Genomic DNA, 110,130 nt, shown 5'->3' with positions numbered 1-110,130 from the left:
GGACTGCGGGAGTAAATGCAGATGAGGAATCATTCCACAGTCCTCTTGGCTGTGCTGAGAGCACTGCCAGCCTTACACAGCCTGATGGCTCTAAACAACAGGGATCACAGAAGGGAATTACCTCCATAAGGTAACAACGGGAATACATTTTAGCAAGTGGTCAAAGAAACTGTAAGAAGATTTTAAAAATGATAAAATAATACAAAGTTTTAACGAAATAAAAGTTAAGATTATATCTGACTAAATATTTAGATGGAAATAATAAAGAGTGAATATGTATTTTATATTAGATATAGAATTAGATTATTAAATGAAATAACCTCTATATGTTTATGCATATAGAAGATTATTGACATTGACAGATATTCATTGTGTGGGTCTCATAGAAACAATTTCTTTTGAGTGGAACATGTAGTTTGACTGTGTTCATCTCTCATAACCTGCCTTTCTCTCTCTTCCCTTTCTCTTCTTTTAGCTTTTCACTACTGTCCTTCATTTTTATAGACTCCTTCTGCTCTCTCTCTCTCTCTCTATATATATATATATATATATATTCTCTCTCTATATATATATATAGACTCTCTCTCTCTATATATATATATATACACACACACAATATTTTCCTTATCTATACATCTGACGATTGTAGCACAAATAATAAAACATAGAGACAGATATTGAGGTTCAAGCTGAAGATCAGAAAAGCAAAGCAGCCAGCCAGTAGCTTTTACATCTTCCGAGACTGAAATAGAGAGCCTGTCTTCCCTGTGACTGGCAACTAAGTCTCACATGAGACCCTATGCTTCTTCCCTATATTACTTCTAGTACTGGAATTAAAGGCATGAGCTCTGTTTCTCTTTTAGACTGATTCATTCTCATGTATCCCAGTGTAGTCTTGAAGTCACAGAGATCCATCTGCTTGTCTCCTGAGTCCTGGGATTAAAGGAGTGTGCCACCACTGTCCAGCTTCTATGGTTAGCTAGTGTTGCTAGCTTTGCATTCTGATCCCCAGGCAATCTTTATCAATCATAAGCAATATACCACCACAGTAGATGGGTACCTAGGCTGCTTCTATAGGGTGGTTTTGTTAATGATGCTATAATGAACATGGATATGCAAATATCTCTGTGGGATATTAACTTAGAATCCTTTCTGTGATCAGTTGCCCTGTGGATGTGTTATTTTACAATCCACCAATAGTGTGTGAGGATACCTTTTCCCTGCATAATTTCCATCATCTGTTATTTGTTGTCATCCCACTAAGGTAGATTCAATTTTCACTTCCCTCATGGCTAAGGATGTTATGTATGTATTTTTTCATGTGTTTATGGATATTTGCACTTCATCCTTGAAACTTTTTGTTAGTTCTTTTGTAATTTTGCATTAAGTTTTTATTATATTCACCCTACTTCCTAACTGCTCATCTTCTGTCCTCATTCAAATTTGTGTTCTATTTTTGTTGTTGTTATTTGGTTGATTGATTTGGAGTTTTTTTTTATTTTGCTTTTTTTTAATTTGTTTAAACAACAATTGAATCCAATATAGTTTATCCTTTAAAGAACCATTTATCTCAGTAGCTCACTTATTGATTGGGTAAAATGCAAAAATAAATAAATACGTAAATACAGAACCAGAAACAAATCTAACTTGTTTTTCAATGTTTTAATTGTGTGGCATTTAACTTCCATAGTTAGCTTTATTTATATAATTCTCTTCCTTCCTTCCATCCATCCTTCACTCATTTCTGGCTGTCCTGGAACTCATTCTGTGGATCAGGCTGGTCTGGAACTCAGAGATCTGCCCATCTCTGCCTCTTGAGTGCTGGGATTAAAGATATGCTCCACCACTGCCCTGTTTATTCCTAGATTTCTTGAAGATAATATGAATAAGATTGCTTTCACAATTTCTCTTTTATTATATTCTTGTTAGTATATAAAAAGCTTATGTCTGGTGATTTCCTCTGTTGGAGTTTCTTGATTCTTGAGTTAATGTTCACACTTGTTAATGTGTATATTAAGATTTTCCCACCTTTTTTGAAAGTTTTGGAAACTTTGAGCAGTTTTCTATGTAATGCAACTCTCTCATAAGTGCTTTATATTTTAGGGCATCACTTTCAATGTCTTCTCATTTATTCTTGATTTTAAGTTTTTCTTTGATCACAGCCTGGATAAGTGTTTCTAAACTTTGTCATCTCAAAAACAAAACAGGACAACATAAAACATTATTTTTATTGATACTTTTAATTGTTTTTATAGTCTATCTGATTTATTTATTCTGTAATGATTTTTATTTTTTTCCTTCTGTTAACTTTTTGTTTAATCTATTCTTATTCTGCTTAACTTATAGTAGGTTATTCACTTAAAATCTTTTGACTTTCCTACGATGGACATCAACAGAAACATACATACTTCTTTTTTTAATGTTTTATTTATTTATTTATTTATTTATTTATTTTCTTATTTTACATATCAATCCCAGTTTCCTCTCCCTGCCCCTTCCTCTCTCTTTCCCTCCCTTCTCCCTCCTTTCCTCCATCATACTCCCTGACCACCGTCCCATCCCATCTCCCCCCCTCACTCCACAGGGAGGGTGATAACTTCCAGGAGGAGTCAACAAAATCTATCAAGTCATTTGGAGTAGGGACTAGGCCCTCCCTCCTGCCTCTAAGTTAAGGGAGTATCCCTTCATGGGGAATGTGTTCCCAAAGTCCTTTTGTGCACCAAGGATACAACCTGGTTCCACTGTCAGAGGTCCCTTAGACTGCCCAGGCCTTCTAACTGAGACCTACATTCAGGGGGTCTGAGTTGGTCCAATGCTGGTTTCCCAGCTATCAGTCTGGGGACCCAGTAACTCCTTCTTGTTCAGGTCAGCTGTCTCTGTGGGTTTCTGTAGCCTGGTCTTGTCCTCCCTCTCTGCATCTGGATTCCAGTTTAGCTCAGTGTTTAGCTGTGGGTGTCTACTTCTGTTTCCATCAGCTCTATGATGGTGGATAAATCAATCTCATTATCAGGGAAGTTATCAATCTCATTATCAGGGAAGGGCATTTATGGTAGCCTTTCTGCTGTTGCTCAAATTGTTAGTTGGGGTCAGTTTTGTAGGTTTCTGAACATTTCTCTAGAGTCAGTTTTCTCTTCAAAACTATAATGGCTCCCTCTTCTATTCTCTCTCTCTCTCTCTCTCTCTCTCTCTCTCTCTCTCCTCTCATCTATTCCTCCCCTGACTCAATCTTCCTAGTCCCACATGCTTTCCTCTCCTCCCCTTCTCTTTCTCCTAGCTCCCTCTCCATTCACTGCCCTCCCCACTCCCAATATGCTCAGGAGATCTTGTTCCTTTTCCCTTCTGTGAGGGACCTTGTATGACTCTCTTAGAATCCATCTTGTATCCTAGTTTTTCTGGTGGTGTGAATTATATCTCTCTATATATAGATATAGAATTCTCTATATCTAAAATCCATATATGAGAGAGTGCATACCATGTTCCTCTTTTTGTGACTGGGTTACCTCATGCAGGATGGTTTCTTCAAGTTCCATCCATTTATCTGCGAATTTCAAGATTCCATTTTTTCCCCCCACAGAGTAGTATTCCATTGTGTAGATGTGCCACATCTTCATTAACCATTCTTCAGTTGAGGGGCATCTAGGTTGCTTCCAGTTTCTTGCTTTTACAAATAATGCTGCTATGAACATAGTTGAATAGATGTCTTTGTTGCATGGATGTGGATCATTTGGGTATATACCTAAGAGTGGGATGGCTGGGTCCTGTGGTAGACTGATTCCGATTTCCCTGAGGAACCGCCATATTGATCTCCAAAATGGCTGTACAAGTTTGCACTCCCACCAGAAATGTAGGAGGTTCCCTTCTCTCCACATCCTCTCCAGCATAAGTTGTCATTGGTGTTTCTAATTTTATAGCATAAATGGTGTCATTGTTTTTTTCTGGTTTTAACCATTCTGGCAGGAGTAAGATGGTATCTCAGAGTTGTTTTGATTTGCATTTCTTTGATAGCGAAGGATGTTGAGCACTTTCTTAAGTGTCTTTCAGCCTTTTCATACTTCTTTCAACTGATTTTGTTATATTGCATGAGCAGGGCACGATATATTTTCCTTCTTACCTTTTCTATGATTTTTTTCAATTAATTTATGAAGTCTTGGTTCTTCAAGAGCTGCTTTTAAATTTCTGTAAGTTTGTGAATGTCAATATTATCTATCCTTTTCATGCCATTGCTTTTGAAATACATATTTAATATGATTTCATCAGTATCTTGAATTTAATATGACTAGCTTTGTGGCTCTATATGGTTTATTTGGATGACATTTGATGTACATATGAAAATAAATTTCCTTTGCCAGTGTTTGTAGAAATGGTCTATGCATGTCTACTGGGTTCACTGAGTCTAATAGTACCATTTTTACTGTTTTATTATTTATTTTCTTTATGAATGCTATAGCTACTGTTAAAAATGGAGTACTGAAGCCCCATACTATTATTGCGTTGACATCTATCTCTAATAGCTATGTACAGACTCTTGAGAAATTGACCCCTTTGTCAGAATATTATGGTCTTCTTTGTCTCTTATTCTCTTGTGAGTTTTTCAGCTAAAGTCTACTACATTGGCTTCAAGTTTAGTTTGTTACTTTGGTTACCATTTGCATGAACCTCCAATTGCTTCACTTTTAATCTATTTGTCATTTTTAAAGCTGAAATAAGTCTCTTATAGGATGAATATTTAACCCACTCCTAACATTACTATACTTGCATTCAATTTCTTATATTTTTTTACAGTTTCTTACAGTGTATTATGGTTGGTCATATTCCTCTCCTCCATTATGTCCTCTTAATTCTCCACATTATCTGCTTTCTACCCGTCCTTTTCCAACTTTTACATCTGTCTTTAGCAATTGAGACATGGTTTCCTTTAGAACATTTTTTTGGGGGGGATTTGAGTAATTCTGTAAAATTTTGAATGTTTCTATTACATGATTTTCCAAAATAGAAACCTATGGCTAAGTTTTTATTTCAAGAGAATGCCCTGCACATTAACACAGCAACAATAGTACACAATGATTCAGAAGTTACTGGATATCCAGTACATCCTTATTCACACTCAGTGCTCTCTGCCTCCAAAATCAGAGTTGATTATACACATGATCTTGAGTTTTATGCATAGATGCTCCTCAACCAAAGAATGTATAAGGAACATATGATACAGTGGAGTACTACTCAGCTATAAAAAAAATGACATCTTGAAATTTGCAGGCAAATGGGTGGATCTAGAAAAGCTGTCCTGCATGATGTAAAACAGACCCAGAAAGACAAATATAATATGCACTCACAAGTGGATATTAAACATCTGCATCTATATATCTACAATCTGTATGTCTTTTTCTATCAAGTTATAGGCAGCTCTAAAGAACTCAGACAGGTGTTGGGAATAAGGTAAGAGTTTAAGGTGTGGATTGCTACACATTTTAGTGATAAGGAAAAAAGAAAGGAGGAAGTGGCCAAATTTCTTGGTTTCAGCAGTAAGCGGTAGAAGAAAATTAGAGTCTCCTTTGGAAATTCAACTAGAAAATAAAATATTTGACTATTGGTGAAGATTGTGACAATTTTCTTTAGCAGATTCCATGGACTTTTCACCCCATTGCATTCTCCAACTCTTAATTCTTCTCTGTACACAAGAACCAGGTAATTCTTTATTTCCTTTAACAGATGTTTAGCTGGAAGTTAATGGGAAATGTAGAAGAGGTTAGAGGCCATTTACTAGTGGGTAAAGAGGGATGTATGCTTGGTTCTGTGTATTAATAATGCACCTATATAAACACACCTGGTAAATCACTTAATGTGAGTGTGTTTAAAGCAATGGCTATGGGAAACAGGAGAGAACAAAGGCGAGAACGAAGGTAGGCAAACAGGTCATGTGCAACTAAGTTACATGCAGCTTGCTCAGATGAGAGAATTTCCGGTATGTTTGTTTTATGTAATTATAAAGGTGGCATCCCAGGTACATACAGAGAATCTCCTCACAAAATCTGTTTTTTTTTATTTTTAAAATTATGCCCATTTCATAGTCAAGCAGCATATATAACTTTTAATCTTGAGATTAAATTGTTTTAAAGCTCTTCTCAGTAAGTCAGAGTTTTTATTAAGTGTGCAAGCCTATTCATAATTTACTTTAAGGATTTGTCTAGCATTGCAAGCTGACCTAATTTTAAAAATTCCTCAAATATTGTCTTATCATTTTCTGATCATTATGAATGACTGAATTAACAGCATTTAATTCATCAGTTTCCTTCATGTTAAGGTAATAACAAGTGTTCTTTAAGAATTAGGGTGAAGGGTCTAGAGAGGTTTCCTGGTAGTTAGGAGCACACAGTACTCTATTGGAGGACTCAGATTCTGTTTCAAGCACCTACAGAAGGAGGCTCACAATTACCTATGAATGCATCTCCAGGGCATCCAAAGATCTCTTCTATCCTCTGTGAGTGCACACACTCAAAGGCATATATACCAAGCCACAAACATAATTAAAAAACACTAGAACAACTATTTTAAAAAATTATAGAGAGGAAACAAAAAACATGATAACCTGAGAAGAGGGTCTAGGTTTAATGATTGAGCTTGGGGTTACCCTAGGTGGGGGCCTGGGTTTAATCCCTGGTACCAAGTAAGACTAATGGGTGAATAAATAAAATGCCCCATGAGGAATTCTTCTCTCAGGAAGTAGCTCACATTATAAAGCAGAAGAGAACCTGGGAGCCAGGGACGGTAAGGGGCAAAGCTGCACAGAGACTGTTGTGGAGTCAGAGGGGGACAGCTTGGTTGTTACTTTTCTTGTGTTCCCAGCTTAGATTTTCGTGTATGTTGTTCAATCCTTCCCTGAAAGCAAAGAGCAAACTACCTGTGGAAACTCAAATGTTTGTGGTAACATATTGTCAGATGACCTTGTGTTCTCAATTTATTCAACACCGTGAGTCGGGTAATGTTAAGCTTATTTCTCAGATGAAAGTGCTGAGGTTCAGGAAAGTAAAATATTGCTAGAAGAGCAAAGTCCTGAAAATCAGTCCAGGTGAAGTGTGAGCACAGAACTAACTGAGGAACACAGTGTTTCTCTAACAATAAACGTGCCTCATGTGTTTAAGGGGTTTGTGATGCTGTGGGCACAGTTTAGATCCACCATGTTTATTTTGAAAAATATTTGAAAAAAATGTTGTGATTTGATCATGGAAATGAAGTGAATGAGTGAAAGATGTTTATCATATGAGTTAGGTGGATCAAACTGTGTAGTTGTGTCTTTAACTTTCATATTTAAATAAAGCACACACTTGGGAAAATAGTATTCCACAACAGTATTCAGACTTCTTAACTTTTGCTCTCTGCATCCTCACATTATGGATTTATTGTACTATTGTTGACTTAACAAAATACACATGAACACTTAGAATCTATTCAATTGTTTCTGGTTTCTTTATATATTGGTAGAATTTATTAACATTTTTAGAGGAAATGTGGTTAATTAAATATCTTTATTGAATGAATTCCTTTGTGTAGTACTATAATTTATTCCCACAACTTCAAAAAATATTTATTTCTTTCTTCTATGTATATGAGTGGTATATCGGCCTTATGTCAGAAAAGGACATCAGATCCCACTATAAATGATTATGAGCCACCATGTGGTTGTTGGGAATTTAACTCAGGACCTTTGGAAAAGCAGTCAGAGCTCTTGACTGTTGAGCCATCTCTCCATTCAGACTTTTTTTTTTTTTTTTTTTTTTTTTTTTTTGAGACAGGGTTTCTCTGTGTACCCCTGGCTGTCCTAGAATTCACTCTGTTACCAGGCTGGCCTTGAACTCAGAGATCCACCAGCCTCTACCTCTCAATTGCTGGGCTTAAAAGTGTGCACCATCACACTAGGCCCAACTTTTGTTCATTAATTGTTTGAGAATTTCACATGACATATCTTGGTCATATTCACCTGTAGGAGGAAATGAGGTTCATGTACTCACAAATGAGCACTGGAGAAACCAGAATTGTAGAACATGCATAATTTCTTCTTTAAGAGAAGAAACCAACACCTATTCACCCAGACACTGGAGTAGGTGTTTTCTAACAACCTGGTGAACTTTTGCTCTCTTATGATCCAGTTTTCTCCTGAGTCCCCCAAGTCAGTCAATGGAACCTATGCCTATGAAAGCCATTTCAATGCAAAGGAGTTTTCTGTTATGCTTATTATAAGTCTTTCTTCCCTAGGCTTTGACTCTTAAACACTTTCTCAGTAGTACCCATTCCTGTGAAAAAGGCCCTAGGTGGCTTTGCTAAAGAGGCCAGTTTTGCAAAGGAGTTTTGATGTAGCTATAATTAAAGCTTTGTTGTGGTAATTGCCATGTAGTAACTTTCCCCCAAAAGTTTTACTGTTTAAACATGTAAAAAATAAACCACTTTGCATCAGGCCCCAGAAGTTTTGGCCCAGGATTGGTTAACTAAAGTCAGGCTGAGCCCAGGTTTCATTTTTGCCTAACCCAAATTTTTTTCCCTGCCAAGCTGTGGCCCTTGCAGAGATCCCATATTTACACCTCCACTTATTCTCTGACCCTTCTCAGATCTGCCCTCATGTCCTTTCTAAAAAATGATCTGCTGAGTCTAATTTGTTCTGCACTTTTACCCATGAGTGTGGATCCATCCTCTGCAGTGTGCTATGAAATGTATTGCAATTCAATTTTAACATGACATGGTCACAATTTTGGAGAATAAATGAATTAGCTTCTATTAGGTATATGTTAGGGGCAGAGTGGCTATTTGTAGGGTATACTGAGTGAAAAGATAACCCCAAGGGTTTCCACTTAGTACCCAACAGAATTTATGCTTCCTTCAGCAATGTGGGTGAGGTGTGTTGTTTCTGCTAATTTTCACTAAAACTTGGACATTGTTTGCCTTTCATTTTAGACAACTGGTGCATATGTAGTCCTCAGTTTAGTTTGTAGTTCCTTAATGACCAAGTTGCACACCTTAAGTACATGAACTATCCAGCCAGATGTAGAATAATTCATAACTTCTTAGGATAAGGATACATATGTACAAACATATGTATATATGTACATATATATATAAGTTTAGCACATATATATGTAAGCAAAGTCATATATATGCTTAACACATGTATATATACACACATATATGTGTATACAGGCAAGGATAAATATGTGTGCGTGTACATATATATGTTGGACAATTCAAAATTCTTAATTTTTAACTGTAATAAGTATTTACTAGGTAATAAGTGCTAGAAATCAATTTAGAAACTAGATATTCAGTGTTGAAGAACATACTGTATGTAGTTCTTGCTGTCTCTTTCTCACTTTAGTTCTGAGGCTCAAATGTAGGGGCTTGAATGTACCAGACAAGCATTCTACCACTGATAATATACACAGATTACAGTTCCTAACTATTTCCTTTTCTTTGAGGCACAGTCTCTCTATGTATTGTCAGTTGGTTTTGAATGCATGATTCCTTTTCCTCAGCCCAGAGTGTGTCATTTTCTACTGTGCAAAAGAGGCAACTAAAATGATACTCATAAGCAAAGAGAAATGCTATTAGGAACACTGGTGTAGTATGGATGTATATTTCCCTTAACCCTGGACATCATTTTCAGTGTATCCACAGAAAATAAAGCATGAGAATTATGAGACAGTTGTCCTAGGAGGAAATGTGACCATCTTCTGCAACTTGACAACTCTGGCAAATGTTGAGCAAGTCACCTGGCAGAAAATCCAAGGCTCCCTGCCACAAAATATTGGCACTTACAGCCATAAATTTGGGGAAAATATTCTCCCACCATATGTAAACAGGCTGCACTGCAATATTCTGGAACCCAATGCCTCCTTCATAACTATCCAAGAAGTGACATTTGAAGATGAAGCCTGCTACAAGTGTCTGTTCAACACTTTTTCATTTGGCAGCCACAGAGGACAAACGTGTCTCAACATTCTAAGTATATAACCCTTTCTCTAGGGTCCTGTAATGGGGCAGACATCCTGGGGTTATGGTGTTTAAGGACATTGTCCAGGGAGTTAAATGAAGGAAAACTGGTGATGAGTCCAGGTTACTTAGACAGGAGAAAATAACAAGGCCGATGTGATTGTGCACTGAGGCAGGGCCTTCTCCCTTACAGTACACTGAACTGGTTTCCGTTAAGGGGAGAAAACCCCGGAAGGGCATCAGAACTTTGTTACTAAGGCAAAGAGAAGATATGAGAAAAGAAAGAGATAGCAGAGAAAAACAGGGAAAGGTGAAGACGAAGGGAACTAGGGTTCCCCAGCCTTCAAGTACGCAATACATTCAGTACCAGTGAGAACCAGAGTTCCTTATTTATCATGCTGCTGTGTGAGTGTTGGGGTGTATATAATATAATTTATAGTTGTATAGAACTTAAGACGGCAGTCAGTGAAGAGAAGAAATGGTATTGGAAGTTTTATGACATGCGACGGGGAGGTATACAAGAGGGATATGTTTTCAGCATTTATGTGTCACCTGAAAATTGGGAAAACACCATGTCCTTTAACAGCAGAGAATTTGGTATGACATACCTTTAATTTGTCTCCTTCTTTTTGCCTCAGCTGTATCTAAATTAATAACCAAACTCAGTTCTGTTACTGGCTCTGAAGATCTCCTTAACCTTCAATGTTCAGCTGTGGGAAAGCCTGCTCCCGGAATCTCCATTTACCCTTCCCAAGACCTAGTGTACTCACAAAAGGAGTTCTTTACTAAAAACCCGAATACCACAGTGACTGTCACTAAAATATACAACATCTCTTTGAAAACTGTGAGGTCGCTGGGTCTACAGGACGTAGTTGTGTCCATGACTCACCCCATAAGAGATGAAGAGAAGATAGTTCCTCTGCCAATAAATCAAGAAGGTAAGTAGAAATGACATCAAAATCAAAGGGAACAGTTGGAGTTGGGAAAATAGCTTAGTCTGTAAAATGCCTGAGAAAAGCCGAGCCAGTTTTGCTTCATTCTCATCTTCCGTGACTGCAGATTTAAGCTGGGGGTAGATACCACAACTCTTTGCCCTTACAACTCTTTTCTTCCAGTTTTCATTGTTCAATCTCATTGCTGCCATGCACTCAAGCTTCTCACTTGGTTGTTCCCTTTTACAAGATCTAGGTCCTATGAACTTTTTATAATTTGGGAAATCTTTACTATTTTGTCAAAAGTAATTTATTCAGAATGTCTTAATACTTGCAAAAGGAAGCTTGGATCCAAACTAATAAGATGATGTTGACCTTAAACCATCTTTTATTACTCATTGAAAAAAACCACAACTTTCATCATTTCTCAGCTTTTATTATTCTATACCAATCCTTTTATTATTTTACAACTTTATTTTCAGTCTTGTATCTCTTATCTTTTTCATCCTATTCATCAGTTAGTGAGCTTTGAACCTCCATGTCCAGATGCACGAGACTATCATTTTCCGTCTTCATCAGACCCTTAGAAGAGTTGGTGGAGACCCAATTAACTGTTTTCCATCACTTCCTCATAGTCTAAAGTTTTACTCCATCTGCATAACCCTTTTATGTCCAGAGAAAAACTAGGGGCACGATATGGAAGTACAGTAACGGTAAGTGATTCATCATCGTAGCTTACTCTCATATCATCTCGAATTACTCTGTCCTAATCATTTATACATTATTTCCCCCTTACTCATTTCATATTTCACAGTCAATAGAATATTTTGTTTCTATCAAATATTACCACTGCCTTCAAGCTAGTTTCAAACCTCACAAGCCTTGTTGTGTTAGTTTGTTTTTTGTTTGCACTAATTATCAATACTGCCATCACAGTTAGTGGTATTATTCCCATGATTAATCCAGGATATAGTGATGGAAGTCACCCATTAGAGGCTATTTTGATTACTGCATTTGTTAACATGCTTGATGGGATTGTTATGTTGCTGATAATCAGTGCTTATTGCCTATTTATCATCAATTTAATAAGATTAAGCCTTGCATAAATAGAATAACATTTGAACATATCAGCAGTAGACTAGTGAAGTATCCAATCACAAAACATTTTACCAAGTAAAGGTTTATTTTGATTTTCAGCAGCCAAAGGTATGAACCCCTTTCTCTCTCAGATTCTCAACTCCACACTCTCTAAGCTGAAAGGGAATTTGTACTTTCTTTCTAGTTCCCTTCCAACTTTTTTACTTTGATTTATGGCAAGCTGCACTGCCTAGCACCTGAATTCTGGTACAAGCCAATTAGCCTTCACTATTTTCTGATGTCAAGAAGAAATGTCTTCCTCCCTTCTTGCTTAAATAGGGGACACAAGATAATAGTGGCTCTTTCTTTCACTTTGTAGAGAAATGGTCTAATTATTTTTGCTCATAGCCTAGAGATTTGGTGACTATCTTGTCACGAGAAAACAAATTATTTGTAGTAATAAATACCTGTATAAAAGAAAGCATTCCTGGATTGCTACAGAGCCTGTAGGGTCTCAATTTGGTGCTAGCTAGAGCCTGCTAGCTTTTCATTTGAGTTTTATAGGCCAAAGCATGTTATATGGCATACCATTATCTTGATTGCAAATTAGTAGATACATTTCAGGTTTCTGAGAGCTAAGGAAAAAGGGCACCCATCCCAGTGAAATGTTCCCCTACTTAAGCTCTTTACAATCACTTGCCAGAGGGTGGAATGTGTTAGAGGACTTCCCTTCTCCATGCTTCTTCTGGGCAGTCTCCAAGAATCTAAAAGAAAAATGTTGGAAGAGCCTGGGATCTTTTTGTCTGCTGAACTTCAGGTGCCAAGCTATGGGGACATAACTGGGACAAAATGCAGGGCTTTTTAAATCAATCTGTCTGTCTGTCTGTCTGTCTATTTTTGTTTTTGAGACAAGGTTTTTCCATGTAGCTTTAGCTGTCCTGGAACTCAGGAAGATCTGTCTGCCTCTGCCTCCCGAGAGCTGCGATTAAAAGTGTGCATCACCACCACCTGGCAAAGAAAACTCATTTTTTTTAATGAATGTAGAACACAGAAGGAGGTTTTCTCCCAGAATGTACAGTAAATGGGTCCAAATTATTCTTTGAGAGAATAAGGCTTAGAAGACTACCTAGACCACTCAACTAGTACTAATTACATTGTAAGTATCTGAGATAAGTGTAACAGTACTCCGTGGATTTTAAAATAAAATCAAGTAATATAGTTTCTTTCTTCAAACTGTACACCGACAAGGCAAGCGGTTTATTGCAAATCAAGAGAAGAATAAGGAAGTTGTGTGAATTTTTCTTTCCTTTCCTGTTTTATATCAGTACAAGATGAGTTTTCTAGGCTCTCAGTTGGTAATATAGTGTACCGTCAACCTCTGGCGATCCCTCCTGTCACTACTCCTGTATAGTCACAGCTTTCATAGAGATCTGGCAATGAGGATGAAGTGAGAACCTGAAACGATATAATTTGATAAGAAGATCTGCTCTACGTTGTTCTAATATTAGGATATACTGGTTGGCATTTTGTTTTTGTAAACTCAGAGGGGTGATGAGAAAGCTCCAACTTTCTAGAATTTGGTCACATTAACCCAGCAACCAAGAGAATCACTAACCGCCGGCAAATTCTGAATGTTTTCTTATTTCATGGAGACTTTCCTCCTGTTAATTCAAGTGATTAAAAGTACATTCATCATCTGGGGTGGCTTTTACTCCATTTTCATATCCATGACTTTTTTTTCCATCATAATATCTGGCAGAGTATACAAACATCTTCTTCAAGTTCTTTTATGGTATTTTTCTTTCTCCTGAGAAGCAAGTTTTTTTTAATTTAAAAATCCCTTTTTAACTTAAAATGAAAATTGTTTAGTTTTATTATTGAAGTTATATCTCTGGCAATGTACACACATATGTAATGCCTTCTGATTCCTCTTCCCTTTTCTTAACTCCCTCCCCCCCTTTCACCCCCACACCATACCTCTTCTCCCTGCTACTCACTCTCCCAGGGTCATAGCTATTGATCTTATCTTGTGACCCACCTAGTTTAGTCAGGGCTGTCAGTGGCAACATCCACTAGGGACTCTGAGGTCACCAGTGGGTGGATACACAAAAGAAGACAAGGCTTTCTGTTTGACCTGAATATATCACGAGGAAATAGTTCAAGATTGCAGAGTAGGGAATGCTGAGCCCCTCCTTCCCCCAGGCTTGGGAACTGATGGGCTAAACGTATTCATTCTTTCAAAGATTTTCTTTCATTGTCTATTTTAAGGAAGTTAAATATTCTCAAGTGTATCTGGAAATAGTAGCTTGAAAGTCTTTATTTGTCTTCCGTTTCACTAATTGTCTTGATCCTTCCCCTTTGGAGCTCCATCTTCTGTTCACTTTACATGTTTACTAAGTCTGTTCCCTCACAAGCTCTTGTCACTGAAGGTCAGGTCAATATTCTTGCTCTTTTCACTTAACAGTTTCTAATTTAATGCTATTTTAAAGGAGTCTCAAGAAGTATTAAAGGTAAACATTTTTATTACATTTGCTTTTTGAAGCAAAAGTAAGCCACCTCCTTTTCCAGGATAATTTTCCCGTCATAAAACTGAATTATATAAATTAAATATTATAAGCATCTCTATGAATCTATTGGCTGTGTTAATATGGTTAATTTTATTTTTTTATTAAAATGCAAGTGTCATTAAGAATCAATTTATCAATTAGAAAGAAGATTCTGCTTTATTATGTTAAATGTTGGGGATGTGAATGTCTGATTCTGGTGAAATTCCATGTGTAGCTTTTCTACTTTGCTGGAATTGCCTTCAGAGAAGATTCTATATTACAGTGCCAAATTCTTCATGGTCAATCTCCTTCACCTACATAAAATGGCTATGTAGTATCTCATTGAAAAAGAATGGTAAGAAACTCGATAAAACTGCATCTGTGCAGTCAAAGGCAAAGGCATGGTGCCTCGCTTAAAGGCATGCACAGTCCTAATTATATCCAAGTGAAGAAGAAATTGCTCTGTAGGATTTCACTTTTCTTCCCATGGTAATGAGAAAACATCTTATTGAGTAAATTTGAATGTCAATTAAGCAAATCCAAAAAGCTTTACAAATTAAAGGCTCCCAGATGGCAAGTACAGAGTAGCCAGAGTAATAAGATGTTCTGGTTTGTGTTTTTCAGGTACCACAGATAATATTTTAAATTCCATGATAATTGCAATTGTATTAGTTTTATTTTTCATTCCGTGTGTCATCAGAACTGTTCTCTGTTTTTATTTCAAAAAGAAAAGGTAAGCTATAGGAAACCCTGCTGTGATAGAGGCATTAGGTACATCAGTGCTAGTTGGAAATCTTATTTTTTTTTTTTAAAATTCTAGGGGTTCTGGAAAAATCCATCATGCAGAGGGTAGTGAAAGAATACTTGTCACATATGCTTGACTGTTTCTGATATTGGATGGTTATAAAAATAGACTGTTTAAATCATTTATGTGTATGGTAAATTGAGTGCAATATTTTTTTAAGGAAAATGTTCATTTTTATTTTATGTTTGTGATTTTTGCCTGTATATGTCTGTACTCTATATGCGTGTCTGGTGCCTGTGGAGGCCAGAAGAGGGTGTTAACACTTGAGTTACAGGCCATTATGAAACCTTCATATGGGTGCTGAGGATTGAACCACGGTCCTCTGAACAAGCAACAAATGCTTTTTCTTGATGAGTCATATCTCTCCAGCCCCATGTTAAAGATGATTAATTGAGAGCAGATTTTCATAGGAGACAGCAGAAGACAATAGGTGGGAGGGAGTATCTTGAGTGCCAAAATATAAAGGACAAATTGGAAACCTGAGGAAGGTCCAACTGAGGGATAAGGTGAATCTGAGATCTTATTTTTAGGTTAATATAATAAAATACCCATATACAACTCCCCTGGTGGACATAAGTAAATAATGGGAAGATAAATGGAAATATGAGGCCGTGACATTGGAAACTATAGATATAATTGGTAGCGTGTAATTTGTTTTGCTGTCATTATATAGTCTCCATCTTAATCCAGGGAAATGTGAGAACATTATCTATAATCTAGAAGGCTCTCCCACTGACATGTGGAAGAGAAGTCTTAGAAGACAAGAATGAAAGAGTATTTTGAAGAGACTGCTACAGTAGGCAAATGGAGACAGATGGTAACTATCTAGACTAAAGAGATAGAAAAGAGGAGGAGGGGTTACAGTTATATTCAGGATGGGAAGGTTTTCTGAGTGATGGGTGTGGAGAAAGAGTGAGAAGAAGAACTTTCTCACTCAAGTTAAGTGTTTTTAGCATTAAGGAGAACTTTTACAACTGTATACAAGAATAGAGGAAGAACAAGCTCTGTTGGGAGGATTAAGAATTCTAATTTAAACATTGTCATTTTTAAATGCCTATTTTACACTCGAGGGAGAATGCTAATTAAATATCTACATGTATGAATATGGGATTTGTGGAGCAGATGATAATTTGGGATTATAGAGGATATGTTCTCCATGTAAAAACAATAAGCTAGTTGTAGTATTTTGGCAACTACTCAAGAGAATTTGTGTATGAATCTATCAAATTTTGATTACTAACCTGCTCTTACAATGTGCTACCATAAGAAGGAATTTTTGGTCAGCATTTAAATTTATTTCTGTCACACTGTCATGGTATCTCTAGGTCAGAGAACACACCTGTCCCGTTACCAACACTGAGGACTACACCATCACCAACAGAGACTAAGAACTTAATGAAATACCACCATCAGAAAGACATAAATGGTAGTATGTGATTTTTTTTAGTGTTTTATTTTTTTATTTATTTTTTATTTATTTTATATAACCAAGTCCATTTAAATGAAAACAAACATTTATAGACAATATTTGGGAATTTGGGCATTGTTCTTTCCAAACTACTTCCTGCTGGTAAGGGGCACTGTCATGGGGGATTCGAAGAAGATTCAGAAATCCTGGCTATAGTCTGTAACGCTGCTTTGTCCAGCTGTTTTGAATGTAGGATCACCTGGTACTCTGTTTCAGGTAGTCTGGCTTGATCAAACCGGGTATGTGATTATTTTTGTCACTCAATAGTCTTTAAATTTAAGATAAACCATTCAAAATTAAATTATGCATTGACTAGCAATAACTACCATTCTAGAAATATGTGGAGAAAAATGTTTTTATAATGTCATTGTAGGCAGCAATGAATTCAAGTGAGGTTTTATTAATATTAATGATTTTAAGTTTTCAAATTAAAATTAGGTTCATTGTAACTGATACATAAAATTATAGATATTTATGGAGTACTGTGTACATCTTGATAGCAGGTTAAACATATATGTTTACTGAGACATTTATCATTTCTTTTTACCTAAAGCTTTTCAAATGTTTCATGCTAGTTTTTAAAGATATACAGCACATAATCATTATCTATAATTACCCTTCTGTGGAGTAGCATAAGGAAATCTCACTGCTGTCTAATTATAACTTAGTTCTGCTGATCATCTTTCCTGCTATCTACTAACCCACTCATCCCTCCCGCCCTCTACTAACCCAGACTCTAGTGATTACCACTCTACTCTCAACTCTGATATGAGTTTTATAGATTCTTTATCTGGGTAAGATCATGTTTCTGAATTATTTTACTTTACATGAATGAATCCCTAGTTCCATCCATGTTGTTACAAATGACAGAATTTCCTTTTTTATGGCCAAATAACATTCACACAGATGTGGGCATCACAATTTCTTTTCCACTCATCAGTTCTAGGCTTGCAGTAGCTTCATTTCTCATCTGTTGTGATAGTGCTACAGAGAACATGGCACTTCAGACATCTCCTCAACATTTTTAACAGTGATCTATATTCCTTTTAGACATATATCCAATAATGAGTTAGCTTGATCATACAAAACTCTATATATTTTTTTAACTTTTTGAGAAGCCTTCCTAGTGTCTTACATTTCACACACAGCATGCAACGGTTTCCTTCTCCACATCCACACATCACTTTTCTTTGGTGTTTTAATAGTAACTATTCTTATGGGGTAAGCTGCTATCTTCCAGTCATTCCTATTTGCAATTCTCTAATGATTAGTGGTGTTTAGCATTTTTCTTTCTCATATATACATTAGCCATTTTGCATATCTTCCTTGAGAAATGTCTATTTAGATTTATTACCTATAAGATTGAGTAGTTTATTTTTCTTGAGTTCTAAAGTACCTTATATGTCTTGATATGCCAAACCCTTCTCAGATGTGGAGTTTGCAATTTGTTTTCTTCTTTTCTAATGATGGTCTCTTCAATGCAATTGATGTCTGTTTTCCTGACTGGTTATCCAACTTACTTCACAGTTTTTTTTTTTTTAAAAAAAAAAACACTGACCTTTCCCAGTGTCTAGATGTGTGTACTTTACCATCTTTACTGAACATCTGTAGATGTGTGTGGTTTATTACAGTGTCTCTATTCTGTTCTGCTGGTTTATGAATCTGTGTCTTGAAAATGCCATAGTGTTTTGATTAACTACTGCTTCATGGTATATTTTAAAGTTAGGAGGTGGAGTGCCTTCTGACAAGGGATGAGGTTTTATTGTTCCAGACTCATTTGGAGTTCTTTAATTAGTTCTGTGTATGATGTCATTGAAGTTACACAAACTCCTGCTTCACTTTCAGTAATATAGTTACTTTAATGATTTGAATTCTCCAAATCTATGAATACAGAATATCTTTTCAATGTGTGTATCTTCTTTGAGTTCTTTGATGACTGTGATTTTTCACTGTATCGAGCTTTAGGAAAGCTGATAGTCTTTTCAGTTAATTTTTCCTTCCTTATCTTGTTACACGTTTATTAAGGTCTTTCCTTTTTAGGAAGGCTCACATTTTTTCCCCATACATGATTTTTGGAATTTCTGCTAATCTAATACTTTGGTTCTTTTAAATCTGTTCACTATCATGAATGGCACTTTCTTTTTAAGTGAAATCTTGGTGGCTATTAGTATCTAGGAAATTTTTTTCCCTATTGTAAGTTAATTTGTGTTTGGAATCCTGGCTAAATTTTACAGATTCAAAGTCTTTCAATTGAATTTGATAATTCTCTTTGCATACGGCGATCCATCACATATACTTCCCTGGCTAGTTGATGCCAACTGGACTCAAGCTAGAGTCATCTGAAAGAAGAGAACCTAGGTTGCGACAACACCTCCATAAGATACAGCTGTTGAACATTTTTAAATTAGTGATCAATGAGGGAGAGCTGAGCCCATTGTGGGTGGGACCACTTTCTGTGTTTATAGAAAGCAAGCTGAGCAAGCAATGAGGAGCAAGCCAGTAAGTGGTACCAATTCATGGCCTCTGCACCAGCTTCTGCCCTATTGATTTTCCCTCTGACTTCCTTCAATGATAAACTATGATATGAAAGTATAAGCCCAATAAGCACTTCTGTCCTCAGTTTTCTCTTAGGCGAGCTGCTTCATCACAACAATAGTAACCCTAACTAAGACAAATGCATGAATTTTCTTTTCCAACTTCATATCTCATTTTAATATTAAATAGCAAGGAAAACATGTTTTTTCTCATTTCTGAATTTAAACATAATATTTAAGTACGCCATTTGATAAGTGCTGGCTATTAAGGATATTACTGTGGACAAAAACAAAGTGTCTTATTAGTCTGATTTTTTTTTTAAATTTTATCATGAAAAGGTGATTAATGGTTGGAGAAATGACGTTGCAAGGAAAGTGCTTATGTGGCAAGCATGAGGCCTTGAGTTGTATCTCCAGAACTCATGTAAAAATGCCAGTCATAATGGTGCATGCTTAAAATCCCAGTGTGTGCTGGAGAGATAGAGTGTAGTGAGATATTCACTCTATCCTCACCTGTGGCACTGACTCCACCCACTGGGGGTGGGGACAAGGGCCAATGTGACCTGGGGGGGGGGACTAGATCTGGGAGAAGGGGCCCCAGAGTGCTCTCTTGCTTGCTAGACAGGGGCAAAGAGCATCCAGAGGCTTCCTTGGGACCAGCAACCTACTTTCTTTATCCATGTATACATTTATTCTCTCAGTTCTGTTCCTCTAGAGAACCCTGACTAATGCAAACAGTATCTACTTCCATTTTACTCTTAATACTCATTTCACTTTGGCATGTTTCATGTCCTGCTTTCATTAAACTAATTTTTTTACTAGCTTGATGCTCATACTTTTAAACACATGTTTTAAGCATTTATTTTAATTCTCTTTAGTTATTTATTGATGACAACACATATGTTCATTTCAATGCCAGTTTTTAAATGTTTTCAAATATATAGCTAAATTTTCTCTACTTCTCATAATCATCTTACCTCCATTCTTTTTCATGTAGGTTATTCTGAATTATTCAATATTTCATAGATGTATAAATTACACAGTAATAAATTTGACAGTTACTTAAGTTTTCTATATATCTTGTAGCCTAGCCATAGATTCACTTTTCCATTTACTTTGGAAATTTTTGAAAATGTTTTAAGTTAGTCTTGATATAATAAAATTTCTAAGTATTGTGTGCTAATCCATATTATTTTCTTTCTGTATAACTAAGCTATTAAATTTAGGACTCTTTAGTAGGTTAAAAGCAAGACAATGCCCAGTAAAATATTACTTACATGAAATAACAGAGAAAAGTTTGCCATAAAATGATAGGAAGATGTATTCTATGGAAAAAAATCAAAATTAACCAAATAGAATGGTACACACACACACACACACACACACACACACACACACACACTTTCACAAGCTTATGAAATGCCAACCATAAAAATTGGTATTACCAAAATAAAAATAACCTCCAAGCCAGACATGGTGGTTCATGTCTGCAATCCCAGTACTTGTGAGGCTAAGACTCAAAGCTACATAGAGGCTATACAGTAAGTCCCAGACCAGCCTGGTGTACAAAATGAGATCCTGCCTCAATCAATCTATCCATTAACCCATCAACCATCAATTAACAATTTCAATTTGGAAGACAAAAAAAGTCATTATGAGTAAGTAAGTAGTTACAACTTAGAGGATTTATGCTCTAGCCTACAGATAGCAGCGAGAATGAACAAGCTGCAACTATATGCAATAACAGGCTTTCACATCTGCACTTGGTTAAAGGATGCAGACACAAATGGAGGCATAGAGTATGAAGTATTTACATAAACTTACAAACAAGCAAGCCTAGGCTATGGTGTCAGGGATAGACCCACGGTGTATAGTGTGTAGTGGTGATATGAGGAGTGGGCAGAAGACCGAATCAGTCTTGTTAACTTTCAATAAAAAAATCTAGGTTCTGGGTAGGCACCAGCTCGAATTCTCCATGTTCTTTGAGTTTTGTCTTCAACAATTGGGCCTTGATATGAATTTGTGAAGACCAATCTATAGTCTTGGCAATAGCCTATTTTATTTTTTAATTAATAAATTTTATTTAAATTGGAAAAAAATCTTATTTTACATATCAATCCCAGTTCCCTCTCCTTCCCATCCTCTCATGCTCCCACACGACCCCCCTCCCACTCCCTCATCCACTCCCCAGGGAGGGTGAGGCCTTCCATGAGGGATCATCAAAATCTGTCAAATCGTTTGGGGCAGGACCTAGGCCCTCCCCCGTGTAGCTAGGCTAAGAGAGTATCTATCCATGGGGAATGGGCTCCCAAAGTCTGTTCCTGTGCTAGGGCTAAATACTGGTTCCACTGCCAGAGGCCCCATAGACTGCCCAGGCCTCCTAGCTGACACCCTTATTCAAGAGGCCTGGTTTGGTCCTGTGTTAGTTCCCCAGCTGTCAGACTGGTGTCCATGACACTTGCTCAGGTCGGGTTTCCCCCAGCATGGTTTTGACCCCTTTGTTTATCATTCCTCTCTCTCTGTAACTGGATTCCAGTAGTTCGGGGTCTGTGCTTAGCTGTGGATCTCTGTTTCTGCTTCCATCAGCTACTGGATGAAGGCTCTAGGATGGCATTTAATGTAGTCATCATTCTCATTATAGGGGAAAGGCTTTGTTTTTTGATTCCCATAAGATTCCCCTTGCTTAACACTTCAATTAGAAGTAACCCAAAGAATTATTGGAAAATTCTTTGGGTGACAAGAGATGAGCAGCTGGGACTCTGTCTGCCCTGGTATTTGCTGATTTCATTCAGATTACCTTTGTATATTTGTACATTTTAGGGAGTTTCTACTGTATTAGGCTTCCATACTACCCTCAAATGCCCCTTCATTTTATATGTCTTTCCTTGTATTTCCTTCCAGAATCCCCTCTTCCCCAATTTATTCTCCCATTCCAGCCTCACATTCATCAATAACTTTCTCTTCTGTTTTCATTTTTTAAATGAGATCTATCTGATCCTCAGTCCATCACTCTACACCTCTGTGGTTGGGTTTTTTTTTTTTTTTTGATATCTAGTTTCTTATATATTTTAAATATTAGTCCTCTATCTGATATGTCATGGGAAAAAACAGCACCACCATACCCCATTCTGTAGGCTGCTGCTTTCTGTGAATAAAGGTGTTATATGCTGCTCAGAAGCTTCATACTTTCATGAGGTCTCATTTGTTAAGTGTTGATCTTCCTGCTCTGTTTCTGGTGTTCTGTTCAGAAAGTCTTTTCGTGTGCCATTGAATTCAAGGGTATTTACTATTACAGAGCCTTGACTCCTATATTCTAACATTTTGGGTATAATAAGTTATTCTGTACTCTACAAAAAGAGAAACTTATACACCAAGATAGCCACAAACTCTTCATCTACAATGTTGTGTTGCTTGTAAGATGTGGTAGGGGAATGGTGGCACAAAGCTTTTGGAAGAAGCCAACTGGTAAGTGATTTGACTTAAGTCCTACTCCAAGAGATGAAACCCATACAGGAAACTGCTTGGTTGGCCAAGAACCTGAGTCTACATAGCCCAGAGTCCTAGGGTAAAACTAAATAATACTGGTCTAAGAAAAGAGAGAAATATAGTCATAAAATGATTCCTAATGACATTATCTTGCTCAGCCATCATCAGAAGAGCTTCATCTTGCAAGTGGAAACAAATATAGAGACGCATAAACAGACTTTTTTTTTTTTTTTTTTTTTTTTTTTTGGAGAGTGAGAGACCTTTGAACACTCAGGCCTAAAAGGAATTTCTCCGTCAAATCCCTTCCCTCAGAGCTCAGGTGACCCTGCAGAAGAGAAGGCAGAAAGAGTAGAAGAGCCCGAAGCGATGGAGGAAACCAAGAAAGCAAAGTCTTCTATATTAACACGAGCAAAGCTCGTATGAACTCACAGAGACTGAGGCAGCCTGCACACAGCCTGTACAGGTCTACACCAGGTCCTCTGCATAGATATTATATTTTCCAGTTTAGTGGTTTCATGAGATTTTATTTTATTTATTTTTTTTTTGTTTGTTTGTTTGCCTTCTTTTGGCCTCTTTTCCTTCTGTTGGCTCGTCCTGTCCAACTTTGTTGTGAAGTATCGGTTTAATTTTATTTTATTTTGAAAAGAGTGAATGGGAGGACGAAAACCTAACTACTAGATTAGAGGTTAATAACTGAACTGTCATGTATACCTGCTGGGAGAGTTTTCTCCAATAGTGGGATATCAACTACTCTAGGGCAGACTTCATGTTCCAGAGTAGCTGACTAACCTATATGAACTTCATATACAACTTTTTGTTGCTTTGTTGGTTTTCTTATGCTTTTATTTGGGTATAGTTTATTGATTATCTATTTTTTCCATTTTGGGTGCTTGCTTTGTTTTTTAGGTTTTGGTGGTTTTGTTATTGTGCTGGGGTTATGTTTGTTTTTTGAGAAAGAACTTAAAGTTGGGTGGGTAGGGATAGGGAGTGAATATGGGAGAACTTTAGAGAGAGGGAGAAAGGGACCAAAAATATTTAAATTAAAAAGTGATGTAAACAATAAAAGGTATAAGAAAAAGAAAAATGTTATAAAACAGAGAAAAACAATCTTGGTTCTGGCCAAATAAACAATTCAAATTGTGTACTTATGGCCCATAAACCTTATAAATACACATTTAACTTTAAAGGTCTTTAAAACACTAAGGTGGAAACTTTCATAACAGTTTACTTCAATAATTTACTCCAATTCAGTTTACTTCAATAGTTTGAAAATATTAATTTATTGGTCCTGGAGAGATGGCCCAGCAGTTAAGAGCTGTTCTTCCAGAGGACCCAGGTTTGCTTGCCAGCATCCACATGGAGGCTCACAACCATATTCAATTCCCAAGAGATTAAACTCTTTATCTGGCCTCTACAGAGATCAATAATTTATACAGTACCTAGACACAGAGAATATGTCTGCATGTACCATACCACTGGAGTCCTGAAAATTTTACTGAGGTAGAAGGTTCTTGAATTTTGGTTGGATTTATTTCTCAGCTTTTTACATGCATATATGTTACTAATGAGTTCAAAGTGATTGCTATCTCCTGTTAGTCAAATTAGCACAATGTCATCAATATAGTGCAGTATGTGATATTTTGTGGAAGAATATAGGATGCAGAGCCATTCTGACTGTTTTGACACGGGCTGGAGAAGAGATCTTTGAGGTAAAACTGTAAAGTTATACTGCTGGCCTTGCCAACTGAAAGCAAATTGCTTCTGGTAGTCCTTATGAATAGATCCCCACAAAATGCATTTGCTGGATCAATATCTGCAGACCGTATGTCTCAGTTAGGGTTTCTGTTGCTGTGATGAAACATGAAGACCAAAAACAAGTTGGGGAGGAAAGAGTTTTTTGGCTTACACTTTCATGTGGTTGTTTATCATCATAGGAATTCAAATAGGGCAGGAAACTGGAGGCAGGAGCTAATGCTGAGGCCATGAAGGGGTGCTGCAAACTAGCTTCTTCATCATGGCTTGCTCAGCCTCCTTAGAATTTAGAGCTACCAGCCCAGGGATGGTACAATATACAATGGGCTGTGCCCTCCCCCATCAATCAATAATGAAGAAAAGCCCTACAGGCTTGCCCTCATCCTGATCTTATGGAGGCATTTTATTTTTCTCTTCTCTCTTTTCTTCTCCTCCTCTTTCTTTGGTTTAGTGTTTTTATTTATCATTAAATTTTAATGAATTTTATTTTATATTGCTATGGGTTTTTCTCCCCTTTCTTTTTTTTTAAATTTAAATTAGAAACAAGCTTTTTTATATGCCAATCCCAGGTCCCTCACACTTCCCTCCTCCCCTGTCCCCACCCAACCCTCATCCCGTACCCTTTCTGCTCCCCAGAGAGGATGAGGCTTTCCATGGGGAGTCTTCAAAGTCTGTTGTATCATTTGGAGCAGGGCCTAGGCTCTCCCCTATGTGTCTAGGGTGAGGGAGTAAGTATCCCTTTATGTAGAATGAGCTCCCAAAATCCACTCATGTACTAGGAATAAATACTGATCCACTACCAGAGGCCCCATAGACTGCCCAGACCTCCTAAATGAGACCCACGTTCAGGGGGTCTGGAGACATTTTCTTAACTGATGCTCCCTTCTGATTTTAGCTTATGTTGACCTGGAACAATTCATCACACCATGTACTGGGGTGTGTGTCAATCTGCTCAAGTAAGGACACCATATCTTGTACAGCAGCTGCCATCAGAGTCACTGACAGACAGTTTTCGATAGTCAGCTGCCATTTTCCACAATCCATTTTCTACGCCTGCCAGATAGAGGAGTTAAAGGGAGAGTGGAGGTAACTACCGCCCCTGAATCTTTCAAGTTCTTAATTGGGGAAAGGATGTCTGTATTTCCTCTAGGGATGCGATACTGGTTTTGATTCACTATTTTCCTTGGCAGAGGCAATTCCAAGAACTTCCATTTAGCCTTTCTAACCATAATATCCCTCACTTCATAGGGTACAGAACCAATGTGAGTTCTGCCAAAAATCTAAGTATATCTATCCCAATTATACATCCTCAGATTACGAAAGAACCACAGGATGAGTTTGGAGAACTACTGGAGCTACTGTGAGTTGGACTTCATTACTCACCTGACCTACATAAGCCCCTATTCAACTGAAGGGCCACAATATTTATTGAGATAATCAAGAGTATTTTTAGGTATTTTATCAAGATCCTTCCTCATGGGGAATCTGGCTGTCTTTCATTCAAGGGATCCAGGGTATGCAAACTGCCGTAAGTCCAGAAATTGATTGATGAGCCATGTTTCCCTTTTGCCATGATCTAATGCAGCCTTCCTTTCATTTATTTGAGATTTTTTTGCATGTAGGCAGATCAAACAAAACTTAGTAGACTTGTTATCATTCATACATGCATTATATGTCTGGAAGCATCATAGGAGTCATGCCAGCATAAAATTCACTTTGCCTGTGTTAGCTATTATAATAACTACAACCACCTTGCCTTTGGCAATTCAATGCTGCCTCCTGCTTGGCCCCTGGTACCAAAGAACACCCTCTGCCTTTAATTCATTTAACTAAATAGCAGCATCTCCAACCCAAAGGTCTGGCACAAGAAAAAGGAGGTCAACAAGGCACTTCAAATGTGCTGGTGCCCTCTCACCATTTTGCATCTTATAGAATTGGTGATGGGCAGGTCTTCTGAGTTTTCCCATTGTGGAGGATCAGGTTTTGCACAGTGTACCCACTCTAGCATTGCAATATTCCTGAGCCTCAAATCCCTTCATCAACACTAAGCCAAGTGGTATCAGGCATCTCCAACTCCTTTTCAGTAAGCCAACTTTTGACAAATGCTTCAGACCATCATTAAACTTTTGCCACCATTTTCTAATGGTTCCATATTAAACCTAGAATACCCACTCAGAGGACTCACATCAATAAAATTAGTCTGATTGGCATTATGTTCTTTCTGCCATTATCCCATACCCCTAAAATCCACTAACCCACATATTCCCAAGACTTCTGTTTGAATGAATTAGCAAATTCAACTACACTCTTTAGTAGTGAATCACACCTCCTCACAAACTATACTTTCTTTCTTCCCTCTGAGAGTTTGCTTTGCTTTAAGTCTGGTTATACGTCTGTCGAGCGCTATAGCCTTGCCTGCAAGAACAACGCTCAACAACAGGATTCTTCTGCAGCTATGTTTATTGCGCGGCTCATTACAGCAAGTTGAGGGAAGACCCCAAAGGAGGAAAAAGGCACTGCTTATATATGCTTTAGGGAGTCGTGTCCTAAACTGACAGGTTCAGCCCGCAATGCTCATAATGGTCACCCCATGACGTGGATCGCGCATGCGCATTGTCAAAAACAAACGCACCTTGCTGGCTTATGGACAGGAAACTGGCGCCATCGGGAATGGCACCGGTGGCTCTCTACGTAGGTCTAGAGGCAACTATTGGCCTATACATCAGGGTGTGGCTCTTAGCTACTTCTCCAGCCCCACACCAGCCTGCCATGCTCCCTGCCCATGTGCTCCCCTCCACAAAGATAATGGACCAAAGCTCTGAAACTGTCTCCACATTCCCAGAAGTGGGCAGATGGAAAAAGAAGACAGATGTTGGAAGACAGATGGGTGATCTATTCGCCACAACTATGGCTGCAAAGTGTGGGCTTTCTTTAGTTAAGGTGTTCTCTTCGCACTGAAATTTGGAAAGCACCTGAGTAAGGGAAAAGGCCCCTGCTGCAGAGACAGGCAGAACCCTGCAGGGGCGTTTCTAAGCTTTTCCCCTTACCCGTCCCATGTACAGGGTGAGACTCTCTTAAAACTGGTGCACAGAACATCTTCAGGCAGGTTTGTCACAGGTGAGACCCAGAAGCCACAAATTCAACTGCCACTCCTTATAAGCACAAACTAGGTGGTGCTCCATCCACAGTCAAACTTGTGCTCCAGGTGCCACCTGGTGGTAAGAATACGTAAGAGGCTGTGTCTCAATGGACAAGACTTGAGCAGAGTGCCTGTACTTGTGAACTTGCAGTTGCATATAGAAACTACCATTACCTCCCTCCCACATGCACTCTAAACAACCTCCCCTCCCATCCCCCCACCACAATTCGAGGGAGGGAGGGAGAGGGAACTGGGATCGACATAATTTAATTAAAAAAAAATGCTTTGACTCCAAAATTTAACTTGAAGAACAAGTTACTGGGGAAAAGGATTTCTATTTTTGTTTCCACAGAAAATGAAAAGATGTGGATTCCTTCCAGACTAATGTGGTTTGATCGCACCAGACCGCCTGAAACAAAGTACAAGCTGATCCTACATTCAAAACAGCTGGACAAAACAGCCCTACAGACTACAGCTTGGATATCTGAATCTTCTTCGAATCCCCCAAGACAGCGCCCCTTACCAGCAGGAAGTAGTTTGGAAAGAACGATGCCCAAATTCCCAAATATTGTGTATAAATGTTTGTTTTCATTTAATTGGATTTTGTTATATAAAATTAAATTAAAAAATTATAAAAAAAAAAAACTACCATTACCTCTGGCGTGAAACTGAGGGTCCAATGTGGTACTGGATATCAGCACACCCTGGAAGACAGAATTTGAGGAAGCTTTCTTTTGTATTCTTCAAAAACCCCTGCTAATTGAGTAGTGCTCTTGCAGTGTATCATTTCCCTGAATAATTGCCAGCATTTGTGTTATTTGTTGTCTGTAAGGAGTAAGGTTTTTCCTCCTGCCACCAGTCTTGTCCCACCACCGCGCCAGCCCCAATTAACACACCGAGACTCTGTATTTGATATAATCTGTTGGCCAGTTACTAGTTTCTTATCAGCTAGCTCTGTCTTAATTATTAACCCATTTCTGCTGATCTGTGTATTTTCACGTGGTCTTACCAGCGAGAGGCAGCTGGCTGTTCTGCCTTCTCCAGACTCTACATCTTGACTCCTCCTTACTACTTCCTCTTTCCTCCTTCTCTCCTAGTCCCTCCTATCTTCCTTTCCTATTGGCCAACAGTGCTTTATTCATTAACCAGTATGAGAAACATTTTTACAGAATGACATCTCCCATCAGTTGTCATTCAAACTGAGGTGAGATGTTATCTCAATGTAGTTGTCCGTTTTCTCTTCTCTGATGGCTAAGGATGTTGAGCATTTTTTTCATAGGTTTATGGGTATTTTTTACTTTTAATCTTTGAAAACATTTTATTTATTCTTTTGAAATTTAAACACCTTATTTTTATCATATTCACCACATCCCTAACTCCCACCAGGTCCAGCCCTCTCCCTTATACACTCAGTGTCTTCTGTTTTAGTTGTTTCTGTTGTTTGGGTGATTGCTTGGTTTCCTGATTTGGCGATTGGAAGATATGGTTTTGGTTTGGTTGTTTTTGTTGTTTATGTGGTTTCCTTTGTTTGTATTTAGTATGAAGGAGAGTAGTGTGAAGATACATGTTTATGAAACACAGGCTGGCTGCTGCTCCCAATGCAAAGAACCCAAGGCCAATTAAACTCTTCAGAGAAGAACATGTCTTGGTTCATTGTCTGGGTTCTAGTGCCCCATAAATACTTTATTGAGGGTGTTTAGATAAAACAGAAATATAGAGAGGAGGGTGGGGACATGGGAAGGGAAAGGGCTTCCTCATTTGGAGTCTGGTAGAAGCCTCTCCCTGGCACAGAATGAAGAGTTTCAGCACAATTTGCAGCATTTTTTTTAAATGAAGGTTGCTAGCATAGAGATATGGTTCTTCTCATATACAGCCATTTTATATTAAAGTAGCCATGAATTGGGTTTAAGGCCTGAACATATGTGACTTTGAATATGACCTCATCCATTCTGGGGGGTCACTTCCCAGAAATCTCAGACAAGACTAACTTTTAAAATTCTTACCTACCAGGATGTGTCTGAACACAAGTTTCCCACAGTAGCAGAGAAGATGGATGTTGCCCTGCTGGCAATAGAGTATATCATGGGAATAGTGGGTAAGGGAACTTCTCCCTTAGATTCTGCCTCGATAGAAACAAATTGCCTGAAGACTGTGGATCACACATGGCTCAGTCACATGAACAGATATCTGTCTTCTCTATGACTACAGATGTTGTAAACCTTTCCTTTAATCTCTTAAACTGTTTATTCTAATAATATAAACCTCCTTGCCTGTCTGGGAACAATTACAGGTAACCACCCAGAATCCTCATTAGTGCTTATAAGTAACCCATAAAATAGTTTCAAAACCCACCCAAATCCTATATATAGGACTATTGTAAAAACTATGAAGCATGACGCTCATTTCAGAAGACAGTACTCACACTTAGACCACTTAGACATGTCTTTCTTTGTGCACGTTTTAAGAAACCTATACCCATGCTTTGAGGAATGTCTTTTCTAACTCTCCCTCTCTCTCTTTATACACACACACACACACACACACACACACACACACACACACACACAAATATCTTTTTAAAACATTAACTATGCTTTATAGAGATTTGTTCAGTAATTCTTTGCACCAAAGCCGAGAAGAATGGTTTGGCTGAGTTGATATCTACTAAGGATTCGGGGACTCCTCAATTTCCTGTGAGTGATAAAGTGGAGCTGTGCCTTCTTCCTTGTGTTCCTTTCCACTACCCTTTAAAACAGAATATGGCAGAGAAGACAGTAATAATTAGAAGATCAGTAATGAGTATACATCAAGAAAGGGGGGGGGAGTTCATTTTCAAATAGAATGTTTAGAGCTGGTAGTAGATGGACACAGATTTCCAAAGGAGACATTCTGGGGAAGCTGGTATGTAATAGTTTGCATGGAATGCAACGAACAAGTAACCAGTTTGGAATTTAAATGACAAAATGATAACCAAAGCACACAAAAAGGAATGCTTTCTTCTTCATAAATCGGTTTTCAGAGGATTTGATCAGAAGACAATGGTTTGAGTGGGTTTCCTCTAAATTTATTTTTAATGTGTGTGTGTGTGTGTGTGTGTGTGTGTGTGTGTGTGTGTGTGTGTGTGTGTGTGTGAGTGTATCCATTAAGGACAGGAGACAGAGCTGGGGTTGTAGACAGGTGTGAAGCATTTAATGTGGTTGTAGAACTTGGATCCTCTGTAAAAGCAGTGGGTTTCTTTCTTACTCAGTGTTCTATTGTTGAGAAGAAACACCATGATTAAGGCAACTCTTATAAAAGAAAGCATTTAACTAAGGACTTGCTTATAGTTTCATAGGTTGAGTTCTTTATCATCATGGCACATAGGTAGAAATGATGTTAGAGAAGTAGCCGAGACCTGCATCTTGATCCTATGACTGAGAGGGACACTTTGGCCTTAGAATGAGCTTTTAAAACCCCAATGACACACATCCTCCTAATCTTTGCAAATAGTGCCACTCCCTGGTAACCAAGCATTCAAATCTATGTGCCAACGGGGGCCATTTTTATTCAAATTACCTGAGTGTCTTAACCACTGTACTATTTTTCTACTCCAGTTCTTTGGGTATGGTGCATAGTGACAGCAAAACAATCTTTAGGTGTTAGGTAGATCTTAATGGGTCTCTTCATTCACTCTCACTCTCTGTGGTGTTAGTGTTTGTGTACACATATAATAGGAATGCACATTAGCAAAACTTACCAAGACTCTCATAAGGACAGATACTGGAATTTTCTTGCAATCCGACAGGTTTTCAAAGGCTATAAATCGAGTGAAAGTTACGAAGAACAGGATGATGTTGAGAAAAATGTTTCTATAACCTCAGAGGCAAGCAATAAAACAGTCTAGGGACTCCAAGTCACCTTCCTTGGAAAAACTATTTTCTGACCTTTCAAGTAGTGGACAATACCCAAAACTTCCCTACAGACAGTTTATGTTCTGGCACATCCTGGTAGAAGGAGAAATTTGATATATATGTATATGCACATGAATATAATGTATATGTATAAGATGTATATTTATCTATATCACCAATATCTCTATAGATCTATATCTATTTCTGTACCTGTATCATCTACAACTATATCTACTCCTATTTATTGCCAGTCAGGTAGATGTTGTGAATAAGCCAACAAAGGCCAATCTGTTCTTAAAGTAAACTCTTTAAAATGAAGCCATTTCCCATCTCATGATGACGCATCATGCACTTAAATTAACAGCCCATCTGTCCATCAAGATAAGGATTCATTTCACTCCTGCCCCTCAGCTCCTCACTGCACTTAGGAACTCCAGAAAAGAACTCATTTTTCTTCCATCACAGGCATTTTTGACCCCATCTACTTCTCTCAGTGTGCTCTATGCCTTGCTGTCACTTTAATAAACCTACCCTTTCTTTTTTATAATAATTACTGTTTTGTGTCTTTTTCAATTCTCTGGTCCAAGTAAAAAGAGCCTGGGAATTGCATCATAGAAGAACCCCAACATCTCCTCTAGTAACATAAGTTTATGAAATATCTGGAGAATATAGGATAGCCAGGAAATTGAAAATTTTCACAATGAAGTGTAATTTAAAATGATTTTTGAATAAAACTATTTTCTGAGAATTTCAGACATGAAGACCATACCTGCATAATTTTCTCTTTCCTTTCCTCACTCTAATTCCTTTTCTGCCCCCTCCTCCATTCCTTGCAAATTCACCCACTGTGTTATTCTGAGTATCTGAAACTCTTATGTAGAGTTTTCTAGGGTGACTTCCAACTCATAGAGATCTGACCACCTCATCAACATGGCTTGATAGAAAAGAAGGAGGAAGGAGGTGTCTTAGTTAGCTTCACTATTGCTGTAACAAACAAAAAAAAACCAAAGCAACTTGGGGAGGAAAGGGTTTGTTTCACTCACAGTTTCATATAATAGTTCATCATAAAAAGCAGTGAGGGTAGGAACTCATGCACGGCAAGAACTTAGAGGCATGAGCTAATTCAGAGATAATTAGGGTGATAATTATTGGCTTGCTCAGCCTGCTTTTTTTTTTCCTTAAACTTTTTTATTTAAATTAAAAACAACCATATTTTACATACCAATCCAAGTTCCTTCTCCCTCCTGTCCTCCCATGCCCCACACCAACTTCCCATCCAGCTCCACATTTACTCCTCAGGGAGGGTAAGGCCTCCCATGGGGGATCATCAAAGTATGTCACATCATTTTGAGCAATCAGCCTGCTTCCTTTTCTTTCTTTCCTTCTTTCTAGTTCCATCCATTTGCCCATGAATTTCAAGATTTCATTGTTTTTTTTTCCACTGAGTAATACTCCATTGTATAAAAGTGACACATTTTCTTTATCCAATCTCCAGTTGAGGGGCATCTAGATTGCTTCTGGGTTCTGGCTATTACAAATAATACTGCTATGAACATAGTTGAACAGATGTCTTTGGAGTATGAATGGGCATCCTTTAGGTATATGCCTAGAGTGGTATTGCTGGATCTTGTGGTAGACTGATTCCCATTTCCCTGAGAAACCACAATACTGATTTTGGAAGTCGCTGTATAAGTTTGTAGCCCCACCAGCAATGGAGGAGCATTGCCCTTTCTCCACATCCTCTCCAGAAAAACTGTCATTGATGTTTTTTATTAGCCATTCTAAGGTGGATCTTAGAGTTGTTTTGATTTGTGTTTCCTTTAGATCTCTCTATGGAGAATTCTCTTTTTAGTTCTGCACCCCACCTTTTAACTGGATTATTTAGTGTTTTGGTGACTAGCTTCTTGAGTTCTTTGTATATTTTGGAAATCAGCCCTTTTTCAGATGCGGGGTTGGTAAAGGTCTATCCTTTCCCATTCTGTGTAGCCTGCTTCCTTCCTTCCCTCCTTCCTTCCTTCCATCCATCCTTCCTTCCTTTCTTTTTTTCATATATATTTTTATTTAGAAACAATCCTATTTTACATATCTATCCCCCATGCCCTCTTCCTCTCATCCTCTCATGCACCCCAATGACCCCCCAAACCCACCCCTCACCCACTTCCCAAGGATAGTGAGTCCTTCTATGGCAGATTATCAAAGTCTGTCACATCATTTGAGGGAGGGCGTAGGTCCTCCTTCCTATATGTGGGCTGAAATAGTATCCCACCATGGGGAATTGGCTCCCAAAGTCCATTTATGCCCTAGGGATAAATGCTGTTTCCGTTGTTAGAGGTCCCTTAGACTGCCCAGGCCTCCTGGCTGGCACCCACATTCAGAGGGCTTGTTTTAGTCTAATGCAGCCTGCTTTCTTACAGAAGGCAGAACAACTAGCACAGGGATAGTACCACCCACAATGGCCTGGGCCCTCCTCCCTTGATAGAAAAAAAAAAAAACAGCCTTTACAATGGTTGGTCAAAGAATAAACTGAGTGGATTCAGTCTCATTCAGAAGTTCTGCTGGAAAGAAAGATGTTATGACTGATTGTGAAGACTTGCATCATTAGATATAATGGAGTTTCCACTTCATTATGTCCTCTATCTCTCAATGCTTCCTGTCTGTGTACAAGAACCAGGTAACTCCATTCTTTCTTTGCTTTTGCAGACCTTTAACTAGAACACAATGGCAACTAAATACTAGTTTACACAACATTTACTTTTACCATAGGTAAAGAAGACATGATAGCTTTTGTATATCAATCATATACCTATAGAATCACACAGCTAGAAAATCATTTAATGTGAGCATGTTTGAAACAGTGACTACAAAAAATGGGATAAGCCTAAAAGGCAAGCACACTGCTCCTGAAAACTAGAATAAAAGCTTATAATAAAGAATTCCGATGGTACAAAAACCATGATAAACTCAAAAGAGAGGCTTAGGTTTGATGATTAGTCTTCTGCTTAGCATGACTGGGTCCTGGGTTCAGTCCCTAGCACCAAGTAAGAATAATAAATTAGTAAACAAATGCATGATGAGGAGACCTCTATGAAATATCTGTGAATATATAGGAGAAGAGAACCTGGGAACAAATGATGATGTTGTGGAATCAGTGACAGCTAGGTTGTTGCTTTTGTCGTGTTGCCAGCTTAGATTTTCTTGTATATTATTCAACTCTTCCCTGAATGATGGGAGATATCATTCTGTAAATATGTTTCTCATACTGGTTAATGAATAAAGCACTGGTAGCCAATAGGAAAGCAAGACAGGCGGGACTAGGAGACAAGGAGGAAAGAGGAAGTAGTAAGGAGGGGTCAAGATGGAGAGACTGGAGAGATGAGATGCCTGCCCTATTCCCCGGTAAGATGAGACCACGTGGATCAACAGAAATGGGCTAATACTTAAGACAGAGCTACCCGATAAGAAACTAGTACCTAGCCAACTGCATTATATCAAATACAGAGTCTCAGTGTGTTATTTGGGGCTGGTGTGGCAGTGGGACAAGACCAGCGAAGGGAGGAAAAACCTTATTCCTTACATATGGCGCCCGCATGGCTAATAAGAACTGCCACTTAAAATTTAACAAAAGCTTAAAAGAGGGTTTTAGAAACAAAAGAACAGAGACAAGCAAGGTTTTCTTGGTGGCAGCATTTTTCTTGGTTGGACTCTGCTTTGCGAGAGACAAGCAGGTATTTGTGTGGCTCCTTTAAGAAAAGTTTCCTGACTCGGCATAAGTGGCAAAAAAACTGCAAGGCTTTTAAGGAACTCTGTTAACAATTCATTGGTGTGTATGAGAGCTGGCAATGGCAGGGAGCACATCTCCAAACTGGCAACATGCTGCTGGATGGCAGCGCAGTCCAAGGCGGTGAGCACAGCTCTCAGTGCTGGCGGTAAAATAGCTGCTGCCATCTTTGATAAACGGTGGCAGAAACAACTATGACTTTCATTTTAGCAATGTTGTTTAACAGATAAAGACTCGTGGCCAGACAAAGATAAAGATTTACAGTAAAGACAGATTCATATTAAGAAAAACCTCTCAAGGTTTACAGTGTGTTTTAAAATATACGTAGACATGGGAGAAAAAAAAAAAAAGAATAAAATGGTTTTAAAAAGACAGCGCCCCTTACCAGCAGGAAGTAGTTTGGAAAGAACGACGCCCAAATTCCCAAATATTGTGTATAAATGTTTGTTTTCATTTAATTGGACTTTGTTATATAAAATTAAATAAAAAATACTCTATATGCATAAAAAAAAAAAAGACAAAGAGGAACTGGGTGTAATGCCACATGCCTTTAATCCCAGCACTCAAAAGACAGAGGCAAGCAGATCTCTTGTGATTTCAAAGTAAACCTGGTATGCAGAGTGAATTCCAGGATGGATAAAAGTTACACAGAGAAACCATGTCTCAAAAAATGAAAAAAAATAAAAAGTAAAATAAAAGAGTGATTAAAAAAAGCCACATAAAGATGGAGAGAATCTGCATACTGAATGGCATTGTATTGTCTTTATATCATTTGACTGCTGAGGAAACAACTTAAAGGAAATACTGCTGGATTAATTCAATTTATATATTTTTAAAATGCTTTGACTTCAAAATTTAAGTCTAAGGACAAGCTACTGGGGAAAGGGATTTCTATTTTTGTTTCCACAGAAAATGAAAAGCTGTGGATTCCTTCTAGAGTAATGTGGTTTGAGCAAGCCAGACCCCCCTGAAACAGAGTTACAGGTGATCCAACATTCAAAACAGCTTGAACAAGGCAGCCTTGCAGACTAAAGCCAGGATTTCTGCGTCTTCTTAGGGTCCCCATAACAGCACCCACTATCAGCAGGAAGTAGTTTGGAAAGAACGATGCCCAAATTCCCAAATATTGTTTATAAATGTTTGTTTTCATTTAAATGGGGTTGGTTATAAATGGTTAATGACCACAACCAATCTTTTTAAAGGTAAAAAGGGGATTATGGTATAGATATGAATACTTTGTTTTGGAATGGATTTTCATTTATTGATACAATTTAAGGTCATTTTGTAATGTGTATATTTTTCCTCTTGTTTAGGTATTGTGTTTATATAGCTCATTTAAAAATGTAATGTATAAATTAGTGCAGATTATAGATAGTTACCTATGGTAGTCAAAACTTAGAGTTAAGTTAGTTAGGTTATCAAGATGTATTTGAGATGGATAGGAATTCTTCAAACCTTTCAAAGACCTACAGAATATGGCATTTAAAATGGTTTAGGGTTCTTGACAGTGAGACATAAATGCTCCTGGCAACACCTACACCAGAAAGGAAGATGGAAGATGGACATCAAAAAAATACGAAAGTTACTTTCAATATGGCAAGACTAGCCATTTGGACAAGATACTGCTCTTGTTTGGACTGTTTGACTTTGTGCTGTATGAACTGGACATGCAGGATCCAGAGGAAAGTGACTGCTGATTCAAGATGGACATTACTACAGAGTTCCTGCTTCATGGAAGAGTCTGCCAGACATTCTGCAGGACAGAGAAAAGTGACTGACAAACTGCCAATACAAGAAGACAGTTTATAGTTTCCTGCTTTGTTGAAGAGTCTGCTAGACACACTATGGCCTATGGGCTGAAGATGAAACATTACAGACAAACTTCAGGTGCCTGACCAGATAGCAAGGTGTCTCTGTCATTTCTAAGAGTTTATATACTATCCTTCTGTGGTCTTTGAGGGAGTTGAAGACAGATAGTTATGGTTATAGTTCTCCTTAGTTAAGCTTAGAGATAAGTTACATATAGGACTTTAGACTCACAAATATAGGATAGATGATAGAATAGTTTCTTTTAATCTTGCTAAATGTTAATGGACTAAATATTGTTAACTGTGATTCTTACTTGATAACTGTTGTGTTATATATTTTGCTATGTTAAGGTTAAAACCCTTCTTTTTTTTTAGACAGAAAAGAGGAGATGATGGGAGATGTCATTCTGTATATATGTTTCTCATACTGGTTAATGACTAAAGCACTGTTGGTCAATAGGAAAGGAAGATAGGAAGGACTAGGAGAGAAGGAGGAAATAGGAAGTAGTAAGGAGGAGTCAAGATGTAGAGTCTGGAGAAGGCAGAACAGCCAGCTGCCTCTCGCTGGTAAGACCACATGAAAATACACAGATCAGCAGAAATGGGTTAATAATTAAGACAGAGCTAGCCAATAAGAAACTAGTACCTGCCCAACAGCATTATATCAAATACAGAGTCTGGGTGTGTTAATTGGGGCTGGCGCAGCAGCAGGACAAGACCAGCAGCGGGCAGAAAAAAACCTTACTCCTTACACCTCAAGGCAGGACCAAACTACCTGTGGAAACTAAAATGCTTGTGGTGACTTTTAACTGTCTGATGACCCTGTGTTCTCATTTTATTCAACACTGTGAGTCAGGTAATGTTGAGCCTATTTCTGAGAGGAAAATGCTGAGGTTCAGGAAAGTAAAATATTGCTAGAAGATCACAGCCCTGCAAACCAACCCAGGTGAAGCATGAGCACTAAACTGACTGAGGAATACAGTGTTTCTCTAAACAATAAACTCTCCCCTCATGTGTTTGAAGGGTTCATAATGCTTTTGTACACTTTTGATTTACCACATTTATTTTGAAAAAGATTTGATACAAAGTTGCCTGTAATTTGATCATGAAGATGAAGTGAGTGAAGAGTTTATGACAACATATGAGTGAGGTGGATAAAGGTGTGTGGGTGGGCTTTTAACCTTTGTATTTAAATAAAGCAGATTCTGGGACATGGATAGTGTTACACAGCAGTATCCAGACTCCTTTCCTTTTATTCTCTGTATTCTAGCTCCTTACACAAGGAGTTTATTTTATCTGTGTTGACTTTAAAATATAGATGTCCATTTAGCATCTATTATTTGTTTCTAGTTCTTTAATTTATTGATAGATTTAATCACATTTTTAGATGGAATAATGACAAGTAATGTTCCTATGAATACTTTGTTCATATTTTTTTTTAGGAGAGATGCACACGCTTCTATTAGGTCTATTTTAGTAGACTTAATGCTTGTAGAGAAAGTTTATGTTCAGTGATCAGATAACCCCAAAGTTTTCTATTAAGTACCCAGCAGAATTTATACCCCCTTGAGCAGTTTTTGTGAGGTGTGTTGTTTTGGAACATTCTTATTAAAATTGGTGTCATTTGCTTTTCACTTTAGACATCTGGTGTTTGTAATTCCTTGATAACCAAGTTGAACACCTTTAGTACACAAAATACCCAGACAGGTGCGGAATAATAAATACTTTAGGGTATATATGTACATATATACATTATGATTAAAACAAGTTTTGTCATAGATACATAATTGCTTTATCTTATGTTGGTTAATTCATAATTCTTAATTTTTACCCCTAATAAATATTTATTAGGTAATATGTGCCAGAAATCATATTAGAAACTATATATTCAATGTTGACTGTACCTCTCCTAGATCTGAGGATCCAATGCAGGGCTTAAATGTGTCAAGCAAGCATTCTACCATCGGCCGTGTTCATAGAATACCCAGCTATATTCCTTTTTATTGAGGTACAATCTCACAATGTACCACAGGCTGATCTTGAATGCATGATCTTCCTTCCTCAATCAGGAGTATGATATTGTCTATTGTACAGAAGAGGCAAATAAAATGGTAATGATAAGGCAGAGAGACTGGTCCTATTTGAATACCCCACTGTAATGTGGAATTGTATATATTAACACTGGCTGCCATTTTCAGAGTGTTTACAGAGGATAAAGCATAGGATTAATAGACAGCTGTCCCAGGATGAAAACAGTTTTATATGTCCCAATTTGATTGACGAGTGAAAACAGAAAACAATCCATGTATATTAATGGGATTTTAAAACATTAGAGTTGTGTTTATTTAAAACATAATAATAAGAAACTGTGAAAAGAAACCCCCAAAATTTTATTGTTTCTGTATATGTAAGCTGTGGCATTGCAAGTTTCTGGTCATGAACAACCCATAGGCAGTGTTTTCTCTGCTTTCAAGTTAGGAGGAAGTCTCCTGGATAGTGTGGGGTTATAGATACTATAAAATGAAAGATGGGAGTGGGAGGGAACTGGGATTGATATGTAAAATAAGAAATAATAACAACAATAATAAAATTCAAAAAAAAAAAAGAAATGAAAGAACTCCAGTTGATAGTTTAGAATCTGGGGTGGGGACCTCCATTCTAGGCATGTAAAAGAATATAATCAAGACAGACAGAAAAAGCAGCTTCTCATTCACTCTGGGGGCAAATGTAATAGTGGTATATTGTGTAATTTTTAAAATGTATGTACATATACATAAAATAATTTTAATGCAGTTATTTAGTGGCATTATTGTGGAATTGAGTTTTATATTTTGTATCTTGTTTGTAATTGTTACTGTTCTCTAAAGGAACAGTACCTGTATGATGAATATGCATATCCTGATTTGTGGGTAGTTGAAATTCAAACAATCATCACACAACTCTAACAATATATTTTGACAGATTTTTTTTTTAATACTTTCAAAAGCTGGGCCATATCTGGGCATGTGGGAGACCACTTTATATCCCGACTCACACAAAGGCTTTGGAGGGATGTTTAGGTCCCCTGAGAAGGATGGAACAGAGAAGGAAAGACTGGGGACTGTAGCAAAGTCATTCGTACGTACTTATTTATTTTTAATGTCTTTATGAAAGAATAAGACTTCATTTTGCCTATATTACACACTTTCCTCATCTGCTCATCTGTCAATGGGTACCTATACTGATTCTATGGGTTGGTTTTGCTGATGATGTTATAATAAATATAGATGTGCAAGTGTCTCTGTGGGACATTACCTTGGAATTCTTTCTGTGGTAAATTCCAGTGTGGATGTGCTATTTTACACCCCACCAGCACTGTGTAAGGATACCTTTACCCTGCATAATTGCCAGCATTTGTTGTCATTCCAAACAAGGTGAGATGGAATATCAATGTAGTTTTAATTTTCACTTCCCTCATGGCCAGGGATGTTGAGCACTATTTTTCAAGTATTTATGGATATTTGTACTTCATCTGTTAAAACATTGTATTAGTTATTTTGAGGTTTATACACCATGTTTTGATCATATTCACCACATCCCCTAAATCTTACCAGATCCAGCCCTCTTCCCTGCCCACTTTGTGTTCTATTTTTATTGTTGTTACTGTGTTGGAAGGTTGGAAATTTTGGTTTAGTTTGGTTGTTTTTGTGGTTCATTGGTTGTCTGTTACTGATTATGGAGCAGTGTAGTGTGAATATACATGTTTATAAAATGCAGGCTGATTATTAATGCTGGTTCTCAGAATACAAGGCCAATTTAATTCTTTAGAAAATAGCATTATCTCCTGGTTTAAGGTCTGGCTTCTAATTCCCTATCAATAGTCTACCTATATTTGTCTTGTTAAGATAAGGTATCAATACAGGAAGACTGTAGGAACATGGGAAGTAAAAGGACTTTCTCATCCTGGAGTCTTACGGGAGTCTCTCCAGCTTAGAATGAAGAGTTCCAGCACAATTTGTCAGCATTTGATATTATGGTTACTACCATAAAGAAATGATTCATCTAATTTTTAGGTATTTGCTGTTAAAAAAGCAAGGAAAAAGACTTGAGACCCCCAAAATATGACTTAAAGTAGAGTCTCATCCCCTTTTTTTCTGTACAGGTTCTGGGAATCTCAGGCAAGACTAACTTTTTAAAACCATCCCTACCAGGATGTGTCTGAACACAAAGTCCCCACTGGAGGGACTTTGGAGTTACCCTTTTTGGAATACAATGCATCATGTGAGTAAGTGGGTACGAAACTACTGTCTTAGATTATGCCTGAACAGAAACAAATTTCCCTAAGATTGTGGTTAATAAATGTCCAGCCATATGGTCAAATATTTGTCTCCTCGATGGCTGCAAATGTTGTAGACCTTTCCTTTAATCCCTTAAACCATTTACAAACAATATGATATCAACTTTCCTACCTTCCTGGCATCAGTTATATGCTCCCAGGTAACCAGCCTGTACCCCCATTAATGCCTTTAAGTAACCCATAAAATATATAGCCTCAAAACCAACCCAAATCCTATATGTAGGGCTGTTGTATAAACTATAGTGTGTGACACTCATCTGAGAAGACAGTACTCACATTTAGGTATGTCTTACTTTCTGTACATTTTAAGAAACCTATATCTATGCTCCAAGAAATGTCTTTTCTTAACCCTCATGCATAAAATATATATGAAAATATCTTATATAAACTCTAATACTTTGCTGGGATTTGTTTGGAATCTTCTTTGCACTGAAGCCAAGAAGAATGGTTTGGCTGAGTTGATATCTTTAAGGATTAGGGGACTCCTCAATTTCCTGTGAGTGATAGAGCTGTGCCTTCTCCCTTGTGTTCCTTTCCAATACCTTTTCAAACAGAACATTGCAGAGAAGACAGTAGTTTTAGAAGATCAGTAATAAGTGTACATCAAGAAAAGGGGAAAAGAGGTTCACTTTCAAATGGTTTGTTTGGAGCTGGTGGTAGATGGACACAGATTTTCAAAGAAGACATTCTTGGGAACCTGGTATGTAATTGTTTACATGGAATACAACCAACAAGTAATTGGTCTAGAATTTTAATGACAAAAATGATAACCAAAATCACCAAGTAAGGAATGTTTTCCTTCTTTATATAATATTTCTCAGAGAAATCGATAGGAAAATGACAGTGGTTTGAATTGGTCTCCTCTCAATTTAGTTTTCATTTGTGTGTGTGTGTGTGTGTGTGTGTGTGTGTGTGTGTGTGTGTGTAAACATGGATATGAGCAACTGAGTGCACTTTCCCTAGGAGGCCAGAATGGGAGCTAGAGTTAGAAGTAAGGCATGTAACATAAATGTTGAACTTGGATTCTCTGCAAAAGCAGTATGTGTTTTAATCATTGAGCTATTATTTCTCTTGCTCCAACTTAGTTTGTAACTTGAGCCTTTTTAATGACTCCATGGCAGAGTCAGAGTTTTGTACTCCAGTTCTTTAGGTATGGGGAGTAGTGTGTAGCAGAATAATAATGTTTAGGTAGTTGATCAATCTTTATGAATCTTTTCATTCATTCTCACTCTCTGTGGCATTGTTATTGGTCGTATACACAGAAAACAGGACATACGCACTAGGAAAAGTTTACTAACACTCTGATAAGGACAGCTACTGGGCTTTTCTTGCAATTTAACAGCTTTTCCAGAGCCCATGTATAAATGTATAAATCATGTGATAGCTACAAAGAACAGTTGCTATTTAAAAATAAATGTCTCCATACCCACAGAAGCAGGCAATAGAGACTCCAAGAACACCTATCTTGGAAAAAATATTTATGCTCTTTCTCAGTAGGATAATACTGAATACCACCCTATAGATAATTTGTGTTCAGGCATCTGGGTAGTAGGAGAAATTTTACTTATAGGTGTATACACATGTACACAATATACATGATGTATAGCTACATGTATGTACATTATAAATATCTATATAATCTATATCTGTATTTGTTTCTATATCTATATCATCATCTAAATCATCTACATCATTTATAGTTGTATCTGTGTCTGTATTTGTATTTCTATCTGTATCTATATCCTTATATAGCTATACCCAGTTAGACAGATGTTGCAAATATGCCAATTAAGGCCAATCTCTCTTTGACTTCACCTGCCAATAATAAACCCTGTTTTCTCAACCTTCATGATCAGTCATAAATACACTGAAATTCACAGCCCATCTGTCATTTCTGTGCTGGAGACTCTTATAGGAACTCCTCCCAAAAAACCTCATGACTCTTGGATCACATGTTTGATCCTTTTGTGTGAAAATCTTTTTAACAAGGGAAGTGAATTTCAGTTTCACTTGGAAGTTCAGCTAGAAAATAAGAGGTTTTGACAGCGAAGACTTTTGCCCATGGATACAATGAACTTTCTGCTCCATTGCCTTCTCCATCTCTTAATGCTTCATATCTGCACACAAGAATCAGGTAATCCAATTTCTTTTATAGATCTTTAGCTGGAAGTCATAGACAAACACTATGTCACAGTCCATTTACCTTGTACTCTAGTAGGTAAAAGTGGATGTCTGCTAGGTTCTATGTATTATTCATACACCGATATAATCACCCCGATAGCAAATCATTTCATGTGAGCATACTTGAAAACAATGACCAGACAAAATGAGAAAGGTGAGAAGGAAGGCAATCTACTGCTTCTGAGGTACGTGCAATTTGCTCAAACTACATAGTTTGCTACATGTCTGTCTTTATGTAACTATAAAGAGAGCAGAACTAGCTAGTTGCAAAAGATCACCTCACAGTATTTGTCTGTTTCTTTGAATACTGTCCACATGATTCAAACACTCTTCTTTGAATAGTGTTCACAGTCTATAGCATATGTGTCTTTGATTGTTGAGATGCGCTTGCTGTGAGGCTCCTCTTGTTCATTAAGACTTTTTTATTATGTGGGCAAGCCTATATGCAATGTGCTTTATGTTTTTCTCTATCTTTGCAATCTAATCTAAGAATTCAACAAATACCATCTTATTTCTTCCATTCATCATAAATGATTGCATTGCTACCATTTATTCTATCCGTTTTCTTAAGGTAAGGCAATAACTAGTGTTCTTTAAAAATTTGGAAGGGGGTCTAGAGAGGTAGCTTGGTGGTTAAGAGTTAAGAGACCCAATTGTGTTCCAAGCACCTACATTAGCAGGCTCACAAACACATGTAAATCCAACTTCTAATCCTCTTCTAACTTATGTGTGTACCTGCACACAAGGGCACATACCTGTAGTCACAAGTCTAATTAAATATATGGAACAAATCTTTAAAAATAGAATTCAGAAGGTGAAGCAACAGCAATCACAAACACAAAATAGGGTCTTAGGCTTAATGATAATGCTCCTGTTTAGCCTAAGTGGGTCCTAGGTTCAGTCCATTGCACCAAGTTAGGATAATGAATAAATAAATAAAAAGCATAATAAGGAAAACTTCTGTCATGAAATATTTCTGACTAAAAAGGAGAAGAGAACCTTGGAGCAAATGACTATGAGAGACAAAGCAGTACAGACACTGTTGTGGAATCAGTGATTGACAGCTTGGTTGTTACTTTGTTGTTGTTGTTGTTGTTCTGCCCATTTAGGTTTTCATGTGTATTGTTTAATCATTTCCAGAAGGCAGGGACCAAACTCTACCTGTTGAAACTAAAATGTCAGATGACCCCATGTTCTCATTTCATTCAACACCGTGAGTCAGGTAATGTTAAGCCTATTTCTGAGATGAAAGTGCTGAGGTTCAGAAAAGTAAAATATTGCTAGAAGACCGTAGTCTTCCAAATTGGCCCAGGTAATGCATGAGCACAGAACTGACTGGGGAAGACAGTGTTTCTCTAAGCAATAAACCTTCCTCATGTGTTTGGATGGTTCATGATGTTTTTCTACACTTTAGATTCACTGCATTTATTTAAAAATATTTGATACGAAGTTACCTGCAATTTGATGATGGAGATGAAATGAGTGAAAAACTTATGACATCATATGAGTGAGGTAGATCAAGGTGTGTGGCTGGGTTTTTAACCTTTGTATTTAAATAAAGCAGATACTAGAGAAAATGGATGATGTTCTAAAGCAATATTCAGACTTCATTCCTTTTACTTTCTTAGTCAGTGTTCTATTGCTATGAAGAGACACTACGATCACAGCAACTTTTTTTTTTATATATAACAAGTCCATTTAAATGAAAACAAACATTTATAGACAATATTTGGGAATTTGGGTGTCATTCTTTCCAAACTACTTCCTGCTGGTAAGGGGCACTGTCATGGGGGATTCTAAGAAGATGCAGAAATCCTGGCTGTAGTCTGTAAGCCTGCTTTGTCCAGCTGTTATGAATGTAGGATCACCTTGTACTCTGTTTCAGGCAATCTGGCTAGATCAAACCACATTAGTCTGGAAGGAATCCACAGCTTTTCATTTTCTGTGGAAACAAAAATAGAAATCCTTTTCTCCAGTAACTTGTCCTTGAACTTAAATTTTGGAGTCAAAGCATTTATTTTTAATGTAATTTATTATTTACATGTCGATCCCAGTTCCCTCTCCCTCCCTCCCTCTCTCCCTTTTACTCTATCTGCCCTCTCACATGCACCCTAACCACCCTCCCCTCCCATCCCCCCACCCCAATTCCATATGTAGGGGAAAGCCATCCAGTTGGGGTAATGTAGATCTGACAGGTCATGTGAAGTAGGGACTAGGACTTCTCTCCTGTCTCTAGGGTAAGGCAGTTATCCCTCCATGAGGGATGTGTTAGCAAGGTGCTTTTGTGCACTAGGGATACATCCTGGCTCCACTGTCTGAGGTCCCTTCGACTGCTCAGTCCTTCTGGCTGAGACCCATATTCAGGAGGGCCTGAGTCAGTCCCATGCTGGCTTCCCAGCAATCAGTCTGGGGCCCATTAGCTCCTCTTTGTTCAGGTAAGCTGTCTCTATGTGTTTCTGCCACCTGGTCTTGTCCTCTCTATCTGCATCTGGATTCTAGCTTGACTCAGTGTTTATGTATGGGTGTTTGCTCCTGTTTCCAACAGGTATTATATGAGGGCTCCATGGATAAGTTAGTTGTTGATCTCATCATCTGGGAAGGGCATTTATGGTAGCCTTTCCACGGATGCTCAAATTGTTAGTTGGCAGCAGTCTTGTGGGTCTCTAGACTTTCTTTGTGTTCAATTTTGTCTTCAAACCAATATTGGCTCCCTCTTTTATGTTCTCTCTCTCTCTCTCTCTCTCTCTCTCTCTCTCTCTCTCTCTCTCTGTCTCCTGTCTTCTATTCCTAACAGGGCTCAATCTTCCTAGTTGCATGTGTTTTACTTTTCTTCCCCTTGTTTTCTCCTACTTCTCTCTCCATTCGCTGCCCCCCCCCACTTCCCCACTTCCCCTGTGCTCTGGGGGACTTGTCCCTTCCCGCTTCTGTGAGGGACTTTATATGAATCTCTTAGAATACACCTTGCATCCTAGTTCCTCTGGTGGTGTAATTATAGGCTGGTGATCCTTGGCTCTAGGTCTAAAATCCATATATGAGTGAGTACATACTATGTTCCTCTTTTTGTGACTGGGTTACCTCATTCAGAATGGTTTCTTCAAGTGCCATCCACTTGCCTGCGAATTTCAAGATACCATTATTTTTTTTTCTGCAGAGTAGTATTCCATTGTGTAGATGTGCCACATCTTCATTATCCATTCTTCAATTGAGGGGCATCTAGGTTGCTTCCAGGTTCTTGCTATTACAAATAGTGCTGCTATAAACATAGTTGAACAGATGTCTTTGTTGCATGGATGTGGATCATTTGGGTATATGCCTAAGGGGGGATTGCCGGGTCCTGTGGTAAACTAATGCCCATTTTCCTGAGGAACCGCCATACTGATCTCAAAAATGGCTGTATGAGTTTGCACTCCCACCAGCAGTGGAGGAGTGTTCCACTTTCTCCACATCCTCTCCAGCATGAGTCCTCATTGGTGTTTTTAATTTTAGCCATTCTGGCAGGAGTAAGATGGTATCTCAAAGTTGTTTTGATTTGCATTTCCCTGATGGCTAAGGATGTGGAGCACTTTCTTAAGTGTCTTTCAGCATTTTTTGATTTCCTCTATTGAGAATTATTTCTTCAGTTCTGTACCCCATTTTTTAATAGGGTTATTTGGTGTTTTCTTGTCTAGTTTCTTGAGTCCTTTGTATATTTTGGAGATCAGCCCTTTGTCGGTAAAAATATTTTCCCAGTCTGTGGGCTGCCGTTTGGTCTTGTCAACTGTGTCCTTTGCCTTATAGAAGCTTCTAAGTTTGAACAGGTCCCGTTTATTAATTGTTGCTCTCATTGTCGGTGCCCCTGGAGTTATGTTCAGGAAGCGGTCTTTTATACCAATTTGTTCAAGGGTACCTCCTACTTTCTCTTCTAAGAGGTTCAATGTGGATGGATTGATGTTTGAGGTCTTTGATCTATTTGGACTTGAGTTTTGTGCATGGCGACAGACATGGGTCTATCTGCAGTCTTCTACACACCTTAATCCAATTGTGCCAGCACCATTTCTTGAAGATGCTGTCCTCGCCCCATTGTATAATTTAACTGTTTTGTCGAAAATCAGGTGTTCATAGGTGTGTGGGTTAATATCAGGATTTTCAGTTCCATTCCATTGGTCTACCTGTCTATTTTTGTGCCAATACCAGGCTGTTTTCAGAACTATAGCTCTGTAGTAGAGCTTAAAGTCAGGAATGGTGATGCCTCCTGAAGTTCATTTATTGTATAGGGTTGTTTTGGCTAACCTGTGTCTTTTGCTTTTCCATATAAAGTTGATTATTATCCTTTCAAGGTCAGTGAAGAATTGTGGTGGGGTTTTAAGGGGGATTGCATAGAATATGCAGATTGCTTTTGGCAAGATTGCCATTTTTACTGTGTTTATCCTACCTAACCAAGAGCATGGGAGATCTTTCCATTTTCTGGTATCTTCTTTAATTTCTTTCTTTAGAGCCACAAAGTTCTTATTGTATAGGTCTTTTACTTGTTTGGTAAGTGTAACACCAAGATACTTTATGTTGCTTGTGGCTATTGTAAAGGGTGATGTTTCTCTGATTTCTTTCTCTGTCTCTTTGTCTTCTGAAAAAGGTAGGGCTACTGATTATTTTAGTTTATCTTGTATCCTGCTAGTTTGCTGAAGGTGTTTATCAGCTGTAGGAGTTCCCTGGTAGAGTTTATTGGGTCGCTTATGTAAACTATCATATCATCTGTAAATAGAGACAGTTTGACTTCTTCCTTTCCAATTTGGATCCCCTTGATCTCCTTTTATTGTCTTATAGCATTAGCTAGAACTTCCAGTACGATATTGAAGAGATATGGAGAGAGAGAGTGCAGCCTTGTCCTGTTCCTGATTTTAGAGGAATTGGCTTAAGTTTCTCTCCATTCAGTTTGATGTTGGCAGTTGGTTTGCTGTATATTGCTCTTATTATGTTAGGTATGTTATATTATTAGGTATGTTAGGTTATATTATTAGGTATGTTCCTGTTATCCCTGACCTCTCCAAGATGTTTATCATGAAAGGGTGTTGAATTTTGTCGAAGGCTTTTTCAGCATCTAGGGAGATAATTATATGGTTTTTCTTTTTCTGTTTGTTTATACGATGGATCACGTTGATAGATTTTCATATGTTAAACCATCCCTGCATTCCAGGGATGAAGCCTACTTGGTCATGGTGGATGATTTCTCTGATGCATTCTTGAATTCGGTTTGCCAGTATTTTATTGAGTATTTTTGCATCGATGTTCATCAGGGATATTGGTCTGTAGTTTTCTTTCTTAGTTGTGTCTTTGTGAGGCTTGGGTACCAAGGTTATTGTGGCCTCATAAAGACTTTGCAATGAACCTTCTGTTTCTATTTTGTGGGACAGTTTGAGGAGTAGTGTTATTAGTTCTTCCTTGAATGTCTGGTAGAATTCTGCACTGAATCCATCTGGCCCTGGACTTTTTTTTGGTTGGAAGGCTTTCGATGACTGCTTCTATTTCATTGTGGGTTATAGGTCTATTTAAGTTGTTTGTCTGTTTTAATTTTGATTTAATTTTGTCTGATTTAATTTTGGTAAGTGATAGTTATCCAGAAATTTGTCCATTTCCTTTGAATTTTCAATTTTTGTGGAATACAGATTTTCAAAGTATGACCTGAAAATTGTCTGGATTTCCTCTGTGTCCGTTGTTATATTCCCTTTTTCTTTTCGGATTTTGTTAATTTTGCATGTTCTCTTTCTGCTTTTTTGTTAATTTGGATAAAGGTTTCTCAAAAAACCGACTCTTCGTTGCATTGATTTTTTTGTATTGTTTTCCTGGTATCTATTTTGTTGATTTCAGTCCTCAAGTTGATTATTTCTTGGCCTCTAATCCTAAGAGGTGAGTTCACTTCTCTCTGTTCTAAGGCTTTCAGTTGCACTGTTAATACTCTTATGTGACTATCCTCTGTTTTCTTCATATGGGCAGTTAGTGCAATGAACTTTCCTCGTAGCACTGCTTTCAAGGTGTCCCATAAGTTCGGGTATGCTGTGTCCTCATTCTCGTTGAATATTAGAAAGTCCTTAATTTTTTTCCTTATTTCTTGTTTGACCCAGGTGTGGTGCAATTGCACATTGTTCAATTTCCATGATTTTGCAGGTTTTCTGCCATTTGTGTTGTTGTTGAATTCCAATTTTAAAGCATGGTGGTCTGATAAGATACAGGGGACTATTCCTATTCTCTTGTATCTGTTGAGGTTTGTTATGCCACCTAGTATGTGGTCGATTTTAGAGAAGGTTCCATGTGGAGCAGAGAAGAAGGTATATTCTTTTGTCTTTGGATGGAATGTTCTATAGATGTCTGTTAACCCCAGTTGAGACATAACTTCTGTTAATTATTTTGTTTCTTTGTTGAGTTTCTGATTTGTGATCCTGTCTAGTGTTTAGAGTGGTGTATTGAAGTCTCCCACTATAAGTGTGTGAGGTTTTATATGAGCTTTGATTTTTAGTAGCATTTGTTTTACGAATGTGGGTGCCTTTGTATTAGGGGCATAGATGTTCAGAACTGAGACTTTGTGTTGATGGATTTCTCCTGCGATGAATACGTCTTCATCTCTTTTGATTAATTTTGGTTTGAAGTCTAACTTGTTAGATATTAGGATAGCCACACCTGCTTGCTTCTTGATTCCATTTGACTGGAAAATCTTTTCCCAAACCTTTACCCTGAGGTAATGTCTATTTTTGAAGCTTAGCTGTGCTTCTTGTATGCAACAGAAGGATGGATTCTGTCTTCATATCCATTCTGTTAGCCTGTGTCTTTTTATAGGTTAGTTAAGACCATTAATGTTGAGGGTGGGTAAGGACCATTGATTGTTGATGCTTGTTTGTTTTAGATTTGTTGTTGTCAGTGGTATCGTGGCTTTACCCTTGGTTTCTGGTATAGTTGGATTATCTTTTGCCTATATTTTTTTGGGTGTAGTTGCCTTCCTTGGTTTGGAGGTTTCCTTCCAATACTTTCTGTAGGGCTGGATTTGCAGATTCATATTGGGAAAATCTGGTTTTGTCATTAAATATCTTGTTTTCTCCATCTATAGTGATTGAGAGTTTTGCTGGATATAGTAGCCTAGGCTGGCATCCTTGTTCTCTTAATTCTTGTAGAACATCTATCCAGGACTTTCTGGCCTTCAGGGTTTCCATGAAGAAGTCATGTGTAATTTTGATATGTATGCCTTTATATGTTACTTGTCCTTTTTCCTTCACTGCTCTTAATATTCTTTCTTTTTTCTTTGGTCCAGCCTATTTGGGGTTCAGTATGCTACTTGTACTTTCATGGGCATGTCCTTCTTCAAATTGGGAAAGTTTTCCTTGATGATTTTGTTGAATATGTTTTCAGCACCTTTGAGCTGTGCTTCCTCACCTTCCTCTATGCCTATTATTCTTAGGTTTGGCCTTTTCATGGTTTCCCACATTTCCTGGATGTTTTGTGTTAAGGATTTGTTGGATTTATGATTTTCTTTGGTCAATGAATCTATTTCTTCTAGTTTATCTTCTGCGCCTGAGATTCTCTCTTCCATCTCTTGAATTCTGTTGGTTATGCTTGTGTCTGTAGTTCCCGATTTTTTGTCCAGTTTTTTTTTATTTCCAGCAATCCTTTGGTTTGTGTTGCCTTTATTTTCTCTATTTCAGTTTTCAAGTCTTGAACCGTTTCCTTCACCTGCTATATTGCTTTTTCTTGGCTTTCTGTACTTTCTTTACTTTCCTTAAGGAATTTGTTCATTTCTTCCACTTTTTTTGTTTGTTTTTTCCTCCATTTCTTTAAGGGATTTTCTCAAATATTCTTTGAGGGCCTCTGTCATTTTATGATGGTAATTTTTAAGTCGTTCCCTTCTGCTTCCTCTGCTTTGTTGTTGTGTTCCTTTCTAGTTGGTGTAGATTCCCTAGATTTTGGTGGTGTCATGCTTATTCTTTCTGTTGTTAAGTGTTTTCTTGTATTGCTGTCTTCCCATAGCTTCTTCCAGTAGGTGTTGGTGGGGACTCTCCCTCTCTCTATGGTACTTCCCCGGTGGGCTTATGTGGGTCAGAGATACAGTAGCTCTGGGTGATCCAAGCTCTATAGGAGGTCTCTCTGCAGACAAGGACCCAGGGATGAGGTCAGGCATGAGGATCCAGTAGAAGATGCCTCTAGCCAATGGCTCTAGCCAATTGCTGGTGGAAGAGGACAAAGACTGAACTGAAACTTGTGAGGTTTCTGCAGGATAGTATGATCTCACTGGAAACTGGTACTCTCCAGCTGAGGCCTCTTTCTTTAGCAGAGGCCCTGCTTTGGGGGTCAAGGATCTTTCCTGTGGGAACTCAGAGTGGACCTGCAGAGATAGGCGGATTTCTGGGAGGGGCCAGGGACTCCAACAGAGGACTGGAGGTGGGGTCAGAGACCAAGCACTTGGAAATTACAGGTGGTCCCGAGTGGATAGGCAGGTCTTCTTTGTTCAGAGTTGCTCTGAGAAGTCCCCGAAGTAGTGGGGACTGTTGGCTCCACGCTCTGTCCCAGTGCTCAACCAGAGTGGCTGGACAGTGGGCAGGGTAGGGCACAGGGTAGGGGAGGCAGGCTCATGGTGGGGATGGGTGGGGTGTATCAGAGCTCCAAGAGTGCTCTCGATGGGGACAGGACACAGGAGCAGCAGGATCAGGGGCCAACCCAGGGAGTTCGGGGGTGGGGGAGGTTGTAGGGGAGAGGCAGCTCCAATTGGGCCCAGACTCACCTCTAGCCAATGGCTGGAGGAAGAGGACAAAGGCTGAGCTGGGTGGTTTCTGCAAGATTGATCACAGCAACTCTTACAAGGTGAATCATTTATTGGGGCTTGTTTACAGTTTCAGAGGTTTAGTCCAATATACCCATAGTGTGGAATATGGTAGAATACAGTCAGACATGATAACTGGGAGTTCTATATCTGCATCCACAAGCAGCAGGAACAGGAATGAGTCACTGAGCCCCGCTTAAGCTTTTGAAACCCAGTGCCAACCATCAGTACCACACTTCTTCCTAGACGGCCACATCTACACCAACAAGGCCATACCTCCCTATCCCTCTCAAGTAGTAGAAGTCCCTGAGAACCAGTCATTCAAATATATGAGCATATGAGGACCATTCTTACTCAAACCACCACATTTCACTCTTTAGCCCATAGACTTACAGCCATATAATTATGCAAAAATATATTCACTCTAATTTCAAAATGTCCTATAATCCATAACAGTCTCGACACTGTTTAAAAATTTAAAGTCTCTTAACTGTATTACCCTATAAAGTTAAATTTCAAAACAGATCACATGCTTCCTGTTATAGTTTTAAAATGGCAGGAAAGAAGCCATATGGCAGATCTCAGGTGGAGGGTTTTACTGGGGAAGAGGCTTGGAAAGTGGAGAAAGACCAGCCTCTGGAGACAGGAGCTGTGGAAGAGTACAAGAGAGACAGGGAAGGGCCTGCCTTTTATGAGGGAACCTAGCACATACGTTGTAGGGATGAGCAACCTGCCAAGTCCCCAAGGGACATGCCAGCATAATGCCTGAATGTTAACACTTCCAACATAAAATGGCACAGGATATGCATTACCATTTCAAAAGGGAGGAAAGGGAGCATAGTGAAAAAAATATTGGACCAAAACAAGAACAAAAACAATTGGGGAAACTCCAGTTCCTGCATCTCCATGTCTCAGGTCAAAGAGCTCTTCAAATCTCCCACTAATTTCAGCTTTGTTGACTGAAGCTCATCTCTCTCTTGAGCTGGTTCCACACATACTCTGCAGAATTCCTTGGCAGGTGACCCATGGCTCTTTCATCGCTAGTATCTTGAGTTCTCCAACAAAATCTAAGTTTCACCTTCACAGCTTCATTCAGTGGTCTCTCTCAGCCTCCATGCAGAGTCACTGGTGACACATGCCTGGCCTCAGCATCTTTACTTAGCTGCAGAGGGGGATTTCATAGCCTCTTTCTTGTGTTCTTGACTCTAAAGCCAGGACCATTGTGACTAAAGCTGCCAAGTTCCACTGCTGGCTGGGGCTGGAACTTGGGCTGCTTGTTGAAATGTATTTCCACCAGCCTCTTGTTGTCAATATCCATCACTGTTAAAACTTTTCTTTAATTCCTTTCTACAATTTGGAATCTTAGCTGCATGGGGTCTTGCCCTCTGGTCTCCAATCACCTTAATCCATTTGCCATCAGGCTTATATTTAAAACTTCTAGCTTGTTTACCAACCATAACTTCCTTACAATCCATGCTGCTCATTTTCTCCTCAAACTGTGTATTTTGTACTTTCCCTTTCTCATCCTGCTCCTTTTCATTAGAGATCAGCATAGGTGTGATTACTAAGAACCATATAACAAGAGTCAATAGTAGTCTCTCTTGAGATCTCCTCTGCCAATGCCATTATTCCTTAACTCCTCAATTTAGCCCATGGGAAATTTTTAGGATAAGGGCAAAAAGCAGCCACATTCTTTGCCAAAATATCATTAAAACAGTCATTAGGTCACTTCCTAATATTATTCTACTCTAAAACCTTTCAGCCAGACCATCATAATCTGCATTGCTCTAAGTACTACAGCATTGCTACTACTACGGCCCATTAAGTCATGCTTAAAGCATTCAGCTGTTTTTCTAGTCCAGAGTCTCAAAGTCTACATTATGCCTAAAAGAAGAATGGCCAGTTCCATGACAGCAATATCCTGGTCCCTGGTATCTACTTCTGTCTTAGTCACCGTTCTGTTGTTATGAAGAGACACTATGACACTGGGCCTGGTTTGCATTTTTTATAGTTCAAACAGCACCTTCAGTGACATACTTCCTGAAGCAAAGCCACACCTACTCCCACAAGGCCACACCTGCTAGTTCCCCTCAAGTAGTCTGACTCCCTGAGTAGCAAACATTCACATATATCAGCCTATGGAGACCATATTTATTCAAATTCCCATCCTTTCCTTATCTTAGCCTCTTACAATGTGTGTTTATTTTATCTGTTGATAATTTTAAAAATAATACATTGCTACTTAACATGTATTTATTTGTTTCTGGTTCCTTAATTATTGGTAGGATTTATCCATAATTTTAGAGGAAGTATAGTTTACTAAATCTCTTTTTAAATGAATTTTTTTGCGTAGTACTACCTGAGTCTAATATGTCCTGCCCTTATGCCCATAAGTGTGGGCCCATCCAATACAATGTGCTACAAAATATATTCTTAACTTGCAATTTAGTTTTATTATGACAAATAGCCAGGTGGTAGTGGCACACACCTTTAATCCCAGCACTTGGGAGGCAGAACCAGTCAGATCTCTGTGAATGTGTGGCCAGCCTGGTCTACAGAGTAAGTTCCAGGATAGCTAGGGTTGTTACACAGAGAAACCTTGCCTCAAAAATGAAGCAGAAGGAGGAGGAAAAGGAGGAGGAAGAAAAGAAGAAGAAGAAAGAACATGACAAATCATGTTTATATGAATATCTTTATTCATATTTTTTGGAGAACACATGCATGCACTTCTGTGAGATTAATGGTATGAGAAGACATACTTCTTGAAAAGGATGTTTATGTGATAAGGTAACTCATAGGGTGTTCACTAAGTAACTAGCAGAATTTCCAGTTCATTCAGCAGTGTATGTGAAGTATATTGTTTCTGCATATTCTCCAACTTAACATTGTTTGTCTTTTATTGTAGATATCTGGTGCATATGTAGTCCTTAGTTTAACCTTTATTTTCTTGATAAACAAGTTGATCACCTTAAGTAAGTACATGAGCAATCCAGTCAGGTGAAGAATAATATATACTTTATGGTATATTTGTATAATATATATATATATATATATATATATATATATATATATATATGCTTTAGTAAAATGATACAGGCTTGGTCACGTATTTATGCATGTTAAGCATATATACATACATATTATCCTATATTTATTAATTTACAATTCCTAATTTTAACATTAATATGTATTAGAGAATATGTGCCAGAAACCATTTTAGAAAATAGATATTCAATGTTTAAGAACGTACTATAATTCTCCTTCTTCTCTTTGTCTCTGTATCTGTCTGTCTGTCTCTGCCTTTCTCTCTCCTACTTCTGAGTTTCCAATTAAGGGTACTGAAAGTGACAGGCAGAATGTTTCCTTTTTAATTGAGACATAGTCTAAACTATGCATCATAGGTTGGTCTTGAATACACAATCTTCCTTCCTCCATCTGGAATGTGTCATCACACATGGGTTATTTTTTTACTGATCAGAAGAGGCAATAACTATGGTAATCATAAAGTAGGGAGACGAGTTATTTGAAAACTCTCCAGAAGTATGGGAGTACATATCCCTTAACAATGAACCTCACTTTCAGAATCTTCATACAGAATAAGGTATAATGATTATGTGACAGCTGTCCTAGGAGAAAATGTGACCATCTTCTGCAACTTGACAACTCTGGCAAATGTTGAGCAAGTCACCTGGCAGAAAATCCAAGGGTCTCTGCCACAAAATATCGGCACTTACAGTCATAAATATGGAGAAAATATTCTCCTGCCATATGTAAACAGGCTGCACTGCAATATTCTGGAACCCAATGCCTCCTTCATAACTATCCAAGAAGTGACATTTGAAGATGAAGCCTGCTACAAGTGTCTGTTCAACACTTTTTCATTTGGCAGCCACAGAGGACAAACGTGTCTCAACATTCTAAGTATATAACCCTTTTTCTAGGGTCCTATAATGGGGCAGACATCCTGGGGTTATAGTGTTTAAGGACATTGTCCAGGGAGTTAAATGAAGGAAAACTGGTGATGAGTCCACGTTACTTAGACAGGAGAAAATAACAAGGCCGATGTGATTGTGCACTGAGGCAGGGCCTTCTCCCTTACAGTACACTGAACTGGTTTCCGTTAAGGGGAGAAAACCCCGGAAGGGCATCAGAACTTTGTTACTAAGGCAAAGAGAAGATATGAGAAAAGAAAGAGATAGCAGAGAAAAACAGGGAAAGGTGAAGACGAAGGGAACTAGGGTTCCCCAGCCTTCAAGTAAGCAATATATTCAGTACCAGTGAGAACCAGAGTTCCTTATTTATCGTGCTGCTGTAAGTGTGAGTGTTGGGGTGTATATAATATAATTTATAGTTGCATAGAACTTAAGACGGCAGTCAGTGAAGAGAAGAAATGTTATTGGAAGTTTTATGACATGCGACGGGGAGGTATACAAGAGGGATATGTTTTCAGCATTTATATGTCACCTGAAAATTGGGAAAACACCATATCCTTTAACAGCAGAGAATTTGGTATGACATACCTTTAATTCGTCTCCTTCTTTTTGCCTCAGCTGTATCTAAATTAATAACCAAACTCAGTTCTGTTACTGGCTCTGAAGATCTCCTTAACCTTCAATGTTCAGCTGTGGGAAAGCCTGCTCCCGGAATCTCCATTTACCCTTCCCAAGACCTAGTGTACTCACAAAAGGAGTTCTTTACTAAAAACCCGAATACCACAGTGACTGTCACTAAAATATACAACATCTCTTTGAAAACTGTGAGGTCGCTGGGTCTACAGGACGTAGTTGTGTCCATGACTCACCCCATAAGAGATGAAGAGAAGATAGTTCCTCTGCCAATAAATCAAGAAGGTAAGTAGAAATGACATCAAAATCAAAGGGAACAGTTAGAGTTGGGAAAATAGCTTAGTCTGTAAAAATGCTTGCCATGAGATCATGGAGACCCAAGTTTGAACCCCAGCACCCATATAAAAAGCCAGTTGAGGCTTGCAGATAGACATTTTAACATTTTTTTTTGTCACATAGTATCTTTATGTTTTAAGGAACATTTCCATAACACTTTAATTCATATTCAGTTTTTGCTCTTTTAGTCAATTTTGTAGCAGTCATTGGCTTTTCTTCATTTTTAAATTTAATTTTTAAATCAGCATATAATGTACTAGATTGTAGAAAACATTTTCAAACATTTCAAAAATTCAAAAGTGAATTTTTTTGACTTCTCTTCCTCCCATTTTCCTCATACCCTTGCTACGCCATCCCTCCTGCCTTGGAACTTCTTCAATCCCAGTTAATTTTCTTCTTCCATGACTCATGTGTCCTTATGTAAACACACCTGGTCCTAGCTCATCACCTAATACTATTACTCTCTGTCTCTTTTTCAAATGTTTTTTAGACTTTACCCACACTTAGTCTTGTTTACATACATACACACATGCACCCACACATGTATGCACCCACACATGCACACACGCACACACATGCTCACACAAGCTACATTCCATATATAAGGCAGAACATGTGGGTTTTATCATTTGAGTTTGGTTTCACCTTGTTTAATATTAATGCTTTCCAGACCCATCCATTTTTCAATTTTTAACAAATTTCATGATTTTTTTTACTTACAGCTGAATAATATTAAATTGTATTAGTCATTTGTCTGTTGATGGACATCTAGGCTATGAGTGTAGCAGCAATATGCATGGATGTTCAAGTGCTTCTGTGGTAGGTAGAATCTGGAGTCCTTTGAGTATATGCCCAGAAGTATGTAGCTGAATCATTTGGTAATTCTCTTTTTTAAAATTTTGTGGTGCCTCCAAATCAATGTCCATAGCATCTGTATTAATTTGTACCCCACTAGTGGTGAGTAAGCATTCCTCTTTTCTCTAGTCCCCTTGAACATCTCTTATCCTTTTTCTTTTTAATAGTCCTCTGACTGGGGTGAAGTGGTATCTCAAAGTAGTTTTAATTTGCATTTCCTTGATAACTGACATTGAGGGTTTTTTGTTTGTTTGTTTGTTTTTGTCAATTACTTACTGAAGGCCTATTAAGGTGATTCAATGGCTAAAACTATTGGCTGCTCTTCCAGTGGGCGGGATTAGATACCTAGCACCCATATGGCAACTAAAAACTCTCTGCAATTCCAATTCTAGCAGATCTGACACCATCTTTTGCGCTCTGTGGGCACCACACACTTACATTGTACAAAGAAATATTCAGGCAAAATACTCACACATATAAAGTAACCATGACTCTTGTTCTGGGTAATAAGCTTTGTAAGTGGGAGATACCGTTTAGTTTTCTCTGGTAGCATGCAGAGTATCATTCAGCACGATGGACAATGTAATAGCTAATAAATCTTGAACTCAAATTATAATTGCTGTGAGAATAAATCATACTTTGAAATATTTAAAATATAATCATGAATACAATCTCAAGAAAAACTAATATATTTGTGTCTAAGTTTGGGTTTCTATTGCACTGAAGAGACACCATTACCACAGCAACTTTGACAAAGGAAAAACATTTAATTGCAGTTAGCTTAAAGTTTCAGAGGTTTAATCCATTATACTACATCTTAATCTGCAGGCAGCAGGAAACTGTGTCACACTAGATGTATATGAGACCTCAAAGTCTGCCACCACAGTGGCACACTTCCTCCAACAAGGCTACATTCTCTAATAATGTCATTCCCTATGGGCTAAGTATTCAAACACATGAGTCTATGGGAGCCATTTATATTCAAACTACCACATTCTGGACCCTATAGACTTATAGCCATAATATAATAAAGAAATACATTCAGTCCAACTTTAAAAGTCCCCATAATCTATAATAGTCTAAACCTGTTTAAAAGTCCAAATTTCTTTTTTTTTTTTAATTTTTCCCCAGTTCTCTCTCCCTCCCATCCTCCCATGTCCCCCACATCTGGCCCCCCATCCCATCCCCATCCACTCCCCAGTTAGGGTGAGACCTTCCATGAAGGATCATCAAAATCTGTCAAGTCATTTGGAGTAGGGCTTAGGTACTTCCCCATGTCTCTAGGCTAAGGGAGTAACCCTCCATGGCGAATGGGCTCCCAAAGTCCGTTTGTCCACTAGGGATACATCCTGGTTACACTGTCAGAGGTCCCATAGACTGCCCAGGCTTCCTAACTGAGATCCACGTTCAGGTGGTCTGGGTCGGTTCTATGCTAGTTTCCCAGCTAAGAGTCTGGGGTCCATGAGCTCCTCCTTGTTCAGGTAGCTGTTTTTGTGGGTTTCTCCAGCTTGGTCTTGACTGCTTAACTCATCACTCTCCCTCTCTGCAACTGGATTCTAGGAGTTCAGCTCAGTGTTCAATTGTGGATGTCTGCCTGTGCTTCTGTTAGCTACTGAATGAAGGTTCTAGGATGGCATATAAGGTCTTCATTAATCTCATTATCATGGAAGGGCATTTAAGGTAGCCTCTCCACTATTGTTTAGATTGTAAGTTGGGGTCATCATTTTAGGTCTCTGGATATTTCCCTAGTGCCGGATTTCTCTTTAAACCTGTAATGGCTCCCTCTATCATGGTATCTCTTTTCTTGCTCTCCTCTATTCTTCCCCTAACTCAATCTTTCTGCTCCCTCATGTTCTCTTCTCCCCTCCTCTTCTCACCTTCTCTTTCTCCTAATTCCATCTCCCTTCCCTCACCTGCTCCCAATTTGCTCAGGAGATCTTGTCCTTTTCCCCTTCTGTGGTAGACCATGTATGTCTCTCTTAGGGTCCTTCCTGTTTCCTAGCTTCTCTGGTAGAGTGATCCTTTGCTCTATGTCTAAAATCTATATAATCTATATATGAATGAGTACATACCATGTTTGTCTTTTATGTGACTGGGTTACCTCATTCAGGATGGTTTCTTACAGTCCCATCCATTTGCCTGCAAATTTCAAGATTCCATTGTTTGTTTGTTTGTTTAGTTTTGTTTTTTGTTTTTTGTTTTTCTGCTGAGTAGTACTTCATTGTGTAAATGTACCACATTTTCTTTATCCATTCTTCAGCTGAGGGGCATCTAGGTTGCTTCCACATTCTGGTTATTACAAATAATGCTGCTATGAATATAGTTGAACAGATGTCTTTGTTGCATGAATGTTCATCCTTTGGGTATATGCCTAAGAGTGGAATTGCTGGATCTCATGATGGACTGATTCCTATTTCCCTGAGGAACCACCATACTGATTTCCAAAATGGCTGTACAGTTTACACTCCCACCAGCAGTGGAGGAGTGTTCCGATGTCTCCACATCCTCTTCAGCATAAACAGTCTGTGGTGCATTTGATTTTAAACATTTTGACAGATGTAAGATGATATCTTATGTTTTGTTTTGATTTGCATTTCTCTAATATCTAAGGATGATGCACACTTTCTTAAGTGTCTTTCAGCCATTTTAGATTATGTTACTGAGAATTCTCTATTTAGTTCTGTACCCCATTTTTAAATTGAATTATTTGGTGTTTTGGTAACTAGCTTCTTGAGTCCTTTGTATATTTTGGAGATTAGTCCTCTTTCAGATGTGGGGCTGATGAATATCTTTTCCCATTCTGTGGGATGCCTGTTTTGTCTTGTTGACTGTGTTCTTTGACTTACAGAAGCTTTTCAGTTTCAGGAGATCCCATTTACTAATTCTTGAAATCTCAGTGTCTGTGCTACTGGTGGTATGTTCAGGAAATGGTCTCCTGTACCAATTTTTTCAAGGGTACCTCCTACTCTCTTTTCTAAGAGGTTCAGTGTGACTATATTTATGTTGAGGTCTTTGATCTGTTTGGACTTAAGTTTTGTGCATGGTAATAGATAAAGATCTATCTGCAGTCTTCTACATGCCAGCATCCAGTTATGCCAGCACCATTTGTTGAAATTGCTTTCTTTTTTCCATTGTATAAATTTAGCTACTTTGTCAAAAATCAGGTGTTGCTGGGTATGTGGATTAATATCTGGGTTTTCAATTCTATTCCATTGGTCTACCTGTCTATTTTTGCACCAATACCAAGCTATTTTCAGGACTCTAGCTCTATAATAGAGCTTGAAGTCAGGGATAGTGATACCTATGGAATTTCCTTTATTGTACAGGGTTGTTTTGGATGCTGGGAATTAAGGCATGCACTACCACAACTGCCTTTAAGCTTTTCTTTAATTCCTTTACACAGGTTGGAAGCTTAGCTGGGTGGGGTCTTGCCCTGGAGTCACCACTCTCTTTATTCCATTTAACAGCTGGCTATTCTTTAATCTGTGTATTTCCTTGAACACACTATTTAGTTCCATTCCACTTTCTGGTGCCCCTTTCCCTCTCAAACTATACATTTTGTATTTTTACTTTCTCAATTTGCTCTTTTTCATTATAAATTTATATAAGAGTAAACACTAGTAACTGTATGACATCGTCTATATTAGGCTGTTTTGAGATTTCATTTGCCAATGCAATTAATTTCTAACTCTTCAACATAAGGCAGACTTTTTGGATAAGGCAAAAAGTAACCACATTTTAGCCAAAATGTGACAAGAACAGTCTCTAAGTCACATACTAAATTTTTCTCCTCTGACACCTTTTGAACCAGGTCCTCACAGTTCAAACCACCCTCAGCACCACTGCCTACTATGCTTCCATACCAGTATGGGTCATTAAACTCCACTAAAGCAAACCATTTCTTTCTTAATCCAAAGTCACCAAAGCCACACTTCCACAAACAAAATCATGGTCAGGCCTACCAAAGCATTACCCCAGTCCTGGTACCAACTTCTGTCTTAGTTATGGTTTCTATTGCTGTGAAGAGACACCATGACCATGGCAACTCTTATAAAGAAAAATATTTAATTGGGGCTGGTGTACAATTTCAGACATTTAGTCCTTTCTGGTCATGGTGGGACATGGTGGCTTGAAGGCAGACATGATACTGGAGAAGATGAGAGTTCCACATCTTGATCCAGAGGCAGCAGAACATGAGATCTCAAAGATCACCAGTAACACACTTTCTACAACAATGTCACACCTCTTAATAGTGCCACTCAGAAGTCTATGGGAGCCATTCTTATCAAACCACCACAGATAATGCAGAGGTTTGTTACCTGATCCTAAAAGGATTCAAATTATTCTCCAAGGGAAAATAAGGCTTATAAAATTAAACAGGCCATTCAAGTAATAATATTAGTTATACTGTAAATGTTTAAGGTAAGTGTAATACTATTCCATGAATTTTTAAATAGTATCAAGTAATATAATCTTTCTTCAAACTATGCATTGACAGCTCAAGCAGTTTGTTGCAAATCAAGAGAAGAATAAGGAAGTTTTGTGTATTGTTTTCTTTCCCTGTTGTGCATAAGTACAAGCTGGTGAGTTTCCCATGCCCTCATTTGATGGCATAGTATGCAGTAAGCCTCTGGCTTTAAATCTTGTTCCTGTCTCTATACATTGACTGAGAATAAAATGAGAACATGTAATGATATAATTTCGTAAAGAGACCTGGTCTATTTTGTTCTGATATTAGAATATAATGCTGACATTTGGTTTTTATAAACTCAGAGGGCTAGTGAGAAAGATGCAAGCAACTTTCCATAATTTGGTCACATTAACCCAGGAACCAAAGAAAATCACTAGTCATCAGTATTCTGAATGCTAACTTAGTTCATCGAGAATTTCCTCCTTTTAATTCAACTGATTTGTTTTAGAAACTTCTCATCAAAATTACATTAAACCATCTGGGTGGCTTCTACTTCATTTTAATACCCGTGACTTTTCCTTTTCTTCTCATTATCTGAGAGATTGTATAAGTATTTTCTTCAAGTTCTCTCATGGAATTTTTCCTTCTTTTGAGAAGCAGATTTTTAATTTTTTTCAACTTAAAATGAAAATTGTTCATTTTGTTAACTAAGCTATATTTTTTGGCAATTGCACACACATCTATAATGCATTTTGATTCTTTTCTGTTGCTTCCCCTTTCTTGTCTCTCTCTTCCATTCCAATCCTCTCACCTCCACAGTTCTTCTCACTACTCACTCTCCTAGGCTCATGACTTTTCATCTTACCTTGTGATCCACTTAGGTTAACTAGGGTCATCAATGGCAATATCCATTGGAGACTGTGGGGATAACCAGTGGATGGATACAAAAAGAGCCAAGGTTTTGCCAGTCTTCCTAAATATATCAGTAGGGAATACTACAGTATTGCAAAGTGAGGAATACTGAGTCTCTCCTCCACCGTTGCTTGGCAGTTGGTGGGCTAAAAGTGTTCATTCTTTCAAAAACTTTCCTCAAATCTTATGTTCAGAAAGTCATATCTTTTTAAGTGCATCTGGAAATAATAACTTGAAAGTCTTCTGTCATCTTCTGTTTTATTATTTGTCTTCTTTCTTCACCTTCAGAAATCACATGAAATGTTTTCTAAGTATTTCTTCACAAGTTCTTGTCATTTAAAGCTATGTAAATATTCTTGTTCTTTTTCATTTGACAGTTTATATTTTAATTCTGTTTTTAAGGAGTGTCAAAAATATTAAAGATAGGTATTTGTGTTATGCTTGTTTTTTGAAACTGAAGTTGGCCAAGTCCTTTTCCTGGTCAATTTTTCCAATTAAAACCACTTGGTTTTAGGAATTAAACATTTTACGTATCTTCTATGAATCTGCTGGCTGTGTTATTATTGTTAGTTTTAATTACTTATTAAAATTCAGGTTTCCATAAGAAGTACTTTATCAATTCAGAAGATGGTTCTTCATTGCTTAGTTCTATGATAAATATTAGGGATGTGGATTCCTGATTCTTGTGAAATCTTTGTGAAGTTATTTTGCTTTGTTGAAATTGCCTTAAGAAATGAGTTCACATTTCAGTGTCATATTCTTCCCATTCAATCTCTTCCACCCAGGTGAAATAGTTATGTAGCATCTCAATGAGATAGAATAGTAGAAAATAAATAAATCCACATCTATGCAGTTAAAGACAAAGCCATAGCACTTCACTTAAAGGGATGGACATTTCTGATTATATTCAAGAAAGAATAAACTACTACCTAGTATTTTCCTTTTATTTCCATGGTAATGAGAAAGCATCTTATGTAACAAATTGGAATGTCAATCATCTTAATCAATCAAAAAACATTATAAATTAAGGACCCCAAGAGAAAAGTATAGTGTAACCAGAGAAAGAATATGTTCTGGTTTATGTTTTTCAGGTGCCATGAATCATTTTTTAAAGTGGAAGAATGCTGCAGTTGTATTCATTATTCTCTTTTGTATTTTATGTGTCTTCATTGGGACTGTTTTCTATATTAATTTCAAAAGGAAAAGGTAAGCTATATGATAACTTGATGTGACAAAGAAACTAGGTACAATAGCACTAGTTGTGATTACTAGTTTAAAAAAAAATCCAATTGGGACTGGAAAAGCTCATCATGAAGAGGATATTGAAGAAAAAACTTACTCCCATAGACTCAGCAGTTTCTGACATTGAATAGTCATAAAGTAGACTGTTGGCCTTTCTGTTTACGGTGAGTTTTTTAAAAGACAACATTTGTTTATTTTTATTTTATGTTTACAAGTGTTTTGCTGTATGCATCTGGTGTCTTTGGAAGCCAGAAGAGGGTGTCAAAACTCAAGTTATAGGCAATTATGAAACCTTCATATGGGTGCTGGGAACTGAACCAGGATCCTCTGAACAAGCAACAAATGCTCTGAACTGCTGAGTCATCTCTCCAGCCTAGTTTTAAGATTCTTTATTCATCTGGGGGCAGTGATGGTGCATGCCTTTAATCCCCTCACTAGGGAGGCAGAGGCAGGCAGATCTCTGAGGCCTAGACCAGCCCGGTCTACACTGTGTGTGCCAGGACAGCTAGGGATAAAGGTACACAGAGAAACCCTGTCTTGAAAAACTGGGGGAAAATTCTTTATTGAGAACAAATTTTTACAGACTACAGCATAAGGCCTAGGACAGTAGTTGTTAAGGGACAAAGGTAGACTGAAAGCCTGAGATAGGTCCAGGCATAAGGTGAAACTGAGATCTTACTTTATAGGATTAATATAGTAAAACACACACCCATTTGTCCAGCTTTCCTAGTGGACAGCAATTCATGATGGAATGATAAGTGGAAATTAGACACCAGACCATGACAGTAGAAACCATAAACGTAATTGATAGCATGTGATTTGTTTTGCTGTTATTGTGTAATTCTGTAAATTTAAAAAAAATGGTTTTTTTTTCTACACATCTCAAGCCAAGAAAATGTATAAATCAAAGAATCATGTGCATCTTATCTATAATCTAGAAGGCTCTCTCAGTGGGAGCTGGAAGAGAAGTCTTAGAAGACAATAATGGAAAAACATTTTGAAGACTGCCTCAGTTAAATGATACAGGAGACAGATGGTAACTATCTAGACTGAAGAGGCAGAAAAGAGGAGGAGCGGTTAAGGTTATATTCAGGATGGGAAGGTTTCCTCAATAACAGGCATGGAGAAAGAGTGAGAAGAAAGAATTACTTTACTCAAGGTAAGAGTTTTAGCATTAAAGACAAATTTTACCAATCTGTACAGGAATAGAGAGTGCAAACAAACTGGAATTCTGCTTTGAATGTTGTCATTTTTAAATGCCTATTTTATACTTGAGGGAATATGTTAATTAAGTATCTACATGTATGAATCTGGGATTTGTGGAGCAAATGATAACTTTTGGAATATAGAGGCTGTGGTATCCATGGAAACAGATTATTAACTATTGCTCTTGCTATTTTAAAGTACAAACAGTAATCAAGTTGTGGTAATTTGCTCAAACTTAAGAGAATTTGTGTATGAATCTCTCTAACTCTACTTGATACCCTTTTCTTACAGTGTACTACTGTGAAGGGGAGTGTTAGGTCAGTATTCTGTTTATTTATGTAACAGCATCATGGTACCTCTAGGTCAGAGAACACATCCGAACCATCAACACAGATGCCTAACCCATTATCAACACTGGTGCCCACACCGTCATCAACAGAGGCAGAGAACTTAATGAGTCAACATAATCAGACGAAGACATAATTTGTGGTATATGATTTTTTGTCACTATATTCATTAAATTTAGGAAGTAACCTTAAAAATTTGATCATGCATTGGCTTGCAGCAATTATCGTTTTAGACATATGTGGAGAAAAATGTTTGTTTCAGTGTGTAATTCTATTCTGGAAGTAGTTATTCAAGTGAGGTTTAGTTTTTAAAATGTCTCTACATTTTGACAATAAAATTAATTTAACTGATACATAGTAATACAATGTATGGAGTACCATGTATATTTTGATCATGCCATACTATTCTTTATGTCCCAGGATTTATTTGTTTGTTTGTTTGTTTGTTTGTTTTTTGCTTAATATGGTTGAACCCCAAGTTCCAGTCATGTTGTTGCAAATGACAGAATTTCCTTTTTATGGCCAAATAGTATTCACACAGGTGTGTGTATCACATTTTCTCACTCTATTCGTCAGTTCCACACAAGTAGTTGCTTCATTTTTCATCTGTTTTAAACAGTGCTAGAGAAAACCAGACATCTCAGCATTTTTAGCATATTTATTTCTTTTCTCTTTAGATGTATATCCTGTAGATCAGATAGTAGCTTTGTTTGCATCTTTTTGAGAAGCCTTCATACTGTTTTCCATAATGGCCATACTAATTTACATTTCACACTCAGGATGCAATGGTTCCATTCTCCATTTGCATACACAACTTTTCTTTGTGTTTTTTACTTAAAAATTTAATTTTCATTTTACATACCAACCTCAGTTCCCTGTCCCTCTCCTTTTTTCACCCATGCCTCTCACCCTTCCCACCCCTATCCACCCCTCAGAGGGGGTAAGACCTTCCTTGGGACAGCAACAAAGTTTGGCATACCAAGTCCAGGCAGGAACAAAACCCTCCCACCTGTATCAAGGTTGAGCAAGGTATCCCACCATGGAGAGTGGGCTCCAAAAAAGCCAGTTCACACCCCTGAGATAGGTTCTGGTGCCACTGACAGAGTCCTGTTGCCCACATTAAGAGGGTCTAGTTATGTCCCATGCAGGTTCCCCAGCTGTCAGTCCATAGTCCATGAGCTCCCACAAGCTTGGCTCAGCTGTATCTGTGGTTTTTCCCATCATGCTCTTGACCCCTTTGTTATTATGATTCCTCTTCCCCCTGTTTAACCAAACTCCAGGAGCTCAGCCCAGTGCTTGGCTGTGGGTCACTGCATCTGCTTCCATCAGTTACTGAATGTAGGTTATTTTTTTTTCAACTTGTTATTTATTTATTTTTTATAACCAAGTCCATTTAAATGAAAACAAACATTTATAGACAATATTTGAGAATTTGGGCATCGTTCTTTTCAAACTACTTCCTGCTGGTAAGGGGTGCTGTCATGCGGGATTCTAAGAAGATGCAGAAATCCTGGCTGTCCTGCTTTGTCCAGCTTTTTTGAATGTAGGATCACCTGATACTCTGTTTCAGGTGGTCTGGCTTGATCAAACCACATTAGTCTGGAAGGAATCCACAGCTTTTCATTTTCTGTGGAAACAAAAATAGAAATCCTTTTCCCCACTAACTTGTCCTTGAACTTAAATTTTGGAGTCAAAGTATTTTTTTATTTATTATTTTACATGTCGATTCCAGTTCACTCTCCCTCCCTCCCTTCTTTCCTCCCTCCTTCCCTTTTATCCTCTCTGCCCTCTCACATGCACCCTAACCACCCTCCCCTCCCATCCCCCCACCCCAATTCCATATGTAGGGGAATGCCTACTATGAACATAGATGAGCAAATGACCTTGTGGTGTGATTGTGCATCCTTTGAGTGAATGCCCAAGAGTACCACTTCTGGTACTCTTTCTGAGTCTTGAAGTATATTGATTCCCAATTTTCTGAGAAACTGTCATACTGATTTCCAAAGTGACTGAGTAAGTTTGCACTCCCATCAGCAGTGGAGAAGTGTTCCCCTTACTTTACATCCTTTCCAGCATAAGCTGTCATCACTGTTTTTGATCTTAGCCTTTCTGATCGGTGTTAAGATGGTATCTCAGAGTCATTTTGAGTTGCATTTCCCTGATGATTAAGGATGCTGAGCAATTCCTTAAATGCTTTTTGGCCATTTGAGTTTCTTTTGATGAGAATTCTGCACACCATTTTTTTAAAATTTGATTATTTGGTATTCTGGTGTCTAGTTTCTTGAGTTCTTTATATATTTTGGAGATCAGCTTTTTGTCAGATTTGGGGTTAGTGAAGATCTTTTTCCATTTGTAGGCTGAATACAATGGAAAAAAGAAAGCATCACCAACAAACAGTAGTGCTATAACTGGATATAGACACATGCAAATAGATTCATAGCTTTCAACCTGTACAAAACTCAAGTCCAAGTAGACCAAAGACCTCAGTGTAAAACCACATACACTGAACTTAATAGAAGGGAGAGTGGGAAATAGCCTTGAATTCACTGGTACAGGAGAAAACTTCCCAAACACAACTCCAATAGTGCAGGTACTAAGATCAACAAATAATAAAAGGGACCTCATGAAACTGGAAAGCTAGTATTAGGCAAAGGACACTGTCGAAGGACAAAATGGCACCCTGCAGTATGGAAAAAGATCTTCACCAACCCTACCTCTCACAGAGGGCTAATTTCCAAAATATTTAAAGAACTCAAGAAATTAGACACCAAGACATCAAATAACCTAATTAAACAAACAATCCAATCTAAACAAAAAAATTCTCAACAGAGGACTATCAAATGGGTGAGAAATACTTAAAGAATTCTTCATCATCCTTACCTATCATGAAAATACAAATCAAAACAACTCTGAGATTCCATCTTAAACCTGTTGGAATGGCTAGGATAAAAATTACAAGGTGCAGCTCATGCTGGAGAGGATGTGGAGGGAAGGAGAACACTCCTTGATTTCTGATGGGAGTGCAAAAACTTGTACAGTCACTTTGGAAATCAATATGGTGGTTTCTCAGAAAATTGGGAATCAATCTACCTCAAGACCCAGCTGTATCACTCCTGGGCATATACACAAAGGACACTTCATCATGCCATAAGGACACTTGCTCAACTCTATTCATAGCAGCTTTACTTATTTGTAATAGCCAGGTACTAGATGTCCCTCAAAATGAAGGAATGAATGAAGAAAATGTGGTACATTTACACAATTTACTTAATTGTTAAAAAACATAAAGCATCATGAAATTTGCTGGCAAATGGATGGAACTAGAATAGATCTTCCTAAGAGGGGTGACCCAGACCCAGAAAGAGAAACATGGTGGTTGCATATATAAATCATCTTGGCCTCCAGCAGGTATCAAAGATTTGGTTATGGTATTAAATCTTAGCACATTCTGGAAGATGGAAGAGAAGACAGGAGTTGAGAAAGCTTTCTTTTGTGTTCTTCAAAAACTACTGCCAGTTGGATAGTGCTCCTGTCCCTGGATGGCTTTACTATAGCCAACCTGCAATTGCTTTGCCTGTTGAATGCTGCCCCATTCTTTAGTAATCACAGAAACACAGAAGAATATACAAGCATGCTTTGTTTTCAATTTCTTAAAATTTTTGTTTTATATGTATGTATCTTTTGCCTTCATGTTTGCCATGTGAGTGCCCGATAGCTGAGGATGCCATTATTCCCTTGAATCTGTAGTTACAGAAGGATGTGAGTATCCATGTGTGTACCGGGAATGGAATTCAGGTCTTGTGGAAAGCAGCCAGTGTTCTTAACCCTTGATCCTCTTCACATCTCTAGCCCAACTGTCTCTAGATCCAGTTCCCCCCTCCTCCCTCTGTCTCTCTCTCTCTGTTTTTGTCTCTGTCTCTGTCTCTCTCCTAGATATAGGGTTTCTTATAGCCCAGAGGACCCACCTACCTGACTCACAATAAGATTACTGGTACTTTATTTGTTTGTTTGTTTGTTTAGGTTTTTTGAGACAGGGTTTCTCTGTGTAGCTTTGGAGCCTATCCTGGCACTCTGTAGATCAGGCTGGCCTTGAACTCACAGTGATCCATCTGCCTCTGCCTCCCAAGTGATGGAACTAAAGGTGTGTGCCACCAATGCCCAGGTACTTTATAGTCTCTATTATAGAAGCATATTTGTATTTTTATTTATTTTTTTATTTTTATTTTACATATCGATCCCAGTTCCCTCTCCCTCCCTCTTTCCCTCTCTCCCACCCTCTCATGCCCCCATCCCCTCCCACTCATCCCCCACTCCAGATTTAGGGTGATGCCATCCAGGAGAGTCATCTAAATCTGTCAAATCATTTGGAGTAGGGACTAGGACTTCTCTCCTGTCCCTAGGTTAAGGCAGTATCCCTCCATGGGGGATGTGCCCGCAAGTTTCCTTAGATTTCTCAGGCCTTCTATCTGAGACCCATGTTCAGGGGGTCTGGGTCAGTCCCATGCTGGATACCCAGCTATCAGTCTGGGGGCCCATTAGCCCAATCCTGAATAAGGTAACCCAGTCATAAAAAGAGAAACATGGTATGTACTCGCTCATATATGGATTTTAGACATAAAGCAAAGGATCACCAGCCTATAATTCATACTGCCAGAGAAAATAGGATACAAGGAGGGTTCTAAGAGATTCATGCAAGGTTCCTCACTGAAGGGGAAAGGGACAAGATCTCCAGAGTATATGGGGAGTGGGAGGGCAGTGAGTAGAGAGGGAACTAAGAGAAAGAGAAGGGGAGGAGAGGAAAACACATGGGACTAGGAAGATTGAGTCAGGGAAGGAATAAAAGACAGAAAAGACATATATATATATATATATATATATATATATATATATATATATATATATATAGAGAGAGAGAGAGAGAGAGAGAGAGAGAGAGAGAGAGAGAGGCCATAAAAGAGGGAGCCATTATAGGTTTGAACAGAAAACTGAACCTAGAGAAATGTCCAGAGTACATTTGTCTTTTATTATGTATGAATCTATAGTGCATATTGCTAATTGTTTGTTTGCTCTGAGTTGGCCTGTAATCTAGGAAGCTGGAGAAAAAAGGAAGAAAGGGTAACTAGTTGTGGTGCTTGTGAACGCTCCTCCTGCTGCACAGAGATGATGAAGATGGACAGTAGAATTCCCCTGCAACATAGAGAAGACAGCAGAGAAGGGACAAAAGATGTAAATCTCAGTGATAAAACTGACTACCTGACCAGAGGAGAAAGACTAAACTTTAAAATGATTGGTGGCCTATTTCCCTTCATCACACCATCTGCCTAAAGGAGGAATGGAAGAAAGATCTTTAGTGTGCAAACCCATTGCCTTCTCCAACCCCTGGTTCTCTGAGTATAGCATGGATTAATTGCTCAACTCCAGAGTATTTCCTATGTTCCAGGTAGCCCAGACCAACTTACAACTGAAGATCTTGAAATCAAATTAGTTAATCTTCTCTGATGGTTAACAGTTGGATTCTATATTGGGTGGGTAGGAGGACCCACCATGAATGGGGTGAAAGTATCCCATGGACTAGACCCCAGACTCAATAAAAAGGAGAAAGTCAGCTGAACACCAACATTCCCATGTTTGCTTCCTGACTGTAGATGCCACGTGACCAGAGGCCCATGTTTCTGCTGCTGTGACTTCTTCACCATGAACTGTGAGTTGTACCTTCCTTCCTTCCTTAAGTGGCTCTTAGCATGTACTGTTGTTGGTTGATTTTTACTTATTTTACGCTTTGCTCTTTGGGGTCCGCCACCCACCTCCCAAATAAATTACACACAGAGACATATTTACTCTTACTTACAAATTCCTTGCCTTAGCTTGACTTGTTTCTAGCCAGCTTTTCTTAACTCAAATTATCCTGCCTACCTTTTGCCTCTGGTCTTTTTATCTTTCTCTGTTTCTGTATACCTTTCTATGTTGATATATTATTTATGGTTAAAGACTGCCTGAGGGTACAGAAAGCAAAGCTAGCCAGGAGCCACAGAGCCAAGCAGTGGTGGTACAAACCTTTAATTCTAGGACTCAGAAGACAGGCAGATGGGGCTCTGTTAGCTTAAGGCCACACGAGCTACATGAAATTGATCAAGTCCTAAAGAGAAACAGCTGTCACCAGGATGATCTCAGCACTTTGGATTGCATGCCTTTAATCCCAAGATTTGAGAGGTATAAAAGGAAGAAGCAAAGTCAGTCTCAGAGATTTTATTTTCCAGCAACACTGGGGTCAGGGCAGCGCTTTCAGCCTGAGGCAGAGTTAAGAGCTAGTGGCCAGCTGCGTTATCTCTCTGATCTTCAACTTGAGCCCCAATATCTGTCTCTGGATTTTATTATTCATGTTACACATTTCTTTACTTCTTTCTCTGTGTCTTGCTGTATAGTGGAGGGGGAGGGGCTGGCCCCTGACATTCTCCTCTCCTTGTTTTCTTTTGCTTCATCTCCCAGATTTATCCCTCTTTTTATTCTCTCTGCCTGACAGTTTACCCTTTCCTGGCTCACCATTGGCCATTCAGCACTTTATTAGACAGGCAAAGTAACCCAGCTTCACAAAGTTAAACAAATACAACATAAAAGAATGCAACACAGCTTTGCATCATTAAAACAAATGTAACATGTCTTAAATAATACCTTACAACAATATCCTATATCACAGCAATGAGAAAAGTAACTTATACAGCCTCTAAATTCAAAGTCTTCCACAGTTTTCTCTTGTACTTTATTCTCATATTTAGGGCCTTCCCAGAATACTGCTTGCGTATGCTTAACCACTGCTAACCATATACTATGCTGTGCTACCTAGCTTGGGAGGGGCTATTGTATTACAAGGTTTGCAGGAAAGAGTTTGCCAGAGCCTGGAGGGAGAAACCAGGAGGTATTATGACTAAAGGTGATGTATGTCTGCATTCCAAGTTTAGTAAAAAATCATTTTCCATGTGCTTGCTGCGTTTGGTCCTGGTGTTTTCTCACAGTAACAGAAACGTAATACAGTCAGTATTCTATCATGGTTTCTGTTGCTGTGTGGATGGCCTGCAAAGCTTTCATCAAGGTCAAACTTAAATTCAAGTCAACCTATGACTCAGTTGACCTACCCCTTGGTTCTCATCCCTCTCTCAGGGCTATCTGCAGGGCTATCTGATAACCAGAAGGAAAGTGCCTTTAGGTGCACTATTTGGGGAAGCCCTGAGCCCTTATGACCTCTAAAGCTCTAGATTAGATGTCAACACCTGGTAACAACCTCTCTCTCTCTCTCTCTCTCTCTCTCTCTCTCTCTCTCTCTCTCTCTCTCTCTCTCTCACACACACACACACACACACACACACACACACACACACACACAGGTCTTCAATACACCAAACTCTAAAATAAATGTGTTCTCTTTTCCCCCAGCCCTTCCAAGCCATTGCTCTTCTCTTCCATGTTTTATCTTTTGCTGTTGAGGACCACTGGATGCAGCAGGTCTGTCTCACTTGCCTGGGTTCCAGCTCTGACTTGGCTCTTTGACAGACTGTGATTCGGCGCCCTCTACTGACTCCTGAAGCTGGCACCAGAGAGGCCAAGAAAGAACTGACATTTTTTTTTTCCGTGCAAAATAAGATAAATAAATCTAAAACGAAAACCAAACTATAGGGCGACCCCCCCCCCACACACACACACATACACGCTTTTGCTCAGTTACTCTAAAAACAGAAGCAAGGGCGAGAACCTTGGAAGGGGTGGGGAAAAGGCAGTGAAGAGAGGGCGTGTCCAAACTCGCTACAGAGTCTGCGTGTGCTGGGCTCCACTGCGTCGCTGGACCCCTGCTCACAGGTGTTGCTGCGATACCCTTTATAGTGGAGGAGCTCAGACCCCAAGAAGCTGGTGTCTAGCTGCGGCCCAAAGCAACGATGGGCAGTCTGGTGAGTGGAGGAATCTGCGATGAGGAGGGCGGAATGGGTTATGTGGAGCCAGTGGATTTCGGGAGCGTGCCGAGCCAGCGAGGGAAGCACAAGAATCTGTTACTTGGAGAAAGGATGTCCGGGACTGTCTAAGTGGACATTGGCCGGGAGAAAGCCCAGGATCGCAGGTCCCACGGGTGGGCGGCTTTGTTCCGGGCTGCGGATCCCACTGCGAGGAAAACATGGCCAGATCTCATTGCTCCCCAAAGGGGAGGGGTAGCGCTGGGTGTCCCCTGTATTGGTCCTAAATCTGCATTCAGGGGTACAGCCTAGTGATATTGCTTCTTGCTGTATTCCTTTCCTGTGAAGCCATGAAGCATCCGATAGACCCGCAGCAACCCTCTGTAAAGATTGTTAGCTCTATGGTCGTGCTAAAAGCCAGGATATGTAGAGGGGGCAGACATTTTGAGTCTTCAGTACTGTTTACAAGACAGAAATTTTTAAAAGGATGGGTGGTCATATGTCTTATTCTTCACACGCACGAAACTGGATGAATGAGGTGAAAATCTAAATTCACTTAAAACACTAAGGTATTGCTTTTCATATGGCTGGCAAAACCACAGGCCAGTTTTTGCATTACCTTTCTTAACAAAGGAGAATGGTGGTGTGTGAGCTGGTGTCTCCTGCCCAGCAGATGCTGTTAATTGTTAAACAAGGAATTGCTTTCCAGTTTTACAAATAAATGGGTAGAGAGGTTCATTTTTCACCCAAATTCCTGTGGCTGCAACGAAGACACAAATTCAGACCTAGAAAGATTAGGGAAATGACATCTATAGACTAGCAGATGCGTAGCTGTCAGGTTAAGACCCAGACTATAATGAACATCCACTTTCTGGGTGAGAACTATAGGAGGATTTATTTGTCTTTGTGATTCAACTCTCTAGTAAATTCTTGACTGGTTAATCTTTTAGCATCTGTTAAATTCTGGACACTGTACTGGTGTTTTAGCCGTGGAATTGTTACCATACCCCTGTAATATGACAGTACCATTGATTTACTGTTTTTGCAGCAGATGGGCTCCTAGGATCTTTGTCATTCAGAATGCTATAGATTTTTTAAGAAATATTTACATATGCACAATGATATCTCTTGGGAGTGGGATGAAAACTAAACAGGGAATTCTTATGTGCAGACCTCCAGATAATGTCATGATTAGATAGTTCCTTTTGGTGACCATGACCATCACAGGGTGTCAGGTGTGAAATTTCTTATGATAATATCATGTCAGTACTCAGAAGCTTCAGATATTGAAGCATTTTGATTTTTCAACTTCTTACCTATGCTTCCTTTAACCCTGAGATTAATACTATCATCTTACCCCAGGCTCCAGAGAGATTAAATAATGTGTCTTACCTAATACATCTAGGATTCACTTCAGACTTGGTTACCACCGGCAATTCCATCATCTCCTAAGAAATAGAAAAGCTGCCATTATCCTGCATAAACCAGGGGATAATATAAATAAATATTATGTGATTTTTTTTTTTTTAAACAGCGGAGCCTCACTCTTGACTCCTTGCTCCCCAATCTCTGTGGTTTTTTTGTTTATTTGTTTTTCACCCTCTCCAGGGCCCACTCCTAAATCTTGCAAGTGCTTCTGCTTTTTATCTCCCCCTAAAACACAGTTATTTTTCACTATAAAAGCCTGGTAATAATTTTCATATTAAAGCCTTTGCTAGGGCCTGGATTTCATTGTGAGGGAAAGTCATTAATAGGTTAAAAAAAAATAATGCTGTGGAATTAGCACACCATAATCTGTCCCTGTGATTTCCTTAAGATAAAGTAAATGCATTGAAGATGAATACTTGAAGATAAAGCAAAATGTACTGACACTCTGGCAGCAGAGCCAGAGGATACATTTGCTGGATTTTCTAGCTTCTCTATACAATAAGGAAGGATGAAGAACAGTCTCAGCAATATAAAGAAAAAGTTTCAAAAGTCCCTAGGGTACTCCAGAGCTAAAGCCCTCTTGAAGGTGGATCTGTGTGCATGAAAAGGGGAATGCGGAGCAGGTATTGTGGAGGCTGTATCCTTTTAAGAAGCTCGTCACTTTTAACTTCCTAAAGGGTGGTGACTTTGTTGTGAGCCTTAGACCAATGAAGTCATGAGAAGTCACAAGGCAGGCATGGTACACTTGAGTATCCCAAAACAAATTGTTCATGCACACAATAATGATCTCTCAGATGATGGGATTTGTAACTTCCTGTAGCCTTAAGAATGTTAAGAAATTAAACTATGCCATCTACATGGATATTGGTAGACATGGCTCTCTGTGGAGTCCAGGCAGAAAAATCTAAGTGACTGGGACTCCCTAGATGTAGACAGTAAAGCAGTCAGGTATGAGGTGACCTTGGAGATAGCCACAGGGGTGAAACCTCACCTCTTTCAGGGCATACATCCTGAAAGATCACCAAGAATACCAAGTCAAGGACTGTGATGGAGGTTCAGGGCTTATGGCCCTTTTGATGGATGTTGATAGAGTCAGGTCTTCTCTGTGACTGTATGCACCCATTTTATTTCTCTCTCCCTCCTCCCATCCCCCACCTCCACACACATGCAACTGCCTACAGGGTGCAGTTGGCCTCAGGAAAGCTAGACATACTTTGTTCATCTTCTAGGATTCCTAATCACAGACCCTGGCCAGGACAACTAGGCTTCTTTTGCTACCTAAACCCAAGGGAAGACAGTGTTGCTCTTCACCTGTTAATTTTCTGCCTCTTCTTATAATTTCACTTGGTTAGGAAAACTCAGGTTTACAAAATGAAATTAATGTTTGTGACACATCAGATGTTCTGACTTGTTGTGTCACTTGTCCCAGTAACACTTCCTCCATTAAGCCAGTAAGTTTTAGGTCATGGCTATTTTGTAAGAGGGCATACATGAACCCAAACAATTCCATACAGTAGAAAGCAAGAGGACATTAAAATTGGGGTGTTCCAACAGGTCAGGGAAAGGGATAGAAATCCTTGTAGCAGATAGAAATTATTTCCAGATCTTCAAACACTTGTTTCCTAGGGCTGGGTGTGGCAGCACATACCAGTAATTCCAGCACTCAGAAGACAGAGACAAGAGGATTAGAAGTTCAAGGTCATCCTTGGCTACATAGCAAATTCAAGGCCAGCATAGGCTACATGGTATTCTATCTCAACCCATCCCACCATGACTATTACTTTAAAGACTCTACGCTCTTCCTCTGCCATCTGACCGTGAGCCCACAAGAAAACAGATATCATAAAAGAAAGAGACATTTTAGGGCAATGAGAATGACCCACGTTAGAGGGGTTGTTGGAAAAAACCTCTATAAGTCAGTGTATCTAAAAGGGGTGGCACAAGTGTGACTTATTTCAGGCACACCTTGAGAATGAAGAGAGTCCCTCAGATGATAAACCATCCTTTAAAAACTATCCTAGTGCAAAACCCCAAACTAAGACAGTTTAAGTGGTTATAGTCCAGTGGTTTAGAGGTAAGCTTCAGTTTATCGTGGTAGTGGAGGCTGTGGCTAAGCAAGAGCTAATAACATGCATATTCAGAATGGGATGCCCACTCTTGGTTTTCTGCAGCAATAGGTTGGAGCAAGGATAATGTGGTCAAAATATCCTGTTTAAACAACTGGATTTTGTGAATTTTGACATTCTTGTGGGTCAAGGGAAAAAATAACAGAGTCAAATGACAGGCTGACTCTATAAACACAGTCTATGGCCCAACTCCATGAACATAATCCTCTCTGGGAGTGGTAGTTTCAAAATTGGCAAATGGCACTGCAGTATTACATTTTTCCCATTCACAAGGAAGAAGGAAGAGATTGATAGTCTTGGGAAGGGTGGGAGGAAATGCTAGGCAGGTAATGAAAATACTGTGGAAAAGTCTAGGGATGTATATCTATCTGTATCTATAGATCCATATATAATGTATAAATGTACATATGTATATTCATACACATATATATGTATATATAATGTGTGTGAATGTGTGTATGTATGTATAGTCACACACACACACACACACACACACACACACATATATATATATTTTAATTTGGAACATTTTAGGCAGAAGGAAGATGCAAAGGAACTATAATACAAGAGAGCTTGGTAATTTGAAGGGACTGAAAGGCTGACAAGGCAGAGCTTGTTATGCAAGAAGGAGACCCAGCAATATGAGGTCTGAGAGCATGTGTGTAGGTGCTGAGCTCCCAGTAGTAGGAAATGGGCATCTAGGTCTCCATGAGATACCAGGTGGGGACATCTAGCCAGTTTCATTTTATATATATGTGTGTGTGTGTGTGTGTGTGTGTGTGTGTGTGTGTTTGTAAATACATAAAATGCATTAGTAGAGTAGGGGTCTGTATCTACTTTATCTATTAGTCTCCAAAGCCTCTGTCACAGTGCCTAGCATAAATCAAACTCAATAGATGATGAAAGAAGTCAGAAAGGCGTGAAGATTTCACAATGAAACCTATTCTTCTGTTCAAGTAATTATATTATACTAATAAAAAAGTAGAAATACATTCAATTAGAACTAGGACAAAGCACCCAGCGACATGAACTGAGACCAGGGTACTAGAACAAGAAGTAAGGATTTCACATGGGAGAATTTATTGTGTGGAGTGACTAATTAAATGTCTGGAAAGGAGGAGAGTGTGACAGCCAGTGAGACTTTCTTTCCTGGGAAGTAAAGTCCAGAGGAAACACTTTGTGGGATGAAATGATGATGAATTTCCTGTTAGTCATAAAGCTACTAACCAGTCTATTCCATTTATTCTTTTCATTGGGAACATTTTAAGCAAAAGAAGGATGCAAAGGAACTAGAATACAAGAGAGCTTGGCAATTGGAAGGGACTGAAAGGTTGGCAAGGCAGAGATTGTTATGTAAGGAGGAGACCCAGCAATATGAGGTCTGAGAGCATGTGTGTAGGTGCTGAGCTCCCAGTAGTAGGAAATGGGCATCTAGGTAGGTCTCCATGAGATACCAGGTAGAAACTTCTAGCCAGTTATTGCTTGGCTCTGGAAACATCATTAAATATGACAGTCTTATCCTGACAAGTCAGTAAGAGCTTGATAATCCTCATAATCATGCTTTTGAGGCAGAAAGTACAAAGTAATTTTCTATTTGTGCCTACTTTTCAAAAGCCAACAATGCTGAGCACACCCCCGCAGGCTGTGTGGTGGTATGGTTATGATGGTGAACTGTGTAGCCAGTGCCTGGTTTTGAGCCTTGCTTCTACCACTTTTTAGCTGTGCTTCCTGGGGAAAGCCACTTAATATCGCTCCTTCACATTCTTCATTGTGCAAGGGTTGATATTAACAGCACCTTCTTCATAGGTTCTTAAGTGCTGGGCAAAGTAATTGATCTCAAGTGCTAAGAACAATGCCAGATATATACTGTGTTCCATGAATGTTAGTTTTATGATCACTAGCAGCTTAATGAAATGTAATTTTGAAATAAATATTTTCATACATTTATCTTGTATGTGTCTGTTTAAGTCATTTGTTCTTGTCCCTTGGTGTTTCAATCCAGTCGTGTACCAACTACCTTAGAAGAAGATTGTTATCACAAAAAGGCAGAGAAGTTTTGCAATAACTATGGCTTCCACATTCAAGCTTTAAAACCTCACTGGCTGATAGTGGAGGGGAAAGTTCATTCCACAAAGACTTGAGGAACTCCAGGGCGGTGGAACTGAACCATCTTTTCTGACCCAGGGAGAAAAGTGTTTTCCAGTCTCGGAGAAGGGAAGGGCTGACTGGTGTCTCTGGCAAGACACCAGCATGTATGAAAGAAGGAGCCTTATATCCTACCACCAGCAGGAGGGAATAAAAAATAGAACCTATACAGAGATCTTGAAATCCAAAAGAAGCCAGGGTGCAGTATAGCAGGATGCCACAGGTTCTTAGAGAGAGCATTAATGAATTTGTTTGCCCAGCACAACAGAACCAGGGCTGGTTCACAAGACCCTGAGAGACCTGTGGTTTGCCTTTGAAGCAGTAATTGTTCAAAAGATGGCCTTGGTGATTGAAGGAAACATGGATATCTACCGAACACAAGGTAGAAAATTGGTTGTAATGAAAGCCTGGAAGCCCCATACGGTAGCTGGTGTGATGTCCTCATAAGTTCCCGGAATGCAGACACTCCATGATGGGGATCTTTATAGGGTGTTGGGGTGGTGAGTGGCTGAATGCACAGAGAACATACAACATTGGTTGAAATGAAGTTTCTACCTCCAGTTGGAATGGCACTATAAAATAAAATTCAGTTCATGAAAATTACATAGAAAATTGGCACATCTTACATCCCTTTAGTATAATAATTATAGAACTATGGCCATCAAAATGGCTCAGTATGTTGAGGCACTTGCTACATAAACCAGGTGACCTTAGTTCAGTCCCTTAAAAAAGGAGAGAGCCATGTGACCTCCACACATTGAAAAAAATGCAACCCACATCATGCATATGAACACACACACACACAGATAATAAATTAATTAAAAAATGTAGAAATAAAGGAAAGTATCCAAAGTCTGTTTGTGTCACTTATAATGAGTATACCTTAAATCTAATGAAATGATTCTGTGGCAACCATAAAGGACGGCTCATCCAAATGCTCTGTCTCTACTAACTAGGCAATGACCAAAATAACATTTCCTTAAATAGTGCCAGAGCATCTATCAAGGCAGAGGATTCCTGGGCAAATATAAAAAAAAATAAAGCAATGAAGCAATAAACAAAGTTAATATTAGTACCGGCTGCTAAGTATTTAAAACTTTGGTTGCATTTTCAGGAGAGTCTGCCTCAGCAAAGCCCGAAGGCAGACATGTGTTTCTGAAAAGTGTTTTCCTTTTGTGTTTTGTTCTATTAGCCATGGCTGATTATTTGGGAAGGGTAAGCTATCTGACATCTGTATTTTCTCCATTAGCTAAGAGCCTCTGTGTTCAAGACCATGCTTTTGATAATGGTAACTTTAAAAGCAAGGCTCACACTCCCAGGGCCATGAAAGAGTCACACTGAAGGTTTTCCATCCCCACATCCTGAGTACTCTGTTATTTAGTCCATTTATAGCTTTGGGTTCTGTTTCCACTCAACTGTGGTGGGTAAACACTTGATTCTAACATTTCCTGAAACTGGTACTACAAGGACGCTTCCCTGGCTCTGTCCCAATGCAACCCCCATTTCTATCATTTGCTTTCTGTCTTCAGGTGTTCAGGAGACCTTTCTGCCATCTCTCCACCTACAGCCTGATTTGGGGCATGGCAGCAGTAGCGCTGGGCACAGCTCAAGGTAAAGATGCTCAGTTCTTCACCCAGAGACCTTCTAGGATGGAGGTTGGCCACTCCTGTGTGTGCTAGGCCGGCCCACTCATCTGCATGGATTACTGGAACATGCCATCAGCCTTGGGATAGTGAGTGGTTCTGCCCACTTTCCATGCTTTTTGTTTTCAACGTAGTGGGGCGATTTGGCATTCCAAAGCTATTCCAATAGAAAAGCTAGATGTAAGATAAACGTCCCCTCCCAAGTGAAATATGATGTCAGTTTTCACCCACAGAACTGGGTGGGGAGAGAACCTTGAAAAACAATTCCCTGAACTTAATTTTAAGGACCTGGGACTTAATTTTAAGAACATTTGGCGTGAAGGAACAGATATATTCTTCCTGGAAGGCAAGTTTTAAAATTGACTTTATCCACTTTTTGCAGAAAGTAAAACTTAGAAAAATACTCTCAGAGGTACATAAGCGTACAGTATCTCCTGTTCAAAAACCACGTTTGTACCAGCTTCTTTGGATGTCCTGGTTTTTCTTAAGGGAGGTTACTGGTCAGTTTATGCTGTTGTTCTTTCTAATCATTTTTGGTGTGATGTCATTCATTGTTGGTCTCCTGGGGAAGACAGTGCCAGTGAAAGCCTGGCAGGCTTCACACTCACCCACAGCCCTGACACATTACCAGATTTACTGACTGAGTAGCAGAACTGAAAACGATTCCACACAAGCACCAAAGATTTGCTAACTTTTCCATTAGGGGAGATTCTCCACAGTCAAGCACAGGCTTACCCACATGTTCAACTGTAGTTTTGATTTCCTTTGCATTCTGAAAGTGACAGGTTTTCTTTTTGTTTTTGTTTTGTTTTGTTTTTTCTCAAATATGTTCTGTAAAATCTCTGAAAGTTTTCAGACACCCTCAACCTCATCATTGGGTTCTGCATCCAACACTTCTCTTACCTTTAAGGAGTTCCCATCATTAAATTACCAGCTAGGTAACACTTAGTGATCCAGGGTGTGCTGGCTGTCATTCCCTCCTTTGTTCTCTCATACTCTAGGCAATGTTTCTATGGCCTTCTATTTCTTTCTTAGACATTTTTACATTTCTTCTGTTTGGTTAGCCTTAAGGAACAAATTTTAGTGTTTTTGTGCAACTTTATACATTTTCTATCACTGTATTATTTAATTCCCTTTTATTGTTGGATGTAGGAAGGAGGAGGTTTGGAAGTAGGTGTCTATTCATTTTTAGTCCCTTTTGTTCCCAGTAAATGGAGTTAGTATTAAGTCTGTCCATAAATGCTTTATCAAGTTTTATAGGCATTTAGTGCATTATGCTCTGGTTACCAATTAGTTATGATACTTTATGAATCTTGCTATGAGTTCAGCTGTAATTGGAGTTAAAAGGGATTGGGGAAATGTATGGTTGTTGGGGAAATGTTGTTAGGTAGACAGTGTTCAGAAAGAGCAAATTTTTAAGGCCAATTTCAAGTTCAGTTTAGGGAAATATTTTATGTATGCTTTGAAAAGATTAAACATTCTCTTACTTAGTAGTGTATATATCTGAGTAATATATATCCATACATATAAAACATATGATAACATACATGAAAATTAGATATGAAACAAATATAAAGATATTTTTTAATTTTATGGGTTATACTTGGATTTTTGTCTTAATGATTTAAAATTATGGAATTAAAGATACTGGGAGATGTATATAAAATTTATTATTATGACTGGATTTGTAAGTTGCTATTGTAATTTCAATATATATATATATATATATATATATATATATATATGGTTGTCAGATACATAAGGTTTTACTATTAATATGGTGTCTCATGTTGGATTGCTCTCCTCATCATTTTATTGTTTCCTTTTTGGTTTTTCCATGTGAAAAGTGCTATTGGGCTAATGTTAGAATACTTAGGTCTATTCTTTGAGTTTTTCTTTAGTCCCTTGCCTATATATGCTTCTATGTGTGACATTCTGGGGGAGTGCTATATCCTGGTCCTTTGGCCTACTAATTCCTCATTCAGTGGTAGCCATTCTGCTAAGTTGAACAGTTTGTTGAGATTTTCTATTTCCTCTTCTCTAGATTGCTAATTTCTACCATTTACAATGTTTTTTTATTTTTCACTCACCCATATTCATGCCAAAATGCTTATTGATTTATGATGTCTTGATTTCTTTGTTGTGTGGATATAGAATGTATTGTTCCTCTTTTATTATATACCTTTTCTCACATGATTGGAAATTTGCTATTGGTTATTTGTTATTACATGGATGCTAATACATTAAGTCACCTGTCATGTAAATGTGGCCATCATTGCAAAGAAGAAATGATTGCCATGACATCTAATGACAACAGAGAACATGTAGATTATCAGTTGAGTGTCAAAATCTTTTGATCATGTTGGGTACATCAAGCCAACCAGAGCATCATCCTGTACATCACTCTCCTTGTGTGTCTGTGCTCTGTATTGATTTCCAGAGCCTGAGTCCTCTTGTGTGTGTGTGTGTGTGTGTGTGTGTGTGTGTGTGTGTGTGTAAAACACCTAAATCATTGCTTAAACTGTCTACTCAGTCTGTTGCCATTTGGCCCTTCTTTGCTGCTGGCTCATAATTCACTAAGCAGAACTTACTTAATGGTCTTATTCCTTCTGGAAGTTTTCACGCTCAATCATTCTACTTATTCTCAAACTCACAGGGATTAGGATTGTTAGGGATTTCTGGTTACTAAGCATTTTCTTGTTATTATACTCTGCCTCTGCTTTTAAAAGTCAAACAAATGCATTTCTCTGCTAACATATAGAAACATACATACATTTGTTTTCTTCTTTGCCTTTTTTGTTTTTGTGTTTTTCTATATTTGAGCTTCAGCATGCATTCTATTTGTTACCAGGAGTAAGCACACGCTCGTGTACGTGTGTGTGTGTGTGTGTGTGTGTATGTATGTATATATGTAATGAGGTTCTAAAATAGAAATATTCTTTTTGCTCTCTAGTGGAAGTGGTGACCCAGGATGAAAGAAAACTGTTGCACACACCTGCATCCTTACGATGTTCTCTGAAACAATCCCAGGAACCATTGATTGTGACATGGCAGAAAAAGAAAGCTGTAAGCCCAGAAAACATGGCCACTTACAGCAAAATCCATGGGGTTGTAGTCCAGCCTGCATATAGAGACAAGGTAAACATCACCGAGCTGGGACTCTGGAACACAAGCATCACCTTCTGGAACACAACACTGGACGATGAAGGCTGCTACATGTGCCTCTTCAATACATTTGTTTCTGGGAAGATCTCAGGAACAGCCTGCCTCACCCTCTATGGTGAGCATCTTTGAGAATACATTCTCTCCTTTCCAGAAATACTATTTCCAGTAGCATTGGACATGCAGTTGTAGTTCCTGGATTTTCTGTGTCACAAGCATGGGCAGATTCACTAGAAGGCACTTAGCCTTTCATGCCTGCCATAGCTGTTATTGTAGAATTTGAAGAGCTCTAGGCACTACACTAAATTATTTGGCTGGAACTCTCTTCTCTCTGGGAATTTAGGGGCACCAAAATTGAAGACAATGATGAGGGCAACAAGTCCCCCACAGCAGTGATTTGATTTTTGACTCCATGTTTGGACAGCAAATGTGCAATACGTTATTTCTAGAGCCCTTGACAATTTCTGGACCTAATGTCAGGTATATTAGTCTAACCTGTAGCCCTTACATTACTTAATGGAAGCTGTTTCAGGATTACTAAGGGTACAACCAGAGGATTTTCATAATGGACTAACGCCACTGAGAGTGCAACGGGATACAAAACACTCTTTAGACATCCTCTAGGCTTAGTATGAGATTGTTCCCTTGTTGTTGACATAGGGCTGGGATGAAGCATGAGGAGGTGGGACCGAGGATAAGTTAGTAACATCGAACATCAGGTGGTGGTTTTAGGAGGGTGAAGAAAAGTCTGGTAGAGTCATTACAAACATTAAAGCAAGGCTTTAAGAATGCTAAGAGACTTGGCCATGGGATCCACTTGGAAGGGGATCCACTAGGTAAGAGAACTTGGGGCATGGCTGACGCAGGGCTCTTCTACTCTGTGATAGAGCCTCTCAACAGTATGTTAGAACATGGGGCATGGCTGACACAGGGCTCTTCTACTCTGTGATAGAGCCTCTCAACAGTATGTTAGACTTTCTTCTTGATTTCCACTTCAATGTCTGTCTGTTTTTCTCATTCCCCTCCTTCACTCTCCCCCCTCATCCTTGCCCCTCCCTCCTTTTGTCTTCTTTTCCTTCCCTTTTTGTTTCTCATATTTTCTCATTTCTATGCCTTTTTTTTTCTGTAATGTTTTTATTTCTCCTACTTATTTTTTCTCTATCCCCCAAACTGGAAATCCTGTTCTCACTCACCACGAATGACCCCTTCTGCATCGTATTCATAAAAATCACCTTCATTTTTCCTTGCTTTTATCTCTCCCAGCACTTACTGATGCTTGAAATTTGGGCGCCCTTCTAAGTTCCACTCCCCCAGCTACTGGGATCTACCTATCTCTTGAACCTAAGGCACAAACATGCTTTCCCGTACCACTGGCTTCTAATTAACTTGTGGGCTTTGAAGCTTACTCCAGAAGCATTCGTTTGTTCGGGTTGGCAGAATAAAAGGCCTACATTCCGGCAGGAATGAAGTTGTTAGCTTGGGAGGCCTTTACAAAGAGAACAGGCTGAAATGAATGGGAAAGTCCTATCTTCCTCTTTTAAGTGATTTTCCCTGCTTTGCCAGGTGATCCCCAAGGAAACTCTCTGAGTTTCTTACTTATAAACCCTGAGAACACTGAGTTTCTAGCGTGTGTTTTAGCTTCCACCCCACCAATTCTCCTCTCTGCCTCATTCAGCTTTTTTCAGAAAATGGCAATTTCTCTAAGCAGCAGGCTCTGGAAGCTGCACCCTGCCTGGTCTTCTGATAGGTAGAGTCTACATATAGAGGTGCCAATTAGGGGATACTGTCAAAATCTTTCTGAGAAACATCTAATAGAAGATACTGATCATACAAAAGATATGTAATAATTAGACCTATACTGTATGGAGGAGACAAACATTGTGCCACGTCTTCATATCTCTATCAATTATGCTAGAGACAAACTACAGATATGGCAATTCTCATGAGAGGTTTGAACTCTGCTGCCCTTCACTGGGAGAGCTGAGATTCAAGGAAGGGGGTGTCATCTTATTTGTCTAGGTCCCACTGTCATTCTGTTAGGATCTTTCCCTCATCCCTGTGAGAAAATTCAGGAGCCAGGAGAGGTGCTTAACTGATGGTAGGCCACGTGTTTTTTCTTTTGTCCCAGTACAGCCCATAGTATTCCTTCACTACAACTATTTTGAAGATCACCTTAACATCACCTGCTCTGCAACTGCCCGCCCAGCCCCTGCCATCTCCTGGAAGGGCACTGGTACAGGCATTGAGAATAGTACCGAGAGTCACTTCCATTCAAATGGAACTACATCTGTCACCAGCATCCTCCGGGTCAAAGACCCCAAGAATCAGGTTGGGAAGGAAGTGATCTGCCAGGTTTTATACCTTGGGACTGTGATCGACTACAAGCAGAGTCTGGACAAAGGTAAGAGAAGGTAGCAAGGGAGACTGGTTCTTCTATGTTTATGCACCTGGAAGATGGCCATGTTCTGCAGAGACTTTCAACTGTGCAGCAAAGACTATAGTTAAAGAGAGAATGAGACAAGCATAGAAAGAGCTGAGGTTGCACAGAAGGCAAGTTTTTCTGTAGTCTCCCCATCCACAGATGTGACATTCGAAGACTTTCAGTAGTCACATGAAGCTGCAGAGTGTATTGAACTATATGTGCGCATGCACACACACACACACACACACACATACACACACACATACCTATAATTAAGCTGACTCTCTAATTAGGTGTGGTAAAAGGTTAAATGCCAAACACCAATTAAGAAAATACATTTGCAGCAGTCTGCCTTAATAAACATTTGTATTTAGAGTCTCTTTAAGAGAAAAAAATACATTGACTATAAGCTTGTAGTGAAAACGAAACAGTTGATCTGGCAATCAAGGTAGCTACTCTATGAGTAACAGACAGATAGCACACACAGTGTGGATACACTGGACAATTCACATCCTTTGTGGAGTGGGGTGAGATGATGTGAGATGTGACCACAGTACTTGGAATAGCATATCAGTTAAAATTTGAGAACTGTTTCTTCCTGGAATTTCTTTTTTTTTTTTTTTAATAGTTTTTCACTATACACAACAGCTAACTGAAGTTTCAGAAAGTAAAATGGCCAGGACTGGTAGATGGGAAACAGCATAATACTTTACATACCGATAGTTGATATCCATCAACATGGAACTATTTCCCAGGCAATCACAAAACTGTGTGTTCAATACTCCAGTCAGAAAGCCACCATAGATCATGAAAATGCCAAAGGGGAAGGAAATGTGTCCTCAGATCATTCTGGAGGATTAGAAAGGTTTCCTGGAAAATCCCACCACATGATGAAATGAGTGGGTAATCTTCAGTGAGAAAGGCCCCATCTGAAGGGTCACCACTCTTCTGAGAGAAACTGTTTACCCTTCATATGTTTTTCTAGGCCCTAGGATGATCCTTTGCACACCACTCTCTCTGGGACGCATGGAAGCAAGGTGTGGGGATTAGGTGTAAGTGACTGCAGAAGGCTTGATTCAGAGCTAAGACCTTGACAAGCTTTCCCTCTGCAGTTCTGAAGCACTAGCTTTGGGATCGGCACATAGTGATGAGCATTGTCAAATGATGGCAGTCATGTGGGGTGTGTCTCAATCAATACAATCTTGAAGAGCTGTCCATGTGTAGTGGCCCCCAAGAAGTAGCTCCTGCTGAAGTGTCTGGGTTCCCTCAAAACTCAAGGCTAGTTAGACATTGGGTATTTAGGTAAATTTTAGACAAAAAGCCTTGTGTGTTTCATCTGGACTACTGTAAAGAGAGCTTCAGGATCAGCCAATGTCCTTGAGAAACAAGAAATAGAAAAGGAAAATTAGTTCTTTTCCAAGAATTCTGAGTTTGACTTACATGGCATGGAATGTCTGCTGTTGTTTGTACAGCATTTATTTATTCTGTGAACATTTGCTCATGGTGCCAAGAGCTCTGCATGCAGCTCTAGAAACCATGGAAATGGTACAAACCCAAAGGCTTTCAGTTCAGTTGTGAACATTCTGTAATGGAGAAGGTGCTAGATGTTTCCTGAAGAAATGCAATAAAACATTGAATGAATTGCTTCCAATAATTGGCATCATAGGATTCAGGATTTTCCTATTTTATATCTCATAGTATATTTAAGTGTTTCTTTAATGAACATGTCACCATAGTGTAACTTATGGCAAAGAATATGCGTTTTAGAGGCAAAAGAATTTGACTATGCCTTGGGTCTTATATCTTCTACTCTGGTACTGAGCTCAGTTAGCCTCCCAGGTTAGGAGTGGCTTCATTCTGAAGTATGTTAGATATTAATAACATTTAATTCCAGATTAAATTAGGTGGCACTAGCAAAGATCCTGTTGTATGTAACTGCATGAAATATGCTAGCTGTTCTAATATGTAATTGTTTTACAAATCCTATGAGGTTATGACAGTAGACATAACCATGCATGTACTTAAGGGTAATGTTAGATGAGAACTCAGTTGTCAGTAGAAGTCATCATCATTGCGGCTTTGTGGCTTTCCCGTTTTTGCCCCAGTGGACTCTTCTTCTGACCCCTCTTTCCCTTGCTCCCCTCGTTTCCTGCAGGATTTTGGTTTTCAGTTCCGCTGCTGCTAAGCATTGTTTCTCTGGTGATTCTTCTGGTCTTGATCTCAATCTTACTATACTGGAAGCGCCACCGAAATCAGGAGCGTGGTGAGTCATCACAGGGGATGCAAAGAATGAAATAAGGTAAAAATCTTTCCTTTATGATAATTTGGGATTGTTTGAATATATAAATAAGGGGGAACAGTACTGATGTGTTTATTAGTTATAAAATACGTAAAGGTTGATGCTGTTTAAGAATAGATTTAAAGAGCTTGGCGTTGGTGGCACATGGCTTTAATCCCAGCACTCAGGAGGCAGAGGCAGGCAGATCTCTGTGAGTTTGAGGCCATCCTGATCTACAGAGTGAGTTCTAGTACAGGATCCAAGGTAATACAGAGAAACCCTGTCTCAAAAACCCAAAAAATAAGCTTGCTTTCTCACAAGTACACATTTCTGCTTTTCATTTTCTAGGATACTTTAAAGGTTACCTTATAAGCTAAGAGTAGTTCTTTGGAAGATAGTGGGAAAATGTGGATTGGATCCCAGTGGGATCTGGTGAAGCCAAGTAAAGAAATCTGGCATCCACACAGGGACCTCTCCACCAGTTAATAAGGCCAAACTTTTCTCATTTTACAGTAATGACAAGCCATCAGACCAATTAAGAGACTGTGAAATTGCCCAATACCATCATCACTCATTAACTAACACTTCCCATGCCACACTCTCAGGAAGCTTTAAACACTATCAACACACAAACAATTCACACATATAGTTGGTATATTTCATATTATTCTCCCTGCCTTTCCAGACTGGGAATTTTTCTTTATCCTTCACAACATTTTCCACAACATCACACACACACACATACACACACACACACGTATACGTATATGTGTGTATAGTGTATATATATATATATATACATATAGTGTGTGTGTAATATTTCTCAATACATGTTCATTTATTAAATAAGTGAATATATGGAGCTAGCTTAAATAAATTTTCAAAGGTATTATGCCAGTTCTCTTCCTCTTACTGTAACCTAGTTCCTCATGAATGATAGCCAAGTCTTAGATAATGTAAGGATCAGAAAATAATATTGCCACTAAAACAATAGAAGTAAGCTATATTTCAAGAAAGAACTAAATCTCTTTGTTTTCTGAAAGCCACGCACAATCTAGTAAGCACAAAACTGTGGGGTTTTTTTTGTTTTTTTTTTGTTTTTGTTTTTGTTTTTTTTTTTTTTTTTGAAATGGGAATTTCCTAGGGTGAAGGGGTAACATGGGAGTTTCTTCCATCTCAGACAACAGAGCTTCAGGGTCAGGAAAGAAAACAAATGTTGGTTTTGAGTGATGTTTTAGAATTTGACTAAAAAATCTCCCTCAAATTCTACCTTCTTTGTTTCACTTTATGTTTTGTGGGGGTACCTCTCATGTCCTCACAACTTTTTTGACCACTTCATCTTGGCTAACCCTTTTTCAATCAACACCAGATCAATTCACATGATTTACGAAACAAGCAATGATCCTACAATGACACTATCCCTGTTTTGAAAGTAGATGGGAGGATTTGTTCTGTCTACAAGATGATAGATCATATGATCTCGAGTCATATAAACATAAGCCGTGGGACATGAAGCTCTCCCTACAATATCAAATGCAAAAATCTCTGATTCTATTTATCCAAACATTTCAGTTTTGCATAGAAAATGGGAGTCCAGAGTGGGAAGCCAGGCTCCTTCTTGCAGGTCATAGGCAGGTTTCATAAGCAGGTTAGAACTAGAGCGCTGTTCCCCCAACTCTCTCCTGACTCAGAGAGGATCCCATCCCCTCTCCTGACTGTAAAGAGGCTCCTGTTGTCAGTTGCATTCACTGTAAAATGTTCTGTGTTTCAAACAAAAAAAGCCTAAAGTATTCCAATTCGTCTCTTAAAGTTCATTTTGACTAAGAGTTATATCTGTTTAAGCTCAAGATAAATTTCACTAGGCATGGATATTTACAAAGTAATATTTCTTGGTTAATTAAGCAAGTCTTATATTTTCTGAGGAATACAATTGCTAAATGCCAAAAAGGGGCAAGTTATGTGTGTGCTCAACTTTTGCCTCACTTAAAAAAATAAATACCCCTGCTCAGGTTGAACTGAGTGAGCACTCAGATTGCCATTTGTTGGCAAATATTGACAAGACCTATGGCCACATCGGTCAGTTTCTCCAAATGTTCATATTTTGAGTAATTAAATTTTTAAGATTTCAGAACTTTAACGGCCATAGGATTTGATTCTGCATATTTAAAGCTACTAAAACCAAGTTTCAATTATTTTGGAAGTTCAGTTTCTCAGAACCAGGGAAATGCTGGTTCACACAGAAACACATTTGAAGCTATGCTCAAAATTGTGAGAAAGAGAAAAAAAGTCAAAGAATATAGTGACACTTCCTGGTTTCTTTTTCATGCACCAGGTTTTGGTAATAAGTTTCTGAAGCAGGGCACATTTCTGCATTTGCCTTCCATCTTGCCCAACTTTACTTCAATCTTTTCACCTTTTCTCCCCCTCATCTCTTGAGGTCATAAAACTTTTAGGTATGAAAGGAAATGCAGTTAAGGCAAAAAACCAACATTGGCTTTCTGAACCCAATGGTCACAAAATCCATGTTGTGAACTGTGAACATGCAAAAGGAAATGAGAAAGAGGAACTGAATGTGTGTGTGTGTGTGTGTGTGTGTGTGTGTGTGTGTGTGTGTGTGTGCAAGTGCACATGTGAGTGTGTGTGTGTACTTGCATGTGCTTTGTAGAAAGATAGGGAGAAAAAAAGATGAATGATGCTTGTACTAACTGAATCTGAACAGACTCATCTCCATGGAGGGCTAGGTAACCAGTAAGAATGTGTTTGGTTAGGCCTTAGGCCAATGTTTGTTTGCTAAAAGTCCAATACAAAACTCATATTAGATCCCACTCACAATCCATTGCCCACAAAATGAAACAAATTTAGTTTTCCCAGAGGGGGAATCTGTACTAACTGCTGACATCTTTGCATAGAGGGCAGCCTCCCCTTTCTCTTCTTGTGATTCTGTGTAGTTCAGGACAGTGTCCTGTGCTCTCTTTTCTGCTGTACCCTGTGCTCTGGAAGAAGATATAATAGTTATTAGGCCAGTCTCTATACCACTCCTAACAAGATCATCACAGTTCTTGCCCTGGAGTCAACCCTTATGAGCTGTATAAGGCTTTAAGGAATATGCTTACATTGCTTTGTTTTTATGAATCCAGTATTTTATTACTGAAATAGAAAGTGGGAAAGAATTGAAAGTTTTCTAGGGAAACTTTATACCATCCCATAATCATTCTTTCTAGTAAAATTCAATGATATTATAAGTTCATACCTTCATGTAGGACAATGAAGGTAAATCTGAGGCTGAGAACAATCTTAGATTTTTCAACAGGACACAATGGATGAAATTTTGGGTCTGCTTTGGAGGATATCGATGTAGATATTGCTGCATGTTATAACTCTTTGGTTTGAGTTGCCAAGCTATTTTCTTTACTATGGTTTGATTGATTTTAGACTGGGTTGGAAGCAAAAGAATGCATACACTCATGTGGGACATATATCCTAGACTTCTTTTTTCTCCAAGTGCTAGCTATTTCATATAAAGGTTTATTTTTGACCACATAATATTTATATTTATCTTGACTTCCATTACTCCCTGAGCTATGAATGGGCTTTTGGCAAATATGTAATGATCATATTAATAATTCACTATTTCCTGGAAAAGAGCATGTGCTGAGTCCTATTTTAAGTTCATTACAATGTCAAGGAACAAAGATACTCAGTGGACAGTTTGTTAGTATTCAGGCATCTGTACCGGCCTGTCCTTGGGGTTCTGACAGGATACACCCACATCTGCAGCCATAAAGAGCACCACCTGTGCACATTTACTACATTCCTTTTTAAAAGGGCCCTGCCCACCTCCCACCCTCCTTTCTTTCTCTCCCTCATTCTGTTTCTCTCTGTGTGTGTCTCTACTTCCTTTCTCCCTCTGCTCCTATCCCTGGAGGCTGGTCTCCCCCCTCCTCTTTTCTCTTTTTATGATCCCTTTCCTTAATAATAATAATATAAAAACCCTTCACTTGCACTCTGTTGCATCTTTCCCTCTCATTCCACTTTTTGAAACTTACAGGAGAGTTTGAGATGATAAAATTCATCATTAGTTAGAAAGATAACCCAAAGAATATTTATTTATTAATAAGTAAATTAAAATCTTTGTTGCTAAGTAATTATACTCATGCTCTCCAAATTGAAGAGCTGTCTGACCAAGAATCCCTACCCCGTCCCAGAATCTTCATAGTCCTAGGAAGGAATAGAATAATACTCTATATAAGTAAAACAATGGGGAACCTTTAATAAATGATTCAGGTTAGCATTGTTGGGAAAGATGTACTCCAAGCCTTTATCATGTGTAAAAATGCCTCTCATCATTTTAAAATAATGTGACATAATCTGATCACTAATTTCTTGATCACCAGGCTCTTAAAGCCTAAGCCTTCTTGCACAGAACTCTTCTTTGCTGTTCTTAACATCCTAAAATCATCTTGACATAAGTGACTTAAATTCTGAGTTTTATTCCATGTCAAGAATATCTCCAGGAGTGAAGATTTCCTAATCTTCTACATAGTAATTCAACAGTAGTTATTTCTCAAATGGACATTCATCTCTTTAGCTATTTGGTCATGGGCATTTTTTAGTGTCCACATTGTGTCATTTATTAGACAAATTAATGAAATAAATAATAGAAAAAATAAGCTGAGTAATCATTGTTTTGAATGTTAGCTACCTTTCTTCCCCTTCTGTCTATTATCAGTTGCATTCTTTGGAACTGACATGCCCCTCACCTGTGTAGTCTACACACTGTTAGACCACATTAACAGAGAAGCCAACTTCGTGTTATTTAAATTGAAAGAGCTTGAGTTAATTTACAAAAGTATAGAAATGACCTATTTTTCTAGCACTTCTTTTTTAATTTAATTTTTTTATTTAATTTATTATTTTACATGTCGATCCAAGTTCCCTCTCCCTCCCTTCCTCCCTCCCTCTTACCCACTCTGCCCCCTCACAAGCACCCTGACCATTCTCCCCTCCAATCCCCCCACCCTAATTCCACATGTAGGGCAATGCCATCCAGGTGGGGTCATGTAGATCTGCCAGGTCATTTGAGGTAGGGACTAGGGCTTCTCTCCTGTCTCTAGGTTAAGGCAATATCCCTCCATGGGGGATGTGTTCACAAGGTCCTTTTGTGCACCAGGGATACATCCTGGTTCCACTGTCTGAGGTCCCTTCGACTGCTCAGTCCTTCTGGCTGAGACCCATATTCAGGGGGGCCTGAGTCAGTCCCATGCTGGATTCCCAGCTATCAGTCTGGGGGCCTGTTAGCTCCTCCTTGTTCAGGTCAGCTGTCTCTATGTGTTTCTGCAACCTGGTCTTGTCCTCTCTGTCTGCATCTGGGTTCTAGTTCAACTCAGATATGGGTGTTTGCTTCTGTTTCCAACAGGTATTAGATGAGGGCTCCATCGATAAGTTAGTTGTTGATCTCACTGTCCGGGAAGGGCATTTATGGTAGCCTTTCCACGGTTGCTCAAATTGTTAGTTGGCGGCAGTCTTGTAGGTCTCTAGACCTTTCCTTAGGTTCGGTTTTCTCTTCAAACCAATAATGGCTCCCTCTTTTATGTTCTCTTTCTCTTCTGTCTTCTATTTCTACCCTGACTTTCTATCACTTCTTTATGAAATTATTACAAATGTAGTGACTTACTCCACAAACATTCATTTTCTTACAGTCCTCTAGGACAGAAATCCAACACAGGAGTCACTGGGCTAAAATCAGTGTCTTCGGGGCTATCTTCCTTTCTGTAGGTTCTAGAAGAAAATCTGTTTCCTCTGTTTATTCATGTCTTTCAGACTGACCTCATTCCTTGCTTTTATACCCCCTTATGTCTACACAGCTAGTGATGGCCACTTAGGCCAGTCTCAAATTCGTTTCTCATTGGCTCTCCTGCCTCCTTCTTATACTCATAAAAATACTCATAGTTGCAGTTAGTCTATCTGTATCTCTGGGCCGGTAATTAAATTGCATGGAAAAAAAAACCCTCTTCCTTGTAGGGAATTAGCTTCCCATATTCCTGAAATAAGAATGGGAATTGTATGCTACCACAAATGCAAAGACAGCCTGGAATAAGTGGAGAGACAGCTGTTACCTGGCCTCTGAGTACAAGCAGCTAATACCTATAATTCCCTAGCTTCAGCTTTGTTCAAGGCAATTTGTATCAAAAGACATCAATACATGGTCAGGCCCTCTGAACATATCACTTTGGCTATTCGTTCAAGCTTCATCTCCTTCCTACAAAACAAAACTTTGTTTTCAAAATTATATTTTGTGTTTCAAGTCTTTACAATAAAAATGTAACTTCTGCTTTCTGTTCTTTATTAATCATCATTAACTGTAACATTACCAACACCAGTTCTTTTAATTGGGACCTCAATTCTTACCTACTTCCTGCTTCTCTCTGCTCACATGCCTCTCACAGCAGCAAGTATTGCTGACTTGCCCTAATATCTTAGTCATAGGTAAGTCCACTTGGATTTTCTGTTAGAGAAAAGTAGAATACTACACTTAGCACCATACATCATGATATTAAAAGGCCCAAACTGGTCTTTCCATCTATTGTAACTTAGTAAGATAGAAATTTCTGACTAGGCATGACAGCAAATGTGTATAATGTCAACAACTGAGAGCCTGGACTATATTGTCAAAGACTGTCTAAAGAGAAAAATATGGAAGATCCCAAGTCTCTAATACTGAGAGAATAATATTATGAAGCCATTGTATATTTCAAGAATCTAAGTATGTTCTTTATCACTCTTTAAAAGCCCTACCAATAAGCCTCAACTGATGTCAACAGCCCATATAAAATATAGCTCTTTAAAAGAAACCCACACCACAGGACCAATAAGTACCACATTTGCACACACACACACACACACACACAGAGAGAGAGAGAGAGAGAGAGAGAGGAGAGGATTCCTCTTGGTCATTTTTTTTTCTTCCACAACTTGAATACAATTCTATATTCCATGATAATACACCATGGAAGCTTCTACAGATCAGAAAGCACTGCACTACAGGCTATTTCTCTTTTTAGTAAACGAACCAAACAGAACTCACCATGACTTGCCAGTGCTCCCAATTCTAAAATGTGGTCCCTGGCTTGTAAAATGTGCAACTTTCCCTCATATTTACACAAAAAAGAGAAAAGATTAGTCCCTCATATTTACACAACAAAGAGAAAAGATTAGTCTTGTGTTTTGTAAGTCCTTTGAAAATTTAAAAAAAAAAAACTAAATATCACTGGGGCTTTTCATTTTTGAAAAATATGTGTACCAATAATTTCAACTTGATTACTTGTATTACTTTTTAACTGACAAAATTTTATCATTAATGTATAATGCTGTGTTTTGAATGTATTTACAAATTGTGGAATGGCTAAATCAAGCTAGGGAACACAACTTCTTTGTTATATTTTAAACACTTTTTATAATGAAAATATTGACCCACTAAGGTCTCAGTAATTTTCATGTGCTGGATAACCTTGCTTCTAGAGTCAACATAAATTACAATAGGTCTCTGGACTTTATTCTTCTGTTTAACTGAAATTTGTTTCATCTTCTCAATGCTGTTTGCAATAAATCTATAGCAGTATTATTGTGTTCAACAGTTTAATGTTTTAACTGTCTATTTTAGCACAGGCAATTATAATAGAAAATTGGCTATTTTCTGGTCAGTCATTCCTTTTATTTACAACTATAATCACTCAAGTGATTCCAATAACATCCTATTTCTTTATAAAATAGTTGGCTGTCTTTGGACAAAACCATACAGCATCTCTATGCTCCTTTCTCTGTATTAGGAAAGTAGGAGTAATTACTGTAATCATAAGAATGCTATGAAGATGTTAAAAGAAATGCCTGCAATTAGAACAATGTTAAAAACCAGCACTAACTAGCATAGAGGACAGCTGGTAGAGTTGTTTCTTGCCAAATTATTCAGTACAAATATTTTCATCATGGTTAATTTCAAGATTTAGACATTAGTCTATGCCAGTAAAGCTCCAATCATATCACTGTGTCATAGTAAGTTTCCAATAAGAGCTGGCTTCTGTTGTTACTGAGTCTGTGGTCCTTTTTGGTTTTATCAATGTTTATTTTCATCAGTTGCAGAAATGATGAAAAGGAGGGAAGCTCAAAGAGGTTTATAGAGAAAAGAACATGAGAATTCCAGCAAGCTAGGCTTGAGGAATCAGAATTCAGATACCTGTTTGAACTCAGAAACAGGAGTCATTGGAAGGGAGAACACACATTATTATTTACACCAGCAGGTTTAGAAAAGTTCGAAGCAGGAAGAGAAGTGGAAGGGGACAGACAGTTTATCTAGCAAAACTCTGTGCATATTGGAGTGACTTTATGATGGCTAACATTGATTTCTTGGTCTTGGCAATGTAATTTGCTTAATTTTTGAAGAGGTGGAATTATTGGGGTTAAACTGAGCTGCCATTTTTTTGGGTGGGGGGGCTGGGTTGATAGAGAGACTGGTTGTATTTTAATATTACACTTGTATCAGACAGAGAAACCATAAATGAATTAATGGATAAGGGTATGCTGAAATAGTGAAAGTGGATTTGTGAGGAAACCATAAATGGCCTACAATGAAAGAGAAGAATGAATGGGAAGCAGTAGCTACTTATTTAAGACAAATACTCTGAGGACAGCTTCTCTGAGACAGTCATACTAAAGGGGACCTGGACGCAGAAAACAAGCCAGCCATGGAGGAGAGCAGAGATAGTTGAACTCTAGCAAAAGAATTACAAATTTGAAATCTCAAAGAGAGAAAAGCCATTAAGATTTTAGAACAACCCCACATGAAGCATGATCTGCACAGGGTTGGACATCCAAAATCTAATTTTTAATCTGCTTTAAAGTAAGTGTTTGTTGAATCTAAATTGAAAGTGTGTTAACAACCTGACAGGGTGAGTTCATGTCTATTAAGTACAATAATTAAAAAAAATAAATGACTGAATATACATCTACTCCTCTTTATATTATATTAGTTCAGTTGTATTAAAATATTGAGCCATGTTAGGAAGGAAAGTAGTGCTTTCGTGAGCCATTGATAGTGATTGTTGAAAACATTGGCATCTAAAATATGCAAAATTTTGAGAGATCCAGTAAAATGACCTAAGAGTACAGAGACAGGAAGGGAGGTACCAAGGTTAAATTTCAAGGCTCTTATATCACTGTCTACATTCCTTGTGGGGGAGGCTGATACCCTCCTATTTTATGTCCTAGGAAGTTAATAACTCTTGAAAATATTTCTGTCTACTTAATAACTCCAGCCTGATTTCCAGCAAGTTACAACCTGAAGAAAAGGAAGGTTAGAGGTTTCAATGAGAGACTCTTTGATCACTTGGCATTCTGGAACATGTGCCTTTCTTTGTAGTCTTAGATGATTGTCTAGTCCATTACTGGGCCAGGGCAGTCTGCTCCAGCCAGTGTGTGATCCCAGCTCCTAGCACTTGGGAGACCAAGGAGGTAGGGAGATGACTGCTAGTTCAATGCTGTTCCAGCTTCACATAGTCCGTGAGTTCCAGGACAACCTAGGTTACAGAGTGAAACTCTATTGGGGGGGGGGCGGTGACAAAAGGGAAAGAGAAAAAAAGGAAGAAATCAAGGGAAAAGAAAAACTATGCATTAAGAGATTTCTAATTCTAAATCTTTCTGTTGTTAATTGCTTCAAGTATGTTGAGAAATTACAAATGTCCAACGTTGACACACTTCTCTTTCTTTTGTGCAGAGGCCTAGAGAGATGACACAGAACCCTGAAAGTTTTTCCCTGGTCTACTTGAATCTGATGTGAAAGGGAAGCAGGAAGGAAAGGTCATTCTCCATGGGACGCAGAAGCAAGCGTGTGAGGGATTTGACTCTTTGCTGCCATCCTAGTCCTGAGTGTTTGCATTCCAAGAGGAAGTCGTGTGCCTCGGGTCTGTTGTAGGACTTGATTTCATAGAGCAATGCAGTGACATGCTGTTAGAAATGCACAGGACTTAGAGTCTCCAGTACCAAGCTGCATCTCAGGCTGACTTGGACTCCCACTAGAGGGAAAAGAATCCTTGTAGTCAATTTACCTCACAGAGCTTCCTTGTCCTCTTACAAAATAGAAAGAAGTGGGACCAGATAATTTGCCATGTAAGTCTGAAACCTGTTGGGATTCTAAAAAGGAAGATGAAGAAGAAAGCGAAGGAAGAAGTGAAAAGGAAAAAGAACACAGAAGGGTCCAAAGAACTTCTGAGACTACCTTTTGCCTTTCTGTTGGTGTCCCAGCTCTGCTTTTATTCTTAGTCCACATGTGTGTTTCCCTGTTGTTTGAGTATCTAGTCTACTACCTGCTACTCTTTTGCTAATTGTTGGCCTTGCTAGAATCCTTGATTCCCCTGCTGTTCTCCATGTGCTTCTGTGAGGGTTATTATGATGAAAATAGGACAGAATTTAGTGTGAAGTAACATTGATAACCGTAACGTGTCCTCTTAACTTATTTTTATAGCACTTAGGCAATATTGTTAGTCTTAGCCAGTAGTTCACATCTTTACAAAAGCATGCTTTCCCTGTCCATTTGGCCCATGCTATCACCCTCTTTTAGGCCATTCCAAATCCTGCCTAGTGTAATGATAATATATTATGGAAACAGATGCGAACAATTTCCTGTACAGCAGTCAATTGTATATGCTCTCTCGCCCTTAGCTTCTATTTCTGTGTCTTAGCTATTCACAAAGAGAAGGCAACTCTGGAAATACATTCCCCTTGTTCTAAAGACAGTGTGAACTGTTGTTAATTCTTAACCCTTTGATAAGACTAGTGAAGTTGTTTTCTGTATCTTTTGCTTTGTCTGTCCCTATGCAGTGATCTAGGAATTCAAGTGTAAGTTTTCATTGTTGAATTAGATATTTATATAATTGGTATGCTTTTCATGTGTTATTTAATTCTGTATTATTTCTTATATTTGTATTAAAATACTGAGCAATTAAAAGTGTCAACTAAATAAATATTTGATGTGTGATATACCCTTGAGAAATATAAAAATAAAGAATAACACTTAGATTTTTCTCTTTGTATGTGCACTCTTTCAGTTGACCTTTCTGCCTACTCACGAGTTCTCATGAGTGTCTTTGATGTCAGTGAGAATGACTCTAGGTAGGTGTCTTTAGATGTGACTCTACCAGTTATGGAGTTTCTTAGGTGTGCCGTCTTGGTTTTTCTTTTAAATACCAGACTTTACACACAGATTAGCTTAGATGGCTTCATGAACAGTAGGCATCAGCATTCTGTCTAGCTATATTTCTGGTACCTCAGCTGAATCAGGTAAGATTCTGCTGGGTCAGGTAAGAGGAGTGATAACAACACTTCTCTAACATGTCCTCAGGACCCATCCATCGAGGACAACAAAGAGTCTCTATGCAAAATTAATTATGTATCATGATATCTACCATATTTGAGATTGAAAAAAATAAACTATAAGAGGAAAAATACATAAATACATGGAGCCATCATTGTTGGGAACATCGCATATTAGAGTTTTTGGTTAACTCCACAGCACACATAAAAGAATGACAGTTAAAAGGACAAATAGTGACAATTAGGATAGTCACTAATATAATGAAAGGGGCAGGCCCACTCAGACACCCTCTCCATTATTGCTAGGAGTCTTTGCTGGGGTCATCCTTGTGGATTCCTGAGAATTTCTCTAGCACCAGGTTTCTCCCTAACCCCACAATGGCCCCCTCTATCAAGATACCTCTTTCATTGCTCTCCCATTCCATCCCTCCCCCAGTGCAGTCTTCTTGATCTTCCATGTTCCCTTCCCCCATCCCCTCCCTTCTATCCCCCTCCCAGCTTACCCAAGAGATCTTAACCATTTTCCCTTCCTGGAGACCTCCATGTGTATCTCTCTTAGGGTTTCCCCTCTTAGGATTATGGTTTGTAGCCCAGTTATCATTTGCTCAACATCTAATATCCACTTGTGAGTAAGTACATACCATGTTTGTCTTTCTGAGTCTGGGTTGCCTCACTAGGAATGTTTTTTTCTACTTCCATTCATTTACCTGCAAATTCCATGATGTTATTGTTCTGTTTTTGGCTGAGTAATACTCCACTGTATAAATATACCGCATTATCTTTATCCATTCTTTGGTTGATGGGCATCTCGGTTGTTTCCAGGTCCTGGCTATTACAAATAATGCTACTGTGCACCTAGTTGAGCAAATGTTCTTGTGAAATGATTATTCATTCTTTGAGGATATACCCAAAAGTGATATTGCTGAGTCTGGCCTTCCCCTTTAGTAAGATTGCTGAGTGCCCTAATTGTCATCATTGAACCTCCATCCAGTAACTGATAGAAGCAGATACAGTGACCCATAGCCAAGCACTGGGCTGAGCTCCTGGAATTCACTTAAAGAGAGGGAGGAGAGAACATATGAACAAGAAGATCGAAAACGTATGGGGGAAAACTACAGAGACAGCTTAGCCAAGCTAGTAGGAGCTCACGGATTATGGACTGACAGCCAAGGAACCTACATGGGACCAAACTAGACCCATTGAATGTGTGTGACAGTTATGTGGCTTGATCTGTTTTGGGGACCCCTGACAGTGGCACCAGGATTACTGTATAAACTGGCTTTTTGGAGCCCATTCCCTATTGTGGGATATCTTGCTCAACCTTGACACAGGAGGGAGGGGCTTGGTCCTGCCTCAACTTGGTATGCCAAACTTTGTTGACTCCCCAAGGAAGGCCTTACACCCTCTGAGGAATGGATGGGGATGGGAAAGGGGGAAGGTGGGGGGGGTTGGGAGAAGGGGAAGGAGGGGGAACTGGGGTTGGTATACAAAATGAAAAATAATGTTTTAATTAAAAAAGGGGGAAAAAGCACAAATAGTTCATTGGTGCTATTGTGAAAGTAGTTTTCATTCAAAAGACCCACTGAAATGGTCTTGGAACAATACTAAAGATGGATCAGTTAAAGTATAGGTCATGTTGCTGTGCATGCCTTTCTTAAGGCAACTCCTTCCTGTACAGCTATCTTCATCCTACATAAGATTTTCATCATTGGAACCTCCCTTTATTAAGGTTATTGCCTTCCTTGGAGTTCATCTTCCAAGTTCGAAAACTTCAGAGAGCCCTGAAGTAATCCTTATGGTTTGTTAACAGTTCAGTTTAAATCATGTTAGATGTCTTCTCAGTCACCTAGTAGATAACCAGGAACTTGGACTTAAGACAGGAGTGTTTAATGGAGAAGGCAAATAGGCAGGGTTAGAAAGAAATAAAAAGAGAAGGAGGGGCAGTTAAGAGCATGTTTCCTTGTCTAAGAAATCGTGGAGTGATTCATCATGTTTTCTCTCAGTGTGCTTCCTTCTACTGCCTCTCCTAGACCAACCCTGCCACACTCATTCTGAACATTCAGCCATGGAGGCCTTTTTAAAATTTTTAAAATATATTTATGAATTAGAAAGAACAGTTTGAACTTTGTATATTAAGCAAACCTGGGAAAGTTGTAAACTTTTTAGGTCATGATAATTTTGTCTAGGTCATGATAATTTTGTCACGTACATTCTTGCTAAAATTTTAGAAAAATTCCATGGTGGTGGTAAGTCCATTCAGAACCAGGGGGGAAATAAAAGAACTCTTTGGTGCTGAGCTGAATCTGAAGATGACGTTTGGTTCTCCCACAAGTTAGTCACCCACCACTGAGAGTCATTCACAAACATGGGCACAAAGAGAACAAAAGGTATGCTATTACTACACACTGTAGGCTTTCTTTACATAGTGAGTTTCAGACCAGCCAGGCAAATGTAGTAATGCCTTTTCTCAAACAAATAAAGCAAACTGAAACAAACTGAAACAAAACAACATCCCCCAAACAACACAGTTCTCTTGAACCAACATTTTTTCTCTAGATTTTCTTATCAAGCCAAGGATTTCACTTTCCAAAAACACTTGCAAAATTATTGCCTCAGTATGTTTTAGTGTCATTTCTGGTCACTAGCATCTCTGACATTTTGGTGGTATTCAAGACACATTTCTACCTCAGGGTCCCGGTACTTGGACTCCCTGCTTAAAGTTTCCTCCTATAGGTCACCTCACAGTCCTTGCCTTTCTGCTGACAAAATGCCCACCTCCCTCGGTGGACTTTCCTTCATTGTTCACCTCACTAATTAGCCTACTATATATAACACATGTTTGTTATGTTTACTATCTGCCTCCTTCACTGTAAGCATTGTGAGGAATACTTTTATTTGCTAATAAATCTTTGCTGGGCTGGGGATATTGCTCAGTTGTCAAGGTGCTTGCTTGCCTAGCATGTACAAAGCCTCAAATTCAATCCCCAGCACAGCATAAGCCAGGTGTGGTGGTGTACACCTGCAATCACAGAACCTAGGAGGTGGTAGTAGGTGAATCAGAAATTCAAGGTCACCCTTGCCTACATAACAAGTGCAAGGCCAGCTTAGTTCAAACCAATCAATCATCCAATAAATATTCCTTTAGTCATTCCTTCAGTGAATTTATCAATCACAAATAATGGGAAGGAGCAGAGATTCATACAACTTTTCCCTGGGGTATCCTTTCCACCCCATAGAGGCATATGTGACTAAATTCTCCAGTAGGGAGTAACTTTTAAAAGCTGTCAGTTATGAGGCTGCAGAGATGACTTAGTCAGTAAGGTTTTTATTGCACAAGCATAAGGACCTGAGTTCCAATCTCCAGCACTCATATTAAAACCCATGTACAGTGGTGCATGCCTATAATTCCAGTTCTGAGACAGCACTGGATTCTCTGGATTATAATCATGTACCACCATACCCAGCTTTTGATGTGAGTGTTAAGATCCCACTCAGGTCCTCTGCCAATAACCTCAGAGCTAGAAGGCAGACATGCAGATCCCTGGGAGCTCTAGGATTAGTGAAAGACCCTGACATATAGATGGATGGATAGATAGATAGATAGATAGATAGATAGATAGATAGATAGATAGGTTGATAGACACATAGATGATAGGTAGATAGATTCATAGATGATAGATGATTGATAGACAGACAGATTAAGATACCTGAATATAGACAGACATCTGGACAACACACACATACACACACACACACACACACACACACACACACACACACACACAGGCACACATGAAAACAAGTACATGCACAGTTGCAAAATTGGCAGCTTTAGAGACAGAATGAGGGTCATATTTTGTTCCTGGCATTTATGGACTGGTCACTAAATTCAATAAAAACAGTGCTAAGTGGGTCAAGTATAAACAGAACTGCAATTAGTCTGTTTCCCTGGATGGACTCAAGGTTCAAAGAATGGATGGTGGAGCCTATAACGTGTGCTAGTTCATATGCTGAGTCCATTCTTCCCATGACCTCAAAACCCCCAACTGACACAGCACAGCCTCTTGTGCTCAGCGTCCTTTTCCAGCTCCTCAACACTAACACAAAGGCAGACTTGGTGTAAGGAGGACACTCAACACCAGGTGTGGGAACTGTGATCTGACTAAACAGAAAGAGAAACTTCTGGCTTTAGAAGATGCTGAGATGCTGGCAGAATGGGTGTGGGTTAGCATTTCTCTGTGCTGAGAAACAAAAGGACAAGTAAAAGTTCAAAAACCCGCTTACGCAAAGTTGGCTTTCCTGGCACAGTTTTGCAATGTTTCAGGATTTCTTTTCCTGTCACTGTGATAGAGCACTCTGACAAAAGCCAAAAGGAATCAGTGGCTTTATAGTTCAAGTTAGAGTCACTTATGCTCTCTCTCTCTCTCTCTCTCTCTCTCTCTCTCTCTCTCTCTCTCTCTCTCTCTGTGTGTGTGTGTGTGTGTGTGTATGCAGTGGGGGAGTTGGGGGGGCACATCATGAAGCAGAACACACGCTTCAATGTGTCCATCTTACACAGTCTCCCTGCCTGGGGAATGGTCTAGACTCCTGTGAAGATGGTGTTTTCCACAACAATTAACCCAAAGGAAACAACACTCACAGGCCATCTTCCAGGTGATTCTAAATCCTGCCAAGCTGACATTAACACCCACCATCTCATGTGACTTTAAAGTCTCAATAAGAAGAACTTTTCCATGATGACCACTGTGCTTCATACGACGTACTAGGGTATCACAACTGACCCTGAAGGTTCTTTCTCCAGACTCATATTACTAAACAAGATGTAACACCATCAGCAGATGGCCAAAGGTCAAGTTGCCTTAAGATTTTTCTGATTCATGTTAGTCAAGATTTTAGAAAACTCCCATTTATGAATGTCAAAACATCTCGTGTACATCACATACAGCACTGATGTGCTAGTCTTTGCTTGTTTTTTCTAATAAGTAAACAAACAAACAAACAAATTTGAAACTCAAGAAAATGGAGTTCAGTTTTTCTGGGAGCAGCATTGCCTTTCCGGTCTAGTTGCAGAAGCATGCTAAAACCCAGTTGCTCTGGCCAAGTTCTTCAAACACCACAGAATTCTGGACCTGTTTGCAATTGCAATGTTGTTATGATTCTTAAGTGGTCTGGTAGAGTCGGATCTACTTCCCCAGCTCAGATAGAAAACCATTCCCCTCATTTATGTTTTTTTTTCTTATTTAAGAAAATTATTTTTCATTTTACATGCCAACCCCATTTTTCCCTCTCTCTCCTTCTCCCCCACTTCCCACATTCCATCCACTCCTCAGAGGGGGCAAGGCCTTTCCTGGGGAGTCAACAAAGTCTGGCATACCAAGTTGGGGAAGGACCAGTCTTCTTTCCTTTCTATCAGGCTGAACAAGGTATCCCACCATAGGGGATGGGCTCCAAAAAGCCAGCTAATGCACTAGGGATAGGTCCTGGTGCCACTGCAAGCCCCCCCCCCAATAACTGTTACTCTCATTCAGAGGGCCTAGTTTGGTCCCATGCAGGTTCCCCAGATGTCAGTCCATAGTCCATGAGCTCCATTATCTCAGGTCAGCTGTCTTTGTGGTTTTCCCCATCATGGTCTTGACCAGCCTAGTTCATATGATGTCTCTCCCTCCTTCAGCTGAAATCTAAGAGCTCAGGCTAGTGCTTGTCTGTAGGTCACTGTATCTGCTTCCATCAGTTACTAGAAGTAGATTTTGTGATGGCAATTAGGATAGCCACTAATATGATGAAAGGGGAAGGCTTGTTCAGGCACCTTCTCCTCTATTGTTAGGAGTCTTAGCTGGGGCTATCCTTGTGGATTCCCAAGAATTTCTCTAGCACCGTGTTTCTACCCGACCTCATAATGGCTCCCTCTACCAAGATAACTCTTTCATTGTTTTTTCCCTCGAGTTCCCATCTCCCATTCCCTCTCTTCTTACACCCCTCCCACTTTACTCAGGAGGTCCCTTCCTGGATCCCTCCATGTGTGTCTCTCTTAGGATCCCTCTTTTTATCTGGCTTCTCTGGGGTTGTCAATTGTAGCCTGGTTATCCTTTGCTTTATGAGTGAGTACATATGAGTGAGTACATAAATATCCACTTATTAGCGAGTACATACCACTTGTCTTTCTGGGTCTGGTTTTTCTAGTTCCATCCATTTGCCTGCAAATTTCAAGATGTTATTTTTTTTACCACTCATTAATATTCCATTATGTAAATGTACCACATTTCTTTTTTATTCATTCTTCAGTTGATTTGTGTCTAGGCTTGTCTCCAGGTTGTGGCTATTATGAATAATGCTGCTATGCATATAGGTGAGCAAATGTCCCTCTGGTATGATTGTGCATCCTTTGGGTATATGCCCAAGAGTGGTATTGCTGGGTCTTGAGGTAGACCTATTCCCAATTTTCTGAGAAACCACCATACTGATTTCCAAAGTGGTTCTACAAGTTTGTACTACCACCAGCAGTGGAGGAGTGTTCTCCTTACTCTACATCCTTTCTAGAACCTTGGAGTTTACTGTAAGTAAAAGTTTTCCTGAACTGCTTTCCCAGACATGATTCAAAGCAATTCTCATTATTGGCTTTTGACTGACTTCCAGCATTTTTGGCAGTAAAAAGAACACAACAAGCTTGAGGCCCAGAGAATAACTTTTATCTTGGGTAGAGTCATTTGGTTGTTCTCAGTGGCATTTCCCCCCTTGAATACATAGTAGTATATTCCAGTGCATTTGTAGCTGGGCAAGGGTAAGTATATGGTGACAGCAGACTAACAACAAAATTAAAAACTATATTAAAAACCAAAAGAACCAATCATGAAGCAAATATATAAAGCCAGGCTTGAATGAGTTTCTATTTATAGTCCTCAAATTTGAAAGCCTAAACACACCATAGGGAACATTTCAACCTTAGACAAAAGATGAAGAGAAAGAAAACAAGTGATTGACAAACATGGGGGCCATTTTGGTTTTGATTTTCAAGGATAGAATACAGGTACTAACATCACTTAGAAAGTTGTCAATTATTGCACTTTATGCTAAAACATAAGAATAATTTTTATACAGTTGTTAGGAGATGGCATGCATTTCTCTGTACTGTGTTATACCATGTGTTTATGTATTAGATTAAGTGATCAAATGAGCAATATATATGCAGCAGTCAGAAAACCTTGAACAAAGTGTCACTCAAGAGGCACATAGTGTGCTGAGCATGAGAATCAGGTGCAGGAGAAATTATTAAAACATTGTAATAAAGAATTTCAGCAGTTAAGATTACATAAAATAAACCTATCTGCATGTGTTGAGAGACAACCTGTGGAAATCAATGAAATAATGTGTTCAAATGCAGATTGTATATCCCTTGTGCAAAATGTTCATGCTTGAGAGCAGAAGCATGTTAGCTACTTATAATTTTAAATGTCTGTATAGCATAGTTATCCTGGATCTAGGACCCGAGTCTAAACATATTTGTTTTATGTTTCACATATATCATAGTATATTAAATGTGTGGTATGCTAAATGAAATTTTATACAATATTTGGAGTGGGGGGAGTGGGATGGGAGGGTGGTTAGGGGCATGGGAGGGAGGGAGGGAGAGAGGGAGGAGGAGAGGGAGGGAAGGAGAGAGGAGGAGAGGGAGAGAAGGAGGAAGAGGGAACTGGGATCGATATGTAAAATAAGAAAAAATAAATATTTTTATCATTTTTAGCCACTGTTAGTGTGCTCATGAAGCCATGGTGTTCAGAGCTCCAGGTTGAAAAGTAACACTAGAAGGACCATTTCTTTCCTGAAGGAACTGATAGTCTCCTTTCTGATTCTAATCATAAAAACATCTGTTTTCCTTCTTGCTTTGACTACAGAGAATTCAAAACCCAATCTAGTTGCTTTTTTTTTTCTGAGCACCTGAAAAATTCTATGATGTGCAGAAGGCTAACATGACAATTAATTGGACCAAGCTCCTGGAGCACAATTGAAGTAAGGGAGGAGCAATAATATGAACAAGGGAGTCAAGACCATGATGGGGAAACCCATAGAATCAGCTGACCCAAGCTAGTGAGACATCACTGACTCAGGTCTGACAAATAGGGAACCTGCATAAGACTGAACTAGACTCCCTTAATATAGGTGACAATGGTGTAAATGGAACAATATATGAGACCAGTGGCAGTGGGTCCAAGATCTAACACTAATGCACAAACTGACTTAGTAGAGTCCATTCTATAAGGAAAGATACCTTGCCCAGCCTAGACACAGGGTGGGTGGGTGGGGAGGTGCCTTGGTCCTACCTCAACAAGATTATGGGACAGACTTTCTAGACTACCTAGGGGAGGCCTTACTCTCTCTGAAGAGCAGATGGGAGGTAGGATGGTGGGAGGAAGTGGAGGAGTGGGAGGAGAGGAGGGAGGGGTAACTGAAATTGAAATGTAAAAAATGAATTGATAAAAAAAAAAAATTAGAGGAGAGCAAGAAAAGAGAGACCATAATAGAGGGAGCCATTATAGGTTTAAAGAGAAGTCTGGCAGTAAGGGAATATCTAGATACCTACAAGGATGACCCCAACTAACAATCTTAGCAATAGTGGAGAGGCTACGTTTAATGCCCTTCCATGATAATGAGATTGATGACTACCTTATATGCTATCCTAGAGCCTTTCTCTAGTATCTGATGGAAGCAAAATCAGACACCCACAGCTAAACACTGAGCCAAATTCCTGGAATCCAGTTGCAGAGAGGGAAGAGTGATGAGCAAAGAGGTCAAGACCAGGCTGGAAAGACCCACAGAAATAGATGACCTGAACAAGGGGAGCTCATGGACCCTAGTCTGATAGCTGGGAAGCCAGCACAGGACTGACCCAGACCCCCTGAATGTGGGTGTTAGGAGGACTGGGCAGACTATGGGGCCTCTGGTAGTGAATCAGTATGTCATCTCTAGTATATTAATGGATTTTGGGAGCCCATTCCACATAGAGGGATACTATCTCAACCTTGACACATGGGGGAGGGCCTAGGTCCTGCTCCAAATGATATAAGACTTTGAAAACTCCCCATGGAAGGCCTCACCCTTCCTGGGGAGCAGGGTTGGGCTGGGAGGGGGACAGGAGAGGAGGGAAAGGAAACGGAACTGGGATTGACATGTAAAACAAGCTTGTTTCAAATTTAAATAAAAATTATTATCATAAAAATTACAAGTTATACAAGATACAAAAAAAAAAAAGTCAAATCCACTATACAGCTCACTATGC

At 38.8% G+C, this 110,130-nt stretch overlaps 3 protein-coding genes across 4 annotated transcripts; all 3 read left to right on the top strand.

The window, feature by feature from the left end:
• The first annotated feature begins 6,936 nt into the window (after positions 1-6,936).
• On the top strand, positions 6,937-15,411 carry LOC127227270 (OX-2 membrane glycoprotein-like). Its single transcript, XM_051191624.1, has 5 exons — positions 6,937-6,976; positions 9,650-9,988; positions 10,614-10,913; positions 15,155-15,263; positions 15,351-15,411. Exons 1-5 carry the CDS (start codon positions 6,937-6,939, stop codon positions 15,409-15,411), a joined length of 849 nt encoding a protein of 282 aa, XP_051047581.1.
• Positions 15,412-23,189: 7,778 nt separating this feature from the next.
• On the top strand, positions 23,190-66,493 carry LOC127227269 (OX-2 membrane glycoprotein). Its single transcript, XM_051191623.1, has 6 exons — positions 23,190-23,240; positions 29,725-29,809; positions 56,066-56,404; positions 57,034-57,333; positions 64,654-64,768; positions 66,373-66,493. Exons 1-6 carry the CDS (start codon positions 23,190-23,192, stop codon positions 66,491-66,493), a joined length of 1,011 nt encoding a protein of 336 aa, XP_051047580.1.
• A 7,663-nt stretch (positions 66,494-74,156) lies between these two features.
• LOC127227216 (OX-2 membrane glycoprotein) lies at positions 74,157-100,565 on the top strand. 2 transcript variants are annotated; one of them, XM_051191547.1, is made up of 6 exons: positions 74,157-74,294; positions 81,523-81,604; positions 84,590-84,916; positions 86,927-87,199; positions 89,376-89,519; positions 99,265-100,565. In XM_051191547.1, exons 1-5 carry the CDS (start codon positions 74,283-74,285, stop codon positions 89,516-89,518), a joined length of 837 nt encoding a protein of 278 aa, XP_051047504.1. In that variant the 5' UTR covers positions 74,157-74,282; the 3' UTR covers position 89,519; positions 99,265-100,565. The 2 variants fall into 2 exon arrangements, with proteins under 2 accessions (XP_051047504.1, XP_051047503.1); XM_051191546.1 differs by having other exon boundaries at positions 89,373-89,519.
• Positions 100,566-110,130: the final 9,565 nt, after the last annotated feature.

The sequence above is a fragment of the Phodopus roborovskii genome, unplaced genomic scaffold (genome assembly GCF_943737965.1).
Source record: "Phodopus roborovskii unplaced genomic scaffold, PHOROB, whole genome shotgun sequence".
Taxonomy (NCBI): domain Eukaryota; kingdom Metazoa; phylum Chordata; class Mammalia; order Rodentia; family Cricetidae; genus Phodopus; species Phodopus roborovskii.
Note: the sequence above shows the minus strand (reverse complement) of the source record. Positions and strands in the feature narration are given on the sequence as shown.

Excerpts from the sequence above, each read along its gene's own strand:
- LOC127227269 (XM_051191623.1), top strand. The coding sequence starts at position 23,190 with ATGGAGGAAACCAAGAAAGCAAAGTCTTCTATATTAACACGAGCAAAG. Across the intron at positions 29,810-56,065 it reads GTATATCATGGGAATAGTGG|AATCTTCATACAGAATAAGG; the intron begins GTAAGGGAACTT and ends CCTCACTTTCAG. Across the intron at positions 64,769-66,372 it reads ATTAATTTCAAAAGGAAAAG|GTCAGAGAACACATCCGAAC; the intron begins GTAAGCTATATG and ends TGGTACCTCTAG.
- LOC127227270 (XM_051191624.1), top strand. The coding sequence starts at position 6,937 with ATGACCTTGTGTTCTCAATTTATTCAACACCGTGAGTCGG. Across the intron at positions 6,977-9,649 it reads TATTCAACACCGTGAGTCGG|TGTATCCACAGAAAATAAAG; the intron begins GTAATGTTAAGC and ends CATCATTTTCAG. Across the intron at positions 10,914-15,154 it reads TCTGCCAATAAATCAAGAAG|GTACCACAGATAATATTTTA; the intron begins GTAAGTAGAAAT and ends TGTGTTTTTCAG.
- LOC127227216 (XM_051191546.1), top strand. Across the intron at positions 84,917-86,926 it reads AGCCTGCCTCACCCTCTATG|TACAGCCCATAGTATTCCTT; the intron begins GTGAGCATCTTT and ends CTTTTGTCCCAG. Across the intron at positions 87,200-89,372 it reads CAAGCAGAGTCTGGACAAAG|CAGGATTTTGGTTTTCAGTT; the intron begins GTAAGAGAAGGT and ends CCTCGTTTCCTG.